The sequence below is a fragment of the Phocoena sinus genome, chromosome 9 (genome assembly GCF_008692025.1).
Source record: "Phocoena sinus isolate mPhoSin1 chromosome 9, mPhoSin1.pri, whole genome shotgun sequence".
Lineage (NCBI taxonomy): Eukaryota > Metazoa > Chordata > Mammalia > Artiodactyla > Phocoenidae > Phocoena > Phocoena sinus.
In genome coordinates, this window is record NC_045771.1 from 58,526,987 (window position 1) to 58,671,165 (window position 144,179).

At 38.6% G+C, this 144,179-nt stretch overlaps 2 protein-coding genes and 1 non-coding gene across 9 annotated transcripts; 2 read left to right on the plus strand and 1 right to left on the minus strand.

The window, feature by feature from the left end:
• Window positions 1–25,288: 25,288 nt before the first annotated feature.
• Window positions 25,289–93,384, minus strand: SGCE (sarcoglycan epsilon). 7 transcript variants are annotated; one of them, XM_032643511.1, is made up of 12 exons: window positions 93,166–93,356; window positions 76,935–77,042; window positions 67,492–67,560; window positions 65,489–65,646; window positions 59,462–59,534; window positions 54,928–55,126; window positions 43,366–43,528; window positions 40,542–40,753; window positions 39,573–39,599; window positions 38,657–38,845; window positions 28,388–28,431; window positions 25,289–25,576 (listed from the first exon to the last, which is right to left on the minus strand). In XM_032643511.1, exons 1-12 carry the CDS (start codon window positions 93,272–93,274, stop codon window positions 25,560–25,562), a joined length of 1,368 nt encoding a protein of 455 aa, XP_032499402.1. In that variant the 5' UTR covers window positions 93,275–93,356; the 3' UTR covers window positions 25,289–25,559. The 7 variants fall into 7 exon arrangements, with proteins under 7 accessions (XP_032499402.1, XP_032499399.1, XP_032499400.1 ...); XM_032643508.1 differs by having other exon boundaries at window positions 67,492–67,614; XM_032643509.1 differs by lacking the exon at window positions 76,935–77,042 and adding an exon at window positions 51,573–51,746 and having other exon boundaries at window positions 67,492–67,614; window positions 93,166–93,336.
• Window positions 93,385–93,651: 267 nt separating this feature from the next.
• PEG10 (paternally expressed 10) lies at window positions 93,652–106,360 on the plus strand. Its single transcript, XM_032643997.1, is given in 3 exon segments — window positions 93,652–93,801; window positions 100,010–101,184; window positions 101,187–106,360. Coding segments are annotated over 3 exon segments (2,355 nt in total). The 5' UTR covers window positions 93,652–93,796; the 3' UTR covers window positions 102,362–106,360.
• A 34,925-nt stretch (window positions 106,361–141,285) lies between these two features.
• LOC116759951 lies at window positions 141,286–141,392 on the plus strand. Its single transcript, XR_004351611.1, has one exon. It is a non-coding gene; the product is annotated as a U6 spliceosomal RNA (small nuclear RNA).
• Window positions 141,393–144,179: the final 2,787 nt, after the last annotated feature.

Consider the following 144,179-nt stretch of genomic DNA (forward strand, 5'->3'; position numbering starts at 1 on the left):
CTCTTCCCCTTTCTCCTCGTATGTACATTGACCTGAACTATACGCCATAAACCTCAAGTTACTCATTTTAGTTTGTTTTCGTTTTGGGGTGAAGACTGAGTTTCAGTCGTTTGGATCTAGGTTTCCACTTAAGTATTAGTCAAGTATTAACAGCACAAGTTATAGACTAACTTTAGAATAGGAATTGGTGCATGGGGGTGGGGTGGAGTGTGTTCAAGAATCTATTTTATTTTGGGGGATGGAAGTTTTATCTATTATATATTAAACATTCTTGCTGCTGCTGCACTGCAAAGCCATGCCAGATTTGAGGCGCTTTTAAGGGCCAAATTATTCTCCAAGTTGAGAGATGTCCTTGGGTTGAATTAGAAGCCCTACCCAAAACTAAAATGGGATGCCCAGTGCCTCCACTGCCCCACCCCTGCCCTCCCCTTAAATCCTGTGCCTTTTGACAGCAGATCGTTTTCACTGAGATGGTGGACACTACAGGTATCTGTCCCCAGGCCATCAGGGACCTCTGAAACCTTCATGGCCTGGCTTTTTTTTTTCCCCATCTGTGATTTTTCTAATGGATATTCAGGACACTTGTAATCTCACAGCTATACAAGCTCCACTTCCCAAAATTTAAAAACTGTAATTGAAAGTTAAATTGAGGGTGCTGTTTGTAGACACTTACCACCCATGAAAGCCCAGCCATCATGACAAATCCCATCGTCTTAAGAAAGTGATGTTGGCCATCACAGCTTCAGCATCTCCTGGTTTTTAATGCTCAGCTTCCCCCCTCTCTCACCTTTGCTGTCCCGTGTGGTGATTTGGTGAGAGAAATTGATGCCTATTCCCCCACCCCTATCCCCACCCCTGCATTACATATGTTTCAAGTTTTATTATTGCAATAAAAGTGCTTTTATGCTGGCTTTTCTCCAAAAAAAAAGAGGAGTCTTCATTTGGTTTTTGCTGAATTTCTTTTTTTTTTTTTTTTTTTTCGGTACGCGGGCCTCTCACTGTTGTGGCCTCTCCCGCTGCGGAGCACAGGCTCCAGACGCGCAGGCTCAGCGGCCATGGCTCACGGGCCCAGCCGCTCTGCGGCATGTGGGATCTTCCCAGACCGGGGCACAAACCCGTGTCCCCTGCATCGTCAGGCGGACTCTCAACCACTGCGCCACCAGGGAAGCCCTGAATTTCTTGAGTTTTGTTCAAACTCTTGCTTTGGTACCCCTTTTCAAAGCCCTGCCAAGATGCACTTACGGTAGAGCTCATATAAGGGCATTCCTCACTCACTGGGGTCCCAATTTGGCTCAGCTGTGGGTACGGCCAAGTGGGCTTCAGGTGTATCATTTGAGTCTATTAGGTAGAGACAATACCCTTCTTCCCTGGCCTTATCAATGACCATTCTTCGTTCATCTCCTGTAAGCATATCCTCCCTCTAAGGAGGGTTGCGATCTTTCCAATTAAACAAGCCTGAGGTGGAGAAAGGAATATGGATCCATGGAAACCCAGCTGGTTTCCATTTGCATTAAGGCCTCCTAGAGGATATCGGCACAAGGGAAATTGCCCTGCTCCAGAAGTGGCTCCTGGTTCAAACTGAGTGCCTTGTGGAGGTCTTAGATGGGAATACCAGACTAGGTCCCTGCGCCCAAGGAACTAACACATGATTTTCTAGTTGCCCCTGTCAGAAGGTGGGGCAGTCTGACCACTTCCTGATCCCCAGCACCAGGAATTGGGGCTGGGTCAGAACAGGAGGCAGTGGAAGGGGTGGATATATTAGTATAATGGCTGGAGCAGCTGGGACAGTCAGCTCCACCAGAGGTTGGAGCAACATATCCTCACCCTCATTCCCTTTCTTTTCGTCTTGTATGACAGATTTTCCCTTGGTTTCTTTTACCATAAAGGTGACGACTGTCTGACTTTTCCGCACCCTGATGTAATAGCACAAGTGCTGCACACAGAGGATCATCTTTCTTCCCCGCTCCTTCACAGAATAGTTACAGAGCCATTCAAAGTCCACCGTAAAACCATGAATAGCAATTGATCATCTCTAACCGTTAAAAGAATGCGTTCTTCCCTTGACATTAGCCAACCAGGCTGAATTTTGGAATGGTGATTTTGGTGATATTAGGAACCCAGTGGAAACTTTTTCTCCCTGAGAATATCCCGCTTTCAGACAAGAACAGACAGGTTTTTTGTTCTTGTTGTTCCTTTCCTCCATTGACATCAGTCTGTAAGCGGAGAAACGGTACCAAGACAAAATGAAATGAAAAACCCGAAGAACAAACAGACAACCCTCAACACACCCTCAAGTTTGGTCTCAGGGTTTTACATATCACAAGAAACATCAACTTAACCCCAAGGCAATGTGACTCCTTGGAGAGCTGTTGGATCCAGACCAACAACACAGGAGACCACAGACAATGTACTTGACACAACAAGGGTGACAGTACATGGTGCACAGGGTCCCAAGGTAACCTATCCTAAACCCCTTGTGGAGATCCTAACAGGTACTGTGGCCACACATCGTTACAATAAAAAATCTTCCTCTCAGTCATGGGTTCATAGCTGTAATCACATCACTTAACCAAAATGTGCTTCAGAAAATTTGCTTTAGGAATAGTCGAAACATTCCCCTTTTTTTTTTTTTTTTTGTGGTACGCGGGCCTCTCAGCGCTGGGGCCCCTCCCATTGCGGAGCACAGGCTCCGGACGCGCAGGCCCAGTGGCCATGGCTCACAGGCCCAGCGGCTCCGCGGCATGTGGGATCCACCCAGACCAGGGCACGAACCCGTGTCCCCTATATCGGCAGGCGGACTCTCAACCACTGTGCACCAGGGAAGCCCCTCCCCATTTTTTAAAGACAGAAATACAAGACAAACAAAACACAAATGGTGCACACAGATGCTAGCATTCAAAGAAACAAACAAACTTTTTCACCAATCGGGTAAAAGTCCAAGAACGATTTTCTCTCTCCAACAGGGTACTTCACTCAAATACAAAACAAATTGGCTCGTTCCAGAGGAAAAAGCCCCAAATAGAGGAAAAAGAGTTTCTGGCTGTACAAACCAGAGTGACTTACCCTACTGTACTGAGCCCATCAGCTTCCAGATGTCGATTCCTTGCTCCAACTGCCAAGCCCTGGGTCAGCCAGTTCCATTTCGGGGAATTTTGAAGGGAAGACCCTCAGGACAAGTGGTCCTGGCAGCTGCTAGGGCCTTACCTGAAAATTCCCCAACTGCGGATGGCTGCCCACCAGCGGCAAGGCTCCTGGCTAGCTTTGTCAAAATTTGTTAACTAAGTTCAAGATTGTACTGCTCACTGCACGACCAGCCAATAAGTCAAGAGATGAGCTCTTGAGGCAAGGAATAGAGAATTTTTTGGAAAGCCAGCAGACAGAGAACATGGCGGGCTAGCGTCCCAAAGAACCATCTTCCCCAAGTCAGCATTCAGGCTTCTTTTATACTGAAAGGGGAGGGGTTAAAGTCCTGGTTCCAGCCAGAACCCAGAGGGCGTGTTAATTTATTCCTCCTGCGGCTGTTCACAGGTGGGCCTGGTAAGGATGTTTCCTTTGAGCCAAACAAAGGTATTTTAGTGAAATGCGTATTGCCTGGGAGGCAGGGTTCCCAGATATGGGCCTTTATGTATAATTTAAGCTTATAGGCAACATCCCTTTAGTGATTCACTTGCAACAGAATACAAAGTTTCTTCCCTATTACAAGTAAATATTTCAAGATGAGAAAAGATCTACTAAGAATGAAGGAAAAGATAAAACAGAATTGTTACATCCCATGACATAAAAATTTTAAACCAATATTCCAAAAGATATTAATAGAAAAAAATACAAGCCAGAAAAATTTAGAACATGAATATTTGACAAAAATTTAATGTCCTGTGTATATGTAGAGCTCTTAAAGTTTTGAAAAACCAAGATATTTTCCAAATTTCAGTTGGTTCCTGATTAATTCTAGACAGAAGGTCACTTCATTCAGATACCTTGATGTACATTACGCAAATAATTTAACTTGGAAGAACATCAGGAAATCACAGTACTCAAAGCTAGGCTTTCTATGGATGTTTTTTGGGAGTTGAGGGAGGGGAGGATTAATTTTAATGGCCACTATATTTAGTTTGCCTTTCTTACACATTTTGCAGACTAATATTAATTAAGACTAGGTTATATTGAGCAGAAATTTGGAACCTAAATGGCCCATCTGTCTGAGAGTACATATTCCATTCTTTTTTTCTAAAGAGAATCTTGGCCAAGCTTTAGAGTACTCCCTCAGAAACTTCTGATTCTTAGACTCCTAAATTATCCCAAAAGGTGTCGCTCCTACACTTACTCGATGTCCTATTGTGCTACTACTTTTTCCCTAGATCTCTGGAATAGTAGAACTCCAGGTGTAGGATATCCAGTTTTGAACTTTCAGCTATCTAATATCTATCAGCTACGGGTTTGGCTTGGGCCAAGTGTGTAAAGGAATATTAAAGATTTGGTTTTTACCACTTCCTCAGATCCTTTAAAATGTACCTCAGAATTAAGTCAGGCAAGCACCCAGAAAAGACCACCGGTGCAGTATCTTCCTTCTGTACCCCCAGGATTTGCCTTTGGTTTGAAGCCCTTGGTCAGCATTGCAGGACACTCTACAAAACCATTACATGAAATTTATCATCATGTCACTGTAAGAATGTTGTTGATTACGTTACACAATGGCCTCTTTATATGGACTCCCAAGAGTTATTTCATTCTGGCCTTAGCACTGGATATTTGTGCTTCTCCTGAACAGTTAGTTCATTTGCTACTATCTTATGGACACTGTGAGTTGGCTTTTCAAATATGCTGATAAAAAACTAGAGCTAAATTTGTGCTCCATCCCAGAATACAGGGCACTTTGGTCTCTGTTATTTATATTAGCCTCATTCTTGGCCCCTTTTCCCTCTCATCTACTTCAAATGATGTTATCTGACTATACTTTTGCCCAGCCCTGTAAGCCATCTTATGTCCTTTCTTCGAATAAGGCAGTGTGGTGGTCATAAAACTGTCTTCAGACCATACCACCCAGGATAGCAATAGAGGTATACCCAGTGTAGCTCATAAAATGTTCCATAAAGCGTTCACAGTTCTCCATCTAACTCTTCATAAAAACAAGGCTGAGAGTTCTCCTGCTGTTCCCTCTACCTTATTTCTTCCTTCTCAGCCAATACTGTTTCTTTTTTTTTAATTACCAAAAATTCTAGTGGTATCTGTCCTGGTTCCTTTCCTAACTCCCAGCTCTGTTTCCCTTCTGGAGGTTACTGCTCTGAGGACCAGATGCCAGGCCACAGCCTCAAGATGTTGGTACACATGTGCCCTCAGGAAAGGGCAGTGATCTCTTCCGTGGATACTTGCTTCTCACTGTAACATTGTTATGCTACTGCTCTGACAGCCTCTGGCCCCGGCCAAGTGACTTCATTTTAATCCATAAATCAGATGCTGTCTCCCCACTAGAATGTAGTCTCAACTGCCCCCTTTTTCCTGTATCCCAGAGGATGCTGGAGGATTCAGGAAGATTCCTCTGTTTCTTGTGGCTTTAGTTTTCCTGGCCCTTCAGAAAAATTTAAGACACCCTAACGACCTGTTATGATGTTGACTGAAAGGAGAGTAAGGTCTGCCCCATGCTCAATCCCCACCCTACACACAGGGGCCTTGAGAGAAATAGCAGTATTATCTTTAGAGGGACTCTAACCCATGAATTCCCAATCTGTAGTCTGTGTCAAAGTGAGGAGTGACCCTTGGCAGAGAAGAGAGGAGGAAGAAGAACCTGGCACTTGGAGGAGGTGTTGAGTAGACCATTCAAGATAGGAGGTTACACTACTTCCCTCCTTATTACCTTTCCCATATTTTTTAAAAGGGGTCAGTGTTAAAGAGGCCTCTTCCATGCAAAGGTCAGAAAAGGCCTCTCTGAGAAGATCATATTTAAGCTCTGGTAAACTCATATATAGCTAAAGAATTCTTTGAGGGAAGGTGTTTTTGTTGGGTTTTCCTTTTTTTTTTTTTTGATGGTTGGGCCGATAAGAGAATCAAGTCATAATTATTTATTTTCAGTTTTCAATTTTTTTCTTAATAAAGTGCCTATTCATTTCCTTTATCCATATGGAACTAAAAGCTTGCCTTTCGGTAATCTGTAAGCATTCATTGTATAATAGGATGACAACCCTTTGTCTAGTTTCGCAAATACTTTCCCTGGTTGCCATTCATCTTCTATTTTGACTGATTATAATTTTTTACATAAAAATGTTCAAGCTCAAAATTTATGTCATTTTTATTCATCTCTTTCCCTCAAACCATGATGCATTTGTGATACCTGTGAAAGGAAAGGGGAAAGGATAGAAATTTGGGTAAGGAGCTGCAGAGTGCATGAAAGCCTGAGAAGTCTCAGGCAGGCTGTTGAGGAGACCTGGAGCAAGGATCACCCATTCAGAGGAGTCCTGTGTCACAGTGGAATAGCTCGGCTAATGGACACCCACCATGCTTGCTGTTGGCTGGGGGTAGCCCAGGGAGATGGAGACCTCAGCCCGAACAATGAGGCAGCTGCAAAGGTGCTGTATCTGCAGACTGTCCACTATGGCCTTCTTCACATCGGGTTCTCTCGAAGGGCGATGTGAACAGGGCACCTCCACAGCCATCACAGTTCACCCCTGGTGTTGGACATGAATCCGTATCCACACACTTCCAGAAGTTTGTCCCACATGATTTCCACCACTTTTTCTAAAGATAAATTTTCAAAAGAGAGGTGAGTAGGACAAAATACAGTCCTTGCATCTGCAGTTAGCCTTCGGGCCACAACTGATGCTCACACCTCCCTCCTCCGCTGCCAATTCTAAATCCCTTTTGCCCCCAGCCATGCAGCTCTCCGTGGCTTACCTGGAGTTGTGATCCAAACTCTCCTTCTGGAAGGGTCTGCGTTCTCGGTAATCATACTCTTATCAGGCTGGGTTCCGCACACATTCTTTCCATCCGCCATTGTGTAAAAGCAGTCCCACCTCCTATTGTTGATTAGGATCCTTTGTCCCTTCCAAAATGGTGACTCCTCTTCTTACATGCTGGTTCATGTGTTTTGAGGGGAGATCTGAGCAGCACACCTCCGTAGTCACCCCAAAGAATAATGAGGGAAGTAGTTGTACTCAACAGGAATAAAGAAATCCAGAAAATTACAACTAAATTCACGGGCTACATCAAAGGAGCAGAAGAAAAAGTTGGGAATAGAGTCTTATATACAGGACAATTCATAATATAGTGAACACAGAATTTTAAATTAGCAAGGAAAGGAGGGGAAAAAATACAACTTAATTTTAGTCTAATCTCTGATACAGAAAGAATAGCTTAAACATATACCCAAAAGAAGAAAACAAAACGCACAGCATTGGGATACTCATTTATAAGAAAAGAAGTATTTCTCTTGGTCAAAAGAAATGCCATAAATAAATTAAAAGGCAAATTGAAAAAAATATTTTAAAAATGAGTAGACCTGTTTTTAATATTCTTATATAAAAAACTTTTACAATTTTATTTTTTTAAAGCAAGATTTTCTCCAACTGATGGCTGGTTTGTAGTTTATGGTTTCACGTGGCACATCACTACATTCCGTTACTTTGGCTACATTACATAAATCGTTTAACTTGGAGGGTACATCAGGAAGCAACAGTGCTCAAAGCAGGTCATTCTGTGGGAGCTTTATTGAGTTTTTCCTTTTTTTTTTTTTTTCCAACGTGCCACAGTGGGCTTTTGGTTACGCCTTCCTTAAACATTCTACAGAATAAAATTATTGAGTCTGTGCTATATGGAGCAGAAACTTGGGTCCTCAATGGCCCATCTGTTTGTGATTAAGAGCAAATTCCAGGTTTGCTCTTGAGGAGCATCTTGGCCGGTCTCTACCCCTCACACACCACTCATCCTGGTGCGGCACGACCATGGTTCTTCTGGTTTTCAAGATGGAGAGAGAATGTTTCCCTTAACCCACTGTCCCCTGCCAGTTACTATTTAAATCTGCACTCTGAATCAACCAGACAGAATAGCTGTACGCCAGATATTGCCAGAGGGGTTTTACATTTTCCTATTTATTCTGCTAACTGTAATTTTAGTCTTACTGCTTCTATCCTGTTCTATATTATTTTATTACTCTTTATTGTTGTGATTGATTTTTCTTCTCTAACATATTGCAGTCGTCCAATTTTTTTTCTTTTCTACAGATTTAAACCTTTGATATCCTGCTTTTACCAGACCCGTGGTTATCTTTCTTTCCTCAGAGTTCTAATTTTATCTGAGTGGGGACATGTAAAAGGAACAGGCATATTATTGGAACAAAAATTAAAATTGCCCATCACTTCCCGCATGAAGCATGTGTACACTTCATTTTTGGCAAGGTGCTAGCTTTGAAAATACCAATGGAGTTATAAGGAGAGATCAGAAAGAAGACACCAGAGGATTGGTAAGCCTCTCTCTCAGCATTCTGCTCGTCTTTAAAATACCAGGGGAGATATGTGGAGATAACAGAAATAGGAATGTATACTGGTGCCAGCCATGTCCTCTAGCATCTTCTCTCAAGGTCAACTTCGTTCATTATTTATTTTCATGTATTTATTTTTGAACAGGGAATATATTTAGATGGTTCAAAAAATATTAAAAGTTTTATTTTTCCTCCACAGTCCGTCATCTGCCTAATTCTCATGACTGCTACTCCCCCAGGACATGTAGCCACTTTCACTAGCTTTTCATGTATTCTTACAAAGTCCCTTTATACAGCACAAAGAAATATATATTCCCATTTCTTTAACGTAAAATATACTATCCTGTCCAGGTTTCTGTACTTTTTTTTAAACTTAGCCATATTCCTTGGAGATCTTTCCCTATCAGTGTATAGTCTCCCACTGTTTATTATGCCTGCATAGGGTTATATGGCAACAGCAATCTACCATTCCTTTATTGATTCCCATATTGATCCACCATTCTCTTATTAATTTGTTCCAACCAATTGCTATTACAAATAATACTACAGTGAAAAGATTTATTTATAAGGTCTTTTCCCACCAGTATGAATCTATATATAAGTTCCCAGATGTGGGATTACTGGGTCATAGGGTATATGCATTTTTAATTTTCATATTTACAGCAAGATTGCTTTCCTTAGGGATCCTAGCAATTTATACTTCCAACCAACAACGCATCAGTGCTTGTCTCCTACAGCCCACAGCCCCGATGGAGTGTTATCAAATTGCATCCTGTCATATATTTAAAAGCAGTTACTAATTCCATTTCTGTGAATACTTTGCCTATACTGTTTGCTCATTTATCTATTGTTGGTCCTTTTCTTATCAACTTCAAGGAATTCTTTACACGTTTGGGAGAGTAGCCCCTTTCTATAAGATACAGATACTTTTTCTAAGTCTGTCTCTTGCTTTCCTTATGGTGTTTTTGCTTTGTAGATGTTTTATATACATATAAGATTTTGTCAGTCTTTTCCTTTATGACTTCTGGATTTTTATTTTTTTAACATTTTTATTGGAGTATAATTGCTTTATAATGTTGTATTCGTTTCTGCTGTATAACAAACTGAATCAGCTATACGTATACTTATATCCCCATATCCCCTCCCTCTTGTGTCTCCCTCCCACCCTCCCTATCCCACCCCTCTAGGTGGTCACAAAGCACCGAACTGATCTCCCTTTGCTATGCAGCTGCTTCCCACTAGCTATCTATTTTACATTTGGTAATGTATATATGTCAATGCTATTCTCTCGCTTCGTCCCAGCTTACCCTTCCCCCTCCCCACGTCCTCAAGTCCATTCTCCACGTCTGCATCTTTATTCCTGTCCTGCCCCTAGGTTCATCAGACCCTTTTTAAAAATATTTTTTCTTTTAAGATTCCATATATATGTGTTAGCACACGGTATTCGTTTTTCTCTTTCTGACTTACTTCACTCTGTATGACAGTCTCCAGGTCCATCCACCTCACTACAAATAACTCAATTTCATTTCTTTTTATGGCTGAGTAATATTCCATTGTATATATGTGCCACGCCTTCTTAATCCATTCATCTGTTGATGGACACCTAGGTTGCTTCCATGTCCTGGCTATTGTAAATAGAGCTGCAATGAGCATTGCATTACATGACTCTTTTTGAATTATGGTTTTCTCAGGGTATATGCCCAGTAATGGGGTTGCTGGGTCACATGGTAGTTCTATTTTTAGTTTTTTAAGGAACCTCCATACTGTTCTCCATAGTGGCCGTATCAATTTACATTCCTGCCAACAGTGCAAGAGGGTTCCCTTTTCTCCACACCCTCTCCAGCATTTATCGTTTGTAGAGTTTTTGATGATGGCCATTCTGACCAGTGTGAGGTGATACCTCATTGTAGTTTTCATTTGCATTTCTCTAATGATTAGTGATGTTGAGCATCCTTTCATGTGTTTGTTGGCAACCTGTATATCTTCTTTGGAGAAATGTCTATTTAGATCTTCTGACTTTTTGGATTGGGTTGTTTGTGGTTTCGGTATTGAGCTGTTTGAGCTGCTTGTATATTTTGGACATTAATTCTTTGGCAGTTGCTTCGTTTGCAAATATTTTCTCCCATTCTGAGGGTTGTCTTTTCATCTTGCTTATGGTTTCCTTTGCTGTGCAAAAGCTTTTAAGTTTCATTAGGTCCCATTTGTTTATTTTTGTTTTTATTTCCATTTCTCTAGCAGGTGGATCAAAAAGGATCTTGCTGTGATTTATGTCATAGTGTTCTGCCTATGTTTTCCTCTAAGAGTTTTATAGTGTCTGCCCTTACATGTAGGTCTTTAATCCAGATGGAGTTTATTTTTGTGCATGGTGTTACGAAGTGTTCTAATTTCATTCTTTTAAATGTAGCTGTCCAGTTTTCCCAGCACCACTTACTGAAGAGGCTGTCTTTTCTCCGTTGTATATTCTTATCTCTTTTATCAAAGATAAGGTACCATATGTGCGTGGGTTTATCTCTGGGCTTCCTATCCTGTCCCATTGATCTATATTTCTGTTTTTGTGCTGGTACCATACTGTCTTGATTACTGTAGTCTGTAGGATAGTCTGAAGTCAGGGAGCCTGATTCCTCCAGCTCTGTTTTTCTTTCACAAGGTTGCTTTGGCTATTCGGGGTCTTTTTTGTTTCCATACAAATTGTGAAATTTTTTGTTGTAGTTCTGTGAAAAATGCCATTGGTAGTTTGATAGGGATTGCAGTGAATCTGTAGATTGCTTTGGGTAGTAGAGTCATTTTCACAATGTTGATTCTTCCAATCCAAGAACATGGTATATCTCTCCATCTGTTTGTATCATCTTTAATTTGTTTCCTCAGTGTCTTATGGTTTTCTGCATACAGGTCTTTTGTCTCCTTAGGTAGGTTTATTCCTAGGTATTTTATTCTTTTTGTCGCAATGATAAATGGGAGTGTTTCCTTAATTTCACTTTCAGATTTTTCATCATTAGTGTATAAGAATGCAAGAGATTTCTGTGCATTAATTTTGTATCCTGCTACTTTACCAAATTCATTGATTAGCTCTAGTAGTTTTCTGGTGGCATCTTTAGGATTCTCTATTTATAGTATCATGTCATCTGCAAACAGTGACAGCTTTACTTCTTTTCCGGTTTGGATTCCTTTTATTTCTTTTTCTTCTCTGACTGCTGTGGCTAAAACTTCCAAAACTATGTTGAACAATAGTGGTGAGAGTGGGCAACCTTGTCTTGTTACTCATTTTAGAGGAAATTGTTTCAATTTTTCACCATTGAGAACAATGTTGGCTGTGGGTTTGTCATATATGGCCTTTATTATGCTGAGGAAAGTTCCCTCTATGCCTACTTTCTGGACAGTTTTTATCATAAATCAGTGTTGAATTTTGTCAAAAGCTTTCTCTGCATCTATTGAGATGATCATATGGTTTTTCTCCTTCAGTTTGTTAATGTGGTGTATCACATTGATTGATTTGCGTATATTGAAGAATCCTTGCATTCCTGGGATAAACCCCACTTGATCATGGTGTATGATCCTTTTAATGTGCTGTTGGATTCTGTTTGCTAGTATTTTGTTGAGGATTTTTACATCTATGTTCATCAGTGATATTGGCCTATAGTTTTCTTTTTTTGTGACATCTTTGTCTGGTTTTGGTATCAGGGTGATGGTGGCCTCGGAGAATGGGTATGGGAGTGTTCCTCCCTCTGCTATAATTTGGAAGAGTTTGAGAAGGATAGGTGTTAGATCTTCTCTAAATGTTTGATAGAATTCGCCTGTGAAGACATCTGGTCCTGGGCTTTTGTTCGTTGGAACTTGTCCCTTCAGGTAAGAAAACTGAGGTCACATCGCTAATAGGTGGCTGAGCTGGGATATGAACTCAGGGAACCAGGCTCCAATGTCTATACTCTTAACCACCACATGAAATGATCCTCCCTCTTCACCCTAGACGATGCTCATCCTGCCCCTTTTACAGCTGAGGACACAGAGACCCACAGCCTATTTCATAGAAGCTCACACAGCTAGTGACGAGGCGGGCCAAAAACAAAAAGAGTTAAACTCATGTGTCTACTTCCAAGTCTTGTGCTCTCCTACATGGTACACCGCCTCCCTTTGCTATCCTAAAATAAATAAATAATTAATTAAAATTTTTAAAATTTAATTTATTCAGTCACATAAATGACCATGGCAAGAGATTAAGGGTGTGCCTCCCAGATCTTCCCAATCAAACCAGAGGGCCTCTAAGAAAGATAAAGGTGTTGTCCCTCTGCCATCTCAGCAGGAGGCAAAGACAGAGAAGGAATTATCTCCAAAAAATCTAGGGATGGCTTTTGTCTACTGAAGTTGATCTCAGTGAGATCCATAGAAAGCCCATAAAGTTCTTGAGAAAATCATTCCAGTGGAAACTCTGCCAGCTGGGACTGAAAATGACGGCAAACGTACAAATTAAAGGACGTTGTCTAATACCTCTCACCCACCCCCAAAATCTACTGGCAGGAAGCAGGATGATAATACATGCTACCTTTCATGAAAAAGAAAGAATGAGGATGGAACCAAGAGTCACGTAAGATTATTCCCAAGCCTTGAAACCTAATCTAGGAAAAAACAGTTGCCCAGCTGGATTTCAGAGCTGTTATGGATCAATGTTTCCTTTTTATCTACCATTTTCTCCCCCTTTTGAACCAGAATGTTTATAACTATTATCCTACATTTCTCTCACCACTGTAGCCAAGGTACGTTGGGGGGAAAAACTTGTTTCTTTAGTATCACAGGTTAAGAGAAATCAGACTTCAAGAACTTCACTTAACAGATGACACCCAGGAGCCTTATCTGCATCTGATTTAAATAATGTTTGACAATGAGGTTTTGGACTTTGCGCCGATAATATCATGAAATTCAAACTTAGATGATGAGATTTTTTTACTTTGAGCAGATGCCATAATAGGACGATACTCCTGAGAACATTGCCCCTAGGAAAGGGGCAAATGTTTGGAAAGGACGTGAATCTTTGGGAATCAGAGGAAGGACTGTGATAGGCAGAATTCTAAGATAGCTTCCACCATTCAAACTTCTGGTATAATTATACCCTGTATAACCCCCTCTCATTGAGTATAGAAGGGACTAAGAAAAGGGGGTGATTAGGTTATTAATCAGTTGACTTCGAGTTCATTAAAAAGAGATTGTCCCCAAGTCTGGCGAAATTAAGTGAACCCTTAAAAGAGGGACTGAGCCATTCTTAAAGGGAGAGATTCAAAATGAGAGAGATTCTCCTGTTGACTTTGAAAAAGGAGATGCCACGCTGTGAACTAGGCAAGAGGCTACACGGCAACGAACTGAGAGCAACATCTAGGAAGTGAGAATCGTCTCCAGCCTGTAGCCACCAAGAGAGCAGGGACTTCAGTACTATAACCACAAGGAACTGAATTCTTCCAACAACCAGTGAGCTTGGAATAGCACCCTGAGTCTCAAATGAGATAATAGCTCAGGCCAACACCTTGACTTCAGCCTGGCGAGACCCTGCCCAGAGGACTCACCTAATGCATACCCAGCCACTTGACCCATGGAAACTGTGAGATAACACATCTGTGTTGTTCTAAGCTGTTAAGTTTGTGATAATTTCTATATAGCAATTGAAAACAAATCAATGACTGTTATACATCTCCAATGCTCCCTCTTTTAAAAAGTATCTATTTATTTAACAAGTACCTATCTCATCATTTTATGTGGAATTGTGGGAATGACGCAAATTACTCATAGTTTAGTATATGTCTCCATATCAAGAGAGACCACACACAAATAGAAGCATCTGAAACTGATGTAGATCATAAAATCTTGTACTTTAAGTCTGTTGTTGTGTTTGGATGAGAATTTGGAGTCTTGAAAGGGGTTTAGTGTATTTTGCATGTGGAAGGAACATAAACAATCAGGTCCAGTGTGCAGACTATGGTAGATTGATTGAATTAATGGCCCCAGTTAATAGCTGCCCCTTATTTAGTATACCTGTAATCTTATATTCTTCTCCTACTCTGATTTAGGGCTCAGTCAGTTTACTTGCTTTGATCAATGACATATTAACAACTGTGTCACAAAGAGTGGCTTGAAAGAAGATGCACATTTTCTGATAACTCTTTTGTGTTTCTGCCATGCTATGAGAACATGCCCATGCCAGCCCAATTAAACGAAATAACCGTGGAGGAAACCACGTTTTCCCACCATACCAGTTGAGGCCACCCTAGATCAATAGTTAGTCAACTCCACGACACATGAGGAAATTTAACTGAGACTGAAAGAAACTTCTAATAAAACCCAGCTTAAATGGTTGACCCAACGTGAGCTAAAAAATGCTTATGATTTTGGGGGTAATTTGTGACACAGCAGAACTGTAGCAGTAGATAAATGACACATCAAGACATAAGCTGCTTAGCATAATCTAGTTGAAGGATACATCTTCCATCCAATTTAAAATTTTTTAGGCACTTCGCATTTCTCACAAAATAGAATATTTCTCACCAAGTAGGCTTGTGAGTCACTCTGATGCAGAATGTGTCAACATAATAGATCCAAGCTATTTTAAGAAAGACCTCACATGTCTAATCCATGATTATCGACTATAAAGATGTAGCACCAATGACACTGTTATGTCTCACTAGAAATTCCATGTGCAGTCAATAAAGAATTCTTCTATCTCAATGACCCTGACTATTTGGCTTGGCCTGGGAGTTCACAATCTCAACATTCTGATCCTTGAACACAGGAGGAAGCAATTTTAATTATTCATTTCAATTTTTCAATAATTTTCAGAGAGGAGGAATCACCACAGATAAGTTAGGCCATAACTCTATTTTGGAATGTGTTTGTTCTCCTTTAGGTTTGCCTAAGATAGCCCTGCGTTACACATTCACCTGAAACAAGAACCCTGGACTTCATTATCTGTATCCATGACAGAACCTTTGAACACTCTGCACTGATACAGACATTACCACGCATTAGTATACATGTCCGGTTAACGTTTTACTAATACTGTCTGCTGGAGCCAATAAAATTTGTTTCAGAGGCTTACCACAAACTTATATACACGAAAATTTGGCAAATGGCATAGAAAATTTCTCAGATTGCACGTCTACCTTGCTCTTTGCCCTAGTAACAGTTGGCCTTTGTAACTAGGAAAAATAAGTTCAGAACTAAACTCTTGGTTTTATGCTTGATATATATTCTTTGCTCAGCCTTCCCAAACTCAGTAAATAGATCAAAAATATACCCAGGAACTAAGGCCATAACTCTGGAGATTATTTTCATTCCTCCTTTCCCCACATTTCCAAGCCATCAACAAATCCTATCAATTTTATATACAAAATATTTCTCAAAGACAAATAGTTCTATCCGTTTTTTCTTCCTCATCCTATTTCTCAAAAGTTACTCTTCTTTCCTCTGCATTAACTTCTTGCCCTTTTATCCATTCTTAGTATTTTGTTAGAGTGCTATTCTTAAGAATTTTTATTTTCACATAATGTCAGACTTGCAAAACGTTTTAAGTATACTACAACTAGTACCATATACTTAAAGTTATCAAATGTTAATATTTTATCACACTTGATTTTTTTACTTCTATCTCTCTCTCTATGTATACAATTTATTTCTAAAAGAGCTGAGAATTCCAGCTCAAGATCACACATTGCATTTGGTTGTAATGTCTCTAGTTTCTTTTAATCTGTAGTTCCTCAGTCTATAGCTCCATGAGCTTGATGCTTTTGAAAAATAAGGCCAGTTATTTTGTAGAATGTCTCTCAGTTTGGTATTATCAAATGTCTCTTCTTGTTTGATTTAGGATATGCATTTTTGGCAGAAATATCATAGAAATGGTGGTTCTTTTGATGCATTATAACAGGAGGCATGTAGCATAAACTTGTCCCATTACTGATGGTACCTTTGATTGCTTGGTTAAAGTAGTGTTTTCCAGGTTTCTTTACAGTAAAGTTACTGTTTTTCGCCAAGGTAATTGTTAAGATATGTTGATCAAAGCAGCATGTTGAAGAGATATTTACACACCCATGTTCACTGCTTCATTATTTACAATAGCCAAGAGGTAGAAGCAAACCAAATGTCTATCAACAGATGAATGGATAAAGGAATGTGATAGAGATATGCAATGAATATTACGCCACCTTAAAAAGAGAAGAAATCCTGTCATATAATACCACATGGATGAACTTCAAGGACATTATGCTAATTGAAATAAGCCGGTTATAAAAGGACAGATACTATATGATTCCACTCACAGTAGTGAAGTAGTCAAAAAGTAGCTGAAGTAGTCAAAAATCATAGAAACGGAAAGTAGAAAAGGTAGTTGCCAAGGATTGAGACAAGGGGAAAGAGAAATCAGTGTTTAACAAGTGTACAGTTTCAATTTTGCAAGATGACAAAGTTCTAGAGATCTGTTGCACAACAACGTGAATACAGTTAACATTACTGAACTGTACACTTAAAAATGGTTAAGATGGTAAATTTGATCTTATGTGTGGTTTTTGTTACCACAGTAAGAAGAAAGAACAGGATGGCCAGAACACTATGTAAAAAACGTTCATCTTCAGTGATAAAGAAGTATTAAATAGAAACACCAGTACCAGCGATGAATATTATTACTTTTGTCATCTTTGACAACCTGTCTTTGCATAGGTTAGGATGTAAATTGAAAACATTACCTTCTTTGAAAGTATTTTGGCAATATAAATACATTAAACATGGGGAAATAAAAGGATATGTTGAAGTCCTAACTCCCAGTACCTCAGAAGTTAATTTATTTGGAAATAAGGTTGTTGTAATAGTTAAGAAGTCACACTGAAATAGAGTCAGCCCTTAATCCAATTTGGTTGGAATCCTTATGAGAAGAATAGAAGAGATACAGAGACACAGACACACAGGGAGAGAAGGCCATGTGATGACAGAGATAGAAGGGCTGCCACTACAAGCGAAGGAATGCCAAGATGGCCAGCAAACCCCCAGAAACTAGGAAAAGACAAGGAAGGATTCTCCTCTAAGGTTGTAGAGAAAGCAGGGCCCTGATGACATGTTGATTTCAGACTGCTAGCTTCCAGAACTGTGAGACGGTAAATTCTGTTGTTTTAAGCCACCCAGATTATGATATTTTATTATAGCAGCTTTAGGAAACTAAAACAGTAATTAATCATTACACTGTACAGAGATAATTTTGAGTCTATGTAAATATCCTATATTACTGTAGAGACAGAAGATGTGTGTGTGTACATATATACATCTACATATTTTCTAGCTCTGTTTATTGGGAGGACTTAGAAGCAATGACACTGTAGGATATCTAGTACCCAGATCTTAGTTTCTACTTAATTATCTATTTATGATTCTTGTGTTAAACAGTTTTCTCCGTGGTGGTTGCAAAATGGTGATTTGCTAATTCCATCATATCTTCTACATTAGTTGATATTCTACTGTAAGGAAGCATTTCATTCATTTATATCAGTACAGATTCAGGGACTCTTATCTACAGTTTATAATACATTACTATACTTATTTTGTTACCCAAATTGTCTTATATTTGGCCAGTGTGAGCCCCTCTAGCTGGCTCCTGAATTCTTTTGTAAACCTCCATTATTCTTTGGACATTTAAAAATTTTCTGGCACAAGAAGGTGTTCTGGGTCCACGCTCATGCTATTCCATCTGACAAAATTGCTAAGGGTGACTGACAAGTGATCATCTTTCCAATTTTACCTTAAGTGTTTTCTCTTAAGATAGACCTATTCTGATCATTTAATCTAAGCAGCTCCCTTCTCCAGTCCCTATTACAACACTCCTTTAACCTTCACAGCCTTTACTTATTGACATTAGATTAATTCCTTCAGCAAATATTTATTTAGCGCCAACTAGTGCCAGACATTGTACTAGACTTTGTTTATTGTCTTTCATAACACATTATGTCTGTTTTATTTACCAAACGTAATTCAATGCCTAGAACATAACAGGTTCTAAATAAATATTCACTGCATGAATGAATAAAATGACCTGATACTAAGTCCAATTAGAAATTTTGAGATGGTTTGGGGGAAAAAAAAGGAACAGGGATATATTATTCTGTTAGACCAATTTATCTCAATCTTACCTCATTGTTTTAGCACTTAATTTGCTTTAGGCACACACATGGACGCCCAAATTTAGGTAATAAAAGAAGCTTGTCATATAAAAATCATTAAATATATTATTTATAAAATTACTAACATAAGTCCACAGTACATTACTGAAAACTCTTGAGAACAGGTATATTTTAATATTCAATTGTTTTAAGATTCTGTAAGTGCAATTAATATAAGGTATGTTCCTTATATAACATATTCAATAAGGTAAGGGCAATATCCTGTAATAAATGTTAAACTTTCTACAGCAAAAAATCATACCAGGGCTTCCGTGGTGGCGCAGTGGTTAAGAATCTGCCTACCAATGCAGGGGACACAGGTTCGAGCCCTGGTCTGGGAAGATCCCACATGCCGCGGAGCAACTAAGCCCGTGAGCCACAACTACTGAGCCTGCGCGTGTAGAGCCTGTGCTCCACAACAAGAGAAGCCACGACAATGAGAAGCACGTGCACCGTGATGAAGAGTAGCCCCCGCTCGCCGCAGCTAGAGAAAGCCTGCGCACAGAAACGAAGACCCAACACAGGCAAAAATAAATTAATTAATTAATTTTAAAAAATCATACCAAGTAGGATTAAGAAAGATAATATAAGTATCCTCATTTTTGTTCAGGTCAAGTTCTATCATTAAATGGATTTTCTATGAAGCTGTGAAAAAAACTGAGATCTTTGGATTTGGAAATAGCAGACAAGGGACTGTAAACTTAAAATCATATATTTTTCTAAAAGAATTCAATGCAGCATTTCTCCAAAATGTGTTTATTTAGCTCAATTATTATATCTAGGCATTTTCTGTTTTTAATTCCACTGAATAAAAAATTCTATCTGATAAATTAGGTCATTGAGGATGACAGAACTACTTATCTGCATAATTATGTCCTTCATTTTCACATACAGCTATTAGTCCACAAGCACCAATCACATGTTTTGTCCAGTCCACATCTGTGGGACAATGCTTGTGTTCACCACTTTTTCTTCCCGAGTACACAGGAAGACTACATTTCCTAGCATCCATGGCAATTATGTCTGGGTAACAAGACATTACCAACACCAGAGCGTAGATAAGAGTGAGAGATGCCATTTCGAAGCCCGTCTCTTAAAAACAACCAACATGGGCTTCCCTGGTGGCGCAGTGGTTGAGAAACCGCCTGCCAATGCGGGGGACATGGGTTCGAGCCCTTGTCTGGGAAAATCTCACATGCTGCGGAGCAACTAAGCCCATGCGCCACAACTACTGAGCCTGCACTCCAGAGCCTGCAAGCCACAACTACTGAAGCCCACACGCCTAGAGACCGTGCTTCGCAACAAGGGAAGCCACTGCAATGAGAAGCCCGCGCACTGCAACGAAGAGTAGCCCCTGCTCGCAGCAACTAGAGAACACAATTAGAGAAAGCCCAGACGCAGCAACAAAGACCCAACGCAGCCAAAAATAAATAAATTAATTTAAAAACAAAACAAAACAACCAACATGACCTTTCAGCTTTAATTTCCTTTTCCATAGAAATCCTGGATATCATGTGTTCCAAATCATATAGCATACAAAATGGAGGAAGGCTGACATAGTCGCATTGTACTGTGATATTAGTGAGCAGTCAACTTTCATTGTGTGAAGCCACTGTGATTTCAGGGATACATTTGTCACATCAACACAGCTCACAACATAATTTTTCCCTAAATGAAAATCAGTCCTCTCACCGCATGAGACTCCAATGATGGAGCAAAAAAGTCATCAAGCCATTCTCCCCGATAGATGAATCTCATGTATATCACAAGTCGACTTGTATGCTGTACATCAGTGATTTCATCTCACTGCAGACTGAAATGTCGGCTAATAAATACAACTGATAGTAATTGCCTTTAAACATTGTATGTCAATAATACTATGCAAAATCCAGCACTGCCCCTTGATCAAGACATTTTGCTAATAGCTTATTCAGCTTTCTTTCTTTCTCGCCTCAAGTGTCCATAGCATCTCTGAGCTTCTCTGCCCCAGGTTTTTCTCCAGAGCACCAAGATCTCACCCAGCCTACTCACAGCCAGAGCCCAAAAGTACGTGAGTCAGTGAATAAAAGACTAAACCTTCTGTCACGTGGAGGGAAAACTCTGAGGTTTATGCTCCATAGTTCATTACAGAATCCGCAGTAGGACCAAGTTCTGCTTTCCAGAATAACAGCCAGATGCATGACATAACCTTCACTGTCTTTCCTTCTGACCGCCTCACTCTTTCTGCTTCTATACTCTGGCTTCCTGGGATTACTTCCCAAATGAACGAGCTATTCTGGGGGGGACCCAAACTAATTCAATACTTCTGTGGTACTGCTACCTTTCATGAATTTATCTATAAAAGCAATCAATTTCATTCCCAACTGTTTTTATTAAAAAAGGAATTACATATTGTTTGAAAATGATGCAAAAACAGACAGCAAACTAGTTACTGAGGTACTAGGGAACAGATTTCTGATCCAATAAAATCCACTTTTTTAAGATGAGCACTTTTCTGTTTGGGCTTCTTTTATGTAAAATCCTCACCCCAAATCATGTATTCTCGTACATAGAGACATATATTCTATATTTGCAGTCGGAGCCCTAATCATTCCATATGTTCATGGCATTACTTTGAATCACAGTACATGTACATATTGGTATAGTGTGCTTATTGTTGTCAGTTTTCTTCTTCAGTGAGCCATTTTTGAATCACTGATCCACATTTGTGATTGGGAATGTAAAGCAATACTATAGAGATCCACTGGAGCCTCTGGAAAGTAGATGCTGAAATGGAATTGCAAGTGCAAAGGTTTATTGGGGCCAAAGCTGCGAAAGATAAGAGGGGATGGAAGCAGAATTGAGCGAGGAAAATCTTCAACCCATGATGGCGATCTGACACCTCTGAAAGGAAAGCGGGGGGGAGGGGAAGCTGGATTGAGCAAAGAGGTCATCCGACCACAGTGCACATCTGACAAAGTCACAGCCAACCCAATAGAAAGGTCCAGAGAAAAGATTTCCCATCAGAGGAGTCCCAGACCCTAGGGCTCAGACCATGCTCAGTCATGGCTGAAGGGTGCCTGCCCAGGAAGTTTCTCTGTTCAGAGGCCAAAGGCAGGTCCTGAAAGTGCTAACGACTGGAAGCTGTCAGTTAACTGCTCTCCTTGCAGCTGAATGGCAAATTCTTTCCTGAAAGAAGATCGAAGCAGCACGCTGCCCTGGCTGTCACAGTTTAAAAAAATATAAGCACCAATATGAAAACTACATGATAAATTACCTAAGATGAACTGCAGCCTATTAATGGAATGTAAAGTGAGATGATCTAACCACAGAAACCCTTGCAGCCCATGTACAACCTTTTAAAACTTCAGATTTATTAATAACATAGTATGGTTTCAATAAAAACCTAAGTAATATTACATTTTAATTTTGTGAACTGTGAATAAAATACCATCCCTGCCTTTCTCTGTCCATTAGATTCCGGCAAACACTCAACTTTACGTACCCTACTCTTTTGCTAGCCATTGGAGGAATAACTGTAACACAAAATGTAGCTGATCCACGAGTGTTCAGGTGACATACCAAGGACCAGATTCCTCATCAACTTTCACGGCGTCAATGACTATGTACACCCAGATGACTTACCAATCATATCACCAGCCCAGACCTCTACTTTGAGCTTCAAATTCATGTATCCAACAGCCCATGTCTCTCGGTTTTCTCAAGGGCACTTCAAGTTCACCTTATGTACAACTGAACTCATACTGTTTTCCTCAATCCTGGTTCTTATCCAGTATCTCTTATAACAATGGACAGCACTACCATTTGACACGGCCCCATCAGAATTAGCCCCTTTCTTTTCCTTAACACCATTTCCAAAGTATCCAATGTACCAACAACTGCTGTTTTTCACCTCCTAAATAGCTCTTTTGTTTGTTTGCTTTTATTTCCATTTCTCTAGGACGTGGGTCAAAAAGGATCTTGCTGCGATTTATGTCATGGAGTGTTCTGCCTATGTTTCTAAATAGCTCTTGAATCTCTCCATTTCTCTCCATCTCTTCTACCACCAAAGTTATTTCTCCAGTTATATCTACAATAGCCTCCTAGCTGGTCTACCCACTCACACTCTGCCCACCTCCTCTATCTCTTCTCTATATTACAGCTGGATTGATTGTACAAAAATGCAAAGTATGTCCACATCACCATCCTTCGTTCTTAAAACGCTTTTGCCTTTAAAGTCACGCATGGTTTGGTCGTACCCGTTATCTTGGGTCTCACTTTCCCAACACCTCCTCCCTATACTCCATACTCTGGCTGCACTGAACTTTCCGGTAAACTCCTACGCTCATCCGGAACTCTTCTCCCCAAAGGACTTAGCAATGCTCTTCTCTCTGCCTCAAATACTCTTTTTTCCTCCACTTCATCTTAGCAATTTCTACTCATCCTTTTGCTAGCAGAGCAAACTTCCTTAGGAAATCTTTTGTGACCCTGATGACCAGGTCACATCCCCCTGTGATAAGCTTTTGTAGCACCAATGACTTTCCCTCATAGTATTTATCACAGTTGCAATTTGACATTTATTTGTATGACAACTCGATGAATGTCTTTCTTTCCTACTACAATGTAAACTGCATGAAGGCAGAGCCTGTGTTTCGTTTGGTCCACCACAGTGTCCTCAGAACATGACTTGACTCATATTAACATATTGGGTGTACAACAGATAAGCAGCTAGAAGAGTGTTCCATAAGAAATTCCAAAATGCAAATTTGTGAGGCTGCTCCATCTTAGAATGGTTTGCGTGAAAGTTTTGATCCATCCCCTCAACTGGGTATAGTCAGGACATGGGAAGCAAGAGCTCAAATCTTGGACCACTGAACCCAGAGGTCACACACCCCACCTACATGCTATATCTGTACTCGGAGGCTCCAGCCTTGATGTCGTTTTCTACTTAATTATTCTGTAAGTACTCTCTTAGCCTCAAATTTAGCCTTAACATTTTTACCAAATGCTCTCTTCTATCATCGGTGTAGACCTACAGACGTGAACTTCCCCAAAGAGAAGGTCATCATTTATTGAGTGGCCATGGAAAAAAGAAAAGTCACAAACTTTTAGGGGATATCTGGCACCTAGAGCTGAGTTTTCATGAGTTCCTGAAAGTGCAGACAACCATTGCAACTGGTTTTTTAGGGCAACAGCTTACTGAAAAAAGGTGTTCTAATTTAAGTTCACCATTGGGACCCCAAACTCACCATGTACTCATTTGCCCTCTATGAGGGTGCTTAGTTGGGACAGAAATCCTCAGCATGGGGCAGAATCCCCACATTTTTTTACCCATAAAGTAAGGGCTACTAAGGTAGCAACAACCACTGGGAAAGCTATGTGGATCTTCTTCCCTATCGAAATATTAAGTCAGAGGCAAAATCACTGGTTTATAGGGAATTGCAGAGATTAAGGCAATTATCAAAGATTTGTGAGATGCTGGCCAATGATTCTTATCCCCATTCAATTCCTCCATGTGGTCAATGTGAAAACTGATGCTAACTCCAACTGCATTTTCCAATCCCCACAGTAGTCTCTTTCCTAGAACAGATGAATACGGTTCCTGACTCCTGATCTGCAGTTCCTGATTTGCGGATCCTGTATTACTTTGTTCCTGCTCATCTGGACTACCAGGAGTAGTTTGATTTCACCTGGCAGGAGCAACAGTTTGTTAACTCTCCACCCTGTGCCACAGTCTAGTTGCCGGGAGTTGTGGCAACATTTCCTTTCTCCTAGCACATGGCCCTGACCCAATACTTTTACAACCTCAAGCTGATCAATCCAGGAGAATAGCGAGTGGCAATACCCTAGATGTCTTGGAAAGGAATATGAGGTAAATCTTTAAAAAACCAAAGATCCCACATCCTCTGTTAAGTCCCAGGAAGGTGTGGCTGGGAGGGGGAGTTTCAATGTCAAGGACATGGTAGACTATTTCCCCTAAGTGGAAGACAAGTTGTTCACAACACTAATAGGGAATCTTCTTGGATTCTGGAATCAGATCTAGATAGCAATTGTGTATCCTCTGACCAATTAATAGGTAACGCAGAAATCTGCCCTGATCAGATTAAGAGAAGGTTTTCTGGTCTGCAACAAAAGCGGCCTGCTAGTTGGCCTGATGACCACATTGATCCAGTAGTGTCCAAGATGCATGAAGCATGTATATACCAACATGGTATAAGGAAACTCTGCTAAGCCTTGAAAGTAGTTTTACCACAGGGAAGCCTGGGGTTTTGGAGCTAATTCATGTCACCATCAGCACGTAACTATTCTCTTTTTGAGTAACAACTCCTGGCATGCTTCTAAAACCAAATATCTGATTATAGAGTCAGGTTAAGTATGCAGTCTGGGCTGCCCTTCATGAACTGGGGATCATCAGATCCACAATCCAAAGGGCCATGTTTACCCTAAAACAACAAGCTTTACAGGCCACAAGGATAAAAGTATTAAGTAAATGGGTAGCTCACTCGGAACACAGAAGCCTAGACATTTTATACATTATAGGAAGTGCTTAATAAAAATCTCATTAAAGAAAGAACCAACACGCGAACCTGTTCCTAGCAATGAAAGATTCCTACTACAGAGGAGGCAATCAAACACTTTCTGAAGTAAATCTTGCCAGACTTCAGGCTTCATTAATAATATTTATTTTAAAGGTCACTTTTTATTGTAACAAATATAAAGTCATCAATGTTTTACAAATTGTCAAAAATGCTTTAAGTACCAAAAAAAATACATTAGTAAAATGAATGTTATATTGTATTATTTGGTATATACTGGATACTGTCAACATGCATACCATATGTCAGAAAAGCTCATGCATTATTGGAAGAGAGCAAAAATAAGATATAAGTGCTCTATTGTCTGATTACAAATTCATTGCTTCGGTTAGTTTTCTTTCTTCAGGGATACCATTTACCTGCAATGTGTAAGAATGAATATGGGCATGAGTTAAGCATGGACACTTTTAGATTTGGAGCAAAACGAATTACTGCAAGGCGTAATGTTCTATCTTCTTAACATAATTTGAAATAATTATGTTGCATTATTTCTCTGCATTTGGTTTTCAAAAAAAAGGAAATTCTAGATTAGTCATCTCCTTCTTGGGTCAAAGCTACAATGTTCCGTATTTCTCAAAAGGCACGGCCTGAAAATTCCTCCCACAATAAACAAAAAGAATGAGTTTGACTGCAGGACGTATGACTGTACCTTTTAATCGTGGCTCTTTAGAAAATATCATGTGGTTTGGAAGGGCAGAGAAAATGAGAAAACCTGAAGGGGCATCAAAACTAATGGCTTGGGCCTGGTCCAAACGGTAGTGCTATTGTCAGCTCTTAACTGCTCTATTATCTCAGCTAGTGCTTAAGTCCAGGATTACAACCCCAGCAGCTAGTTCATTTCTTAAACTTCTGATGATCTTTTAAAAGAAAACAACTAACTAAAGAAAACAAACTTCAAAATATACCCTCCCTTGACAAATTCCATACAGCAAGCTGCAAACAAAATGACTTGATATCCATGGGACAAACCCTGTGCTTAAATTACCTTCATAAAGAAAACTGTGACATCAGCATAGTGCTTTGAGGTAGTTGGAAAAAACAAATTATGAAAATCCTGCACTAATGTTGTTGCCTCTTTGCGATCCCAGGATAACCAGGATAGAGGGACAGCAAAGCTGTTGTGCACATGAAAATACATACATAGCACTGAATCCATGCACGTGCAGACAGAATGGAATAACTTATAAATTGAGAAACAAACTTCACTATTTCATTCACATGAACAGAATGGGAATAAGGAATGTAACTTGCCCATTTAGCTCTTCTCTTCAGGAGGTACGACTATTTGGTGTTACATTTATCAGAGGCAGAAACACAAAAATCTAATATCATAATTATAAAAGATGCCAGGCTGGTCTCTCTCCCTTTAGCACTTAGGTACTTTGGGGACTCATCAAAAACAAGAACAAGAAGAAAACAACCAAGAAGATATGGTGTACTTTAGGCAATAATACAGAAAATTACAGAAAAATATAAGAAAGCAAGAAGGTAATAGGCTATAAGTGTTAACTAAAAAGGAGATGAAAGCTTTCCTGACTCAAGCAAAATGCTTGTTCCCCAAAACCTGTCTTAGGAAAATAACTTAGAAAATTATGTTGAACAACCTAAAATCCCCCTAGGGAAATTCTTTGGCTCTTATAACATTTGCTCAGGCATAAATTATCTTTGTATTTGGAAACGGTGCCTATTACTAAAACGTAGCAAGCTAACAAGTCTACTTGCTAAAAATTTATACAACTATTAGGTAAATCTCCCTAACATCATCTACTTAGGTTTCCTTATTTCTCCCAATGGGAGGCGGGGAGAAGTCAAATCTAGATTTTTTAAGTATTCGAAAGAACTATTCACTATTTTTCTAGATATTGTCTTCCTTCACTCCTTGTCTGAACTAATTAAGAATCAGAGGTATGACATCTTAGGAGAGACGGAAGTCTAGGAGGTTAATGAGGAAGAAGTTCTAGCATTTCCATTGAAGAAATATTCTTTTAAAATTATACGTCTTTTTAAAAAAGTCATGAAATTAGTGGTAGTAGGGATTCATTTATTTCTTTGCTCTTTAGACAACACACAATTACAGCCGTTTGTTCCTTTATTAATCTCCTGAATGCTCACACAGTAGCACCACTGCATTAATATACTGAACAGTCTTGTTGAAACATGTTAGCATTTAATTAAAACAAGCAATCAGAATTGTGGGGGAAATTCTTATAAACGTTATTTCATAATTAAAATCTGATGAACAACTTCATTATACTTGCCTCAAATCTTTGAAAAGTTGTCAAACGAAAATCTCCTTAAATTCCCGAAAGCAGTAATAGAGAAGATAATTTTTTGAATGAAAACAAGCAATCATTTTCTATATGTGCCTAAAGTTTTTATGAGACTTACTTAATAGCTTCCCTACCACAATACCACTATTCATACTCAGAACTCCACATCCAACTTACATTTTTAAAACTTCTCTGGCTTTTCCAAAAGAGCTACAAAGGCATTACTGGTTGCTCAGCAATTAGAACTAGGAATCAACCACTAATTAGAAAACAATCATGAATAAGTTATCTACTTGGTACAGAGATGAATGAAATAATTGGCTGTGGAAAGTTTTTAGGGACACTTGAAAGAAATAAACTTAAAGAAAGCAAGTCTTAGGGAAACAGAATAGTCCAGGGAGAATTGCCCGCCATCTTGTTGTCACTGGTCATGTTATAAGAGCTTTTTAAACGGCATTAAAACCAGACCAACCATTTCTCATTTATCCCCCTGAAGCCTCAGTGATTAGTCACAATGGTTTCCTTTTGTAAGAGTCAGTTTCAAGCTGCTCACTTACTGAGACAAATCCTGGAAGCATCCAAGCTAAGAATTTTTCATACCAAGGGGAAGAATAGGGAGCTTCACTGAAGGAAGGGGATTTTATTCAGTCTTCCTTAATTAGACAGGACCTCCACGGATGCTTTTGCTGTAAGATCATTTACCCTGTGTTTATCACTCTTATGCCAATCTACGCAATGATCTAAGCTATTATTCAGAGGTTCTAACTCTGATTAAAGAATGACACAACTGTTTTGCCTCACTTGGTGAAGCTAAAGCTTCATAAATTATCTAGTAGTATAGTTATCTTTTGATCTATTAGCTTCGTTCATAAACATGAACTTATTACTTTTCATACTCACCTGTAGTCTGCTGTTGGGGAATCTGAGTCTGATGTGGCAAGTTCCTAGAAATGATTAACATCTTTTAGTAAAACTGTATTTGTCCACACACATGTTAACAGAGAGCAGACACATTAGCATGAAAAACTTATATAGCTGGAAAGACCCCAGAAATCATCTAATCCAGCACAAACACAGCCCCCCACCTCTCATAAGTTTATGGATGAGGAAACTGAGGTCTGAGGAAGATGAATAATAACAATATTTGATAATATTCATGGAGTTTCTACTACATGTTATACTCTACCTCACAACAACATAGGAGGTAGGTATTATTTTTCTCAATTTACAGATGAGGAAATAGGCTTGGAAGTCCAAGGCTACGTAGCCAGGAAGTGGTGGATAAAGATGAGAACATAGGACTCCAGGGCTTGTGTCTGTAACCTGTACACTTTCAGATCCAGGTCTAGAACACATATACACACTCACAGAACAACATATATTACCGTCTTCATTCACTGTGCCAAACCTGTGCTCCTCCATCCAAATCCCAGGGAATGACACTGGCTATCCACCCAACTGCACCAGTCAAAATATGGAAGTCATCATTGACTCTTCCCTCTCGTTCAGTTTCTACAATGAATCCCTTGGGAACCCTTCATGATTCTCCTCAATCTCCTTTGAATCTGTTTGCGTCTTCCCCATCTCTACTGCTACCTTGGTTGAAGCCATCATCATTTCTCATTTGGATCTCGGCAACTGATCTGAATTATTTCCTCATTCCCATTCTTGCTCCCTTATAATCCACTGTGCACATTGCTGTCAGATGATCTTCTGAGACACAAATCTGATTATGTCATTCAAATGAACACATTTCATTATTTCCTTATACCTACTGCAAATTAAGTTTCAAGTTTCTTAGTGTGATCTGGAAGGCCATCAATGTATCTGGTTCCTACGTGGAGCCCTCCCTGAACTTCCTGAAACAGAATCACCGCCACCATGGCCACTATCATCTGTTGCCCCCAACCAGCTCCCATTTATCCTTCCAAACTCAACCCAAAATTTGTTACAGTGGACTCATATTACTCCTATAATTTAAAAATATCCCACAGGAACGTTAATTAAAATATTTAACTTATTATTTTTAATTTAAAAAGTAACATCTCAAGTACCACCTCTTCTATGCCTCCTCACTCTCTAAGCACCCCTTTGCCAACTAGGTTACCACTGAGCGGGCTTCCATACACAAGCTGTCATTGTATTTCTCCTCACATAATGTTTAACTGCCCCAAAGAGCCTTAACAGTAAGAACCTTCCTATTTTGTTTAGCATCCCTAGCAGTAAGCATGCAATAAATTATGTTTGGATGAATACATGCAAAAATGAAGATACTTACAAAGATTCACATAATATACATGTTTATCAACACTCATATTCACCCATGCATTTTCAGATTTTGATATGAAAATTAGTTTACAAAAATGTACAATTTAGATTCTGTGTGGAAGAAATTCTAGGAGTCAGCCCCTTGCAACAGAGTAGGGCTTGATCCAAGCCAGGGATTTTCAAGGTTTTTTGTTTCTCTTCAGCAATGGAATTCCTTTTAATTGAAATCCTAAGCAGAACTCTTGATGTACAAAAGAGGTAAATGTGAGGTTGCCCGGGTTGAAACAAGGGAGCCAGGAATCCCGCCTGCTTTGTTTCCTTTGCCTCACATGCTGGACCCTAAGGCATTGGTAAGAAACCTCCAAGAAACAAAGTTTGAAAAGCGTTGATCTGAATCCTTTCAGCCAGGCAAATATTATGCTCCAAATACAGTGATCTAAACTCAAAAACAGTACATACTAAATACTGTTCAAACTTAAACTAATCCATAGGAATGGTAATGACTTCAAGTGATTTTTTTTAAAAGTTTCAGTTCCTTTTAAAATATATGGTTAAGGAAATAAAATCAGTTCTAATTCAATTTGAGGAAGTTACTTAATAATTCATCTCAATAATTACATTCTTTTTTTGCTATTCCCTATCAGCCCTATTTATCCTTGGGTGGTCTCCGAGAGTATTTTCCTTGGTTTGTTTATTCTTTCAGTACTTCACACAATGTATTTATAGTGCTTTTGATCACGAAAGTAAAAAGATTAATTTACAAACCACAGAAAGGAAATTAAGTTACAGATTTAAAGACGGGTAAACAAACATCTTTACTACCAAAGTCAAAATGCAATTTCATGGACATTTGGGAGGGGGATATGAGTTTTCTTTTAACTTCTCAGGTACAACTACTTTGGGTCTATTCTACATTAGAAATGAATACAGCACACCTTGCGTGCACACGCATGCACACACACACACACACACACACACACACACACGTCCTCATTTCCTATCATCTCTAGCTCTACCTGGCCTATTAATGGATTAAATCAATACATTTTGACAAAATAAAGATACCAAAGAGGAAAAAGAAAGCCTTTCAAAAGCCCTAGATCAGGATAACCAAATTCAAAATCAATCTGTGAATGAAGTAGCTGGACCCCACTCTCTCACTGGCCAACCCGCCTGACCCTTCTATGGAACACAGTTTTAAAACCACGGATCAAAGTCAATCTACACCCTGTCATTTCTTCTCTAGCCTTCGGGGTTTTTTTTCCTCTTTTGCTACAACCTTCTAAACAGCAATGGCCTTGGTTAGGTTTGAAGAGAAATGGTTAGTTCAGAAAGTGCCACACAAATGAGTAAGAAATCTGGAGGAGAAAGTATGAGCAACAGTGTGTATTACACTGGTTTAGGGATTTAAAAGTATCTGCAGTGAGCATCCCAATTAAGTTTGTTAAGTTTGAACAATGTACATGTGCTCCTCACAACTTCAACTGAAACTCAGATGAGTTACATACAAGTACAGTGTGTGCAACAAGGTGCTCAACAAAAAACTATGTGGAGATTCCACATCCCCAGAGTCTCCAAGGTGCGCACACATGACTGATTTTGCGGTTGACCAAACTTGTGGCTACAAGTAAGCCTGTGAGTGTTAATATACCTATGATGGGCATATTTGAAGTATGTATTCCATTTAAAGGTTGAAGGGAGGTAACTCATAAGAGTGCTGCTTCAAGCATACTAGAAAAATGCCCACGACTGACTTTGCTATAGTTGAGCAGAGAATGCAGTAAGAAAATGGAAACGCTTCTATCTTTGGTGAAAGCAGGCTGCTAATGGCAATTAGACAGGAAAAGCCGGGGTTGACTTCAAACAGAAGTCCTATGATCCTTCAAAGAAAGGACCTTTATAAAGTCATCAAACTCTTTAGAATAATTAAGCTATTAGTGGACTGGTGGAAAGATTATTATGTGTAAACTGAATTATGTAGAAAAAAGATTTACAAAAACTGTAATTCTCTAAATTATTAGCATTAATTTTTTTCTATTTTTACTACCATTAACTACAGGCATTTAAATAGAAAATTATGTAAATTGGCTATTGCACAAACTCTATCCTTTAAGAAAGCAAAGGTAATAACTTGCAAATTAATAAATAAGTGATTTGGGGGAGTAAACAATTATTTATTATTTGTGCAACCATTTTAAAGTAATTTGACATTCTTGGATATCCTGTAGAGTAATTCTATGAGTAAGGTTGATGATTATCAACTCATTATGTTCCTACTTGCTTGAAGACTCAAAAGCAAAGAAAGGCTGAGGGATTTGTATAAAGCCACAGAATCCATGCCAGAGTTGAAAACAAATGACATTAGTTTAGTTATGTGGAACACAAAACACTTCTTTTGAATTAGTATGTATTCATTTAAAAATAAGAAATAGTAATATCTTTTTGGAACTTCTCAATTATCAGCAAAATTGACATTACCTAAACCTTGAATTTTCTACAAAATTTTTTCTACAAAAATGCTGATGTGGACCCTATGACTACTTTTACTAAGGAACCAGGCCATTATTTTGCTCAAAGAAGGAAGGAAGGACACAAAGAAATTGGAAACATCACCACAATTTTAAATTTCAAGATCTAATTTTAATTAAAATCAATGTAGAATATACGTGGAATATAAAGAAGAAAGGAGAAATTCATTTATTTTAGGTTCTTTTCCCTACTTTTATAAAGCTGAAAGCAAGCCTACCACAGCTTTAAACTGAAGAAGTCCAAATCTCTAGAACCAAAATCCATCAGAGAGATACTATATCTATCACTTTTAGCATATACTCGCTGAATTTTTTTAAAAAGCCAATGGCTCTGAAATATCCTTGGCTGCTCGACACTTCTTGTCAACAGGAAATCATTATCTTGATCCCCCGAAACAGTCTCTTCAACTGATATTAACTTTCATTGAAACCTAATTTTTTATTTATGGAATTTTACCATGAAGCTGGTTCTCACTATTACCCAAGGGAAGACAAATGGAAAAATACTTTCGATAAAAGCTAAAATGATTAGTTACTAAATATCTATAATTAGAAGACTTAACTTTACTTTTATACTTGTTAATTTGCAAAAGATTAAACACAACCTACTTCCTGTCTTGAGGGAGACCCAATCACCCTGGATTAAGTGTTATGTTTAGTATAATGAACAAGGAAAATTTTTGTATAGCCAATTAAAATCTTCCTAGAAAATGTGTGGGTACTTTCCCCTATTATTCCTTATATAAATTCCTCATTGACGAGGCCTCCCACTCAGGGAAAATCAATTGATACTGATGTTGGGATTAAAAAAACAATAATGAAGAGGCAGATCTACCCCCTAAAAGACCACATAATACACTACAAATTAAAGAATAAATTATTTTTTAGAAATTGAATATTTGGGATCCTCCAGTCAATACTTCACATGAAATCGCAAAATGAGCACAGTTTACAGGTGGTTTTTATCTTTTCAAGGTTTACCGTTTCTCTGTCCCATTCGGATATCATTTTATAATCAGCACTAATCTCTCACTTCTCCACACCATCCTCCTCGGCAGTTTAAGGAAGTGTGAAAATCTAGAGGCACAAAGCCCAACACTCTGGACTGTCCCCTTTCACATTTTCTTTTAGCACAGACCCCTCAGGGGGAATTAGGAGAAACCGTTCCCCCTTTAAAACTTCCCCCCACTCCCTCCACAACAGAAATACTAGAAATACTGAATCCTAAAACGTAGGTTCTTTAAGTATTTAAAGCTGGGATTCCCAGTGTTTTTTTCCTGCTCCACCATAATACATACGTCCACCAGCTTCCAAACTCCCAGAAGTAGGGCCCTGGGATCTGTACTGCAAAAGCCTCACAGGGGAGTGTAACATGCAACTTGGTTTGGGAATAACCAGGCTAGACTACTATCTCTCAACATTCCTTTTAGGAATGTTCTATGTTTTATAGAATGTTCTATAAAATTCTATGCCTTGGAATTTGACTTTCTTAATTTAAATCATTACAAAAGCTTATCTTTGAAGTACATCAGTCAAATCTGTATTATATTTTTGATGTTACATCTTTGGTCAAAAACGTAACCTCTAATCACAACAATGATTCTTCGGGCAAAGCAAATTTACTTTTAAGAATTACTTTAGAATGTGATTTCTAGCAATGAATTGTACTAAGTCAGGGGACTGCCTATAGAGGCAAAAATTCTTCTTCCTATTAATGGTAACACATATTCACTGAGCTACAAAGATAACAGATTAAGTACAGATGCAGGCAGCCTGACTATACTGTGGGATGGGGACACTCTACAGAAGACACGGCTAGTGCTCCTCAAGACTGTCAAGGTCATGGGAAGCAAGGACGGTCTAAGAAACTGCCTAGAGCAGAAGAGACTAAAGAGTTATGCCAATTATTGTGTCCTAGACAGAATCTTGGAGCAGAAGAAGCACATTGTGGGGAAAACTAGTGAAATCTGAAAAAAAAAAAAAATCTGAAGTCTGGTTGATAGTAAAGCACCAATGTTGGTTTCTTAGTTGTGACAAACTAAGGGACTGTACGATGTTAACGATGGGAGAAATGGGGTGGGGGAATCTCTGGGAATCCTGTATTATCTTTGTAACTTTTCTGTAGCTTGAAAATCATTCCAAAAATTAAAAAGTTTATGAGGGCTTCCCTGGTGGTGCAGTGGTTAAGAATCCTCCTGCCAATGCAGGGGACACGGGTTCGAGCCCTGGTCCGGGAAGATCCTACATGCCGCGTAGCAACTAAGCCCGTGCGCCACAACTACTGAGCCCATGTTCCACAACTACTGAAGCCCACGCGCCTAGAGCCCATGCTCCACAACGAGAAGCCATTGCAATGAGAAGCCCGTGCACCACAACGAAGAGCAGCCCCCGCTTGCTGCAACTAGAGAAAGCCCACGCACAGCAACGAAGACCCAACACAGCCAAAATTAAAAATAAATAAATATATTTTTAAAAAGTTTATGAAACAATAAATATGTTAGCAAAGATCAAAATTAATTTGCCTTATATTTTTATATTATGTGATAATTTTAAAAGTCTGTCTATATTGTCTCTCTGATCTGAAAAGTAGAAGGAACACTGTACAAAATGAAATCCCCCCTTTCTAGCAGGTGTCCCGTCTCCTGGGCCTGCTCCAGTTTCCCTTTCCACTATGTGTTCAATCACCTTGCCCATAACCTGAATCAGAAATCCTTCGAGGTCAACGACCACATTATCTATCCCTGACTTGATATCAAGATTGGTAAATAACCTAATCTCAGTTTTGACCTAATTTAGGTCTCTTATCCATATCTCGATTTTATCATCTGCAAATGATTAAACATTTTTTTACTGTCTAATTTAAGGTGCCAGTCTGGAGTCCTATGAAGCATTCTACCAAAAAGAAAAGATTACTGCGTAATTGATAAGTAACTGTGGCAGCCTCCCGTTACACAACTGCTACGAGTTCTATAGACCTCGCTGTCACGAGGTTCGCTATACCTCGTGGACTGACTTGTTTCAAAGACCCAAACAAGTTTCTATGCAGCTCTTAAGGAAAGCTTTGAATGTTCTTGAGTCTTACTTAGAAGCCAACATAAACCTTCAGCCCTATTATGCCTGAATACTTCTGCTGTCAAGTCTGAAGAATAAACACAAAATAATGTAGCTAGCCACATTATTTATGAATGATAAATTCAGTACAGTTTGTATGAATATGTGAAGATGCATGAGGGTCAATTGATAAATAACAGGCAGCATTATCCAAGGATATACCTGGTTATCAAGTATTGTGATACCTCATCGAATATCTCATTTTAACATTGAGAATTCAGTTCGATCCAAATGACCAAAATATTTATGTATGTGTGTACTTGGGCTGAAATAAACCTTCAAAAACAGGGAAGGAGTAAAAGCTGAATTTGCGTAACGGACAGTTGTGATGAATCTGAAACAATAAATTCTCTATTATCTGGCATGGTTGGAAAATGAGGTTAATCACATATTCTGGCTTATAGGGAGTTACCATAGAGACCGTGCACATATTATCCATTTCCAAGAATAAAAGAAAGATAATATAAACTCAACACTGAAACTATATTGAATGTAATTTAATTTTCCTCTGATGAGTCAGACACACTTGATGATCTTGCAGTGCCTCAGAATAATCATTGTGAACATCATCAATTATCTATGTACCCTATTTATATAGAAGTGCTAGTTAACGGACTTTTTCCATTAGCAGAAATCTGAATAATATAAAGGTTTTCTGGACTTAAATATACATGTATGGTCAAATTGTTGTAAGTTCAATAAAATAACCTATTGCATTTGCAAACAGAGAGATCTGATCAACATAAGGACAGTCTTGATGGGGTTATGGAAGGACCAGGAAGATGCATTTAGTTATAAACTAGGTAGGAAGTTTTCTTTTGCTTGTATATTAGTAGCAAAATTGCGAAGTCCTAGGAACATAGAATCAAAATAAAGTTTAAAGAGTTATCCTTATTCCCAACAAATATGGTCAGAAAGCGTTATCTAAAAAGTGACCCAGGCTTTTTTTCCTCCCTTAAAGTTTTACTGACTTAAAAACATATTCAATTTCCTCTATTCATTATAATGAATATTTCTCTCCTCTAAAATTTGATAGCATTGTTATTTTGTCAATAGAAGATTTCCCAAACTGTGTTCTTTAAATAGAGCTACCTCTTCCGATCCTTTCCGTGCTTTTCACAAAGCATATCAACACACTAAAAGCTCTGAGAACTCTTGTAGTTTAAACAGAAAAAACAAAATACCCTGTTTCTCAAATGTATCTGACCACTTCATGTTTGAAAATATATATCAACCTTTGAAGAATAAATATCGACATTTCACTAGCATTCTTGGGTAAAGAACATAAGAAATGGAAGCCTTAAAGAATTCTTTAATTATTTTCATTTTGAAAATGAATGATAAGGCTGCTCATAATTTTCATCTAAAAAAAGAGAGGAGAGATTGCTAAATTGTGAACTATTACAATATTCTTGAAATTTTCCTAATTTTTCTCATCAGTATCTAATAATCCTGGTAAAGTAGGTTTCATGATGACCCTCTAACCATCAGAGGACATAGAAATCCATCAGTTCCATTCAGTACAACTCAATTTTGTGAGACTTTAATATCTACATCCCTGATAGAATATTGTTTCCAAAACTCAAAATTTTAAATGTATGCAATTTTCCCTACTGCTAATGGAACTTGAATCAATTACACACAAACACACACACACATACATGCACACAAACACATACCTTGGTCTGTCCAACAGTAAGTATGTGTTGTTAGAGGACTTCAGGAAAATATTCATAATACTTTTAAGAGTCTCATTCTCTACTGAGCTAGCTGGGCACGCTTTCACAATATTTTTAGATTGCCAAACTATTTTGGACAAACTTATAGTCTGACTGCCTATAATACTCGTATTAATTACTGTTTAATCTTCAAATTACCACATGCTCTTTACACGGTTGCAAAATAAGCATTTGCAATGGAAAAATATACCCAATATGGTTCCCAAATAAATCTTTAATCAGTAAGAGGTTACTTTTATATCATATCCTAACGTTTATCTGTGTGTGTGTGTGTGTGTGTGTGTGTGTGTGTGTGTGTGTTGGGGTGAGAGGGCCAGATTTTTTTGTGTATCCATTGTATTTACAAAAGTAAACTGAAAAGGAGGATCTCAAAAGCAAACCGTGACATCCTTGGGGAAACTGAATTTAACGCATTTTAACATATGGTTAAAAAAGAAAAGAACAGCCATGTTCTTAGAAATAAATGGCACTTTTACCTACAATTCCCTTATACCAAAACCGAGCTTCTAGACATATAACATGGGTTCTCAAGAGCAACTGGCCAGTCTCCTCAACCAATCTCCTCCACACCTATCCCTTACAAAGGCCTCTTCCCAGGCTAACCATAGTCCTTCCAGCACTACAGAGAAGGTCTGTACTAATAAGTTGTGTTTTGAGCCAAAATTGGAACTACTCATTTTGATATATAAGCAAATGACAAAAAACAAACAAAAAAACGCTGAAAACCCTGAGGCAAAAAATTTAGATTAAATAGATCTGTGGTAATAACATTAAAAACAATAGGCTAACAGAACCAAACAATTCTAATAGCTCTAAAAAGTAATCCATTTGCTATGCTTTAGGACATGCCTCTCTTTTCACAATTAACTCATCTTTGAGCAAGCATATGTTAGTTTATTAGCAGTGCCAGTTTCTTAAATATTAAGAGGAATGTCAGCTTGTTTGGATTAGTGAAGGAAAAAAAGCATTTCCTGAAGGTAATTCTATTTATTTGGGTTAGCACCATGGGGTTGGGATCTACACTATCAGTATTTTGCTATTTTCTCCTCCAGTTATAAACAAATAAATGCAACAACAATGAAGACGTCCAGTCTTGAAAGACATTAAGTAGATATATTCATGCATTAATAATTACGGTTCCAGGGGCTTCCCTGGTGGTGCAGTGGTCAAGAATCCGCATGCCAATGCAGGGGACACGGGTTCCAGCCCTGGTCCGGGAAGATCCCACATGCCGCGGAGCAACTAAGCCCATGCACCACACTACTGAGCCTGTGCTCTAGAGTCCGCGAGCCACAACTACTGAGCCCACGTGCCACAACTACTGAAGCCCGCATGCCTAGAGCCCATGCTCCGCAACAAGAGAAGCCACTGCAATAAGCCCGCACACCATAATGAAGAGTAGCCCCAGCTTGCCACAACTAGCAAAATGCCACGCGCAGCAACAAAGACCCAACGCAGCCAAAAATAAATAAATAAATAAATTTTAAAAATAATAATAATTACGGTTTCAAGTGGATACTTACTGCTGTGTTTGCATCAATGGCATATTAGTGCTCTCATAATTGTCTGCGTGTAGAGGAGGTATGATTTCCCCAGTCACAGGGTGAAACACAGGAAGTGTTGACAGGGGCCATGCTATCTCTCTATTCTTGGACATGTCACGAAGTTCTTTGGTAGATTTCTGAATAGCACTATGATGGACCAGTTGGATGCTAGGTCAAAAAGAAATAAAACCACATATATTTAGAATCACATACTAGCCCCACAGGTCATCAGTTTGAAAAAGTTACAAAATCATTTTTTCTTTTTAAAATAAGAAGACATCATTTAACTCTGGGCATTCTACAAGTTATTTCAGAAAAAGATACATTTCATATACTTTTAACGTAACAAAACTGAAAATTAGAAACTAATTTTTAAATAAATGCATCTCTCATTAAAGTAAGCTATAAAGCACTGTGTTACTATTACAGCCCTAGGTAGCAAACTACTATTCTATTTAATTTCTATGATTAAGATAAAACTACCATAGCTTTTATATTGTTGCTTCTGATGGGGCATTTATAAATACTCACAGAAGTTTCATTTTATGGTAGGTTATTACTGTAGATTCAGGAAAACGTGTATGAAAGGTCTTTTCATCTGTTCTCTGGTTTATAGAAATGCAGATTGGGAAATCACATAATATAAATGGCAAGTTAATATTCTGAATCTGAAATATTTTAGTTTTAATTTTTATCTATATAATCTTAGTTTTCACACACTTTTTATTTTTAGTCTCACCCCTCCTTAATATCTCTATTTAGAAAGCAGCTTTCACATTTATGAAATAAACTATGAAAGATGATGAATGGAAAAAAAAAAGGCATGACACACATGTATGGAGCATGAGAAGCAACTGAGAAATGAAAAAGAAAATAACAGGAAGAAGACACTTACTCTGGTGTTTGCATGTTTCTCTTTTCCCTAGAAACAAAACAAAATTTATGAATTAAATAATAGCATTGATATTTGGAACATTAAGACTATATGCTCATGGATCTGGCACGAGGTGGAAATGCTGACACTGTTACTATTAAACGCAACCAGGCAGCATTTGCCACCAGGTTTATGACGTTACTTGGATGAGTACACATACAGAGATGGAATACTGGTGAGAAACGCACAGGAAAAAATGAAAAAAAAAATGGAGATTAAGAATCAAGCTCTTGGAAATAAGTTCCATGACATAATGAAATCAGGCTACATGTAAAAATGGAAGAATTTGTTACTTGCTGCTTTATTAATTTTTTATCCTTTGTTTTGTTACCCTGACTTCCAGATAATCTCGGGAGATTATTTTAATTGACACAGATGTCCAGAAAGTACTAACTATTCATGAAGTGAAGACTCATTACTCAAATTATCATCTTATTTTCATTAATTTACTCCTAAGTTTTTATATATCTATATATACCTTTAAATATTTAGGTGGCATCGCCCTGTTTGATAGCAGAACAATTTCAAGAAAAATTCTGACCGTCATTTCTGATCAAACTGACTGAGACAATTTATTTATTTAAAGTGCAATTACCATGTCAATAGATTCCGCAGTCTCTGCTTACACAGGATGGCTTGTATAACCAAAATATCTAGCCTCAGTTATTCTTGGGACTGTTTTGCCTGCAAGAATTTACATCTAGCCTTAATAATTTTTGAATAAAGTAATTATAACCTCTAATTTAATTTACTAGACTCAAAACTATTTTACTTCATTTTAAAGGAATAAAGTACTGTAGTTTGACTTGAACACAATTTCAATTCATTTATAAAGTGTTTTACGCACTAAATGAAACTTGGCTTTTAATGGGATCTTATATGTTATCTTAGTAGCTCTATAATTTTTTATTAGTGCTTTAAAGTACTCACACTCCTTCCCGTCGGCAGCACATGATATAAGCAAGTATTAGAAAAAGGACCAATGCTACTGCCGAGGGCACAGCCAGTGTAATTAGGAAATCCGTGTAATAGTCTCTGCTTTTCAAAGAATCGGAAGGGGGTTTGTATTCTCCACCATCAGGTAAGATCCCTTCTCCACGAATCACTTCGTGATAGGTGGACACTTGCTTTGTTTTATCAACCTGACACAAAAGAAGACAATTACACATCAAATTAATAGTTGCAAACATTATGAGAGTTTAAGATCTAGACATATCAAGACAGTCTTTGACTAATTTCTAAAAAGCAATCTTTTCCAATTACTTTATCACCTTGAACTTGTAATTATTTATGGAAACTAGGAAGAAGTAATGCATAAAAGTAATAAATTAAAGGGTGCATACTGGCCTACTTTCTAGGTCCTTCCCACGACATATATACATACATAAGTGTATACAAATATAACAAATACGTGTGCATGTGTAGGTGTGTGTGTGTACAGTTGTTCTTTTTCAGTTTACTTCCTCCAAAGCAGAAGTCCTTCACACCACTCTGTATATTTCTTGTTTCCTAGTGACAAATCTCTAGTGCAGATGTTACAAACTGTGAACTGGCTGAGTTCACAGCCAGTTCATACTCACAGTATGTGAGTATGGTTTCTAAGGTTAGTAAAAGAGAAAAAAAAAAGAGAGAGAGAGACAATTTCTACGGGACTACAACCTTGATCTTTCTGCCATCCAGCTGACAGAAGTAGTTTTTAGGAAAGATAGTTTAAGGAACAGGTAACCCATCCAATGCTACAGTTTCAATAAATTCTATTCCAAGTTCAAAAAATGTACAACAGTTGGACTATATTAATTTACCTCCACAGTAATTGAACTGCTTTCACTATGTTGCATTTAATTATGCTAAGGTTTTTACTGAAGGGCACTACAAAAATAGCCATGTGAAACTTGTTAATACATTTGCTCGCGGCTTAAAAGAATGTTGGGGAGCAGCCGCAAGGCACAGGGATATTAGCTCGGTGCTTTGTGACAGCCTGGAAGGGTGGGATGGGGAGAGTGGGAGGGAGGGAGACGCAAGAGGGAAGACATATGGGAACATATGTATATGTATAGCTGATTCACTTTGTTGTAAAGCAGAAACTAACACACCATTGTAAAGCAATTATACCCCAATAAAGATGTTTAAAAAAAAAAAAAAAAAAAAAAAAAAAAAGAATGTTGGGGAGAATTATCTGTGGCATTTCTCAGTATCCTCTCCCATAAAACTCCACTGGAAGAATTTTGTTAATGATACAGTGCTAGTAAAAACTTTATCTTCTGCCAAGGAATTGATGCTCTGCCTCCTTTAAGAATGAGAACCAAATAACAGATGAATTTCCTCATTTAATCTGGGACAAACTTGACCTTAGGCTTATGTTTTGGTCATAATTTAGGTCCTGATTTTCCAGTTCTTTTATATTTTATATATTATGTTTATTGTCTGACCCTTTAATTTAAACCTCCTGAAATCTTCTGTGGTAAGATGTGACCTATAAATAAATACAAGTAAAAGAAAAAACCGAAAATTCCCAACCTTTCTCTTATGAAGTCTTACCACAGAAGTTAAAATCTTCAAAGCAGAAGGCATTTTTAAACCTTTAGAAATTAGATAATTTTCCTAAACATGAACACTGTACGGCACAAGCACAAATAAAATGGTGTTGCCAGGGCCCGCTGTCTACTGGCTCTGGTGAGAGGCATCTATTTAAGTTATGACTGCAGCCACTCAGTCTTTAGCACCCTTGTACGGTTAGCCTGACGACTGAAATATTGAGCTTTGTAAATAATACACATAAACCACAGCATCTGAATGATTTTACTTGATTTGAGAAGACAGGGAAAGAGCATTATTTTCCTAAGACACAGCGACATGGAAAGAGGAGCCTGGGGCCAAGGGCCACAGGTGCTAAGTGCCAGTGTGAGCAGTGTGTTCTCCCATCCTGGATCTGGGAAAAGTGCCTGCCGCTGGTCCTCTAAGACATGAAGTGACAGTTGTGTTTATGTGTTGATATTTGTTCAAATGTCAACTTTAAACTTAGACCTAATTCACTCACCACCAATCATCAAGAGTTGAGAGAAGTTAAATCTAAAGGTCGCTAAAGAAGTGAAACAACTTTCCTATCTTCCAGAAAGGAGGATCAAAAAATTTAATATAAATTATATATAAAATATCATATATACCTTTCACATACAGGAAATCTTACCCATATGTTCCTAAGTCTTTGAGCATGCTAATAAAAAAGTGATTTAGAAAGAAATACTTAATATTTACGGGGCTGGGGGTAAGAGTCTAACTTTCCTCTGCTTTTTCTTTTATTCCTTGGTCTCTCCCTACAATCTGCGTTTCTAGGACATTGAATCATAGCACAATATTGCTTTATTTCAGATTTGTGATTGTATTCTGGTCTCCCCTTCCCAAGTGGGACAGTGGCAGCATATCTGAGGCTTCCTGCACGTGTCACACTGACTCCAAAATCTGTCTTGACTTTAGCAGCCACCTGGATGTCCAGGGGGAACACTTGGACCACCTGCCAAGCTAATCTGGCCCCCACAACTAATCAAGAGTAGACTGAGTACAAAAGTGGAGGTACTATTTCTTAAATGGATGCACTTTCAACGGACTTGCCAAATCCTTAAAGTCAAGGGAAGTCAACGACAGTTAACAAAGTAAACCCAGGATTTGTTCCTAAAAGCAGTTAAGGTTTTAGTCAAATGCTATCTCCAGCCACATCACTTCTAATTACATTTGCAAAAACAAAATAAAAACTCACCAACGAAATTTTGCACCAGTCGATGTAAAATTGAGTACGAAATTTTTTATCACACGTTATTACAGGCTCCATTTCTTGACTGCATCTCAATTGATTCTGAGGATTTTCAACTTCTCGTAAACAAGAAGAAAATGGAACGTCGGCACCAACCATGACATAAACGCTGCAAAAATGTGAAACACTCAGGTTATCCTTTAAGAAAATTGGAAACACTGAAAAACAATCTACCCTGAAAGCAGGATTTATCCTTTTGAATTGAGGGATTATCTACAATCATCCCTAAGGTAGGGGCCTGGGCTTTAAAAGCAGTGATTCATGTAGGGGCTTCTTTTCATTCTTTCCTTTATTCAACCAATATTTACTGGGTGCTTTGGTGTACGAGACACTCTCTTGATTCCCTGTTAATTTCTAAAAATTTTTTCACCCTATTTAATTCAAAATAATCATGTATCATATTTCAATTACAATATTTGGTAGACTACATTCAAAAATATTCTTAAATTGTTTAGAAAATAATATTATCACTAAAGTAATTATCAGTAATAAATCTTCATCTGATTTCATTTTTAATAAGATTGTGATATTACATCCTGGAGGTGTGGAGCTGTAGGCAGACTTCTCCATTCTACCTAAGAGTTTTATCCATCAGCTTTCCTACTGCAGAGACCCCTACTGTTAGGTTCCTCATTATAAGGTCCTTCAATCTTTAAGAAGCTAATATAAAAGAAAAACTATAGTTTGGTAAATACAAATTAGGCAAACAAAATGTATTTTCTTGATGTGTATCTTGGCAACTAGGGGAAAAGAACTCTATTCAATTTGCCAGTAAGAGTTTCACAATAAAAGCAAAGATAGTGATAATAGCATTTAAATAATCTTGGAGCAGCTTAAGAGGGTAGGAATTTCATAGGTTTTTTCCGAAAGAAAAGGGAAAACCAGGAAATTACTCTAAATAAATATTATTTCTTTTCCTATTGACAATGCTATAACTACTTACAAAATGGAATAAACCCATCAAAATTCCAGCTGTCTTCTTTGCAGAAATTGACAAACTGATCTTAAAACTCATATGGAAATTCAAGGGACCCACCCACACACAAAATTCTTGAAAAAGAAAAACAAAGTTGGAAGACTCACAATTACCAACTTCAAAACTTACTATAAAGCAATAGTAATGAAGACAGGGTGGTACTATCGTTAAGGCTTGGCATGTAGATCAGTGGAATAGAATTCAGAGTCCAAAAATAAAATCTTTAGTAAACTGATTTTGTCACAGGTGCCAAGACAATTCAATGGGGGAAAGAATAGTCTTTATAACAAATGGTACCAGAACAACTGGATATCCACATGCAAAAAAAAGAAGGTGGACCCCCATCTCACACCATATAAAAATTTACTCAAAAAAAATCAAAGACTTAAATGTGAGAGCTAAAACTATTAAACTCTGAGAAGAAAGCAGACACAAATTTTAACGACCTTGAATTAAGCAACAGTTTCTTAGATGTGACACCAAAAGTTCCAGCAATAACAGGAAAAAATAGATAAATGGGATTCTATCAAATTTTAAAACTTTGTGCTTCAAAGGACATCATCAAGAAAGTGAAAAGGCAACCCACAGAACAAAAGAAAATCTTTACAAGTCATATGTCTAATAAGGGACTTATACCTATAACATATGAAAGCCTCTAACAAGTCCATAACAAAGAGACAAATAATCCAATTTCAGAATGACAAAGGATCTGAACTGATATTTCTCCAAAGAAGATATACAAATGTCCAATAAGTGCGTGAAAAGATGCTCAACATCATTAGCCATCAGCAAAATAGAAATCAAAACCACAATGCGATACCACTTCACACCCATTAGAATGGCTACAATGAAAAAGACAGACAGTAGGAAGTGCTAGCGAGGATGGGGAGAAACTGGAACTCTCCTACTCTGCTGGTGGGAATGGAAAACGGTGCAAGTGCTTGGAAGACAGCCTCACAGTTCAAGAGGTTAAATATAGAGTTACCATATATCTCAGCAATTCCACTCCTAAGTATATACCCTAAGAGAAACTTAAATATATGCCTACCAAAAAGCTTGTACATAAATGTTCACAGCAACATTCTTCTTAATAGTCAAAAAGTGGAAACAATCCAAATGCTCATCAACTAATGAATGGATACAAAGTAAAATATCCATACTTTACCCAGCCATAAAATGGAATGAAGTACTGTACATGAAACAACATGGATGAACCTTGAAAACAATATGCTAAGTGACAGAAGTTGGTCACAAAAGACCACATATTGTATGACTCCACTGATATGAAATGTCCAGAATATGCAAATTTATAGACAGCAAGTAAATAAATTGTGGTTGCCTAGGGCTGGGGATTGTGGTGGTGGTGACTGTTAATGGGTGTGAGAAGGGAGTGTTGGGAGGATAAAAATGCTCTAAAATTGACTGTGGTAATGACTGTACAACTTTGTCAATAAACTAAATCCACTGAGTTATATATACTTTAAATAGGTGAATTGTATAGTATGTAAAGTATATCTCAATAAAAAAGCTGTTTTTTTTAAAAAAATGAAATAAAAGCATGGCACAAAAATTCAAACGTATGTAAGTATGAAGTCACACCCTTAATTGACAACTGTGCCCCAGAGTACCATTACACAGATTCATTTGGTTGCTCTTTATGTGAATTTTATATTTGGACTTAATTTGAAAGACTTTTTAAAAACTATGGTGTCTTTGGGAGACAAATAGTATATAATGGATTGAAATTTAAAATCAAGTTAAACATTTATAAGTTCAGATAAAGTAGATATAAGAAACCACTGGTGGGGCTTCCCTGGTGGCACAAGAGTTGAAAGTCTGCCTGCTGATGCAGGGGACACAGGTTCGTGCCCTGGTCCGGGAGGATCCCACATGCCGCGGAGCGGCTAGGCCCGTGAGCCATGGCCGCTGAGCCTGCGCATCCGGAGCCTGTGCTCCGCAATGGCAGAGGCCACAACAGTGATAGGCCTGCGTACTGCAAAAAAAAAAAAAAAAAAACCACTGGTAAAGAATTTTGATGATTAGTGAATAGAAACACATTCCATTTACAGGAATATTACTCAGCCATAAAAAAGAACAAAATAGGGCTTCCCTGGTGGCGCAAGTGGTTGAGAGTCCGCCTGCCGATGCAGGGGACAAGGATTCGTGCCCTGGTCCGGGAAGATTCCACATGCCGCGGAGCGGTTAGGCCCGTGAGCCATGGCCGCTGAGCCTGCGCGTCTGGAGCCTGTGCTCCGCAACGGGAGAGGCCACAACAGTGAGAGGCCTGCATACCACAAAAAAAAAAAAAAAAAAAAAAGAACAAAATAATGCTATTTGCAGCAACATGGATGGACCTAGAGATTGTCATACTGAGTGAAGTCAGTCATGCAGAGAAAGACAAATATCATATGCTATCATTTATATGTGGAATCTAAAAAAATGGTACAAATGAATTTACTTACAAAACAGAAAAAGAGTCACAGATGTAGAATATAAGCTTATGGTTACCAAGGGGGAAAGGGGATGGGGTGGGGGGAAGGGATAAACTGGGAGATTGGTATTGACATATATACACTAGTATATAAAAAATAGATAACTAATAAGGGCCTACTGTATAGCGCAGGGAAATCTACTCAATACTCTGTAATGACCTATGTGGGAAACGAATCTAAAAAAGAGTGGATATATGTCTATGTATAACTGATTCACTTTGCTGTACAGCAGAAACTAACACAACATTGTAAATCAACTACACTACAATAAAAATTTAAAAAAAAGAAATATATTCCATTTACAACAATTTGTTAACTTTTAAACTTCATATAAAGCCAATTTCTATCCTCTTATTAACTGCTTAGCAAAGACCATATTTTTCCTTGATAACTGTGAAATATATTTGTAAATACAGAAATAAAATAACTATTTTAAAAACCATTAGAAGTTCTCTTGCTTTTACATAACATTGATTTGCATTTATAATTAGTAAGATTTTAAATTAATTCACTTCAAGATAACATAAATAGGCATAAGCATACGTTTTGGGTGCTTTGAAATGTTTTATTTTTTTCCTCAAATTATAAAAGCAATATAAAAACATTACATAAAACGTGGGATATAAAAACAATTAACTTCTATTACCAAGATCACGATTTTCATTTTCCAATGTACCTTGCAGAATACTTTTCAAGTGCATATATTTTAGCCTAATTGCAATCAATCTCTAAAATATAATTTTGTATCCTGCTTTTTCACTTAATGTGTCCTAAGCATTTACCATATTGTACAGTCTTTGTAATTATATTTTTATAGAAGTATAATTTTTAAGTGTACATGATTTATTCAGTAATTATTTCAGAGTTGGACACGTAAGTTGCTTCTCATTTTTTGATGTTATAAATAATATTGTAAAGACTATCTCTGTGCATATTCTTTAATGTTACTATCTTAAAAGAGATGCCCAGAAGTGGAAACATTTTTATGACAGTTGACACATACTGCCAAACTACTTTCTTCTCTACTTGGATGATCCAGAAGCTTCACAAACTTAATATGTTCCGAACTGAGCTCATCATCACCCCACCCCACCTCCACCTGTTGCTCCTTCCATCATCTTCTCTCTTGGTGATTGGCATGGCCAGATGCTCAAGCACCATCATCTTTGACGCCTGTCCTTTTCCCTACATATTCAATCTATCATCAGTCTCTGACATTTACCCTGAAAGAACTCTCACACACACCTGTCCACTTTGTTCCATCCCACTGCTACCACCCCAGTTCTAGTCACTGTCACTTTCCACAGGGAGTGAAGCCGACAGCCCCTTGATTGTCCTCCTTGAACCCAGTCTCTCTCACTGTTCTCAGGGAGCCTATCTGCAGAATGAATGATATCAGTTTACAAACAGAAGCAACTGTATATTTCAAAGTTGCTAAGAGAGTAGTTCTTAAAAGTTCTCATCACAAGAAAAAAAAATTGTATCTATGTGAGGTGATGGATGTTAACTAAAGTTATTGTGGTGATCATTTTGCAATATATACTTATATCAAATCTTGATGCTGTACACCTTAAACTTATCCAATGTTATACCGTCAATTATATCACAATAACACTGGAAAAATAAATAAGTTAATAAATAAAATGCAAACACACTACTCAAGAGAAGCAGATATTGGATTTGCCTTGTAAGTCAAAAAAACATGTATTTATTGCTTCTTTTATAGAGCCAGTACGTTTCAACATGTTGGCTTTTTTTTTTTTTTTTTTTTTGTGGTACGCGGGCCTCTCACTGTTGTGGCCTCTCCCGTTGCGGAGCACAGGCTCCGGACGCGCAGGCTCAATGGCCATGGCTCAGGGGCCCAGCCACTCCACGGCATGTGGGATCTTCCCGGACCGGGGCACGAACCCGTGTCCCCTGCATCGGCAGGCAGACTCTCAACCACTGCGCCACCAGGGAAGCCCAACATGTTGGCTTTTTAAAAAAAATAATTTTGTACGAGGCCATGTATAACAATTATAATTCTATGCTATACGTGCTAAAATACATCTTTCCTAATCTGCTGTTTTCCCAGATCTTTGACATGCAGCTTGTTTTGATTTGCAGCTATTTTGATAGGCTAGCCTTTTGATAGGCAGAAATTTTAAATTTTTATGAAGTGAAAGGAGGATGATTTTTACCTTCATGACCATAGCCATATGTTTTCAAACTTTCAAATATATGTAAACAGATGGGATGGGAGCATATTATCAAGTTCAAGGCTCTCAAGCAATGTTAACAAAACATGGTGACTCACAATCTTAGGCACTGGGTACTCTGAATAAAATTTGTTCCTTACGAAGGATTTTTTCTTCCAATTTGAACAACTCAATTTCCCTTGAGGTAAAAAGCATTCACTGAGTCCTTCACACATACAATGTGGAGAACCGCGTTACAGGTAAAAAATTTAAGTCAGGGGCTTCCCTGGTGGCGCACTGGTTATGTATCCGCCTGCCAATGCAGGGGACACGGGTTTGAGCCCTGGTCCGGGAAGATCCCATCCCACATGCTACGGAGCAACTAAGCCCGTGCGCCACAACTACTGAGCCTGCGCTCCAGAGCCCGCAAGCCACAACTACTGAAGCCTGCGTGCCTAGAGCACGTGCTCCCAAGAGAAGCCACAGCAATGAGAAGCCCACGCACCACAACGAAGAGGAGCCCCCGCTCGCCGCAACTAGAGAAAGCCTGCGCATAGCAAAGAAGACCCAACACAGCCAAAAATAAAAATAAATAAAATAAATTTATTAAAAAAAATTAAGTCAAAACTCTGGTTTTTGTCAGCAACAGCCAGATAAACAGATCCACTGATTGTATTTTTTTACCTAATTGTCCAAGTAATGAATGTATTTTATTCCTTATTTTATGTATATAGGAGACAAGGGACAGTTTAGAGAAGAAAGTGTCCGCATATGCTACATGTTGCCTGGGAACTCTTGAGCTCTTGAAAGAAAATGCATCATGATTCCTGCCTCTCTGCTCCACCCCACTTCTTTGTTCTGTGCATATCAGTCAATCAAAAAATAAGATGAAAAATAAAGAAGAAATAAAACTAAATAAAGAATCTAATTCAGAATAAGAAATAAAACAAAGAATAAGGTCACTTCTGGACTCTAGTTCTACTGCTTGTTACTCATCTTTACTGGAGAAGGGATGAATTATCTTAACAAAAGAGGGAACTGGCACACAAGGCTCAGACCTTTCTGGAGTTTTTTGTGGGAGGATTTTCCTGCTTGCAGAAAGGAGGCATTTAGGTTTGGTCTATTCTTTCAGCCATGTGGTAGGGCTTAGCAGGCCTACTTGCTAAAATGAAAATTTTAATACAAACCATTTTCTTCAAACGTCCCTAGTGCTTCAAGATAAAAACCCAAACAATTCTTCCAGGTGTACAAGGCCTTACATGGTCTGGTCTTTGCCTCTTTGGTCATTATCATTTCTGGATCCCTGTCCCCCATTTCCACACAAAGTAGGTTTCCAAATTGACCAGGCTTCCTCCTACCTAATGGATTTTGCCCAAGCTGTTCCTCTGCCTAGACTCTCGCTTTCTCATTTTTTGAGCTGGCTAATTTGTACTCATATTTTAAACTCAGATCAGGTTTCATCTCCTCTATGAACGCTTTGACATGGACCAGAAGTGGGAGAGGAGCTGTCTCTGTGAATACCTCAACTGTGATAGGTACAACACTGCTTTCTAATTATCTGATTACTTGCCTGGTCCCTAATAGATGTGAGCATAGACTGCATTCTTTAAAATCACTGTACCCTAGAGACTAATACATTATTCCCCCATAAAAAATACTTAATAACTGCTAAACTATGAAAGAAAAAAAGTGAATCTATGCCTAGAACTTAGAACAGATATTAAAGAAATATAGTTATAGACATATAGTTGCATTGACTTTTAAAATTTATTTATTTTTATACTTATAAAAATCGACTAATATAGGCTTCCAATTTTTACTTTATTAAGCCTTTTTTAAAAAAATTCCAATCTCATATCACCATCATTCCCTAAAAGAAAGAATAGTTGTATCAAAAACACAGGAGGCACGTTGTTTAAGAATTAAAGACTGGGTTTCCCTGGTGGTGCAGTGGTTGAGAGTCCGTCTGCCAATGCAGGGGACATGGGTTCGTGCTCCAGTCCGGGAAGACCCCACATGTCGCGGAGCGGCTGGGCCCGTGAGCCATGGCCGCTGAGCCTGCGCGTCCGGAGCCTGTGCTCCGCAACGGGAGAGGCCACGACAGTGACAGGCTCGCGTACCGCTAAAAAAAAAGAATTAAAGACTATCTTGTAAATCACCAAACATGGGGACAGATTCAGCAGAGCACTACAGACTGGCCTAGGACCATGACCTCACATCACAGCGGTCTTTGGCAGCCTTTGACTTACATTCTCTTCTTCAAGTGTAACTTCTCCCTGAGCCCTTTACAGGGCAAAACACAGACAATTAATTAGAGGGAGTACTTTGTGAGATTGTCTGGAGAATAAACTAGGATCCTCTGTTGTTGATTGAGGATAGATCCACAGGCTTTGGTAACCAGAGGAAACAGTGGTAGCTTTGACAATCTCTTATGAAAAGTGAGTATATTCTTTAATCCTCACACCCCGTCATTCCCTTCCTAACCACCATTTACACCGCATCACTCACCCTGAGTTGGCAGCTCTGCCATGCCCAGAATGAAACATGAACCTGCTCCTCTTTCCACCAGCTTTATCCCAGGCTAAATGCATCCATGAGTCCTTAGCCTCCGGCTCAGTGTCAAGAGCAAAGCAGCCCCGAGACCACACCCAGAGAGAGCACAGTTGCCCTGAGGTTTTGGGTCTGGAAAGTGAAAGGGAATCTTTTCAGGAGGTTTAGGGTTCCTTTGCAGGAGCTTACTCACTTTGAAGGAAATCTTTATAATTGTTTTCTGTTAGATTTAGAAGGAGTTTAAAGGCTGTCAGTAAGGTCGGCAGAGATGAAAAAAATGCACATCAAGAAGGATGAGGGGGCTTCCCTGGTGGCACAGTGGTTGAGAGTCTGCCTGCCGATGCTGGGGACACGGGTTCGTGCCCCGGTCTGGGAGGATCCCACATACCGCGGAGCGGCTGAGCCTGCGCGTCCGGAGCCTGTGCTCCGCAACAGTGAGAGGCCCGCGTACCGCGGAAAAAAAAAAAAAAAAAAAAAAAAAAGAAGGATGGGGTGCGGGGATGCTGTAGAGGGGGTTCTTGACGACTGACACTTAAGGGCACTCTGGGCCGTGGAAGGGCTGTTGGTTTACTCTGAGGGTCTACTACTGAGAGCTCCTCTTTGTCTTCTGCTGTTGGTTTGAGTAACATGGAAAAGTTTGCAGTTAGTAAATTGTGGCTGCCGTGTGTAATAGGAAATACTTTCGAGGAGTTTTTTCTTTTTTTAATCAGAGACTGAGACTTATGCAAAATATTAAGCAGAACACGGTTATTAGGTGTTTAATTAACACTTCTAAATATATTTTTAAATAAAATTTTAGAAAATAAAGGGATGCAATTCCTTTGCATCTCTGATCCCACCCTCAATCTTTTCAATTTTTTTTTTTTTTTTTTTTTTTTCAGTACGCAGGCCTCTCACTGTTGTGGCTTTTCCCGCTGCGGAGCACAGGCTCTGGATGCGCAGGCTCAGCGGCCATGGGTCACGGGCCCAGCCGCTCCGCGGCATGTGGGATCTTCCCGGACCAGGGCACGAACCCGTGTCCCCTGCATCGGCAGGCAGACTCTCAACCACTGCGCCACCAGGGAAGCCCTCAATATTTCATTTTTAAAGAGATTTATAGTCCATGTTATTTTCAAAACAAAGTACAGAGGCAAAAAGTTTTGTAAGTGAATCAAGAATCATGATATACACCATTAAAAAGAAAGGAAAGCACAAGAGATGAGTAAAGCACTGGATTTATTTCTAAATTGAAGGCAACAGCGTAAAAAAAAAAAACCCTATTTTTGTTACCTTGACATTATGTAACAACCAAAGAAAATATGCAAAATCATTCCCAGGGGCAAATTTTTCTCCTGCAATTATACTCCAGTAGGATCTTATTTCATTGGTGCACATATAGGGACACTGGAGTAACAGAGTTGGCACTGGGTATAATTTATAGAAAATCTATTTTAAAAGACTTATTATATGAATACTCTGTAAAGGTTGCGGCTTAACATTAAATTAAAACTCATGGAAAGCATTTCAAGTTGGGAAAGGATCTGAGACAACAGGGTCCAAATAAATGCCACGGGACTGACAGCACATGCCTCCCGCTAGCAGGTGTTGGGGGTCAGTCAGCTAATGACTGAATTCTCCAACAAGTACTTGTAGGACAAAAAATTCTGTTCTTAATTTAGAGTCACATGCTCAGGCCCAGCCTAGACTCAAAGATCCGGAATCTCTAGGGGGAATCAGAGGCCAGGAACCTAGGTATATTCTTCATAAAGCTCTACTGGCAATTCTCAGGCTAGACATAGCTGTGCAGCCCTGTTTTAGGTCAGAGTTTGGTTTAGAGAGCTGTTAGTTCAATTTAGCCCAGTTGTTTCTTAAAGTGCCTCTACAGGTGGGGTCTACACTACTGGTTAGAGAAGCGGTGAGCCCAGAAGAAAGCACAACTATGGAAAACTCTACCAATACCTGGTTTTCATGTTGTTTCCTCCAACATCTTTGGTCATTGTTTTAACAATCACTGTGGAACACATTACCTTAAAAACCTGTTGAAAAGATTCCACATTTGGAGAATGTCTTCAGGGGAGATACCCCTGTTCATCTCCTTTTATGGTCCTCCTTCAATTACTCATTGGGAAAGAGATCCATGTTGTACCTCTCAAGTAAAATTTTAAGCTCCAGAATTATGTTTTCATAGAGAAAGCCAACCAGCAGATGATAGGCAAGCGATAAAGCAACTATTTTCCTCCAAGCACTTCTATGTGTGCTTGACTGACTTCAAAATCCATTATTGTACCATACAAGGTACAATTTAATTCTGAAATTTGTAACTTGGACTTTGCAGCTCATTGCTTATCCTTTATCCCCCTTCGGACTACTCGCTCATACCTCATCTATTGTGATCTTTTCCCTCATCTCCAACAAAGTTCTCCTTTAAAGTTTCCCTTAAATTTGATTCTTATTAACCCAGATATTCCAGTTAATTCCAGATATCATCTGTATAAATGTTACCAAGGATATGGATAAAGGAGGAGTTGGAAAAGGACATGCTACATAAAATGTGATTTATTCCGTATCTCGCATATTTATAGGATTGGTTTTTAAAAAGGCAAATCTGCCTCAACTTACGGAACAGAAATTAAACAGCAAAATTTCATTTGACATTGAGATTCGATCTGTCAATGTACCCAGGCATAAGGAGTGCTTCATAACCTCTATAAGAATGTAAGTCATACTCTGAATCTGTAAGGCTTGAGAATAGACAAGTCCCTTTCAAATGCATTGTCTCCTTTAATCATTACAACAACCCTGAGGGAGAGAGTATAGTCCCCATTGGAGCAGATGAGGAAGTTGAAGCCCAGAGGAGTGCAGCAGTTTGCCCAGTGTCACCCAGCTTGTGAGTGACAAGGCCAGGCTTTAGGAATGGGTTTCAAATCCACCCCAGCCATCAATCACCACCACATGGTGGAAAGAATGTTAAAGGCGAAGAAATAGTTTCCTAGAATAAAGTTACAGCAGTCTGTACATCCTTCTGCAGCTGATAACTGGGGCATCAACTTCCTTTGAAATTCAGGACCCTAAATAAACAGCTTCTCTATGGAAGGTACAAAAGACTTAGTGCTGTAATTTATGATGTGGATCCTCATCTGTGATTAGATTTCACAGGACCTGGAACATCAGCTATAAAATCTCTTTGTCAATACAGAAAATTGCTAGTTTTTTCATATCTTTACAATAACTATTTCTTATTAAAAAGAAAAATGCAATAGGCCATCTTCCATCTATAATAAGTTTGATAAGATCACCATATTTAAAAATCCATACTTAAGGTAAGTCTGCTTACCCCTCCTTCATGTCATTGATGGGAAGCGGAACCCTGCCGCCCCTGTCTAGAGCTGACGTGATGTTTATGGCGTTCAGACGCTCTGGCTGCCACACATTTTTCACGGCCCCAAGAAAGTCTCCGAGAACCTCGCTGGCCAACATTTCTTCTACGTTCATATTTTTAATGAAGAATTCTGCTTGATACGGTAACGGGAAGTCTAATTTTGGTGAAGAAGGGTATGCATATCTTTAATGAAGTAGTCTTTTGAAAGGGAAACAAAGAACCATTTGAGATTTGTTGATTTCTGTCACAATCCTGGCTTCTGGGAACGATATTATTACTGACTTTAAAGGCTTTCTATATAACAGAGGATATATCTAAAAACACGATGTACATTAGACCCAGAACTTTATCTACAATGCAGTCAAATCTAAGGGACAGCAGAGCAATTCACAATTAGAGAAAAAAAATAAAAAGGACAAGAAAAAAAATGTCAAATCTCAAATCTGTCGCTAACTTGCCAGCGACCTGCCGGCCTCCTTGTCTTGTCAATGTACTCAGGTAGAAGCATTTCCAGAACTTAGAAAAGTATTTTGTACCTGTAGTGTTTTCAAGCTGACAGATCTTCAAATACATTGTTTAATTTAATCGTTACAATCCTAGGTAGTGCTATTTCCCATTTGAACAAAGGAGGGGCTGAACACAGCACCATCCTTTCTAAATAGAGAAGACATGGCAAAATATCTATACTTGCTTGTGGGTTGCTTATATATGATATGGAAAGCCATATTTTTAATTTGCAGTGTTACTGATCTTTTTAGAGCATGCTAAAACATCACATTTTACTAAAATAAATATTGACTGTATTTTCAACAAGAACTTTGAAATCATAGCTATTTCATTTTTTGGATCACTCCATAATTAAATATTCTAGAGAAATAATATTTTAAATTTCTCATGAAATTCCATACCTCACATTGTTAGAGATTGAGTTCGCTTTTTCCCTCCCCAATGTCTCATCAGTGATTTCCCTCTAAAGATGCCAAAATGAATATTTTAAACCAACCCAATGTCCCATTCAGACTCTCAATATAAGAAACTTTAAATAAATATAATTTATTTCAGCTTCTCAAATGTTACTCTTCAATTACAAACTATCATTTCCTGTGTTCTGGTTGTTCTGTTAAGACAAAGGATAGCTTTCTTTTTGTTTAGTAATATTTCTGTAAGAATAAAGGCTACTTTTTTTTTTAATACTTACTACGAGGCAGGCCAAGCTAAGGGAAAGAGGTGAATTACCGTATTTAACTCTCACAAGCAGAAGGTAAACAGGTACTTGTATTTTTCTCCATAGGTTCAGAAAGGGAAGCTGATCTTTCGATCATTTGAATTTACCTCATATGATTTTCATCTAAGCTAAAAGAGACTGTATATATAAAGTGCTCAATGGAGCTCCCAATATAGAGTAAGAACTGAGAAAACGGTAAACTTTAGCAATTCTTACAATAATATGCACAAGTTAATTACTTGGATTCTGCACTTTACTTAAAAGGAAAAAAATACGTCTGGACTATACACGGATTTAAAGTCCCCAACAATAATTATATTAGGTATATCCTCTGACTTATTTCATTAAAACTCATGTACTATATGTTCTTATTTCTTATACTATTTTTATCTCATGTACTATTCCATTCTTATTTAATAAACTAAAACTAAAATTATACGACAAATAACTGAAACCTTGATGATTTCATTTATTATCAAGCCTCTTTAATATTAAAGGACATTTGATGCCAGAGATGAAATCAAGGAGATATTCTGGCTTTCGAGTTTTCAGGAGAGTTTTCTGGAGTGTGGTGTCTCTCCCTAAAGAATAAGTCTTTCAAAGCCCTAATCACAGAAGGCTCTTTACTCATCCCCTACCCTGTAATTTATTCTGCTTATGATTTTGTTAGATTTGTTTGATGTATAGCCCATCTGCAATCTTCTAAAATATGCTATGTTTATTCTCTTTTATGTAGATAAGTTTCCTGTTTTATACTGATACGTTTCCTGTTTTATACAGATAAACAGGAGCTTAATCATGCTACATTTTTCCCCATATTGAGAAACAGTCATGCAGAAAAATGTCATGAAGAACAGTTTCTTGGCAATAAATAATATTTATAAATAATACCAAGTATAGTTTTTGGGTATGCTAGAAGTCTATCATCTACTAATTTCATTCAGTGAAATTTTTCTAAAAAAGCGTGCAAAACTTTTTCCTTATTATCAGTGCTACTCCTTGGAGAACTGTTACTTGGCTTTCCCTAATCCATGTGACCCTCGGTGGCTCCTTTCTGAGACTTGCGGCCGCCACGCCCTCCGAGGCTCCAGGCTGTGCAGCTGCCTGCCGTCTACCCCGCCAAGTGCTGCTGCCAGGCCTCCCAGAGATGAGTCACAGTAGCTTTCTAACTTTGGGGAAATCCCGTGCCTGCTATATTTGGATATCACAGAGGCCAAGGGAACAGTAGCCAACAGATTGGTGGCAGGCCTCTGAGGCACTAAACCCAATTTAGAGAATCACTCTATGTACTCTCCTTGAGCTCCATGCTGTATGATTCTACATAACTAATTTCCCATTAGGTCTCCCGGAGCAGGAGACTGCTGGGCAGGGAGTTGCACCGAGCATGGTTATCCGGATATTCAACCCTTGTTACTTCTTTCCTAACCTTATCCGGGAGAAACGGCATGTGTACAGGCCATGCTCAAAGATGTACATCCTAGTGTCCACATGCATTCCATCGAGACAAGCAAGGAAAAATGCCTGCCATTTGGTGCACTGATTTTCAGAGTTTGAGCCACTGACCCTTATGTAAAAGGAGACTTTCAAAACCCACGTCCTCGTGCTCCCTCAACCCTGATTTAAATAAGTAGCCCCTAATGCCAACTTTTAATCCTTCAGTCATCTAACAGTCTTACATTAGTATCTGCTTGAACATGGGTCCTCACATGTGTACTATGTATTGAGTACATGTGTGTGGACCCATGTACTCTGTATTGACAGATGCCTGTGTACTCTGTATTGACAGGACTGAGACCAGACTTGAGAAGGAGGAGATTCAAAACTGGAGACCTGGCTATCTTTCAGTTTGTAGGGGCTCGCATACCGGACAAAGGGTTTTGAGCCCCTCTGAGAGCATAATAGTGAGGTTAGTGGTCCAAGCCCACTGCAATGGAAGTATATAACTAAACTGATGGATTCCCAAGGAGAAAGGGAACTTCGCAACCATTCTGCTCATTAAAGGTATTCCAAATTCTACAAGGACAGCTTGGACTGGATACAAGTATCCAATTACAATTGGAGTCAAGAATAAAAATCTCCTTGATCCAAACATGAATACCTTCCAAAAGCCCTTGGGAAGTAGAAAAGTGGGTAAAGAGTCTTCTGTCCAGGACAAAGGAACTGGTACTTGGACTTTCTTTTCATATATGAAGGTCATTTTAAATTTTAAACTAGCACATTTGTTGTCTGCAATTATTACAGCTAAAATGCCTGGGGAAAAAAACTCAGGCTAAGGGTTTCAAAAACTTCCAGCAATCTTCTCCCCAATTATGTACTGCATTATCAATTCTATCGAAATTGCTTTCTTTCATATACTGTAAAGGTAATTTTTAACTCAGCCTTTACTGAATTATTATGAATTCCGAATTAGTAGGCTCTGATAAAATGTGTTGTGTTTGCTTATTTGTTTTCAATCATACTAGTAAATAGAAGTAAGAATTTTCCTACCCAGGATGCACAACTGTTTTACTGTTTTGGGGGGAAAAATGCTGTATCAGTTCTTCTCCTGTCACCCTCATAAATGATATCTGGTATAGTATCCCATGATTTATAAACTTTAACCACAAAGTGTTTAGTGGTATGTATTTTTCCCATTGAATGCCAAAACAGGATCAGAATATTTGAGAGTGTAATTCTTGGAATCTCTCCTGTGTCCCTAACCTTCTAAATCCTTAGGCATCACTTACAATTCAAGCATGTGTAACAATAAATTGTTGCTGGACTCCAGATGCATGATTAGCTATTTAGAAAGGAGACTGTGACCCAAATTATGGTTTATTTCTGTCCATCAACAACTCTTTATCATCACATACAACCAAACTACCACCGATGATAGGTTTGAAAGTAAAATAATACCAATCATGCATTCTACGATCAGCCCTATGTCAAGCACGTTTTGAGACTTAAATGATGGCATCCTTACCTCAGACTTATGAAAGAAATAGTATTCTTAGTCTCACTTTACAGATGATTTAACCAAGGCCTGGAGAAAATAAGTGGCCTCTACATTTGGTTCCCTACCCTGAGGTTTTCAGCACCAAAACACATCGTGATATTTTATAATGAATTAAATATTGTTTAGTTTTCTACATTTTACTATTTCATTAGTTATAGTAGGTATGTGGTCCTTTAAAATCCTTAACTATGTTTTACATACATATAAAATATAATGAAATACTTCTTGCAAATAAGGAAACAATCAGCAACATATTTTTCCATACCTACCTTCTGCTGACATTATATTAATTATCAAATTATGCCTTGCAGTCTCAAAGGTACGCCTATTGTAGGCAGTTATCTATTAGAAAAAGAAAGTCATATTAAAGAAGTAAAATGTTATTTGGAAAACGAAATTCATTAAGGACAAAATGAAAACAAATTGTCGTTCTTTCCATTTTCATTATTTGTTTATATACTTACAAAATATTCCTTCTCTGGACAAGAATCCAGAGCTTTTAGCCATATTGTGGGAAAACAGATAATTAGGTATATTTAACATGCTAAAACGAGTTAAAATCAGAAAAACCCTTTTATAGAAGACTGTTAAGTGCCAGTAGCAGTGCAGATGCATCATTAGTAAATGGATTAACCATTACGAATTACTTACCAGAGCTGTTCTAAAATTTCAAAAAAGCCAAAACAATATATTGGTGTACTTTTAAATGGAGCTTAAGGATCATACCAGAAAGCACACTTTAAAACACGCACATCTCTGTGTTGTTTGCATTCGGTACTAAACTGCACACCAACCAGTCAAGAAATGTCACGAACCCTTTGGAAATCACATCTCACAATGGGAGTAGAGCAGTAAGGATCACAGTCTAAGAAGCTGATGGCAAATGCTCAAAAACACAAATCAATCCCTTCACAGAGTCAAATATTAGTAAATGTTTGCAGAGCCAATGAACTTACATCAAAGTCAATTCAGAAACAGCCACTGCAAACAACAAACAAAGCAAAGGCCAACAACAGGATATGGCTTCAAAAATCAAGGAATAATTAACTTTATAACAGATATTAAATCACTCAGACACAGGCCTGCAGTACCTCAAAAAAAACCCCAATGATTGTGTAAAAGTCTTAGCATCCCAGCACTAGCCTTCTGGCATAACTGCAGCTGTAGTTGACACTGAGACAAGAAAGACAAAACTGACACACACTGAAAAGAAATATCTTGCATATTTAAAAACAAGTATCAAAGATTTTAATAGCATCACATATGAGCTTTAAATAAAATACATTACACTCATCAGAAATATTATTTGAGAGAACAGTGAAAATCAGAAGTTTGGAATAAAGAATTCCAAACCTTTAACAATATTTCAAAGTACATACTCTGAAATGTGTCTTATTCCACAAAGATAAAAGCACTTATCTCTCCACAATCTGTCAAATTTCTTTTGGATTTAATGATTTCTTTGTTGCTCTCCATTGGGACACATGATCAATTAGGTTCACACTGAACACTAAAATTAAGAGTAGTCATTAAAATTAACAAGGCATTATTGTTCACAAGCAAATGAAGAAATGCAAAAACATTTGGGAATCCTCATGATTTTAAAAGTTTACCCTGCAAAAAATTTAATAATATTCTCAGTGGAAAAAAAATACTAGATACTATTTGTTATAATATCTCAAAGCTAATGCTAGAAAAAAAGATTAAACATTTTCAGATTAATGGCAATATTTTTCTGGCTAGCCTTCCCATAATTATCACAAATTTCATTATTGTAAATTTCATAAATTCTAATAAGTGTTTTTAAATCAGAGGCTACACAAGAGAGTGAAGAACCTTTCATGAATCCGGAGGAAGAATTTTATTACCTGAATTTATATTTAATGCTTAATTTTAACAGCTGTAACAGAATGCAATTCTTCTATGACTTCTAATGAGATATTTAAATACTGTAATATCCTCAGTCGAATTCTACTTATCATGATGATGTGAAGCCCTTCATAGCAAAGAGGCATGCATGTTTGTGCACTTTCTGATCCCCTATTTCTAAAATAGTGGTTGATCTATTTTAGATGCTTAATAAGTAGCTACTGAATAAATTAATTAGTGGATATATATGATTAAATATTAGTTTAAGATATGCAAAATCTTTTGACTATATTATTAAAATATTTTTAAACACTGAAAATGTTATTATATATGGATGTAGAAATGAGTTATTTACAGATAAATCAATACTGTGTTAGATGAAAGATATGCTAAGTTTTCATAAGCTTTTAAAAAAATTTAATTAATTAATTAATTAATTGGCTGCACTGGGTCTTTGTTGCTGTGCTTAGGCTTTCTCTAGTTGTGGCAAGCGGGGGCTACTCTTCGTTGCGGTGCGTGGGCTTCTCATTGCGGTGGCTTCTCTTGTTGTGGAGCACGGGCTCTAGGTGCATGGGCTTCAGTAGTTGTGGCCGTGGGCTCTAGAGCTTGGGCTCAGTAGTTGTGGTGCACGGGCTTAGTTGCTCCGCGGCATGTGGGATCTTCCTGGACCAGGGCTCGAACCCGTGTCCCCTGCACTGGCAGGCAGATTCTCAACCACTGTGCCATCAGGGAAGCCCTCATCATCTTTTTAGATATTATTTGATACATATTCATAACATTGTATGTTGGTAGTAAGGTATAATGCACTGCTGTGAATCCTGGTTCAACACGTGTTTCTCTCCTACCCTAGCCTCTTGCCTCTCTCCAACCAGAGTAAACATTTTGGATTTTGTGTTTATCATCCCATCCATTTTAAATATAGTTTTATTATCCATGCATGTATGCTTAAAATATATTGTCCATTTTTCTGGGTTTTGAGCGCCTATGAAAATAGTAAACTGTATGCAGTCTTCTGAGGTTTGTTTGGTTTTTTTCAACATTACGTTAAAAACATTCATTCATGTTGCCAGGCAAGCTTAAGTTCATTGCTGCTATAAATGTTCACTGTGCGAATACCCGACAATTTATCTATTCTCTTGCTGCTGGACTTCTGGATCTCAACTGGTTTGTGGGTTTCCAGTGTTTTCCTATACACACATTGCTCAGTGAACATGACTGTGCATGCCTTTGGGTGGACATTTGCAAGTGTTTCTTTTTTTTTCTTTTTCTTTTTTTTTGGCCATGCTGCGTGGCTTGCAGGATCCTAGTTCCCCGACCAGGGACTGAACCCAGGCCACAGCAGTGAAAGCACCAAGTCTTAACCACTGGACCGTAAGGGAATTCCCTGCAATTGTTTAAGTGCATATCTGGAAGTGGGACTGCTAGATCATAGTGTATAGTGATACTCAGCTACGTGAAATATTCCGTTTTCCAGCCCATATCCATTGCAATGACCTTTACTGAGGATAAAATTCTCACTGAGGTTCTAAACTGAATATTCCTCCTTACTGAGGAGAGTAAGTTTCTTTACTTAAATGGCATTGATGTCTCCTCTTTGGTGAAATGTCTGTTCATGTCTTTTTCTTATTGAAATTGTAGGAGTCCTTTTTATATTTTACATACTTATCATTAGTCAGCTATATATATTTAAAATATCATCTTCCAGCTTGTGGGTTGTCTTTCCTTTAATGTTTTCTTTTGATGAACAGAAGTTCACAAGTTTAATATGGTAAAATTTATCAATCTTTTCTCTTAAATAAAAAAATTTAGGTGTTATTTAAGATATCTTTCCCTCCCCCAAACTCAGAAAGATACTCCTCGACAGTTTTATATAATAGTTTAAATTTTTGCTAAATCCTTAATCTACCTAGACATGAGTTTTGTATTTCCTGTGAAGTAAGAATCTAATTTTATGTTTGCCATATGCTGAGCACCAGTCAATAAATTGACCTCCTTTTCCCTAATCTGTGATCTCTGGCAGCATCTCTTTAGACATACATCATTGTTCTTTATGTAGATGGACCTGTCTCTGGGCTCCCTATTTTATTCATTGGTTAATTTGTCTATCCCTGTATCAATACAAACTTATGATTGATTACTACATATTTACAATAAATCTTGCTATCTGGAAAGGAAAGAAATCTTTCCCCTTTTTATTCTTCTTTAAGCATGTCTTGATTTTGCTTTATTATCTTCTTTATAAATTTTAGAATTAGTTGCCAAGTTCCGTGAAATAACCTACTGAGATTTTTTTATTGGAACTGCATTGAATCTATAGATCAACTAGGGGGAAAATGATGCTTTCATGATTTTCAGTCCTCCTATCCCTGAATGAACTATCTTTTCATTTATATAGGCATTCTTTAATATCAACAAAGTTTTATCATTTTTCCCATACAGAACTTGCATACCTTCTGTTAGATTTATTCCAAGTACATTATAATATTGTTGCTACTAAAAAAAATGGTATCTTTTAAAAACATGTATTTTTCTCAGTACTTGTACTTAATGAATAAATATAACTAAATTTTTTATATTGATCCCATAGCTTACTGCTAGGCTTTCTGAAGATTTTAATAGCCTATAGACTCTTTATATCATTGACTATTCCATTTCTTCCTTTCAAATAGTTATAAATTCCTTTTTCTTTCTTTACTGCACTGGATAGGACTTCTAATATATTCTGTAATGGATGTGATACAGGGGGTCATTCTTGTTTTGTTCCTGAATTTAAATGGCATTCCTCTAGTGTTTTCCCATTAAAAAATGATGTTTGCTATTATTTTTGATAAATAACCTATTAGGTTAAGGAAGTTCACTTATATTCCTAGTTTGCTAAGAGTTATTTTTTTCTTATCAAGAATAGGTGTTGAATTTTATTAAATGCTTTCTCTGAATCTTCAAGGTGATTGTGTTTTTCTTTTTTAATCTAGCAAGGTGGTGACTTACATTTATATATTTCTTTTGTAACTTTACTGAGTATTTTAAAAATTATTTTGACAATAACTCCAAATAACTTTCTTTCTTACATCTACATATATTTCTATCTTATATCAACATTGCCTTAAGAAAGCAGATTTATAGATAGAAATCACTGAAATGTCATGTTAATACAAACTTCACTTCAAATGAAGAAACACCTTCTCTCAGCCAGCATGGAAGCTCATATCCAGAGTCCACGGCTGATTAAAACTTTGGAGAAAACCTCAAAGCATGTAATCTCCTGAGAATCTACAGAAATTCTACAAATTTTTGGTGGTAGAAAACATGCCACGCAGGACATATGCAAACTCCTGGCAATTCCACTAGCAGTTCCTATGCTGGTGCCCTGGTCACTACCAGTAAGCTTTTATGGAATTGAAGAGTTAAATTCCAGTTTAAGATCCTAGAGGCATCTAGGCATGAAACTATAGTAGGCCTCTCCTGCCGTTAATGACCATTATAATTCTGATTTTGTTAGATATAGTAAAGAGTGAAACACCTTTAGCTTTTACATCCATTCATGAAAAAAAAATTAATTCCCATTAAAAGTTTGATGTCATCATTGTTTTTGTTTCAACTTCTAATATCTTCCAGGTATGATATTAGGTACTGGTAAAAATCTGATTAATTATAGCACCATCATCACTCCCAAAGTAAAGGTCAAACATATCCGCATGGCTTACAGAGCCCTCAAAGATCTGCTCCTACCAACATCAACACCTCCGTTCCCATCATTTGCCCTCTGGAGTGCATCCTGTCCTCCAGTCACACTTGTAGTTCTCTAAGACTATGTGGTTATGTTTATGCCTCCAAGATTTTGATGTGCTGCATCTTCTGCCTAAAATAGCCTTCCTTCTACTTAGTGAATTTCTATTTACCCTCTTATAACTCTGCATCAAACAGCCCCTTCTTATTATAACAGTTACGTCAGTGCTGGCTAAGTTTGGGTTTCTATTCAGTGCTTCAACCCCTGAACTGTAAGACATGGCAGAGCACAGCTACTATTCATCCTTCTACCACCGACACCTATCATAATGTTCAGCACATGGTAGGGGCTCAAAAGACGTCTCCTTAATGACTGAATGAACATGAAATCTGAAATTAAAATTTGGAGAAAATAAGTGTTTTAAGTTTTTGTTCATTTTATTAAATAGAATTCACAGTAATTTATTTCTTTTAAATACCTTTTAATTTTTTTCACTAATTTAGACGACGCTTTTTTATATAAAAGCTGAAACAAAAAACTGTAGATGAACAGAAAGGAATGGTACATTTCCAAATGTTATCTAGTGTGTTTTCATGCATAAAATACTGAAAACCACTGCCATGTAATTTTAATCACAACATTTGAAACTCAAATTACAAAAAAATCAAGAATATAATTTTGCTCTTTCTAAGTAAATTACCTCAATGACTGTTGGTTTCCCCACATTTTCAGCCGTTGGAGACCCATATAGGACTCCATCACTGTATGGTGTCCTTTGGATATACCGAAGCCATCCAGGCCGGTCTGGGTAACCCATTAAATTTGTGTTAAATGTTATGGGATCATTACTAATCTCGCCTAGGTAAGAAACACAAAAGTAAGATATAAGACAGTTATTTTCACATGTTGCTTTGATTGTTTCAATAAAAATATGTCTAAAAATTTTTTTCTTAACATTTGTAGCAAATTAAATACACACCAAAATAAAATCCATCTGGGAATTTAGATTAGGGCCTCATGTAAGAAAAATATCCTTTTGGTTGTTTAGTTAGTCTAGAAATCTGATTCAACAAAGAAAGCATATTCATACAATTTGGGGGTAAATTTCCTTTTCTTTTTTGCGGGGAGGAGGTCACATAGCAGTGGAAAAGTTCTACCAATGAGACAACTATCTTTCAGGAAAATCCCCTAATCATGTTGATGCATTCATTCTTCTGAGAAACCTTCCTTTCATGAAACTCTGAGCACTATCAAACTCATCTTAAGGGATATCTCAAAATTATAAAAGTGTCATCAAAACAAAAATAATGTAATTTAAAAACAATGGAGGATGAGTTGAAAAAAATCCAAATCCAAGTCCAAAAGAACTGCAATAACATGACATTTATTAATAATAAATAATAATGGTGTCATTTTATTAGCATGTGCCTGGCCTCTACAGGCACTATTTCATCTGATTTTCAAACATACCAACGAAAGTAGTACGCTTATTAGCCCTAATTTTATTGATGAAATACGTAATTTTCCATGTTAATTCTTCATGGTCATATTAAGTGGTGAAACTAGAATTTTTTTTTTTTCTTCCAGTACACGGGCCTCTCACTGTTGTGGCCTCTCCCGTTGCGGAGCACAGGCTCCGGACACGCAGGCTCAGCGGTCATGGCTCACCGGCCCAGCCGCTCTGCGGCATGTGGGATCTTCCCGGATCGGGGCACGAACCCGTGTCCCCTGCATCGGCAGGCGGACTCTCAACCACTGCGCCACCAGGGAAGCCCCTGAAACTAGAATCTAATCTTGGCTGACTCCAGAAGTATGCTCTTAACTACATTTTCTTCTCCATTGTTGAAGCTGCTGCTCACAAGGTTTAGCTATATAGTTTTGCAAAAAGAGAATGCCCCTCACGAGAACACATTTTTTAAGTAATTGATGAAAAAAGACTGCCTTGTTTCTTGAATGCTGGTGAGAACATGCTTAACTATATTTTACGAGTGTTTTCAGGTATGCTATTCATCATATAATCCACAAAAATAATATTTATATTAATTCTAATGCTGGAATTTTCAGAAATTCATTTTTATTTGTTACTTAAGTAAGTCATAATAACAATGTATTTTCTCTTGCTATTCTTTCTATCTTCGTTAATTTGATGGCATTTGTGACAATCCAATATAACATAATTTAAACCAATAGTAAATTAAATAGGACTTCGTAACTGGTATTACTTTGAAGAAAAATTAATCTCCATCATACGATTATGAAGTTATATAAAATTATCTCATATTGTAAAAGTTTTTTTGAGAACTCTTTCTTAATACCATATTTCAATCTCTTCTACAACATATGTATAGTTTTCCAAAAATCAATGTACTCTGTAAGATTCTTAAGTCTTAATGTGTAAAATTGTAATTGTACATCTATAATTATTTCTCTGAGAATATAGGTAGATCATTTGTTAGAGGCACAAAACTCAAGACTAGGAAATCAGAAATACACTTTCTTTAAATTTCAAAAATGAGTTATTTCCTTCGGTAATTAAATTTCTAATCTTAAAATAGGAAATATTCTATAACAATCAATTTATCACATATCCAGACCATGTCCAGTAATGTCAGTAATATTTGATCATATATCATCTAGATTACGCACATTGAACAAAAAGAAAAATTTAGTAAACTAACCACTTTTTTTCCCGCCAGAACATACCAGGTTTTGGGTAAGGTGGAAATTCCCCCTTAAAATACTCTCTTTCCAAAACATGTACAAAGAGGACACCTGCAGATGGGTAGACATTCCGATCAGAGTGCACCTTGGAGAAAATAGTGTACACTGAAAACAGAGAGGGAAGATAAGAGACAGAAAGACAAATAATGAGCTCTGCTTTTGAAAATTCACTTACACTGTAAAGAAGGGTTTCACTATGTAGAAATTTCTGAGAAAACTGAAGCAACATGCAAGATTGTTAAGAAGTTTGTTTTAAAGGGGAGTGGTTTTAGGACAAAGCATGGAACAACTCTCAACTTGCTGTGTTTATAGACTTTTCAAATATTATGTAAGCAGAATTAGGCATATTTAATATTTTAAATTATTATTAAATAATAAAGACATCCATGAAATCTCTTTTGTAATTTTTATGGAGATTATTACCAACAAAATACATCATGAGAACTGATCAGCTATATAATTGCTACAGTATATTTTTTCTTTTTTCAAAGCAAAGTATAAAGAGTCATTTTTTTAAAATGGTAACAATCTCCACCGTATTAACTGTTTGCCAGACAGAGCATATCGGACTACATAATACCATTGATATATGTAAGGTGACTTTCATACATATTGATACTTATAAAAATGCATTGGATACTCTTTCTTTGAGTATTATTCCCCCATCTTTCCTGGAAATGATTTATTCCTCTTTACCTGATCTCGACATTTAATAATTCACACATACAATCTAGTCTATTATGCTACCTCCTAAATAAGCAATAACAATTACATCACAAAATTCAGTGCAAATCATTTCTTTAAGTGAGATGGGGCAGATTCCATGATTTACTGGTTACTTAAGATACATGATGTGAGTACATTAAAATGACCAAATTGGTTTGATTAGTCTCAACTTATCGTTTTTTTTCCTCTGATATCATCATCTCCACCAACACAATACTGCCATTACCCTTGTCACCTCTACAATCTCTTTTGATTTTCTATCTTCCTGTTTGGCTACTGGCTGCAATTTTTAAACAGATAAACCCTATCAGGCAAGTTCTTTCTCTTAGTCACTGATGGATTTGTAAATGTAGTAATTAACCTTAAGAACTCAAGGCTGCTCAGTCCCGGGCTCACAACTAACTAAAAGCCCTTGGATGGCAAAATCACTGACAGTGAATTTTTCAGCATAAAAATAGGAACTCCCACAAAAATGTTTCTTTATCTGTGAAAACTTGCCCCTACAGTTCTGTGGATGGCTGCCAAAAATGGGGAACTGAACTAAAATATTTGGCTTGTAGCTTCATGTATCCATAGCTTTACTACTAAAAACACAACTTCAAAGGCTGTGGTAACAGAAGGAAGGAAGTGGCAAGTTAGGTTTAAATTAGGTAATAGGGAGACTCGTTCTTTCCTGACTTGTTTTGTACTAGCACTGGTAAGCATTCCCATGGCATTTAGAATACCCATTCTCTACCCAAGAGCAATTTACTCACCTGTGAAAATGGTCCCGTTCCAAAAAAACAAGAATAAGTGAATCACAGAAAAATAGTAAGGATGAGAATTAAAGATTTTTCACCAGCTGGATTCCATGGCATCCGCTGAATGCTTGGTGCTGTGGAGAATGTGAAGATGAAGGAGACCCAGTCCCTGCCTTTCACGAGCTCACCATCTGGTTTGGGAGACCAACACTCCCCTAACTAGGTATGACCCCAGAGAGACAAACTGCTCTGGCAAGACCCGGAAAGATGGTGAAGAGCAATGGAAGCTGGAAAGACCTGGGAAAGGTTTATATAAGAAGTAGAATTCAATATGGCTTTTAAAGTGCTAGCAAGATTCTGAAACTCAGAGATGGGCAATTTCAGCGTTGAAATGTGCAAGACACAAAAGTGGGATACTGCAGGGCCCTTTCAAGAAATGGAATTAAGCCAGTAACGCTAGATCCTGGTAGGGGGTAGGAAAACTGGGAAGATGAGTCAAATTATGGAGAGCTGTGAACTCCTGGTGAGAAGTTACTTCATTCTATACAGAAAGGAGTTTAAATTCTAGATCACAATCCTACATCCAAGGCAGAGGAATGTTTTGCATAATTCAAAGGAATCTCTTTGGAGCTTATCCAATTTATTCTTTCTAGAGATTAAAAACACCTTTAAGTCCAGCACTGAACTTTATTTACCTTTGTTATTTTCTCGGCACCTAGAAGGTGTCTGGCATACGTGAATAATTTTATAAATGGATGAATACATTCTAATACAAAGCACTGTAGAGGGAAACACAGTTCTTATGTTTGTGTTCTAAATATATATAATACTTAACTTCATTTTCAGTTTTGTAACCTAAATTAATTCTCATATGTGTGTAGCAGTTTATGGGTTACCATCCTCCATTTACATTATAAACCACTAACAGTCTCCCGTAGTTTTTGCTGACATAAGGTGGTAAAAGCTAGCTTTTAAATCAAAAAGAAAAGTTGTTCATATTAATAATATTGAAATGGTCCTATTTTCTATATGGCCCATGGCAGGGCCTAAAATAGAACCATAAAAGGGTACTTGTCACTGTTTATTACCTCACTTCAAGGACTAGTGTAGAACATCTCACTTTCTGCTTTCATAAAACAAAACAAACAAAAAAAACAACAAACAACATTTCTACAATCTACAGAGCCAAACCACAATCCACCATGGCCATCCTGGGTTTTAAGATTACATGCACATTTCTTTATTCACGTGTAAAACTGCCTTTCTGCAATCTGCTGAACTGCATACTTGCTGGTCAGTTACCTTGGCAACTCTGCAGTAAAGCCTGCTTCACCGTAAGTATAGTAGGCCATTCACTTTGAGAAAAACATGATACAGATGTATGACACACTCATCATCTAGAAATGGAAAATGACTAAGCCACTATGTTTTGTTTGTGAAAATAATACTTCCTTTCTGTAGCATCAGTTTAAATTATGGGCACCCAACAGAACGTTTTAGAGAAGTGCCCTTTACCTTACCTTTCCCATTTGTTACTTGCAAAAACAAATAGCTCTTCAACAGAGGCTATTTGGGCAGTATTTACACCTAGCTTCCTTTCAAAAGCAACAAAGTGACACAGAGAATTCAGACTTATGGGCTCTTGTTCTAAACATGAGCGATATAAACAATACTGATAGGGTTTGCACTAACACCAAAAAAGTCTGTTACTTAACAGTGAACACATGTTGCACTCACGTATGTCTAGGTAGTACTCACAAACAGCAAGCTTGGGGCATATTGTTTTCCCTAAAAGAAAGTCTTGAAAATGAAATTGAAACACTTTAACAATCTCTGAAATACACATCTCTGAAAAAAAATCTCTGAACAGTCTCTGAAATATACAAGCATACAGTGCCTTGCTAATCAAGCTGAGGTCACAGGGTCTGGCTGCTCTGTGCATTGCATGGCTCTCCAATCTGTAGGGCTGCAAATCCATTACCTCTGCAAACACATGCCACTGGATACAAATGAAACTAGAAACCAGTCTGTGGCTAAATCCGTGCAAATCCATCACCATTAATGGGCAAAACAAACCAAAAGTCCAACCCACGGGGGGGTCAAAAACATCATCTTCAAACCACAAGGGTAGCTAGATTTGCAAAGATTAAAAACTGAAGACAGGTAGTCATAAATAACGGCATTTTTTACAGGAAAAATTACATATCTGAGTTGAAAAGAGCAAAAGGATATGTGGGCAAGTGGCGGGGTTATATTTCACCCTCCCTAAATGCAGGTCCAATATTCCTTGTTAACATGCTACCAAAATCTTTCTATAAAACTGTTCCCTGTATGTTTTAATCATAAGGCATAGAAACTACAAACCATTTTCGAAAATGTATCTTATGGGACAGCAGAGAGCCAAGAACCAAGTAACAGACGGTGATGGCGGTAGCAATAAAGTGGGACCTCACGCTAGCTAAATAGCATCCTGTCTTCCTTTATTAATAGTCCATTTGGAATTCTCTCCCTATGGGAGCAACACTGAGATGAAAATATGAGGGTGCACATTTGTGTGCTTACTTACAATTACTTAAAAACAAAAGCAAATCTGTATGTGTTCAGTAAACATCAAATTTTGAAAGGGTTTGGTGGTGCATTGCTAACGAATCTAGAGCTAACACTTCACAATTATCACAATGATTTTTTTAATGGCATATGCACGTGCACAGGCACATACAAAGTCCACTCTCTACAAAAAGAGTCCGGAGAACCCCTATCAGCCCTTTTTCTGCATCAAGAACAAGGACATGACTCTAAACTGGCTGCTGAGTGTGACACCCTACAAGTCTCAGCTAGATTTAAGTCTTAAAGTCTCTCCTCTGAAGTCATAAAGGATTGTCAGTATTCACGTCAAGGTGATCTCTCTCTCACAGATGCTTTATCAACAAATTAATCACTTTAAAAGGTCCACTTACATCATCATTTTCTAATTTTTGCAGTTTGAGAGAATACCGTAAAATCTCAGTTTCGCAGGAACCCCAACGAAGGGAACATTTTAGAGAGCTGAGTTTTCTAAAGTACTCAGCGGTCGATCCTTCTTCATGATGGCATAAGATCATCATTTGGCACATCAATTATTGCACTTCCCTCTATAATACAGTCATGCCCTTATGGACTGTTTGGTTGCCTTGTCATTTACCGATCCCAGTAGCACTAGCGGGTCACCGTCTGCTAATGCTTTTTATGGTTGTGTGTTTTATAGATTTTCTGTTTTCTCATCTGTAGACATGTTGTCAGCCGTCACTTCTCATTGCTATCCATGTTTCCTGTAACAGCTCCTCTATCCCTTCTAATTTGCTGCTATTAATCCGCTGCAGGTTTAGAAACCAGGCTACCAAGTGAGGTGGGACTGCATGTTAAAGTAAGAACAAATTTGTACTGTCTTAACGCACGCAGGGCTCTGCCAGGTGTGAAAAACAGGAGCCTGCATTTGCTGCATCTGTTTTTGCTACCCAGAGACCCCTTTGTGGTGTAGTTCCTGATTCTTAGTTGACACAGTATACTTCTGAAAGTCTTACTATAATTGGGAGACAGCCATTACTTGAGGAGGTGGCAACATAAACTCTATGTATTAAATGCATTCAGAAATAAATAAGTGTACCACAGAAAGTCTTAATTCAACCCATATGTTACGTAAACAAACTGCCAAATCAAAAGGAGGGGATTTAATGTGCTGTATAAAATAATTTCTTACATATTTGATGTGTGGGAAATATACCGCATAATTTAAACGAAGAGATCTATTGATTAAGTGATCTATTAACCTTAGCAATAGCTAAATCAGCCTAAGAACATAACACACTAAAATAAGTAATTTATTAATAAGAAACTGAAGCCCATTTCCAAAAGCATTTCAATTTTGTTAATTTGTCTCTCGTGTTCAGAGAGTTTTAAGACGTAAGCTACTCATTGGGAAACATGACAAGGGTGCTTTAACTGAGTGCAAATTAGTTAAATAAGATAGTGCATATTTTCCAACTGTTCATAGTATTGCCTTAATAGTATTATTTGAAAAAAATTTGGATAAGAATGATGAAGAAGACTTTTAAATATGTTTAAAATACAAAGATAATACTGAATAGCCCCTTATCCGGTACAGCTTTCAAAATAAACTTTTGCCTAAGCAACTAGGTATCCCAATTCCTTAAAATCCTATTTACAGAAGAGACACCACGTCTCTGCTAAAGAATTGGAGTATTATTAAAAAGAAAGTTACACAAAAATACAATTGCTGAAAACTTATTTTACTATATGATCATCTCTGATAATTAGAAACTGTAAGTACGGACAGAAAAAAATAAGACTTGACTTCTCTTTTATAGTTTTAACAGCTAAAAGCTCTTTATGACGCTCAGAGCCCCTGTATACACAGCACTCCAAGAAGCTGCTACCAATTAATGGGAATTGATTATAAGAGATGAATTCCACTTGATATCTCTGCACCAAGAGAACTCATTTCAGGGTTTTCAGAGCTTGATATATTTATGGTTTCCTTCCTAATTTATTTTTCAATGTGTTATTTCTATAGTCTAATTGAAATTTAATTACTAGACCAGATAATGTCTGTAGAAAAATAGTTTGAAAGGCATCAATATGCAGCCAGGTAAACAACCTGTTTTGTTTTTGTTTTTTCCTCTTTAAAATTTACCCTGTGTTTTATCAATCCAGCTTTATAAATCTTGGCTTACAGTCAAAAGCTTTTCTCCGCAGTCTACCCTTCACCCCTTAAGTTTACTCAACATCAAAGTACTGAAGGCCATTCATTGGGCAGTGGTCAGCTATTGTTTTATTTCAGTCACAGATAGTCCACACCTGGGCTGTAGAGCTCATCATGGGGAAGGTATTAAATTGCCTTTTAAAACTTCACTCCTCTAAGAGATAGGCCACTTTTCTCTACATGAGGTAGAAAAGAAACCACTACTTGGATCTTTTTCTACAAGAAGCAGAAAGGTTACTTTGTGAGATTCCCCTCCCCCCAACCAAAGCCACTTACTAAAACCATTTTTCTATACTAGAGTTAAATATCCTGATTTTTCCATAGAATGATCATGTATGTGTTTGTTTTGTTTTGTTGTTTTTTTCTTAAATGTCGGCTGGAAAGTGGTTGCAAACCATTTTCAATTGGTAATCAATAAACTTGGTCTCATAGAACACTGCAATTGAAAGGGGCTTTAGATGTCATCCTGGCAGGGCGTGCCAAATAACCTTCTCTACTAAGAGACAAATCATTGCATTACTTCCTGCTTGGATATGGCCTCAGCATTCTACTCAATCCAGGATTCCTGACAGATAACATCAATCGGAGTTTGCATGCAAAAAATCAAGTTCAGTCCTTCATTTTATAGTTAACAAAACTGAACCCAGAGAGGCTGAATGACAGGTTCAAGCTTACAGGACTAGGAAGAGGAAGAGCCAGGACTTGAACCCAGGGTAGTTACGTATTTTGTTGATTTGCTAACATGAGGTAATACATTTGGTGGCTGTCCATTACATTACTACAACCCACTAAAGTAAACTCATTACTCTCTGTGTAAGATATTTTAATAATGCAGAACTATAATGATAGGATTTAAATTAGAGGAGGAGACCAGGGAGGTAGAAGCAAAAGAATGAGTTCAAGAGAAACTGAGGAAATAAGAGAATGCGATAATCTGAACTGGTTACCTCAAGATGTATTGATCATTTCGATTTTGAGAACTACAGTTATGGCTCAGGTTCCAAGGAGAAAATCAGTTTGAGGTCCAGAGGGAGCATGAAATTTGAAAAAGGAAGAGATGGAGATTCTAGAGAATGCTATGGTAAAGGCCTTGGAATACATTTCACTAAGAAGAGCGCCATAGCTGAGCCTGACAGCCGGTTAGAGAGTACCTTTATGCAAAATCAAATAGGAATGGAGGGACACGCTTAAAGAGGACAGAAATTCTAGGGATCAACGTTAAAAAGAAGAAACTGAAGAAAAGGGAAAGACTGCAATTTAGTGCAAAATAGTGTGAAGTCCAGAGGAAGGGTCTTTAGTGATCTCGTGTGAGGCAGCAGGAATCACGGCAGGTCCCAAATCCCTGGGAGATGACAGAAGTAAATTGCAGATGGCAATACTGAGGGCCATCTGGGGCCATAATTGGTAAGATTAGAAAACGGGAAGGGGCTTCCCCGGTGGTGCAGTGGTTAAGAATCCGCCTGCCAATGCAGGGGACACGGGTTCGAGCCCTGGTCCGGGAAGATACCACATGCCATGGAGCAACAAAGCCCGTGGCCACAACTACTGAGCCTGCGCTCTAGAGCCTGCGAACCACGACTACTGAGGCCGCGTGCCATGGCTACTGAAGCCCATGCGCCTAGAGCCCGGGCTCAGCAACGAGAGAAGCCACCACAACGAGAAGCCCTTGCGCTACAATGAAGAGTAGCCCCGCTCGCGGCAACTAGAGAGAGCCCGTGCGCAGCAACGAAGACCCAACGCAACCAAAAATAAATAAAATAAAATAAAAAGAAAACAGGAATAGTGGATGTGCCGAAGAAGCCGAAGGCCCTCAGCCTGATTAAGGAGCAGCCCAGATAAGGCAGTCGGGGGTGATTCCCTTGAAGGAAACAGAGAAAATCCCTTGAGAATATCCAAGGAGGGTGTGGGGAAAGGACTGTGGGATGATGCGCTTAGATCCTAGAACAAGTGAGTCTAGTGCTTTTGAAAACAACTTTTTGTGAACTTTTCATGAGAGTTTACTGTTATAAAAAACTCTTTTCTTTTATATTAGAGATGAAAATTCCTTAAAAATGCAAAGGTGTTTGTGGGTTTGTTTCAAAGACAGCAGAGTAGAAGAGATGCTGGGAGCCTTGGTCCTACTGTGAAACAGATCTGGGAGTAGAAGATTCTAGCTGAGGAATAATTTGATGCTAGCTGGAAAAAAAAATCAGTGACCCCCCAACTCAGAAATGTAAGAAGAAAATGAGGTAAGCCAGGAATCACTCCTACAAGATACCTAGAAAGTTTTATATGGCAGTAAGGCCATTTTATCACATAAAATTACTGCTCTTTTCAAAATATTTTAAAACCGTTGTTTTTTTTTCATAGATATTCTGGTTACCCCAAAGCTATGGAGACTAGGCTACTGCTCTGCTAATGTTCTGTTCATGACCACATATAGCCCAAATTGTGTGTGGGGGTGGGGGGGAGGGTACGGTTAAGAGGGATTATAAAGACAAGTAATCCAGAAATATTAAGTGAAAGCTCATATTGATAATTGATATTTTTAAAACAACTAATCTTTTGGTTATTAAGTAAGTCTTTTTCTCCCTGATGAAATGCATTATTTCAAAGGTCCTGACATATTGCTAATGAACACATTAAAGATAGGGAAGAAAAATTTAGAAGGACAATCAATCATTCAAGGGTCAGGCTATCTTTTCCATAGAAAACAAACGCCATCTAATTAGTTAATAGCAAACATACCAATTTGGTTTTGCAACAAAAATCATTCAAAAAATCATCCACAACTAGCCAAAATATTTTATGACCATTTTTCTAAGGTTATGTAAATACTGTTTTTAAACGATTTATGTTCAATGTACTTCTTAATGTTTTTCAATGTTGTAAGTAAATTGTTATAATAACCACACTGGGACAATTTTCATAAGTGGCAAGCTAGTGACTGGATAAGGGGCAACAATAGGTTAAAAACAAGAATTATTTTTGGTTAAAAAAAGGGAAAACTACAGCAAAGGAAAAAAACTTGGAGAATAATGGATTAAGAACACAGAGGATCAGAAGCTTTAGAAGATTAGGAAAACAAAATTTGATTTTTTTCAGACTGACTTATCAAAAAAAAAAAAAAGTCCACACATGACTAAAAAAGCAAAAGGACTATTGGAAGCGGACATTTAATTGACTCCCCAAAAGGATTTAGATTTACAACCTAAACTCACCATCTTTCTTCCCAGCAGTCATTTTTCTGCTGATAATAAAATTGTTGGCCTGTTTGGTCTTCCAGTTAACTGTTCCACTTATGCCATCAGCACAGCTTAATAAAAAAGCTTTTCAGAATAAAACAAATGCACAAAAAATGAAATTAATGTCAAATTAAAATGACTATCACAAATCACCTACTACATATTAACTGGTATCAGATTCCTTCCAGCCCCAGTGAGCTGTTTAATTCCATTCAATAAATATCTGTTGCATGTCAATACAAGGAATATATGGGGATACAAAGTAAAGACACAGTTCCTGCCCTCCAAGGAGCTTACAATCTATAGGGATTGATAATTCATGTACCAAAATATATATGTAATATATAATATAGTGTATATGCATAGCAATTACACATATACACACAGTGGTAGAAAGCATACCTGCTACAATAGCACTGAGAGGGGAAGCAATTTTCCCTGGCTAGGAATGTTGTGATAAGTTTAAAACGTCTTTGAAATTTACAGTTGAGTTTTGGAAACATTACACTGGCAGCAATGAACAGAATCAGGGTCAGTGGATACTATACAGGGGGTTATCTCTGGAGTGTAGAGTAGCAGTCAGCCCATAATCAGGGGTTGAAGAAAGGAAGAGTAAAGGTGGGGCCAGTTACAAGACATCATGGGAGAGAATACTGACAGTACTTCTCAAATTGCTGGATGTGGGCTAAAAAAGAATAATGGCTTTGAAGTTTTGATCCAGGATGACGCAGAACAGTGATATATTAGGAATGCCAAAAAAGAGTCCATTTCAGTAGAAAGATGACAAATGTATTTGGGGATATGTTAAATGTGGGGGTACCAGTTGGATATCCAGGTGAAACCACCTAAGAAGAAGATGGAAATAGAGCTCTGGTTCACAGGAGAATCTAAGGTAAGCTTCAGATGCAGATTTGAAGTTCATCACCAGAGAAATGATTATTGAAGCCAAAGCCCCAGTGCAATTCCTTAAAGAGATCATGCTCTCAGGTAACACGCATTAGACTGTCAGGTACAAAATGATCTGGAGAAGATACATATTCACGTTCTTGACCTATTTGCCTATACTATTTCCAATCATCCAAACTACCAATCTTACTGCTTACTCTCCCATTTTTCATCCTTATCTTCCAGACTTGATATTTGGGTACCATTTTCCTAACTACAACATTGGGTCACCATCTCATTCTCCCTTCCTCTAGCCATCTCAGATATGTTCCCTTTGAGCTCAGCTCAGTTCCCAAATCCCCCAGGGTGTACCCCGTAGTTTTGTCCTAGCTTCTGGGGTTGAAATATATAGCAAGAAGGAATGCATGAAAAGTGGGAGGGACAACAAAGGCAGAAGAACATGTTAATAAATACATTTACATAGCAAAAACCAGAGGATAATTCAGCAAAGAAATAAGAGACAAGGCGGTCAGAGAGGTTGGACAACTGAGCCTGAAGTGTCATATACATATGTCAACAGAAGAGTTGTCAAAAAGGAGAGTGTGATCAACATCCTCACTTACTGCAAAAAGGTCAAAGAGGATGAGAGCTTAGAAAAGATGGCTAGATGTGAAAGGGGAGAAATTATTGGTGACTCCTTGAAAGTGGAGTTCCAATAAAGTGGTAAGAGTAGAAGCCAGACAGCAAAAGGCCAAGACGTAGATGCAACAAACAGAGTTAATCTTTTAAGAACACTGGCCAGAATAGGGAAGCAAAGAGATAAGATGATATGGCAGACTGAGGAGCAGCAAGGTAGAGAAAAAGATTGTTTATTTTAGTGTAGGGAAACATTTTGTTTATAAGCTGAGGAAAACACATAAGGAGAGAGAAAGAGACTAGGTGTAATGAAAAGGAACATAAATGATGAGACACAATCCCAGAAAAACTAGAATGGGTGGGACCAAGCAGAAACATACAATATACATGTATTTGTATATTGTACAGCATATACAAAGCATATATGCTTTATACAAGCATATAAAGAAAATACTTCATGAATCAGAGAGTAAGGACAAGTGAAGAGAGAAACATTTGTTGGGGTACAGGACACCTAATGTTGAAAGAGCTCCTCACCCTAGTAAATCAGAGGTGAAATGGTTATTTCCTTCTCAAACTGAATTCTGAGTAAAATTCTCAACTTAAACTAAATTATGAGAAATACCAAGTCCCCTTCCAAAATGAAAAAAAGAATACAACTCAAAACCCAAGTTATTAAAAATAAACAATCAAACAAAACCTCAGGTGATCATTTCAGTGATACCTGGGAGTCGAAATCAAAGGCCTTAGCACCCCAAGTGAATAAATGAGTTGGTTGGTATTGAATTTTTAAATTATGTAAACCTAAGTATACTAATTTTATATCTACTAAAAGACCAATCTTATGGCTGATTCACCTAATAAATGGTTGATTCACCTAAGAACTGAAGTTATGTCCTTTTAAATCTAGATGAAGAATACAGTGGTCATTTCCTAAATAATTTAAGCTAAAATGGATCAGAAATGTTCATGGCCTCTTGTGGCAAAATATCCCACCTCCAAGGGTTTTCCTAATTGCTGGGTTCCAAAGGCAACATGCTAGTTACGTAAGAATCACCTGGGCAGCTCTCTAAAAATACATATTCTCACACACCCCAAAAACTACAAAATAAAAAAATTTAAAACACATATTCATGACTCCACCATGGAGAATCTAGGTAGGTGGGTTACACAGTTTCATCAGGTGATTCTCACACACAAATACGAACTCTAGAAGACCAACAGAAGACCTACAGAACCCAAGGGTATATAGGATATTCAACCAAGTCACATCAAATGTGACAAACGTAGGGCTAACCTTATAACTGAAAACTTTACTCTCTCTTATCCCCAACTGGCCCACAGATGCAGCCAATTTGCAAGAACATGAAAGTCACTGCTGTACAGTGGGAAATCTCAACCTAGAAAGACAGGAAGCAGGTGGCCAAATTCTTCTCTACAACTCTTCAAAAAACAATGTATATATGTGGACCTGACAAGCAACATTTACATTTAAATCCATCACATCACCTGGTCCTGAGCAAGGTGCTTTCATGTAGACTGTCTAGTTCAATCCATACAAAACCAAGAGATCTGTTAACATGTCTGAAGGTTATAGAGGCTTCATTGAAGAGCAGAATGGAGTAAACCCTGCAGGCAAGCAGGCAAGCAGGCACGCTTCAGAATCCTCCACTTTTCCATGGATTGGGGAGTTACCATAAAGAAAGAAGGGCTTGGGTGTCCAGACAGCACCCCTTTTGTTCCTTCCTTTATTCTAGCCCAGTGGTTCCCAGACCATGCTGTGCATAAGAATTATTGTTCAGTTATACACACAAAACTACACATAATGTACTCCATAGGTAATTTAAAGGATTCACTAGGGTAACTTAAGTCTATGGAATTTTTTGCCTTATACTCTGGCTTTTAGAACCTCACTAACCCATAAGATTTAATGTCACTGCACATCCTTGCCGGGTGAACCGACGTATCATTGCTCATGCTTTCCAGGTCCTGTGTAAGTGCAGCCTACTTGGCTTTTACAGACAAGAATTTCAAAATTCAAAAGACAAATGTGATTGGTGCCTCAGTTGTTAAAAATAGAGGCAGGGTAAAATAGTTTAAACACATCTCACAGATATACCTCTGTTTTAAGGCTGGCATTGCTTTGAGCATATTCAATTTTTTTAAGTTTATATTGATCCCTCTAAAGTCCTACTTCGACCACAGGAGACCACAGTCCAATAAATCTAAATAAAAAGACAACTTTTTACTGCTCTACTCACCAGACAATGTCAATAGAGGCAAGACACAACACCACGGATAATGTGTCTGCTTAAACATTCAAGTCCCACACCTTGAGGGAGAAATCTCAGTAACACTGAAATATCTATTTTTCACTGTGTGTCCAAGATCATGGATCCACTTAGCTAACTTCTTGTAAAGAAAATTATTGTAATCTGTACATTGACAAATGCAGAATACTCACTGGGGAAAAAAAAGGTAGTATTTTAATAAGCTTAATTTTCATTAGAAAAGGAGCACACCATTTTTTTTCTATGAGAACAAATTTCCTTAGGATGGGAAAACATGACTCAATTTTTGAAACTATTTACTCTGTACATTACTTTTCAAGATTAAATCTAGTATGTAAAAAAATAAAGTCGGCCTGTATAGACTGATTCTTGGACTCCTTCCAAAGATAATGGACCATCCTCAGAAATCCTGAAAGAACTCCACTGCACTCATTGGGTTCATGACAATCTATGCTACATTTGTACCTGGATATGAGTTTTGCTCTAATTCATAAACACAAAAGCAAAGAATAATATGAATCTTGTGTTTACAGAGCCCAGACTAAGACGACAGTCACACAATTAGCTAGCATAGCATGGTATACAATTTAACCAATTCCTCAATGCTCCCTCTCAAAACTCATCAAAGCCTGAATTAATCCAATGGTGACTGGCATGCCCTTAAATTCCCTAGAAACCATTCAATCCTTAAAGTTTGTCTTAAGGTTCCATGATTCATGCGGAGTCTTGTAGCAGCATGACTGCATCTCATCTGGCCTGGGGCAAACACTCTCTGAAGAGACATGACTCTCCCAAACCTGAATAATTTGCTGACTTAGTGAGGAAGGGTTTGCTATTTAATAAAAGCAATTGAAGAGCTGTGAATAGTGACTGATTGCTGATGAGCTAATCAAAATGTCAAGGGATAGAAATAATAAATAATAATTTAGTCTGACATCACTGTCCAAGTAAGTAGCAGAATATGCCAGATGAAATATAATCTGATTGACACACTCACCTTAGAACCAAACTGTCAAGTCTTTCTCTGTCCTCTGTTTCATCTGTCTCTTTTCCTATTTCACTCAAAGGGGACAAAGACTTTGTTTTCATAAGTAGGAGAGACAGCTCATGTCGCCTACATCTCTTCCCTTCTCTTATCATTCCTCACGTCATTATGGCTCTCCCTTGCCCTCTACATTTTCTCTTCCCTTTTCTATGCAACTATCCTTAATACTTTTAAAATTGTCTCTTATGCTGAAATCTTGTTTTTATATTTTTCTCTCTAAAAAATGTTAGCTGACATTATCATTAGCTACCAAGTTTTGAGTGCTAAGTACAAGGCACTAAAGGTTTTATACATAACTATTCTAATCCTTACATCATCACTATGTGAAACAGGTATTACTACTTCCATTTTACAATGAGGATAAGAAGTCTTAGCAAATTATGTAGCTTATCCCAGGTCATTATGTTTAGTAAGTAGCAGAGTTGGATTTTGAACCCATTTCTTGATTGACTTCAAAGTCCCCGTTATCTACTCAGCGATACGATCCCCAAATGGTTAAATGGGAAAGCACTCTGTGAACTGTGTATTTCTTAAGTAATTTGAGATATTATTATTATTACTAGTAGGTCCTCTTCAACTTACTTTTCTTTCTAGAAAAAAATAAGTTTTCCCTGACTGCTGGATAAGAAACAGCTAGCAAGGAGGCAATACCCATGAGAATTAATCCTATGTGTTATGTACGTATGTACACACACACACAATTCATTAAAAGAGGAAAGCTAAAAGGTTAGTTGGAATCTATGGAGAAAAAAATGGCTTTGCTGAGAACTGTCCACCCCAACCTCAAAGGGAGTCAGAAAAAAATATTCCTAAGAGAAGTGTAATAGCAAGACTTCAAACTGAAAATGCTAGAATGAGAAGCCTCTAAACTTCGTTAAAACAGAAGAGCTGGCGGGGCAGAATGTAAGTAATTAATATAATTTAAAGTTATTAGAATTTTATAATTTTAGCACAAGCTAGGTAAGACTTTAGACTTTAGAGTGAAATAAAAATTGGGAGCACAGAAAGGTAGGGTTTAAATCAGCATCTCTGGAGACAGAGTGCCTGGGTTCAAAATCCCAGTTTTTCTCCACTGGGCGAGTTATTCAATGTCTCTGTACCTCAGTTTACTCATCTGGTAAGGCCAGAACAGTGCCCACTTCATAGAGGCATTGTGAATATTAAATGAGATAATACACTTAAAACCCTTAGAAGAGTGCTTAGCACACAATGATGTTCTCAAAAAATATAAGCTATTATTACATTTACTCTTCACTTGATATGAAGGAAATTTTAGATTTCTTTAAATGTGTTTTTTTCTAAAAAATAGATGTTCAAATGGAAAAACTATTGTCACTACAGTTGGCATTATAGAATATAGCACTCTTTTTTTTTTTTTTCTTCACGGTCATGAGACACATGAAAAATGATATTTGTATGGCAGAGTGGAGTAAATACTAGAGGCTGCTCACCAGCGGAAGGAGAAGCCCAGGGGTTCCAACCACCCCAAACTTCACAGGGCTAAGAAGACGGCATCTTAGCAAGTCTTCATTCCCAGTACCGGCCAAGGCAGACTGGTTGAGAGCTGCAAAAGCCAGGTGTGATAAGAAGCAAGTTATAATTGAGGATACGGGGGTAGGGGGAAGGGTAAGCTGGGACGAAGTGAGAGAGTGGCATGGACATATATACACTACCAAACGTAAAATAGTTAGCTAGTGGGAAGCAGCCACATAGCACAGGGAGATCAGCTCGGTGCTTTGCGGCCACCTAGAGGGGTGGGATAGGGAGGGTGGGAGGGAGGGAGACGCAAGAGGGAGGAGATCTGGAAACATATGTATATGTATAGCTGATTCACTTTGTTATAAAACAGAAACTAACACACCACTGTAAAGCAGGTATACTCCAATAAAGATGTTATAAAAATAAAATAAAAAGAAGCAAGTTATATTGATATCTGTACTCTCTGACTCTCACAAACTCTTAGGTATTTATTCTGAGGAAATAATGCAACAAAAGCAAAAACTGCACGGACACAAGATTCGACTTTGCATTACATATATCAAAACTGGATGAAAAATTAAATGTCTGATAAAAAAAAGTGTTGGTTTGATAGAATAGTTCATGGAGAAGGGCGGGTTATCCACTTCTCTTTTGAGTTTTACACCTTTGCTCAAACAGCCCAACCAAGGCACGTACTGGGTTTTCACTGCCCGGAAATGGTACTATCTATATTCTATCTGAGAAACACTAGATGCGTAAGGAGCACCAGTGGGACCCTTGAAAATGGGATACATAATATATGCAGTAGTTACACGCACCATTACAATTTAATGTCCTCATCTGCAAAATGCTGGACTTTTTTGAAATTAATAAAATTAGCAAAAGTTAGAATACAAAATACTATGCAGACGGTGAAATCTAGCCTAATAGTGCAATCTAGTGGGAAAGGATTAAAAGGCAAAGTGGTTAAGAGCTACTGGGTTAGGGAAGCAAAGCTGTAGGAAAAAATTCTGCTCAAAATAAAAAATATAACAATAATATACTAATGGGTCTTTACTTGAAACAGTCATTATTTTTCTTTATTATAGAAGCCACACATTTTCATTGTAATACATTCAAATAGTATAACCAGGAGGGTATAAAATATAAAAGTCCCCTCCGATGCCATCCTCCTAATGCCACTGCAGAGGGTACCCACTCTTAATAATCCCTGCATCTTTCCATATTCTATGCATATGCAAACGTACGTTTACACACATACACATATAAACACACACATACACCATGCTTTTCTTTACATAATGTGATCACACTTTCTCCCTTAGCATATATCTTGAACGTGTTTACATGATATCACATTTTAAGACTGCAAAGCTTCATGCTGTGTGGCTCAATCATAATTTATTTATCATCACCTCAAACTCAGCCTGTCCAAACTAGGACTCCTGATCTTTCCCTTAAAGTTTGGTCCTCTTCCGGCATTCTTCATCAGGAGCATGGTATCACCATTCATTCTCATGAATACAACAGAAATCTAGAAATCATGCTTGATATTTCCTGTCACTCTCCACCCCAAATTCAATCCACAACCCACTCCGATTGCTGTTTACCCCTCAAGATATCCCTCCTATCTTCATTTCCCCATCACCACCCTAGCCTGGAGGTCACCATCTCTATTCTGGGTTAGTAAAGTAGCCTTCGAACTACCGCTTCTATTCTGATCCCTCCAATCCTTGCATCACAATGCCGCCAAAGTGCTCTTTTTGAAATGCAAATTTGATCAAGTCCTGCTTAAGCCCCTCCAAAGACTTCCCGTTGGTTTTAGGATGAAGATTACACTCTTTAAGGTAGTCTAACAGACCCGGCAAAATTTGCTCCCTGACCCCCTATCTAGCCTCCTTTCATATTGTAGTTCCCCTTCCCTCCCAGCTCCAACATCACTGGACTTTTTCCAACACCTTCTATTTGCCAGGGTAACCTGCCCCAGGGCCTCTACAGAGCTCTTCCTTTGACCTCAAATATACCTTTCCTCTTCACCTCTCTCAACGTTTACTCATCCTTCAGATCTGAGTACCTACTCAGAGAAGCCTTCCTTAATCCCCCTGTCTGGCCAAATCCCCTGCTTAGAAATTCTGCTAGTGTTTGTAGCACTTATCATAGTTCTGAGGGCACATTTATATGTGTGATTAATTGATTAATCTTTGTCAACCCCGCTAATGTAAAACTTCCCTAACGGCTGGGAAAGTGTATTCCCCAGCATCTAACACAGTCTCAAAACCAGTCAATACTCAAAAAATAAATGAATGAAAAAAGTATTAGTTAGTAAGATGACCCAATTTTTTTTCTAGTTTTTCATTATTACTATCAATCCTACAATAAACGTCCTTATATTTTTATTTTTCATCACTTAAAGGGGTATATTTGTAAACTAAACTAGAATTTAAACGGCTAGACAAAAAATAACATACATTTCAAATTTTGATAAGCACATGTAGCAACCTGTTCTGTTTCCACTTCTGCAGTACTGGCCTTTGATTAGAGTCAATTCTATAACTACAAAAAATGAAAGATGTTAAAGGTGCTACACTGATTTAACTCTTTCATAGGACAGAAGAGCCACAGACATTTTACGGCACAGTGAGAAAACACCAATTTGCTAAGGAGAAAAAAAACAAAAAAGAAAAACCATGGGGCTAATTTTTTCTTCTTCTGCATTCCAAAGTAAAAAAATCAACTTTACTTCTATGTCTATTGCTGAAGAAATCAGGAACTAAAATATTTCACTTTAACTGCTATAGGAAAATTAACTGCGATCTCTTCTTTCAAATTCACAGTGAACCCCAAATCTCCATAATAATCAAAGTGGTGACCAGATGAATGAGTGAAAAGCTAAAGAATGGGAAAGAATTTACACTGGAGCTGCCTAACTCCTAAACATTTTTGAAATGAGCGGCTTCATTTGTCAGAAGAGAAAAAGTCTGCCTTCCGTGTCACAACAGATGCCGTGGCGATTCCCGTGGTACAGAATGCCAAAGAGCTGGTCTACAAAATCTGATTAGTCCAAGGCAATTAAGTAGAAAATGAGACGTGCTAAAGACGAGCGCTTTTTAAGTGATAAGACACATTTAAACCGCGATCGCATAAAGAGTGCATAGAAATTCTTAGATGAAGACACGAAAAATAAGAATTTTACCAAAGTGACCCAAGAAGAAAACAGCACTTCAGCTTTACTAATATGTTGATTTTTGCAAGAACAGAACATGAATAAGCACAGCAACTCATGTTTCAAGGCTACCTGTTTATTTCCTAAGATAACTTCCTGAAGTTTTAAATTTTAAACGTTGGAGATCATTTGCTTCCCAAACCCAGGAGCAGAGGAGCGAGTATTGCATTCAAGGAATTGCAAGTAGCCGCCCGCAGATCAGGTGCGTGAGCGCTGACAAGCCAGACGCTCATCGCTGAGCATTTCTCTCTCGGAAATATGAGCTTAGCTCAGGAACGCCTGTGGCATCTTCAACAACTGGGAACCCAGCCATCACAAGTTGCCCGGTGTACTACTACTATCCCACAAAAGTGCACGACACTTTTATAAAAGATAGAGAAAATAAGAAGAGGAGAAACTTGTTCAACATTAAAAATACACTTCACATAGTCAAGGTTAGCTTGCCCATATATCTGACCTAACAATTTGAGTGGAGGAGAAAGTTCTGGGTGTCGGGAGAATAGGCAGGAGTAAAAGAGGCAGGAAAAAGTTGGTTTAAAAAGATGACCGAAGAATGTTCTCTTCTTTCTTCACATTTCTCATCGGAGTCTTAGTTTTCAAGGGTCAGGGGCATAAAAATCGTTGCTATGGAGTCAGATGTGTTACAGGTTATCAGTTCTTAGAAGTGGGGTCCTGTGTGCATACTCTACAAGTTAATTTTGAGCAATCACATTTTCAAAGTTAGAGATGATAATCAAAATAAACAATCAATAGGCAGATGAAGAGGAAAGAAAAATCTGTCCCGAGACGTGTTTGAAACGCTAAGACTGGCAGTCAGAAACGAGGCTAACTTGAAAGGAAGAGAAGTTAAAAGAGCACAGGGGCCGCAGCTACTTTTCATTGAAAGGTTTTATTTTCTATTGAAAAGCTAAAAATTGTAACTGTTAAGTATTGCAAGGACATATAAGGGGGGGAGGGCGGGGACTGCAGAAGGGAGAATGGCTCCACATTTCCCCTGAGTAAGAGGCTCCAGCAGCTGAGGTCTCAGCTGCCCAGCAGCGGTCCACTCCCCCTTAACCCAGGGCGCCCCCCAAGGCATCTGCAGCCACTCTGCCTGAGAAGCCCCTTCTCAGCAAGCAAGAAACACTACGAAAGGAACAACTCTAGGAAGCAAGTTAAAGCCAGGATAACTTGCAGGGGGGGAAACAACTTTACTTCTACAGATTTTCATGTTTGAAATGAAATGAGAAGGGAGGAAAGAATGTGTTGAAATGTCCTGTTGCAGCTATTTTCAAGTTGTAAGAAATCAACCTGCAACACATAGGACTATTCTTTTTAGATAGTTGATCAGAAAAAATAAACTGTTTCCATCACAAGTATCTTTGCTATCCTACACTAAAATGTTATTATGGCCTTCAAATTAAATATTCATTACAAGAAAGGTAAATATTTCTGATACTTTAAAATAAGAGACCAAGTAAAGGTGTTAAGTTGATTCCCTTCCTGAGCTGCACTGTTAGAAAGTCTCAAGTTGAAATCCATCTCTACCTTTCACCCACTGCAGCTAGATGTGCTTTCTGAAGCAGACAGAAGGGAGTTTACGTCTACTTTTAGTCTTCAAGCTAAACATTTCCAGACCCTTGGAGGATACCTCCTATGACAGGATTACCAGACCCCTCACCATCCCCACAGACTGTTCTGGAAGTTGTCTACTTTGTCAATGTCTCTCTTTAAGCGCGACAGCCAGAAATGGACACAATACTACAGATGTGGTTAATTAGAGCAGGGTACTGTTAATTTTTGTGACATATGGACACTACACTATTATCGGAATCTAAATTTGATATTTTTGTAGCCATGTTATGCCACCAGTTCATACTAACTGTCCTTTTCCTCAAAAACTGCCACCATGTAAAGTCACCTCCTTCCTTACACACCAATGAATTATGATGCATTTACTGCTATAAAATATATTTTTGAATAGCACTACAGCCTACTTAAACCTTGTTAACTCTAAATTCTGTTATCTATTTGTAACAGTTAACCTTTTTTCAAGTCAACCATGGGTTTTAAAGCAAGCATCTTAGATCTTCATCACAGTTATCCATAAAAATGTTGAAAAAGAGAAAACCTAGGGCAAAGACTTGTGATCCTTCACGAGGGACTGCTCCCAGACCCAAACCCAGGAAACCCCACACCTGGTGGGTACTGGCTCAGCCTGCCTCATGCTCACAAAGCAATCCTGCTAGTCTAACACAGCATCTCACACACAAGAGCATCCTAAAGTCTTGACAAATGCTTAGCTGGAAGCAAGATTCACTTATCTTTCAAAGCAAAGCGTAAAAAATCTATACATATTAAAATTATAGTCATGTAAAAATATATATGCACATGGAACAAAGACTAGAAGGGAAGGAACATCAATGGAAATGTTTCTTCTAGTGTCAGATGGTGGAGATTGTTTTTTATTCAATACTGTCTTTACTATAGTTACATTGTTTAAAAAAACTGAATTTTGCTTAGACAGAATTTTGCTTGTTAGCAGTTCACGTGGAACAACTTTAAGAGCATTGAGACTCTATCCGATTCTACCAACCTGAAAAATACTTGTTGATCTTTAGAAACACCAGCTTCCTTTTCTGAATTATGCACTGATGCTTTTGGCTTAATATTTTTAGAAATCAGGGAGATAGCAAACTGGAGAACTGGATCCTAAAGTTCAGAAAAAGCCTGGATGTCATGCATGTGTGTGTGCCCAAGTGTCTGTCTATCTATCCATGTTTGTCCGTCTATCTGCCTACCCATGTGTATCTGTCTTTCTATCATGCCTGTCTCTCTGTCTCTGATGGAGGGATTGGAAAGGATAGAAAGAAAATAATCACAATGTTAATATTTCTGTGAAGCTCTGGACTTAAACAGAGCTCCAGACCAAGAATCTCTAACGGACACATAAACCCATGTCATCTATTCACTTACAGTCCTTTTTTACACTAAGAGTAGGAAATAAGACCAACAATAGAATTTACACTTCGGTGTCTAGAACTGACTTAACGGTAAGTTTTAAGAAAAGGGATCAGATAGAGTAAGTGTGGACAGTTAGTAAAAAAGAAAAAGAAACAAAGTAGCTGGTTATTTTGGAGAAAATGTGATCCATAGATACTGCACTTATTACAATCCCAACCAATCTGTATATCTGATTGAGAATTTTTTAACATGTCAGGGTTTCTTCAATGCTTCAACACTTTGTTTGGAGCATGGTTTTTATCAGTGAAAACCAGTGCTAGAAACTGGATACGTGTTACTTTTCTCTCTCATCGGTTTTCTCACTGTCCCTTGCTAATTTTCAATGTCTGAGAGACAAGTGAAAATTCCGCTTTGCTTAGAAAAACAATTTGTCCACCATACTAGAATTTAAACTAAATATATGAGGTAAAGCAACAGTTTTGGGATTTATGGCAAACTCTTATAATAAATGGATAAAATGATCAAGTACTAAGTCCAGTTAATATTTGACAGCTGAAAATTTTACTTTGCTTAGAAATAAATTTTTCCTAATATACTAAAAGGTAAGTCAAATGCATGTGGTAAATCAGCAGATTCATAGAGCCACAGCAAACTGTCATCTAAAATAGATACAATGTCCGACTAGAAAGTCCAGTTATTATTTGACAAGTGAAAATTCAACTTTATTGTTTCGGAATACAATTTTCCCACCACCCAAGAAATTAAGCTGAACATATAAGGCAAATCAACAGCTTCACAGATACATGGCAAATTGTCTTAAATAAATAAGACGTCCAATTAGAAACTCTAGCTATTATTTGACAAGTGAAAATCCCACTTTGTTTTTAAATACAATTTTCCCACTACACTAGAAGTTAAAATACAGGTGGTAAATCAACAGCTTCACAGATCCACAGGAAATTCTCATAAAAATGGATTAAAATGTTTAGATACAATGCCCAGTTATTATCTGATAAAGTATATAATGCACGTTAGCACCTCTTTTTGCTTTGCGTGTAATCTTGTGCAAAACGGGTGAGAAACAAACAATAATGGGAACAAATATCTGAGAAAATCCAAAATTCACTCATGATATCAAATGTCAAGAAAGTGTTTTAAATTCCTGTCTATTAAGTTGGGGGGTGGTTTTAAATGTAGTTTTGTTGTTTTAGGTAACATGTTATCTCAAGTATTTATCTATTAACATTGTATTTTTGTTTTTATGTTTAACATTGTTTTGCTGCTTTAGATTAAAAAGTTTTATCAAAACTACTTATCTACTGATGTTGTTTTTTCCTTAGAAAAATCTATTTCTGAGCAAAAATTATTTCATATGTAGAAGAATAAAAAACACAAGGAAATATAACAAATGATTACTATGTGTATGTTAGAATAGTGAGATCAGAGGAAACTCTCTATTCTTTGGTTTTAAATATTTCAGTACCAATGTTGTTCATTTAAAATTTTAATTAGAAAAAGTAATTAATACTATTTCCTTTTTAAAAAAACTCTGCAAATTTAATGTTATTTAGATAGTTAAGGCTCCTTGAAGAGAAAAAAATGGAGGAAATTAATTTGATCCCATTTTCAATTTTTAGAAAGTATACACGTGCAACTCTGTGAAAAATGTATATTATTTAGGCACATATATATGCACAGATAAAGTAGAGCCCATAATGTTTACTGGGGTTATCGCAGGATGAAGAGATTACAGGTGATCTTGATTTTCTTCTTGATTTTTTTCCCCCCAGTTTCTGGAGTTTTTCTTCCCTAAATTTTGTACAATGAATAGGAATTACTTTTATTATGATAAGGATAATACTAAAGCTGTTTTTTTTCCACACACTCCCCCCCCCACCAAAAAAAATCCTGGCTAACATTTTGAAATAAAAATTCAAATAGGTTCAAACTTGTTCAAACTTTAAAAGTCTTGGGATAGATTTTTAAACCTGAATTTTCTCTATCACCTATACTATTTTTTAATTTCATTTTTTAGAAAAAAGAATGTCTATCAGTTAACAAACAAGTAAATGAAGTAACTTTCCTGGATTAAAAATGCTAAGAATTTGACAGTCCGGTGGTCACCAGAACAGTACTCTAGCATACATAAGAAATCCTGAAATTCTACATTGCAGAAAAGAGTGAACATCCTAAACATTAAAAGGCACTAGGCACTTCTAAACAGTATAATTATGTTCACCCAACTTCCTAGAAAAATATCTCTCAGTGTTGGAAATCTGCACTTCATTCATTCACATATCTGATAGCCAACATTTTATTTCTGATTAAAAAGTAGAATCTCAATAAATGTGCTACAGTTCTGTTTACTCCTAGAAAGGCTCGCTTTAAGTGAGATCTCTGCCATCGTATCATCTACAATGGGTCAAATTCTTATCTATCCTCTATGTATAAAATAATCTGTAGCAATGTTACTGAAATATGCTCAGTTTTAGCCTTTATATACAAATGTGTCTCATCTGTGTTTCAGGAACCTCACTCAGTTGTAGGCAATTGGTTTTTCATTTTAAACTCCTTTTACTAAGATTATCAACAGATTGTCCCTTTCCTCAGTGCATAACACTCTGAGGCACTTAAATGGAAACCCACGTTAAGGCTTTTTTTCCAGCATCCTTCCTTCCAGTATTTTAAAGTCTTGTAACTCACTGCAATTTTCTCTAACGTAAAATATATGTTTATACGTATAAATATACACAAATATTTGCGGCCGAATCTCGGCAACACGCTTCAAAGGATTAAACGTGCGGTAACCGTGACTAAATGTATTCATTCACCCTACAAGATTTAGAAAAATGTAATGTTGCAGAGAGATCTAGGTCTCTGCGTAAACCTCGTAATCACCACCACAAGGCCGTAGCTGGGAGCCTCCGAAGCCCGCCAACTACACTGGAGGCATCCACAGCTGTTTCTAATTGTTTTTGCTTTCTCGAAATAGTGCACTTGGTGGGGCAAACCGTTCTGTTTGCAGCATCTCTGGCCCCCAGCCGAGGTTAACCCTGACCTCAACACCCTGTTTGGCTCCTAGCGTTTCATGATTCCTTTTCCCTGCTCCGCAAAACCTAAGAAAAACGAGATTTTCGTCGCCGAGAAATTCTCTTAGAAAGAGGGGAGAATTAGGCGTTTCAAATGCACATTTTTGTGTTCTCTCCAGATCGGATTCAAGAAAAGGAAAAAAAAGATGCGTTTGTGTAGAGGGGGGCGCAGCTTGACACCCATTTCCTACAGCGCGCCTCTGGGCCGCAGAGCCCCATTCGCGGGGTAAGCCACAACCCCCCCCTCCCCCGCAAATGGTCAACGACCCCCAGCTCTTTCAGGCAGGGATCGGGAGAGGTTCACCACCAGGACTGCTGGGGGTGGGGTGGGGGAGCAATGGGAATGTAAATTGGAGATGGAATTTCGGCGCCTCTGGGCAGGGAGGGGCCCCGTAGGGGGCGCGGAGAAAAAAGGCCAGCGGTCAAGCCTAGTAGGGGACGTACAGGGCCCGGGAAGTGGGGTGCGGGGCGTCCTGGAGGAGGGGTGCACCGGGGATTCCGCAGCAAGAGGGGCTGATGCCCAGAAAATGCACCCGGGTACCCAAAACCCGGGCGGGGGATGGGGAAGCGGCGGCCTGTTGGCCCCAGGACCTCCAGTCGCGCGCGGGCCACTAACCTGTCAGCAAGAAGGTGCCAGTGGTTGCGGGGCTCATCCTGCGTGTCCCCCGACACTGTCCCGTCCAAGCACAAGGGTCTCCCAGCTCCCACCACCAGGGCAATTGCATTCTTGGCCTGCCTAGGCCGGCCGTCCTCGATTCTCCACTCCCCTCCCTTTCTTCTTTCCTCCCAGCTTGGCCAGTTCAGCATCAGCATCCTGCACCCCCTCCTTAATCCCGTGCTCCCTCTAGCGGCGGGCCAGTGTAGCGTGGCCATCGCCCCAACCCCCATCTCCCCCACCCCCCCATCCCCCATCCCCCATCCCCTCCGCCCCCGCTCTCCCCTCCGCCCCCCTAACCCGCGAAGCACGCTGGGATTTGGCGCCCCCCTCCTCGGTTCAGCCTATATAAGGCTCCCAGTCGTCGCTCTCAGTACACGCGCTTCAACTTCGGTTGGTGTGTGTCGAAGAAACCTGACTACGACCTGAGGAGACCAGCGGAGAGGGACCACCGAGCCTCGCGAAAGGTCCGCTGAGCGGGCTCGCGTCCGGAGCCACTCCGGGCTGCCGAGCACCCAGCGGAGCCCACGCCTGGCACAGGTGTGGGACCCCATCCTTAGTGTCTTCGCAGAGGAGTCCTCGCGTGGTGAGTATGCGGTGAGGATGTTTCTTTTTTTTTTTTTTAAGATCACATTCATTCCCCCTTCTTATCAGAAGCTGCGGGAGATGGAGTAGCGCCTGGAATGTCTCCACGCACACCTTGTCACGCCTTCACTGGCTGTGCCCCAAAACTGCATGGAGAAACCAAGCCTTCAGGGCTTATGATTTCCAGAACCTAAGTCCAGATACGGACTGTAGACACATATGAGCTGCGGACAAACATGAGCTGTAGACGGACATAAGCTACAGACCAATTTGCAAATACGCTGCAAAGTGATATGCACTACAAACTAATTGGCGCTTCAAATGCGCTACAAACTGATGAGCGCTTCAAATGCGCTACGGACGGATGGGCGCTTCAGTGCGCTACAGACTGATGGATGCTTCTTTGCGCTAGAACCAGTATGAACTGCAACGATATGTGAGCCGCAGACTGATGACTGATTTGCGCTCTAAATGCGCTACAAAATCTGAGCTGTAGAAGATCAGCTCTACAAAAATGATAACGATTAGCACAACAGCGCTTCATTGCGCTCCAAGACAGGAACCGCAGAGGTACATGAGCTGCGGAACAATTTACACCTAAAATGCGCTACAAAGTAATAACAGCTGCAGAGGTACACAAGCTGCACTGTTTTGCGCTACAAAGAAACCAGCTGAAGTGCACATGAACTGAAGAGTAAGATTACTCTGTCTTCTTGGAGGAACCCCACCCTTTGTCTCTTACACACCTTTTGGAATGGCTCCCACTATGTTTTTCTACAGGACGGTTCTCTACATGATGGTGCTGTTAGACAAAATGGAGCCCTGGGCAAAAATTAGTGTTTAACATTCTGTCCACACCATTCCTGCTATGGCAGTGGAGTGGAAGGGCGCTGACTTGAGCGTAAAAAATCTTTTGGTGGTGGCAGAGCGGGCTGCCTTGCCTAGTTGCGCTTGATTGAAGTGGTGGTATAGTTGTAGTGGTGGCGCGAATTGGCGTCCAGCAACAGTTTGTGGAAACTGGTTTGCTTAGTCTTGGAAGGCGCGGGGTGGTGGTGGGGGGATTGGATCTGGGGGTGATTGCTCTTGTTGCATGAAATGAATCTGCCTGTTGGAGGCTGGTGGGAGGTGCTTGGGGAGGGGGGAATCCTGGGAGAGGCATGCAGCCAGTCTCAGACCTGCCCCGCCCATCCTAGCGCGCCTTCTCTGCAGTATCTCTTAGGAACAGGCTTAGCACCTCCCAGCACCTACTCAGAGCGCGCCTCCTCTGCGGCGCGCCTTCCCAGAGCGCGCCTTCTAGACCCTGCCTCCCCAGACCCCGCGTCTCCCCGAGCCCGCCTCCTCTGAGGCGGTTCCTCTAGACCCCTCCTCCCTCTGAGCCCCCCTTCTCTGGAGTGGCTCCTCCAGACCGCACCTCTCAAAACTTGGCCCCGCCCTGAACCAGCCTCTTCTGGGCTGGCCTATGGCCCCACCTCCCCAGGGCCCACTGGCGCCTGCGCAGTGTGGGCCCCCCACCCTTCCCATCAGGTACCCCTCCCATCAGGTACCCCTCCTTTGCGCCTGCGTCTTCGCTGCCTGCGCCTGGCTGCACAGCCCAGCTCTCCTGCGGTTTCGCTGCTGCGGTTTCTCTTCTGCGCCGGTTTTGCTTTTTATCCACCAGTGTCTAATAAATATAAGAAAAATAAATAAGAACAATTAACAACAATAGTAATTATACATGGCATTAATAAGCACTTTGCATATGTTAAACAACATAATCCCACAATTTAAACTCCTGATAGTGGCTTATGAAGGGTGCTTCCAAGCTGACGTGGCTGGCGCCTCTAAAGGCAATCTAGCTAAACGTTTTTACTGCAAATGAAAAAACATTTTAAATGCTTTTAACATCATTTTAAGATTTTTTAAACCTTAAAAAATTAAAATTTAATTTTTTAAAACTAAAAAACTCAAGTTCTTTTTGACACACTAGTGGACCTTTGTGGTGGGACCTACTGGAATCAGACGCTTTGGTGGCTACAAGATAAAGAACAACTTGAACTTTGTTTCACAGGAGTTTTAAGATACTTTGTTGGTGCTACTGGCTTGGCCTCTGAGCAAGGATGAGGTGTTTATCTGGATTTTTTTCTTGGAATTTTAGGGGATTAGCCCTGGCTAACTTGCCTACATAATTGTGCCTGACACATTGTAGGCACAAATAAGTGTTAAATGACCAGAGTAAACTGGTTTATTCAGTGTCTTCCTTGGTGTCTGCAGTTGTGTTCTGGTTTTTTGCTCCTGGCTATTTCCTATGGTGTTTTGCTGTCCTGGGTTGTCCAAGACATTGCTTGCCTTATCTCCCTCTCATTCAACAGGATCTTTAAAAAAATAATAAAATAAAATAAGCATTTTTAAGCTCCAATAATGTAAGCAGTAATTATAATTCAAAGCAACTAAATTAATTCAAAGCACTCAAAATAATTATCTTTTTTATAAACCAAAAAGCAAAAGCTAATTATTTAAATTTGGGGCAAGTGGATTATTTAATGGTACATAATTGTCATTTAAAATTTGTGTAACGTAACAAAGTGGTTACATGAGAAAATATAGATTGAAGGTTTTAGCTGGCATTTAAAAATATCTCTATAAAACAAATTTATAGCTAACTGCCAATCGCTATTTATGTTTCTAACTAAATGAAGAAATTTTAAAACCTGGTTCCATATATTAGAAACCATGAGCCAGGACTGTTACAGGGGCTTTTAGAAGCACTGGCTCCCAAAAACCTGTCACACCCCACCAATCACCCCTCCCCCCAGCCCCCAACAAGTATACAATCTATGGATAACGTGTGCTAATCATAATTACACCTTTCAGTAAGTCCCCAGGCCCCTTTTACCCACCTTGCCACCCTGACCCCTCTTCTCTTTAGAATTTGTGTCTGCATTTTAAAGAGGTTCAAAACAATGGTTTGAAAAATGTGCATATTATTAGAATTTGCATTTCGCAAATAGTACTCATAGCTCTCAAAAAGAAATGTGGACGTTTGCAAATGTAAAACAATTAAGCACTGTTTTAATGAAGTGTCATTTACTAGCGCAATGTTTAATGTATGGCGGGTTTTGGCTACTTTTGCACCTTGGTGTGTTTGTAGGGGGGGTGCGAGGGATAGAAAGTTTCAAAAGTCATTGTGAAGAGTCAAAGATGAAGCAAATGTCTTTACTTCTTAAATAGAGTAATACTGAACTCTTTTTCATGTGTAAAGGTGGCATCTGTCCCAGGGAGCTTAGCTTTATGCTGTGTGTCCTTCCAGGTTTTAGGCACGGGGCCCCTTGACCCACCTTCCCAGTCCAGCCCCTACTAAGGGGGTGTTTAAGAAGCCATAGTCCTATATTCAAGACAAGTTAGGGTTCTCCTGTTCCCATGTTAACTGGTGCTCCAATTGCTGTTTAAACATTTGTAAACTTTACTTATACTGTTGACTTGCCTGCCCACTGCCCTATCACTTTTAATGGTTAAACGACTCTGTTCTGGGCAGTTAACTGTTTTAGGACTTAGAGTCCCACCCCAAATTACAAACCCCGGGAGTGTAGGCCTTAGGCCTGATATTGGTAAAAGTTAAGGGCCTCAAACCGGTGACCTCGAAGGTAAAAAAAAGGCCCTGAATTTGTTTGACCAGCACTGTATTTAAAATTTTTACAAGAATTAAAAGATGGGGGGGGGGTGGGGTATGCATCCCCAAGTTAATTAGCTGCAGCCCCTTCCTGTTTTCCTATCTCCAGTCTCTTCTCACCTTTATATTACCTTCCTGTCACCAAAAGCATTTGAATTTTAAACTCTTATTAATCTTGTTTCCAAAAACAATACAGTGATTGTTTGCTGATTTCCTAATGTGTTGTTATTTCTCTCCTATCATGTTTTGCAGATGTGAAAACCATCAGACCTGGGCCTCATTAAAGCCCACCCCAGTGACTGTGATTGACATATAGGTTGTTAACCTTCCTGACCTGGGTCGCGATGCTCCAGGCCATGCTGTGAATGCCTGTTCAGAAGTCTTGTCTCTAAGTTTTTAAGTATTAGTGTCTTGATGACAGAAGTGACACCTGAGTCACCTGACCTGTGCTTATTAGTTGCTTTTTAATGGGACATTAAAACTCTTAAGTTTAATTAATAAAAATTGCATTATTTTGTGACCTCATTTTCTGAATGTCACCAATATAATTGTCTTTAAGCAGCTGGAAATGAAACAATGTCACAGGCTATGATGTGTTAATTACATCTTCTGATTTTTTTTTTTCTAAACTTGAAGATTTTATCTTGCATGTCAACTATTAGCTGTTTCCATAGCCTAAGCTACTAAAGTAATTAAGTAGCATTTAAAACTATTAAAATGGCACAGTAATTCTGTTCCTTAAGGACTCTACTTGCTGTATAGCCAACTCCTTGAAGAGGCCATACCCACAGTCCAGGGCATAGAGAAAATGGCTGTGGATGGCAGGGCTGGGGCAGGGGAGGGGCCTAAAGAATGAGGAGGGGTCTTAGGAAGGAAGGAGGAAGGGGTATTTCTCTACAGCCAAGCATCATGTTTGATTACCATCACCTTTTTTTTTTCCCTTGTACACTATTGGTTGAAATATTAGCTATTTTTCACCTAACTTCTCTGAATAACACGTTTATCTTTGTGGCTTTATTTTACATAATTAATTTGGTGTCCATTTTTTACCTTGATGGGTCAGAGAGGAACAGGTGACCAGGACTGCCAAGTTAACATGTAGTGAATAGGCAGTCTGCCTGCTTTACATATTATATTTTTAAACTTTTGAGCACTTTCCTAGAGTTTTCCAAATATGAGAATTTGATGCCTGTTAAAAAAATCATCAAAGTGTTAAAATAATTACTCGAAATGAATTTAACCCTATTTCCAGGAAGTACACAGGCCCTGTGTGCTGATTTATTATATGTATGATTTATTGTCACCCTACCCATAATTAGGACATTTAACCCCCCTGCCCCCCCCCCCCACACACACACAGTCACTCACCTGGCTAGGAGTGACCCATCCCACTCTCAAAACTTTTGGGTGGGGCTGTATTGACAAACCTTGTTTAAAAACCTGGGATTGCACACTGGTGACCTGCAAGCCTAAAGAGGCCCTGGATTTGTCTGACCAACACAGTATTAAAAAAAAAAAAAAAATTAGTATCTTTAGTGGGATGTGCATACCCAGGTTGCCATAGTTGCAGCCCCTCCCTGTTTTAATCACAGCCTCATTATACAGAAATTTAAAGTTTCTGTTCTTTATTAATAACTTCATTAATATCAGCTAACAGTTATTGAATACTCACTATGTGCTTTACCTGCATTATTTAATTAAATCCTTATAAGTTTGAGGTATACTATTATTGGGCTTCTTTGAATGTCCCATTTTATAGCCCAGCTACTCCTAGGAGACGTCAATTAATATTTGTTGATTGACTGCATAATAAGGAGGGAAACTGATATACACAGGTTGCTGCTCATTGCCATTTCTGTCCCAAAGGGAGTTCTCTTTGGGAAATCAAATTATGGTCCGAAAAGTAATTCAGACAATCCGAACTGGTTTGGTGGCAGTTGTTGTTTGTTTTGATGACTAGTTGCCTTCTCTGTAGAGGTGGATCAGGGTCAAGACAGTGGGCCAGAGTGCCCCTCTCCCCCCAGGTTGATGAATACAGGCACTGTGATTTTTAACTCACCCCTCCCTCTTCTTTTTCTTGGTTTTCTATTGGCTGGAATAGTAGCAACTTTTCGGGTAACTTCTCTAATAATAAAGTTATAATTTTGACTTTATTTTGTGTAACTTTTCCACTATCAATCTTTGCTTGAAAGTTTCTTGCTCTGCTCTCTCCTTACAAAACTTCTTGTTTGGAGTGTCTCCTCATTCTTTATTAGTCAGTAAAGGTCATAGTGCTGTTGATACAGTTGTGTATTGTTGTATCATGATGAACAGTTGATTCTTGAGGAGGAAAAAGTCATTTGGACATCAAAAAGTAGGATGCTTTTCATTATCTACTGTCCTACTGATTAATATCTTTTTTGCAGGGCTTTTATCTGTTTATGAACTATTGATGTGAGCAAGCAGAACAAAGAGATGCTTGAAATACTCATGTGTTTAGAGTACTTTAGTAGATACTTTAAATGATAAAATCTTCTTTGTATTGTGGTGCTTTAAATACATATGTTGAATGTATGCTTTTATCTTCACTTACAGAAACAAAAAGCTTCTGAAAACCAAAAGGCGAAAGGGTGGAAGAGGAGGCCAGGATCCAGGCCTCTCTCCCTACCGGAGTGAAGCTGCACTTGGGAGGTCTCCTCCCACCCCACCTCTCACCCTGGGGCCCGACTGCCCACCTCCTCCTCCTCCGCCTCCCCCCAACGATCCTGCCTCCCCCTCCAGCTCCCCCTGCAGCGGCCAAAGGGGCCAGTACAACCCCAACCTGGCCGAACGAAGGCGGGAGGATCTCTCTGAAGAGATCAACAACCTCAGAGAGAAGGTCATGAAGCAGTCCGAGGAGAACAACAACCTGCAGAACCAGGTACAGAAACTCACAGAGGAGAACACCTCCCTCCGCGAGCAGGTGGAGCCCGCCCCTGAGGAGGAGGAAGATGACATTGAGCTCTGCGGAGCTGCAGCCGCTGCTGCCCCAGCCACTCCGATGGAGGAAGAGAGCCCAGAAGACCTTCCCGAGAAGTTTGACGGCAACCCAGACATGCTGGTGCCTTTCATGGCCCAGTGCCAGCTCTTCATGGAAAAGAGCACCAGAGATTTCTCCGTTGATCGCGTGCGCGTCTGCTTCGTGACAAGCATGATGACCGGCCGTGCTGCCCGCTGGGCCTCCGCCAAGCTAGAGCGATCCCACTACCTGATGCACAACTACCCAGCCTTCATGACCGAAATGAAACATGTGTTTGAAGACCCTCAGCGGCGCGAGGCTGCCAAACGCAAGATCAGACGTCTGCGCCAAGGCATGGGGTCAGTCGTCGACTATTCCAACACTTTCCAGATGATCGCACAGGACCTGGATTGGAACGAGCCTGCCTTGATTGACCAGTACCACGAGGGCCTCAGCGACCACATTCAGGCGGAGCTGTCGCGCCTCGAAGTCGCCAAGTCGCTGTCCGCACTGATCGGCCAGTGCATCCACATCGAGAGAAGGCTGGCCCGGGCAGCTGCCGCCCGCAAGCCGCGCTCCCCGCCACGTGCGCTGGTGATGCCTCACGTCAACAGCCACCACCAGGTAGATCCGACCGAGCCCGTGGGAGGTGCCCGCATGCGCCTGACCCAGGAAGAAAAAGAAAGACGCCGAAAGCTGAACCTGTGCCTCTACTGTGGGAATGGAGGTCACTACGCCGACAACTGTCCTGCCAAGGCCTCGAAGGCTTCGCCGGCGGGAAACTCCCCGGCCCCGCTGTAGAGGGACCTTCAGCGACCGGGCCGGAATTAATAAGGTCCCCACAAGATGATGCAGCTTCATCGCCACACTTGCAAGTGATGCTCCAGATTCATCTTCCGGGCAGACACACCCTGTTTGTCCGAGCCATGATTGATTCTGGTGCTTCCGGCAACTTCATTGATCACGAATACGTTGCCCAGAATGGCATTCCTCTGAGAGTCAAGGACTGGCCAATACTTGTAGAAGCGATTGATGGACGTCCCATAGCATCGGGCCCAGTTGTCCATGAAACGCACGACCTGATCGTCGACTTGGGAGATCACCGTGAGGTGCTGTCGTTCGATGTGACTCAGTCTCCGTTCTTCCCCATCGTCCTAGGGGTGCGCTGGCTGAGCACACACGATCCCAACATCACGTGGAGCACCCGATCGATCGTCTTCGATTCCGAATATTGCCGATACCATTGCCGGATGTACTCACCGATACCACCCACGCTCCCACCACCAGCACAACCGTCATTCTATTACCCGGTGGAAGGATACAGAGTTTACCAACCCGTGAGGTATTACTACGTCCAGAATGTGTACACTCCAGTAGATGAAAACGTCTACCCAGACCACCGTCTGGTTGACCCTAACATAGAAATGATCCCTGGAGCACACAGTATTCCCAGCGGACACGTGTACTCACTGTCGGAACCCGAAATGGCAGCTCTGCGAGATTTTGTGGCCCGAAACGTGAAAGATGGGCTCATAACTCCCACCGTCGCACCCAACGGAGCCCAAGTTCTCCAAGTGAAAAGGGGATGGAAACTGCAAGTTTCTTACGACTGCCGAGCTCCCAACAATTTCACCATCCAGAATCAGTATCCTCGACTCTCTATTCCAAATTTAGAAGACCAAGCTCACCTGGCGACGTACACTGAATACGTACCTCAAATACCAGGATATCCGACCTACCCTGCATATGCCACGTACCCGACCTACCCGGTAGGATTCGCCTGGTACCCCGTGGGGCGAGATGGACAGGGGCGATCGCTCTATGTCCCCGTGATGATCACCTGGAATCCGCACTGGTACCGCCAGCCACCGGTGCCCCAGTACCCACCGCCACAGCCGCCGCCGCCACCGCCGCCCCCACCCCCGCCGCCGTCTTACAGCACCATGTAAATACGCATCCTGTCCTTCAGGATCTCTGCCCTCGAAATGAACTCCTGTTCAGCTTCTCAATCAGTGACTGCGTGCTAAATTGGGCTGTTGCACCTTCAGACCAACCTGAGGCACAGGTTTTCTCTGAAACGGCTACAGAAGATCAGGGCCACCCCGGACTGGGGCACATCCTAAAGCACCAACAGACCTCCACTGATTGGTGGAAGTGACAAAATATTTACCAACGAATCATCTCTGTTTTCCACCTTAACTGCCAGTCTAATTAAAATTTGTAATAAGTTTACTTCCCAGCAAACCCTGGAAGCCTGGGTTTTACCTGCTGAAACCTCTGTCACCATATGAATTATTGGCTGCCAGGTTCCTCATTTAATAGTTACTGAGAAGCTGATGCAAACACAGGAAATGCTGTTTTCTTTATGGAGGGGGAGACAAGGAGGAGGAGGACATGACTTTTCTTGCAGTTTCGGTACTCTCTTTACATCTTTGGAGGACCGAGGCCTTATTAAGGAAGCCACAATTACTGGTGCAGTGTGAAACGGCTTCCATGATCTTTTTGCTGCACCCTTTGAAACTTCACCATCTTCAAACTCCACTTTCATGATGCAAGGAGTAGCAACTCAACTGGTTCCCCCAGGAGCAGGCAAAACCCCTGCAACAGAAACACCTCAGGCCTCGGAAGGAAGTACTCTTAGATGGACGTTGGCATGTTTGAGTGTGCCTTCACATCCTGGTGCAAATCACATGTACCCAATAACTCTGGCTTTGTCACAACACCTTAGCATCACCATGCCAGCAATGGCTTCCACAAAACCTTAAACCTGGTAACCAGAGACTATTGGTGGCTCCAGGCGTATTAAATGTTTGTGAAATGTGATCACCTCTCAGTCATGTATGAGGGCTAACGAGTAGCAAATCAAAAGGACTCCTAAATCCCCTTACCCAACTCTTAAAGGGGAGACTCAGAGTTAATGTTACCACCTTGACCTGGAACTTCAGAAAGAATTTTCAAGAGCGTTGTTAATTGGCTGGAAGAGCATCACCTGAAGTCTTGGGAGCATCTATCCATATCTCTGCCTCCATATGCATCTGGGCATTTCATCAGCAGTCCCCTCACTAGACTGTAGCACTAGGATGCTTAGGGAGGGGGAATGATTTTAGCACCCTCTAGGGGTTGGAGCCGATAAGCTGCCAAGGAATGAAAGGCCTGCGAAAGCAACTCAAAGCAACAGACAACACAAGAGTTGTCTTCAATCCAGTAACATCAGCTGGTGTCTCCCGGACGCTTTGTGCTAACCTGGCACTGCCTGACTTCCTTTAGCCTGGTCCCTTGCTACTACCTTGAACTGTTTGTCTAACCTCTCTCTTTCTATTTACTACTGCCACTAACCCTGCTGCAGGATTTGTGTCATCCCTCCTGCCTGGCTGCTGAGACTCTATTTTGCTGCCATGCATGGAGAAGAAAGAGGCAGGCTTCTCGGAGCATGTGTTTCAACACACGATCTCCAACAGTTTGAGTAGGAAAACAACATGGTGTATATTTCAAATTGCCTGTCATGAAGAGGAGTCTTATGGTGAAGTTTCACTTTTCATCAACATCATCTTTCACATATTCATGATCACCCACCCTTATCCTTGCATGTTTAAATACTTAAAAGTTTTAGCTGTAGGTTGATAGTGTCCTTTTAACAGTGTTTTAAAGTGGTGACTCTGCTTTCAAAAGTGATTTCCATTGAATTACAAAGTACTATCCAAGTCTTATTGTTAAATTAATTAAAATGGATAAGTAAGGTAGTGTAAAATATTTCTTTACTGTGAACTCTTACAACACTGTGAATGAGAGGCTCCTCAGAACTGGAGTACCTGTATAATAGTTCATCCTGTTCATCTTTAAACTTCTGTTTTAACATCATCCATAATTTCAATTTTTTTTTATTGGGCCTTTAAAAACCCACACAAGATGATATACAAATTCAAGGAAGATACCTAATTGGCTATTTAATTCAAAACAACTTTTCCTTTTTTTTTTCCCCCCCCAATGGAAGCAGAAAGCTTGTCAGTCACTCGTATTTTAGAGTAATTACTTTTTAAATGGTGCATTTGTGCTTCTGGACTTTTTGAAGCGTCACTTCAGTTTACCTCAGATACCAATCCATCCTCCATACATTTGAATTTAAGTAGTTCTGTGTCACATTTACAGTTGTCACTTGATCTTCAAGCTGCAGAGGGCCTAGAAATGGGCTATTGTCTGCAGCCCCGGCATGTGCACATGGACATTTGCCATCACTGCAAGCAGAAGTCTGGAAATGTGGCAACAACAGCTGTCAGGGAGAGCATGGTGGTGTGGGTGAACAACCCACGGATGAAGTCCCTGACACGCTTTTGGCTGTTTCGTAAAGCTTGTGAAAACCTGTTTGGCAGTGTGTACTATGCTCTATAGCTATATATGCCATCTAGAAGTGTAGGTGTTAAGGATAAGTAATCTCAAATTTATTCTGTAGAATCAGAATTAAGTTTCCTTTCGCTCATGTGATTTATTTCATTGCTGTTGATCAACTATTTTAACTGAATACAATCTTTTTGGCATTTCCCAACAAAATGCCTTATTCAACAGAAAGGGGAAAGCAAAGAATTAAATCTCTAAAGAAGGTGGAAAGGGAGCAATGTAGAAACAAAGGAGATAAATAAATTAAAACATCAAAATTATTAAGAAAAGCCAACAGTCTACCTTTTGAAACAAACTGGCAAAATTGATTGACTTTTGGCCCAAATTTTCAGTGTTAATTAAAAAAATCAAGGAAGAAGGTATAAGCTCCCATTGTTAGGCGGACGTGGAGAGAACTAGCTAAGGTCACCATGGTAGGTTGTTGAAACGGAGGAAGTTTACATACATTTCTGAAGGGTCAATTTAGTTTGAGCAATGAGGTATTTGTATTAGATACTGGAAAATGGAGAATTAGTTGGAATAAATCGTGAGCTAGCACAGTGAACTTGCAGGTGCACAAAATAAGAGGGGCACATCTACGTAGTGCAGTCTGGATTTCTGTTTAAGTTTGCAGGTACCTCTTGGACTCCTGAATTGATCCAGTCATCGTCCACCACAGATGTCTAACATCAGATAGAATTCCAAGATTGGCAACAGAGAACACTCTGCTAGAAAGACCTGGGCAGAGATAAAGGACCACCTGCAGAGATGAAGAGCCTGATGGGAACCATGCTGTGTTTTCATCTTAAAGAAAGAATGCACATCGGTTGGGACTGAAAGTTCTTTGTTGTTTCAGATTGTAGAGTGCTATCAAATTGGTCTGTGGAAAATTGCATTGTTTCTATATCTTTGTGTAATCAGTATAAGTAATTGGGGATATATATATAATCATAAGTATTTTAGAGTGGGAGGGACTATTAAGTAATCTTAAGTGGGTGGGATTAGTTAAAAAGCATGATATAATGTATTAGATATCTCTGTAAGTGGACATGTGTACTTACTTGTGATCCCTTACCCTATGATTGCTACCCCTAAAGATTTCAAATAAATTCAGAGGGAACTGCAGGGAGATCAATCTTTTTAGGGCTATTGAACATGGATAAAAACCTAGTGGGAGAAAGTTCAAAGATGACTGGATAAATAATTTAATAGAGCCACTCGGCCCTGCATATTCACTCCAGGGATTGAGATTGTAAGCAAAGCCTTTAGAGAGTTAGGATAGATAGATGCCCTTTGAGAAGTTGTTGCTGGAGTGAAATTGATAATGATGGAGAGTAAAGATTCATGGAAGTTACAGGAAAATGATGAATAAGAACCATTGCTTATGCCCCTGTCAGTAGCCCTCCTCCTCACCTCTGCCCCTTTTCCCTAACTCTACACCTCCTACCTATCCCTGCCCCACCTCCCTGCCCTTCCCCATTTTATTGCTGTTTTCTCTTTACTCTGTATTTCTATTTACTAATATTGTATTGATGTTAGAGTAAAAATTCAATAAAGATTTAGTGGTTAAGTGCAAACTGTGTCTCAATCATTTCAGCATACACTGGCATAAAGTGAACAGGGTGGGGGGGAGGACAGGAAAGGGGGAGAGGGGGAAGGAGGGAAGAAGCGGGAAGAGGGGGAAAGAGGAAAGGAAGGAGGGGTGAGGAAGGGGGGAGAGGGGGGAAGGAGGGGTGGAGAGAGGACAAGGGAGGGTGAAGGAAGGAGTTAGGAGGGTAGGGGGTCTAGAGGATGGGGTTGGGGGGGGAAGGGGGGGGAAGTGGTGGGGGTAATATAATGAATACATCAATCAAGCAACCCAGTATCCATTATTTACCCAGAATACTCCAGGAAATCAACGAAATCATTCCTGCTGCAAACGTTAATGTATAAAATAAAGCCACACAATTAATAGTGACTCTATGGACATAATAAAAAAACTTTTTAAGCTGCAAAACTTTAACATATAAATTAAAGCCACACAATTAATAGAGATTCTACTGACATAATATATAAAACTATTTTTATATAAATTTTACTTGGAATATTTGAGGTTTATTAATAGAAAATTATTAAAACTTCAGTGAGGATAAAAAATACCAAATATAGTCAGGTATGACGTGCAGAGAAATTAGGATACAGATGTTTTTAATGCCAAGTAACACTAAAACAATATCAGAGTGATCATGAAAGTTATCTAAGGAAAAGTGACAAATGAGGTTCATGAGGCACTCAACCTATCAAATTTCAAAACATAATAACATTAGAGTTGTAGAATAATAGGCTGCATATACAAAACCTGAACTAAATGTATAATGGTAATCATTTCACAATGTAAGTCAAACCATTATACTGCATACCTTAAACTTATGTATGTCAGTTATATCTCAATAAAACTGGAAGAAAAACACCAACAGTTTGCCAGCTTCCCCCCTCCTTAGAAAAAGAAAACCTGAAAAAGGGACTCTTGATGATGTGCCAGTTTTGAAGAGTTACTGGGTTCATGTGACATGGTGATGACATAAACACAGTCGTTTATTGGGAATTACACATGGGAGACGATGACTAAATGGAATGATCTGGGGTAATGATGGACACACAACCTAAAAACTCTCACTTTGGAAACACACTATCCTGAATAGTTACACATCCAGCCCAGAGTTCACAAGGTCTCCAAGGTGCGCTGGGTGGTGGGTGGAACTGGCACAATTGGTAGTGGGACACAAATGCTTGCTTTGGGGGCTGGGGGTTACTTATAACGTAGACAATGTGGTGTTAGAGCTATTAACCAAACCACTTTGAAAGGAAACTGAAGTACCCTATACATCCCTGTTTTGTTACACCTACACTCCTTCCCCTTCTGACCCCCACCCCTCTTCCTAAACCACATGATTAAACAGAACTTAAGGGAAAACACACAGATTATAAAAACATATAAAAGCAATTAAACAGATGTGGAGAAGAGCTGCTTTTGATCCATACCTCAAAAAATACACTAATGGATTCCAGATAAATCAAGAACTACAAAAAGGAAGAAGTTAATGGCAGAAGAGGGTAAACAAAATTACTCATGGAATCATAATCGCAATCAAAACTAAGACCAGCGGTTTTGAATTCATAAAGAACTGCATAACATAATGAAAAAATATATGGTACACACCTATAAAATATGTGATAACTAACATATTACCCAAGCATCTAATATTTTCCTGGAGAAATTAAATACCCAACCCCCACCCTTTACTCATTTTCTGGCTTTTTTTTTTTTTTTTTTTTTTTTTGGCGGTACGCGGGCCTCTCACTGTTGCGGCCTCTCCTGTTGCGGAGCACAGGCTCCGGACACGCAGGCTCAGCGGCCATGACTCACGGGCCCAGCCACTCCACGGCATGTGGGATCTTCCCGGACCGGGCCACGAACCCGTGTCCCCTGCATCGGCAGGCGGACTCTCAAACACTGCGCCACCAGGGAAGCCCCATTTTTTGGCTTTTTAAAAAATATATAAAGAATCTAGATGGATAAATAATAAAGCTGTGTGTGTGTGTGTTCTGGCTTCCTTGAATATATGTAGAGAACAATCTACATGGATAAATAATAAATAAGTAAATAAATAAATGTGTGTGTCTCCTGGCTTTCTTCAATATACGTAGAGAAGAATCTAGATGGATAAAGAGTAAATAATAAATAACTGTGGAGAGGAGCTTCAAGATAGCGGAGGAGTAAGACGTAAAGATCACCTTCCTCCCCACAAATACATCAGAAATACGTCTACATGTGGAACAGCTCCTACAGAACAGCTACTGAACGCTGACAGAAGACCTCACACCTCCCAAAAGGCAAGAAACTCCCCACATACCTGGGTAGGGCAAAAGAAAAAAGAATAAACAGAGACAAAAGGATAGGGACGGGACATGCACCAGTGGGAGGGAGTTGTGAAGGAGGAAAGGTTTCCACACACTAGGAAGCCCCTTCGCAGGCGGAGACTTTGGGTGGCGGAGGGGGAAAGCTTCGGAGCCGCAAAGGAGAACGCAGCCACAGGGGTGCGGAGGGCAAAGCGGAGAGATCCCCGCACAGAGGGTCGGTGCCGACCAGCACTCACCAGCCCGAGAGGCTTGTCTGCTCACCCGCCGGGATGAGCAGGGGCTGGGAACTGAGGCTCAGGCTTCGGAGCTTAGATCCCAGGGAGAGGACTAGGGTTGGCGGCGTGAACACAGCCTGAAGGGGCTAGTGCACCACGGCTAGCTGGGAGGGAGTCCGGGAGAAGTCTGGAGCTGCTGAAGAGGCAACAGATTTTTTTTCTTGCCTCTTTGTTTCATGGTGCACGAGGAGAGGGGATTAAGAGCGCTGCTTAAAGGAGCTCCAGAGACCGGTGTGAGCCACGGCTATCAACACGGACCCCAGAGACGGGCATGAGACGCTAAGGCTGCTGCTGCTGCCACCAAGAAGCAAGCACAGGTCACTGTCCACACCTCCCCTCCCGGGAGCCTGGGCAGCCCACTACTGCCAGGGTCCCGTGATCCAGGGACAATTTCCCCGGAAGAACGCACGGCGCGCCTCAGGCTGGTGCAACGTCACGCGGGCCTCGGCCGTCCGCAGGCTCATCCCGCATCCGTAACCCTCCCTCCCCCCAGCCTGAGTGAGACAGAGCCACCAAAGCAGCTGCTCCTTTAAACCCCGTCCTGTCTGAGCGAAGAACAGTTGAGCTACACAAAGAGGCGGGTCCAAATCCAAAGTTGAACCCCGGGAGCTGTGCGAACAAAGAAGAGAAAGGGAAATCTCTCCCAGCAGCCTCAGGAGCAAGCGGATTAAATCTCCAGTCAACTTGATGCACCCCGCATCTGTGGAATACCTGAAGAGACAATGAATCATCCCAAGTTGAGGAAGCGGACTTTGGGAGCAATGACATATATATATTTTTCCCTTTTTCTCTTTTTGTGAGAGTGTATGCTTCTGTGTGTGATTTTCTATGTATAGCTTTGCTTTTACCATTTGTCCTAGGGTTCTCTCTGCCCGTTTTTTTTTGTTTTGTTTTTGTGGTACGCGGGCCTCTCACTGTTGTGCCCTCTCCTGTTGCGAAGCACAGGCTCCAGACACGCAGGTTCAGCGGCCATGGCTCACAGGCCTACATGCTCCACGGCATTTGGGATCTTCCCAGACCGGGGCACGAACCCGTGTCCCCTGCATCAGCAGGTGGACTCTCAACCACTGCGCCACCAGCGAAGCCCATTTGTTTTGTTTTTAAGTATACTTTTCAGGGCTTGTTATCATTGGCGGATTTGTTTTCTGATTTGGTTGTTCTCTTCTTTCTTTCCTTTTTTATAATAACTTAAAAAATTTTTTTGAAATAATTATTTCTTGCTTTTCATTTTAATAACTTCTATTTTATTTTACCTTTTTCTTTCTTTCTATCTTTTGTTCTCCCTTTTATTCTGAGCCATGTGGATGACAGGCTCTTGGTGCTCCAGCCAGGAATCAGGGCTGTGCCTCTGAGGTGGGAGAGCCAAGTTCAGGACACTGGCCCACCAGAGACCTTCCAGCTCCACATAATATCAAACAGCAAAAATCTCCCAGAGATCTCCACCTCCACACCAAGACCCACCTCCACTCAATGACTAGCAACCTACAGTGCTAGACACCCTATGCCAAACAACTAGCAAGACAGGAACACAACCCCGCCTGTTAGCAGAGAGGCTACATAAAATCATAATAAGGTCACAGACACCCCAAAACACACCACCAGTCGTGGACCTCCCACGTGAAAGGCAAGATCCAGCCTCATCCACCAGAACACAGGCATTAGTCCCCTCCACCAGGAAGCCTACACAACCCACTGAACCAACCTCGGCCACTGGGGACAGACACCAAAAACAACAGGAACTACAAACCTGCAGCCTGCGAAAAGAAGACCCCAAACATAGTAAGTTAAGCAAAATGAGAAGACAGAGAAACACACAGCAGATGAAGGAGCAAGGCAAAAACCCACCAGGCCTAACAAATGAAGAGGAAATAGGCAGTCTACCTAAAAAAGAATTCAGAATAATGATAGTAAAGATGATCCAAAATCTTGGAAATAGAATAGACAAAATGCAAGAAACATTTAACAAGGACCTAGAAGAACTAAAGATGAAACAAACAATCATGAACAACACAATAAATGAAATTAAAAATTCTCTAGAAGGGATCAATAGCAGAATAACTGAGGCAGAAGAATGGATAAGTGACCTGGAAGATAAAATAGTGGAAGTAACTACTGCAGAGCAGAATAAAGAAAAAAGAATGAAAAAAATTCAGGACATTCTCAGACACCTCTGGGACAATATTCAATGCACCAATATTCGAATAATAGGGGTCCCAGAAGAAGAAGAGAAAAAGAAAGGGACTGAGAAACTATTTGAAGAGATTATAGTTGAAAACTTCCCTAATATGGGAAAGGAAATAGTTAATCAAGTTCCAGGAAGCACAGAGAGTCCCATACAAGATAAATCCAAGGAGAAACATGCCAAAACACATATTAATCAAACGATCAAAAATTAAATACAAAGAAAAAATATTAAAAGCAGCAAGGGAAAAACAACAAATAACATAGAAGGGAATCCCCATAAGGTTAACAGCTGATCTTTCAACAGAAACTCTGCAAACCAGAAGGGAGTGGCCGGATATATTTAAAGAGATGAAAGGGAAACCCTACAACAAAGATTACTCTACCCAGCAAGGATCTCATTCAGATTTGACGGAGAAATTAAAACCTTTACAGACAAGCAAAAGCTAAGATAATCCAGCATAACCAAAACAACTTCACAACAAATGCCAAAGGAAATTATCTAGGCAGGAAACATAAGAAAAGGAAAAGACCTACAATAACAAACCCAGAACAATTAAGAAAATGGTAATAGGAACATACATATCTATAATTACCTTGAATGTAAATGGATTAAAAGCTCCAACCAAAGACATAGACTGACTGAATGGATAAAAAAAACAAGACCTGTATATATGCTGTCTACAAGAGACCCACTGCAGACCTAGGGACACATACAGACTGAAAGTAAGGGGACGGAAAAAGATATTCCATACAAATGGAAATCAAAAGAAAGCTGGAGTAGCAATTCTCATATCAGAAAAAATACACATTAAAGCAAAGTCTATTACAAGAGACAAAGAAGGACAGTACATAATGATCAAGGGATCAATCCAAGAAGAAGATATAACAATTGCAAATAGTTATGCACCCAACGTAGCAGCACCTCAATACGTAAGGCAAGTACTAACAGCCATAAAAGGGGAATCGACAGTAACACAATCATAGTAGGGAACTTTCACACCCCACTTTCACAAATGGACTGATCATCCAAAATGAAAATAAATAAGGAAACACAAGCTTTAAATGATACATTAAACAAGATGGACTTAATTGATATTTATAAGCCATCCCATCCCAAAACAACAGAATAGACTTTCTTCTCAAGTGCTCATGGAACATTCTCCAGGATAGATCATATCTTGAGTCACAAATCAAGCCTTGGTAAATTTAAGAAAATTGAAATCATATCAAGTGTCTTTTCTGACCACAACGCTATGAGACTAGATATCAATTACAGAAAAAATCTGTAAAAAATACAAACACATGGAAGCTAAACAACACACTACTTAATAATCAAGAGATCACTGAAGAAATCAAAAAATACCTAGAAACAAATGACAATGGAGACACGACAACCTAAAACCTATGGGATGCACCAAAAGCAGTTCTAAGAGGGAAGTTTATAGCAATACAATCCTACCTTAAGAAACAAGAAACATCTCAAATAACCAACCTAACCTTACACCTAAAGCAATTAGAGAAAGAACAAAAAATGCCAAAGTTAGCAGAAGGAAAGAAATCATAAAGATCAGATCAGAAATAAATGAAAAAGAAATGAAGGAAATGATAGCAAAGATCAATAAAACTAAAAGCTGGTTCTTTGAGAAGAAAATCAAAATTGACAAACCATTGGCCAGACTCTTCAAGAAAAAAAGGAAGAAGACTCAAAACAATAGAATTAGAAATGAAAATGCTGAAGTAACAAATGACACTATGGAAATACAAAGGATCATGAGAGATTACTACAAGCAACTGTATGCCTTATTAAATGGACAACCTGGAAGAAATCAACAAATTCTTAGATATGCACAATCTTCCAAGACTAAACCAGGATACAGACCAAACACAAGCACTGATATTGAAACTGTGATTAAAAATCTTCCAACAAACAAAAGCCCAGGACCAGATGGCTTCACAGGTGAATTCTACCAAACATTTAGAGAAGACCTAACACCTATCCTTCTCAAAGTTTTCCAAAATATAGCAGAGGGAGGAACACTCCCAAACTCATTCTACGAGGCCACCATCACCCATATACCAAAACCAGACAAAGATGTCACAAAACAAGAAAACTACAGAACAATATTACTGATGAACATAGATGCAAAAATCCTCAACAAAATACTAGCAAACAGAATCCAACAGCACATTAAAAAGATCATACACCATGATCAAGTGGGGTTTATCCCAGGAATGCAAGGATTCTTCAATATATGCAAATCAATCAATGTGATACACCATATTAACAAATTGAAGGAGAAAAACCATATGACCACCTCAATAGATGCAGAGAAAGCTTTCGACAAAATTCAACACCCATTCATGATAAAAACCCTGCAGAAAGTAGGCATAGAGGGAATTTACCTCAACATAATGAAGGCCATATATGACAAACCCACAGCCAACATTGTCCTCAATGGTGAAAAACTGAAATCACTTCCAGTAAGATCAGGAACAAGACAAGGTTGCCCACTCTCACCACTATTGTTCAACATAGTTTTGGAAGTTTTAGCCACAGCAATCAGAGAAGAAAAAGAAATAAAGGAATCCAAATCGGAAAAGAAGAAGTAAAGCTGTCACTGTTCGCAGATGACATGATACTATACATAGAGAATCCTAAAGATGCCACCAGAAAACTACTAGAGCTAATCAATGAATTTGATAAAGTAGAAGGATACAAAATTAATGCACAGAAATCTCTGGCATTCCTATACACTAATGATGAAAAATCTTAAAGTGAAATTAAGAAAACACTCTCATTTACCATTGCAACAAAAAGAATAAAATACCTAGGAATAAACCTACCTAAGGAGACAAAAAGACCTGTATGCAAAAAACTCTAAGACACTGAGGAAAGAAGTTAAAGATGATACAAACAGATGGAGAGATATACCATATTCTTGGGTTGGAAGAATCAACATTGTGAAAATGACTATACTACCCAAAGCAATCTACAGATTCACTGCAATCCCTATCAAACTAACACTGGCATTTTCACAGAACTAGAACAAAAAACAATTTGCATGGAAAAAACAAAAGACCCTGAATAGCCAAAGCAATCTTGAGAAAGAAAAACGGACCTGGAGGAATCAGGCTCCCTGACTTCAGACTATACTACAAGGCTACAGTAATCAAGAAAGTATGGTACTGGCACGAAAACAGAAATATAGATCAATAGAACAGGAAAGAAAGGCCAGAGATAAACCCACGCACATATAGTCACCTTACCTTTGATAAAGGAGGCAAGAATATACAATGGAGGGCTTCCCTGGTGGTGCAGTGGTTGAGAGTCCACCTGCCGATGCAGGAGACACAGGTTCGTGCCCCGGTCTGGGAAGATCCCACATGCCGTGGAGCGGCTAGGCCCGTGAACCATGGCCACTGAGTCTGCGCATCCGGAGCCTGTGCTCCACAATGGGAGAGGCCACAAAAGTGAGAGGCCTGCGTACCTCAAAAAAAAAAAAAAGAATATACAATGGAGAAAAGACAGCCTCTTCAATAAGTGGTGCTGGGAAAACTGGACAGCTACAGGTAAAAGAATGAAATTAGAACACTCCCTAACACCATACACAAAAATAAACTCCAAATGGATTAAACACCTAAATGTAAGGCCAGACACTATCAAACTCTTACAGGAAAGCATAGGCAGAACACTCTATGACATAAATCACAGCAAGATCCTTTTTGATCCAGCTCCTAAAGAATTGGAAATAAAAACAAAAATAAACAAATCGGACCTAATGAAACTTCAAAGCTTTTGCACAGCAAAGGAAATCATAAGCAAGATGAAAAGACAACCCTCAGAATGGGAGAAAATATTTGCAGATGAAGCAACTGATAAAGGATTACTCTCCAAAATTTACAAGCAGCTCATGCAGCTCAATATCAAAAAAACAAACAACCCAATCCAAAAATGGGCAGAAGACCTAAATAGACATTTCTCCAAAGAAGATATACAGATTGCCAACAAACACATGAAAGAATGCTCAACATCATTAATGATTAGAGAAATGCAAATCAGAACCACAATGAGATATCATCTCACACCAGTCAGAATGGCCATCGTCAAAAAATCTAGAAACAATAAATGCTGGAGAGGCTGTGGAGAAAAGGGAACCCTTATACACTGTTGGTGGGAACATAAATTGATACAGCCACTATGGAGAACAGCATGGAGGTGCCTTGAAAAACTAAAAATAGAACTACCATATGACCCAGCAATCCCACTACTGGGCATATACCCGGAGAAAACCATAATTCAGAAAGAGTCATGTACCACAATGTTCATTGCAGCTCTATTTACAATAGCCAGGACATGGAAGCAACCTAAGTGTCCAACGACAGATGAATGGATAAAGAAGACATGGCACATATATACAAATTGAATATTACTCAGCCATAAAAAGAAACAAAACTGAGTTATTTGTAGTGAGGTGGATGGACCTAGAGTGTTTCATACAGAGTGAAGTAAGTCAGAAAGAGAAAAACAAATACCGTATGTTAACACATATATATGGAATCTTAAAAAAAAAAAAAAAGAAAAAAAAAGGTCATGAAGAACCTAGGGGCAAAACGGAAATGATGCAGACCTACTAGAGAATGGACTTGAGGACACGGGGAGGGGGAAGCGTAAGCTGGGACAAAGTGAGAGAGTGGTAGTGTATATATGGACATATATACACTACCAAATGTAAAATAGATAGCTAGTGGGAAGCAGTCGCATAACACAGGGAGATTAGCCTGGTGCTTTGTGACCAGCTAGAAGGGTGGGATAGAGAGGGTGGGAAGAGGGGAGACGCAAGAGGAAAAAGATATGGGGATATATATATGTATAACTGATTCACTTTATTATAAAGCTGAAACTAATACACCATTGTAAAGCAATTATACCCCAATAAAAATGTTTTTAAAAAAAGTGTGTATGTGTGTGTGTGTTCTGGCTTCTTTGAATATATGTAGAGAAGAATCTAGGGGGATAAATAATAAATATTTAAATAAATATATGTGTGTGTTCAATAATTATTGATTTCTTTTAATGTGCCAGACACTAGACCAGGTTTGGGGGACACAATGCACAGACCATGCACTGAGATACCAAATGCAATTAAAGGATGAGTGCCCAAGGATTCTCCTGCCAGGGTACCCCAACTTTCTTAGGCACCATTGTTACCCAAGTTATTTGTGACCAGGCACAATTTAATCATCATTTAGTGCAGACAAAGAATCTTTCTTAATGTTTGGCATTTGAGAATTTTTCTAGAATACACTAAATTTCTCAAGTGTTTGTTTTTATTAGTGTTTAAATTAGAATTAGAAAGGATCAACAAGAGAAAGAGAGGCTAGATGACCCTCTCTCCCCAAATTAACCTTCCAAGAAACCCTTTTAGGTCTTCCCTGGTGGTGCAGTGGTTAATAATCCACCTGCCCATGCAGGGGACATGGGTTCGAGCCTTGGGCAGGGAAGATCTCACATGCCGCAGAGCAAATAAGCTCGTGTGCCACAACTACTGAGCCTGAGGTCTAGAGCCCGTGAGCCACAGCTACTGAAGCCCACATGCCGCAACTACTGAAGCCCGTGCGCCTAGAGCCCATGCTCCACAACAAGAGAAGCCTGCGCACCACAACGAAGAGTAGCCACTGCTCACTGCAACTAAAGAAAGCCTACGTGCAGCAACAAACACCCAACGCAGCCAAATAATAAATAAATAAAAGAAACCCTTTTAGCATACAATAAACCTCCCTAATTCTATTTTCAGATAATCACTAGAGATAGATGACACATGTACATCAGAAATCTTGCTCCCTGGAAACTCAGGTTAATTTACAGAATAACATTTTGATCCAGGACAATAATGATTATTAATTACTCTGAAAGATCATTAATTACTGTTTTATATCAGACCTTATAGTTCTAACGTAAGAAAGTAGCTGCGTTAAAATGATCAGTTATATAACTTTGTATCACTGGCTACTTCTTTTCAAGCAGTCCATGTCATAAACCAAGGAAGGAATAGGTGAAAGTTATAGCCAGAGACAGCCAATCATGAAAATTCATTATAGATTAAATTCTTTTAAAAAATAACAAAAAACATTTTATCTCTTCTAAAAGGTTTCAACATTATTGAAAGAACCTGATGTTAGAATAAGCCTAATAAAAAACACAGCATCCTACCTTCTAAACCTAAATTGACTTCAAGACTATATATTGTTCATTTCTGTAACTTTGAAATGAACACCTGAGTACCACCCCAAGTTTCATCACTGCCTGCAATTCTTAAGATTAATCGCAAGTAAGGTAATGGCGTTTTATTAGCTTTAGGGCCACGAAATCTGTATATCAAATTACCAATTTTGTGTCAGTACAACACTGAAATAATGCCCAATTCTAAGAACTAGGTTTAAGCCTTGTTACTAGGTGCTAAAACTCACCAAAATCAAAGCTGGGGTTGGGGAGAGTGTTCACTGATTACCACTCCCCTCTTTTGAACCTGCTTGAGAATGAACACAGGAAGTTAGGTGTGGATTAAAGTGCTTCTTTTAAAAATTTTTTGGATTAATTTTTTGTTTTGTTTTGTTTTGTTTTGTTTTTGTTTTTGTTTTTGTTTTTCCGCTACGCGGGCCTCTCACTGTTGTGGCCTCTCCCATTGCGGAGCACAGGCTCCGGATGCACAGGCTCAGCGGCCATGGCTCACGGGCCCAGCCGCTCCGCGGCATGTGGGATCCTCCCGGACCGGGGCACGAACCCGTGTCCCCTGCATCGGCAGGCGGACTCTCAACCACTGCACCACCAGGGAAGCCCTCCTTTTGCCTTTTTGATGATAGCCATTTCAATAGGTGTGAGGTGATACCTCATTGTGGTTTTGATTTGTATTTCCCTGATGATTACTGATTTTAAGTATCTTTTCTTGTACCTGATGGCTACCTGTATGTTTTCTGTGAAAAAATGTCTATTCAGATCTTCTGCACGTTTTTATATCAGATTGTTTTTCTGTTGTTGAGTTGTATGAGTTCTTTATATATTTTGGATATTAACCCCTTATCAGATAGATGATTTGCAAATATTTTCTCACATTTGGTGGGCCTATTCATTTTCTTCACAGTTTCCTTTGCTGTGCAGAAGTATTTTAGTTTGATTTAGTCCCACTTATTTATTTTTGCCTTTGTTGCCTTTGCTTTTGGTGTCAAATGTGAAAAATCATTGCCAAGACTGAGATCAAGGAGCTTACCACCTATTTTCTTCTAGGAGTTTTATGGTTTCAGGTCTGACGTTCAAGTCTTTAATCCATTTAAGTTGATTTTTGGGTACAGTGTAAGATAGCGGTCCTGTTTTCTCAGTACCATTTATTGAAGAAACCATCCTTTCCCCATTGTATATTCTTGGCTCCTTTGACATATATTAATTGACCATACATATGTGGGTTTATTTCTTTGCTCTCTATTCTGTTTCATTGATCTGTGTGTCTGTTTTCATGTCAATACCATACTGTTTTGATTGCTATAGCTTAGTAATATAGTTTGAAATCAGGAAGCAAGATGCCTCTAGCTTTGTTCTTCTTTCTCAAGGTTGCTTTGGCTATTCATGATCTTTTGTGGTTCCATACTAATTTTAGGATTGTTTAATCTATTTCTGTGAAAAGTGCCATTGAAATTTTGATAGAGATTGTATTGAATCTATAGATTGCTTTGGGCAGTATGGACATTTTAACAACAGTAATTCTTCCAATTCATGAGTATGGAATACCTTTTCATTTATTTATATGATCTATTACTTTCATCTGTATCTTAGCTTTCAGTTGACAGGTCTTTGGCCTCCTTCGTTAAAATATTCCTAGGTATATCATTCTTTTCGATGCAATTGTAAATGGGACTGTTTTCTTAATTTCTCTTTCTGATAGTTTGTTATTGGTGTATAGAAATGCAACTGATATTTGTTTATTGATTATGTACCGTACAGCTTTGCTGAATTCATTTATTAGTATAACAGCTTTTGTGTGGAATATTTAGGGTTTTCTATATATAATATCATGTCACCTTCAAATAGACAGATTTACTTCTTCTTTTGCTATTTGAAGGACTTTTATTTCTTTTCCTTGCCTAACTGCTCAAGCTAAAACTTCCAATACTATGTTGAATAAAAGTGGTGAAAGTGGGCAGCCTTGTCTTGTTCCCAATTTTGAAGAAAAAGCTTTCAGCTTTGAGTATGATGGAAGCTGTGGGCTTGTCGCATATGGCCTTTATTATGTTGAGGTACATTCCACAAATAACATATATTGGCAAGCATGTGGAGAAAAGGGAACCCTTGTACACTATTATGCAAATGTAAATTGGTAAAGCCACTGTGGAAAACAGTACGGAGGTTTCTCAAAAAACTCAAAATAGAGCTGCCATAGACTCAGCAATTCCACTCCTGGGTATATATCTTAAAAAAACAAAAACACTTATTTGAAAAGATACATGCACCCCAATGTTCATAGAAGCGTTATTTACAATTGCCAAGATATGGAAGTAGCCAAAGTGTCCATCAACAGATGAACAGATAAAGGAGATATGGCATACACACACACACACACACACACACACACACACACAAAATGGAATATTACTCAGCTATTAAACAGAATGAAATTTTGCCATTTGTAATAACCCAGATGGATTTGCAGGGTATAATGCTAAGTGAAATAAGTCAGACAGAGAAAGACAAATACTGTATAATGTCACTTATATGTGGAATGTAAAAAGTAAAACAAACTAGTGACTATAACAAAAAAGAAAAAAACTCACAGATATAAAGAACAAGCTCGTGGTTACCAGTGGGAAGAGGGAAGGGGGAAGGGTCAAGACAGGAGTAGGGGATTAAGAGATACAAACTACTATGCATAAAATAAATAAACTACAAGGATATATTGAACAACACAGGGAATATAGCCAATATTTTATAATAAATATAAATGGAATATAACCTTTAAAAGCATGAATCATTCTGTTGTACACCTGAAATTTACATAATATCATATATAATTACAATAAAAAAACCACTCAGTCATGTAAACTACCATTAAGACAGTTTTTTCCCTAACCTAAAACTCTGTAGAAAGTTTTTGTTTTAAATCAAATTGCAAGACTTTATATGTATACCTGTTAAATATCACTTTCTTAAGTTTAACCCATTGTTTACAGACTACTACCAAAATGTTAACACCTGAATTTCACTTACTTCAACAATATTTTTTACTGAGCACAGATTTTCCAAAACTGTAAGACCTAATAGGGCAGTGATCTTATTCTACAAAGATATATCTAAAGCACAAAGAACAGAGCTTGACAGTATGCACTCAATAAATATTTGTTTAATTGATAAAGTACAGGCAAGGTACTATGACTGTAGATATGCAGACAGCTCTTGCCATTAAGATCAATACTTTGTATAAGAAAAAATCAAATATTATATAATACAATAATTATATAACATTATAACATATGCTAGGAAAATATGTATGGGATGTTATGGCCAGGATGCTCAGTGAAAGTCCTACAGAAGAGATGACTTTGAGGTAAGACTTGAAGGATGAGTTAGCCTTTACCAAGAAACATACTTGCTCTATGGTCTTTATAAACATTCAGAATTTCTTATTAGTCATGGAGGAGTTGTATAAATCGTCACTCTTCAGCATGGTAGCCACTAGCCACATGTGGTGAATGAGCATTTGAAATGTGGCTATCCCTATTTGAAATGTAAATTGAGATGTGCTCTAAGTCTAAAATGTACATGTGATGTTGAAGACTTGACTTTTTTAAATAAAATATATTAATAATCTTTATTGATTACATGTTAAAATTACAATCGTTTTTTTATACTGCATGAAATAAAATATATTATTAGCATTAAAAAAAATTTCAGGACCATATGGCTTCACAGATGAATTCTACCAAATATTTAAAGAAGAATTAATACCAAAAATCTCAAAATCTTCTAAAAAACATAAGAGGTGGGAACATTTCTGAATTCATTTTATGAGAACAGCATTACGCATACCAAAACTAGTAAGGACACTACAAGGAAAGAAAACTACAGGACAACATCCCTGACAATCATAGATGCAAAAATCCTCAACAAAATATTAGTACACTGGCTTCAACAATACATTAAAAGGATCATACACTATGATCAAGTGGGCTTTATTTCAGGGATGCAAGCATTTTTCAACATCTGCAAATCAATCAATGTGATACACCACATTAACAAAATGAAGGATAAAAAATCTTATGATATCTCAATAGATGCACTAAAAGCTTTTGACAAAATTCAATATCCATTTATGATATACTCTCCCAGAAAGCGAGCATAGAGGGAACATACCTCATCATAATAAAGGCCATATATGACAAGTCCATAGCTAACATCATACTCAAAGGTAAAAAGCTGAAAACATTTCCTCTAGATCAGGAAAAAGAAAAGGATGTCCACTCTCAACCACTTTTATTCAACACAGTATTGAAAGTCCTACCCACAGCCGTCAGGCAAGAAAAAGAAATCCAAATTGGAAAGGAAAAAGTAAAACTGTCACTGTTTGCAGATGATATGACACTCTACATAGAAAATCCTAAAGACACCACCAAAAAACTACTAGAGTTCATCAATGAATCTGGTAAAGTTGCAGGATACAAATTAATATACAAAAATCTATTGCAGGGACTTCCCTGGTGGTCCAGTGGTAAATAATCCACCTTACGATGCAGGGGACATGGGTTTGATCACTGGTCAGGGAACTAGGATCCCATATGCCACGGGGCAACCAATCCCACACGCCACAACTATTGAGCTCACACGCCTCAACTAGAGTCTGCATGCCACAAACTACAAAGCCCATGCACTTTGGACCCCGTACGCCACAACTAGAGAGAAGCCTGCGTGCTGTGACAAAAGATACTGCGTGCCACAACTAAGACCCGATGCAGCCAAAAAATAAATAAATAATCTTAAAAAACAAAATTGATAACAAAAATGATAACAAAATTGATAACAAAAATGATAACAACAAACTATCAGAAAGAGAAGTTAAGGAAACAATCTCATTTACAGTCACCTCAAAAGGAATAAAATACCTAGGAATAAACTTACCTAAGGAGGTAAAATACCTATACTCAGGAAACTGTAAGACACTGATGAAGGAAATTGGTGATGACACAAACAGATGGAAAGGTATAACATATTCATGGATTGGAAGAATTCATATAGTTAAAATGACCATACTACAAGGCAATCTACAGATTCAGTGCAATCCCTATCAAAATACCAATGGCATTTTTCACAGAACTAGAACAAATCATTTAAAAATTTGTATGGAAACACAAAAGACCCTGAATAGCCAAAACATTCTTGAGAAAGAAAGAAAGAAAAAGGAAGGAAGGAAGGAAGGAAAGAAGGGAGGGAGGGAGGCAGGGAGGGAGGAAGGGAAAAAGGAAGGAAGAAATAAAGAATGAATCACACTCCCTGACTTAAGAGTATACTACAAAGCTACAGCAATCAAAACAGTATGGTATGGGCACAAAAACAGACTGATTGATGGAACAGGATAGACAGCCCAGAAATAAACCCATGCATATATGGTCAATTCATCTATGACAAAGGAGGCAAGAATACACAATGGAGAAAAGACTTTCTCTTCAATAAGTCATACTGGGAAAACTGAACAGCTACCTGTAAAAGAATGAAGTTAGAACATTCTCTAACACCATGTACCAAAATAAACTAAAAACGGATTAAAGTGCTAAATTTAAGACTGGAAAACATAAAACTCCTGGAAGAAAACAGAGCCAGAACACTCTTTGACATAAATCACAGCAGTATTTTTTTGAATCTGTCTCCTAAATCAAAGGAAATAAAAGCAAATATTAGTGTGCAAATATTAGTGCAAATGCACATATTAGTGCGCTTGATGTTGTCCCAGAGGTCTCTTAAACTATCTTCATTTCTTTTCATTCTTCTCTTTAGCATCAGTGATTTCAAATACTCTGTCTTTCAGCTCGTTGATCTGTTTCTCTGTATCATTTAGTCTACTGTTAATTCCGTCTACTGTATTTTTCATTTCAATATTGTATTCTTCACGTCTGTTTGGTTGTTCTTTACATTTTCTCTTTGTTAAAAACTTCTAGCTTCTCACTCTGTGCATCCATTTTTCTCTCTAGTTATTTGATCATCTTTACAAACACTACCCTGAACTCCTTCTCAAGAAGATTGCCTATCATGATATTGCTCCATGCCCTCTTTTCAGCATATTTCCCCATATCTGTATCAAGATATTATTTAAATAAAGTTAATCCCATTGCTTTCCCCACTTTCCAAATCTCTTACTCTCTATCTATATTTCTTCATTTCCTGCCAATTTCCCAAGGCATTTTTGGTTCTTCTCCCATTATCCTGAAAATCTTTAGACCTTTGAATTTGGTTCTGGGATAGTTTCTTCCTTGCCTCACATGCAGCCAAGTGGAGAATCAAACTCAGCAGAGCTCTGAACTTCAGCTGCTGTTGTTACCTCCAAAGCCTATCTTCAGGGGTTCAATAAGGAGCATTCTAATCTGCCCTCTGCTATTCATTATTCTAACTCTAGCCTTTCTGGGCCTGGAATCACTGTTCTTACTTTGATGGCATCAGAGATAACTTATTATAACATCCCTTTGAACCAGCAGGTGAGATACACTTGTAGTGGTCTTTTCTTTCTTTATTTTCCCCCCCTGTTGTTATGTGTTCTTTTTTGACTGTCCCAGTTGAATTTTTACATTTTTTTTACCTGCTTCTGAGGTTGACCCCCTTTCTTTTCTACCAAGAGGACAGGCAGCACTGATGGGAGGAGCCTTGACATTTCTCTTCTAACATATTCATCCATATTTTTCTTGGGAGTGTCCATAATGGGAGATAGAATTCAAAGATTCTGGATCTTTCAAATGCATTTATTGTTCTAATAAATTTTGTCTACCTTCATTAACTCAAGATGAATAATTTCACAAAGGAAATATCTTTCCACCAGTCCACCACATATCCCAGGACTAAACTCAACCTTTATTTTCACACCAGCTTGCTTATGATGTTCCTTATCTTCCTTGTGTTCTCCCTTAAGGGTCCTAACTCTATTATGTGTCATTCATGCCTTGCACCTACAATAATTGTGTCACCTTAAAGCTCACATGATCTCTGGCACTTTAAAGTGTATTTTTGTGCTTAGTCTTATCTCAAATAAGTTCAAATCTTATATAACCACTTGGTATAATTGGCTCAGTTTTCAAAGTATGAATAGTAAAATTCCACTTGTTTATTGCTGGTATATTGGAAAGCTATAACCTTTTAAATTAACCTTGTGTCTTAAAACTTTTCTATAATTGCTTATTAGTGCCAGAAGTCTTTTTGTCAATTCTTTCTAATTTTCTACATAGACAATCATGCCATCTACAAACAAAGACAGTTTTAATTCTTCCTTCCCAATCTGTATACATTTTATTTCCTTTTCATGTCTTACTGCATTAGCTAGGATAGCCAGTAGAATGTTGAAAAAGAGTGGTGAGAGGGGATATCCTTGCAGTGTTTCTGATCTTTGTGGGAAAACTTCAAGCTTCCCACCATTAAGTACAATGTTAACTGTAAAGTTGTTGTAGATATTCTTTATCAAGTTGAAGAAGTTCCCTTCTACCCTAGTTTGCTGGGGGTTTTTTGCAATGAATCTGTGCTGTATTATTATCATATGCTTTTTCTATGTTTATTGGTATGATCATGTGATTTTTCTTTTTTAGCCTGTTGATATGATAGATTAATTGATTTTCAAATGCTGAAGCAGCCTTGCATACCTGGGATAAATCCCTCTTGGTTGTGTTGTATAATTCTTTTTATAAATTTTGTTAAAACTTTTTGCTCCTATGTTCATGAGAGAGATTCGTCTATAATTTTCATTTTTGTAATGTCTTTGTTTGGATTTGGTATTAAGGTAATGCTGGCCTCATAAAATGACTTAGAAATTATTCCCTTTGCTTCTGTCCTCTGAAAGAGGTTGTAGAGTATTGATGTAATTTCTTTTTTAAATGTTTGGTAGAATTCACCAGCAAACACACTGGGGCCTGGCACTTTCTGTTCTGGAAGTTATTAATGATTGATTCAATTTCTTTAATAGATATAAAGATTGCCTATTTCTTCCTGTGTGAGATTTGGCAAATTGAATGTTTCAAGGAATTGGTCCATTTAATCTAGATTATCAAATTTGTGGGCAGAGTTGTTCATATTATTTATTTTTTATATTTTTTGCAGTTTTCTTTAATTGAAGTATAGTTGATTTACAATGTTGTGTTGGTGTCAGGTGTACAGAAAAGTGATTCAGATATATATAGATATAGATATGGGTAGATAGATATATATAGAGAGATAGATATCTGTGCTATACAGTAGGTCCTTGTTGGTTATCTATTTTATATATAGTAGTGTGTATATGTTAACCCCAAATATCTAGTTTTTCCCTCCCCCCTTTAATGTCCATAGGACCTGTAGTGATGACACCTCTTTTATTTCTGCTGTTAATAATTTGGGTCTTTTCTCTTTTTGCTTAGTTAGCCTGACCATAGGTTTATCAATTTTACTGATTATTTTTTAAAGCCAGCTTTTGGTTTTGCTAATTTTCCCTACTGTTTTCTTCTTTTCAGTATTATTAACCTCTGCTTTCATTTTTATTATTTCTTTTCTTCTGCTTCCTTTAGGTATAAATTGCTTTTATTTAGTTTCCTAAAGTAGACTCTTTTTTTGGCTGTGCCACGTGGCATGTGGGATCTTAGTTCCCTGACCAGGGATTGAACCCACGCCCCCTGCATTGAAAGTGCAGAGTCTTAACCACTGGACCACCAGGGAAGTCCCTAGATTATTGATTTTAGATTTTCTTCATGTCTAATATGGACATTTAATGCTATAAATTTCCTACTAAGCACTGTTTTTCCTGCATTCCACACATTCTGATAAGTTGTATTTTCATTTTTATTTAATTCAAAATTTTTATAATTTTTGAGGCTTCTTTGTTGACCCATGTGTTATTTAGATGTATGCTCTATAATTTCCAAATATTTGGGAATTCTTTCAGATCTAGAATTTTATTGATCTAGTTTAATTCCATTGTGGTCCTAGAGCATACTTTGTATGATTTCTACTCTTTAACATTTTTAAAGGTGTATTTTATGTCCCAGATTGTAATCTACTTTCATGAATGTTCCATGTAGGCTTGAGAAGAATGTGTATTCAGCTGTTATTGTATATTCTATAAATGTTAATTACATCAAGTTGATTGATAGTGCTATTTCCATCAATTATACTTATTGATTTTCTGCCTGTTTGATCTATGCATTACCTACAGAGGAGTGTTGAAGTATTTCTCCTTACAGTTTTATCTGTTCTGCCTCATGTACTTTGAAGGTCTGTTGTTAGGTATACATACATTGATTGTTGGGTATTCTTGGAGAACTGACACTTTTACCTTAATGTGATGCATGTCTTTATCCTTAATAATTTTTTCTGAAGTCTGATTTTTCTGAAATTAATATAGTTTTGCTTTCATTTTTTATTAATGTTGGCATAGTATACCTTTCTTTATCCATTTATTTTTAATCTATCTGTGTCTATATTTAAAGTGGTTTTTTGGTAAACACATATAGTTGGGTTTGATTTTTTATTCACTTTGATGATCTCTGTCTTCTAATTGGCATATTTAGACTATTCATATTTAAAATGATTATCGATTAATTAATACCTTCACGGTTTATAACTGTTTCTATTCATTATGCTTGGGTTTTTTCTTTTGTTCATTTTCCTTCCCCTTTTTCTGCTTTATGTGGTTCAGTTGAGCATTTTGTGATTCCATCTATCTCATCTTTTAGCAAATTATATTTCTAAAAAATAATTTAGTAGAGATTATTCCAAACCTTGCAATATTTGCTTTTAACTAATCAAATTTTGCCTTCAACTAACAAGGGAGGCTGGGAAAGAAAGGGTCTGGCTTCCACCTTAGTGATGTTCATAGATGGGAAATTCCTCAAATATTGGAAAGATGTTCTAAACTGCTGAGCAGGTAGAATGACAAATGTCTACTACATATTTTCTTAACAATATTTTCTCATATATCCCACCTCTTTGCTTAGTGCCTAAAACAGTGAATTTCTTTCTATTTTATCTTCAAGTCATTAGGTCATCTACATATATTTTGTTGCTGTTTAGTCTTATAATTGAGTTCTTTTTCAAAAATATCATAGTATCATGTTTTTAATTCCCAAGAATTCTCTTATTCTAATAATTTCATGTTTTGGATGCAGTAATCATTCAAATCTATTTGAAGGTATGAATTATAAATTTTTAGAAGGTTAACTTTTTCTCTGTTTTTGTGTGTTCATTATGGGGTCTCTCTTTCTAGCTATTTGTTTTCCTCAAAATGCCTGGCAAATTATTTTTTCATATCTATATTTATAGATGAAGGACTTGGTTCACCAGTTTAGGTGTCATGGAGTTCCTTGGTCATTTTCAAGTTTTCTTTCCTATTGAGAACTTGCTCTCCCCCTACACCCGCAAAAAAGAAGCATTAACTTCCATAAATGTGATGGGGAAAAGCTTAAAAGCTTAAAAATGCTTCTTGCCAGGGACTAAAGGCCATCTTTTCTAAAGGGCCCATAGGTAAAAGGTAGAGAGACAACCTACTAACCTTCCTGAAATGGTGAAATGAGGAAAGGATCACTATGGTTTAATTAATTTCAACCTGAAGATACATATCCTTCGCTATTTTCTTCATGTCCATTTGAGGGTCAGATTTTACATTTTTATCTTACTCCAGCCTAGGAGGTCATGGTGGATTTTCATTTTCCATGAGTCAGAACTTTCACGTTATTTAACTCTTCTAACTGGATTTAGCTGTAGGCTAGAGAACTTGCAAGTTGGGACTGTCGCAACTATTGCACTAAATTACTGTTATACCATGCCCATAGCTACATAAAAAAGTAATTACATTTTTGAGCAGTAAATTTAAGTTATGGAAAATCTAAAAGCATAAACAGCCTTATATATTCTGACTGCAGAGAGTTTTTTTGTGTACTATGAAGTTTAAAACTTCATGCATTATTTCTTCTCTACTTTTTCCTGCCAGCTGCTGACCTTCAAAACAACATATTATTGAAATGACTCATGAGAATCAGTGTGAAATAGAATGTGTTACTGCTGGAAGTTTCTTCCTCCTTAGACTGCTTAGTACTGTTTGGCAGTATTGTATAAAGGAATAACAAAGTTATAAAAACTGAGATTAGAAATTAATTCTGTCAGCACACCTTAAAAGAACTATAATTTTGTTAGGAATGTGTAACAAAAGAGTCAATGTTAACTATTCATTTAACAATAACATTTACTATGCAGAAGAAATAATGCTTACTAGCAATAGAAGATGAAATCTCTTCTAAGGTCTAACCTGGCAAATATAGAGCTTTGTAGGCTCCATTATAATTTGGCTAACCCACATCTCTCAAATTTCTCTACAGAGTACATGAAATTATATGCCCATAGATTATTTAAGTATTATAACATTAGCATTTCTCTTTATTTAATATTTGGGACTCATCCTATAAAAGTGCCAGAGGAGTAAGAGACAGAAGTTGGCTCTAAATGTGGAAGTGACCTTGGGAAGCACTTTCAAAATCTGGGAAAAATTAAGAGTATTTTTATTTGTTATGAAAAAATAAGCAAAAGTTGAAAGTGAGGTGAAAAGTTGGGTACCATGCACCATGTCATACTGTGCTGACAGTTACACAAGGATTATCTAGGGAACTGGTTCCCAAACTTCAGGGTGCATCAGAATCATCCAAAGGACTTATTAAATTACAGATTGTTGTGCCCCACCCAGAGTTTCTGATTCTCTAGATCTGGCATGGGGGGCTGAGAATTTTCATTTCTAATAAGTTCCCACGTGATGCAGATGCTCCTGATCCAGGGACTACAATTACAGAATTGCTAACATAGAAGAAGGTGCTTACTTAGCCCTGCTGTACACTATCAATTAAAGTTTTCAGTCATTAATTTATAGACTGTTAATTAAACAAGGAGACCATCAGACTGAGGTGGCTCTAATGCATTGATAGTCTGTGTAAGAAACCAAAACCTAAGCCTGTAAATGCTTTGTACTTACAAAATTGAATCCTAAGGACAACCAATCATGAACAGCCAACTAGGCTTTAAGATATAGTCAGTCAAATAATTTCCTTTCTTGGCTCCTGTCAGCTGAGCACTTCTAACCACTTCCTGTTTCACACTGCCCAATTTGAATTGATTTTTGCTCAAATAAACTTAAAAAAATTTTAATATGCCTCAGTTTATCTTTTTTTTTTTTCAGTTTATCTTTTAACAAGACTTTAGTTGAATAAAGATGGAAATAATTTCTATACAGTGAAAAAGATAACATGAAATATTATTGTAAAATTATATACATTAATAGATATGAATAAATGAATTTTGGTGCTCTTCTGGACTTTATTATATAATTTTTTTTTTTTTTATTATTATATAATTTTAATCAAGTTTTGTACACAAACCATCAAGATAACATCTTTTAAATTAAAAATTACATATTTTGTGAAACATTAAACTACTTTTTAATATCTTATGTTATTTCAACAGACTTCCTTTCCTTGCCTCAGATTTATGTGCTTTTACATTTTCTTAAGCTTTATCAAGTTTTGCTACAACAGTTTTCTTTTGATTTCCCTTTGCATTGAATACCTTTTTCCATCCCCTCACTTTCAGTCTGTGTGTGTCTTTAGATCTGAAATGAGTCTCTTGTAGGCAGTATATATACTGGTCTTAGTTTTGTATCCATTCAGCCACTCTGTGTCTTTTGGTTGGAGCATTTAGTCCATTTAATTATCAATATGTATATTCTTATTGCCATTTTGTAAATTATTTTGGGTTTGTTTTTTGTAGGTTCTTTTTTTTCCTTTCTTCTTCTTTTGTTCTCTTGTGATTTGATGGCTATCTTTAGTGTTATGTTTGGATTCCTTTTTCTTTTTTGTGTGTATACCTATTATAGATTTTTGGTTTGCGGTTACCATGAGGTTTTTTTTTTACAGCAGTCTATATATATATATGATTGCTTTAAGTTGCTGATCTCTTAATTTCAAATGCATTTTTAAAATCCTGCATTTGTAGTCTCCTTCCCTCATGATTACTGTTTTTGATAAAATTAGTTTACGACTAATTGTTTTGTGTATCCCTTAACTGTTTACTGACTTGTTTTATATGATGATTATCATTAATCAGAATTAATTTCCTCTTTGTTATCACTTAAGTAGCTTGTAAAGAGTCCTTTTTATGTTAACATGGAAACATACAACATGGTTCTTCATAAAAATTTGGTGGCATCTATATTAGGTAATAGGGGCTTCCCTGGTGGCACAGTGGTTAAGAATCCACCTGCCAATGCAGGGGACTTGGGTTCGAGCCCTGGTCCGGGAAGATCCCACATGCCATGGAGCCACTAACTGAGTGCACCACAACTGCTGAGCCTGTGCTCCGGAGCCCGCATACCACAACTATTGAGCCCAAAGTGCTGCAACTACTGAAGCCTTGCTCCTAGAGCCCATGTTCCGCCACGGCAGAGGCCACTGCAATGAAAGGCCTGAACACCGCAATGGAGAGTAGCCCCCACTCGCCACAACTAGAGAAAGCCTGCGCGCAGCAACGAGGACCCAGTGCAGCCAAAAATAAATAAATAAATATATTAGGTAATAAAAAATACATATTTTTGTACATAGAAATAGTAACAGAACATGGAAGCTAGGAGTTTAGGTGTGCTTCCAAGAATTAAGTAAATAGCTGGGGGATCCATAGCTACCAATTCAATTCCCAATTTATCACTAATTTCCTCTGAGAACTCCAAATTTATCACTAATTTCCTGTGAGTCCTGGGAAATCCCTAACCTTTTTAGTTCTTTTGTATCACTGTTGGCAATACAATGCCAAGTACTGTAATATTTGCAGCTATATGATATATTAATTTAGAGAAGATATAGGTAACATTTATAAATTGGATGGTCTAATGCAAAAAAAAAGTAGTATCAAAAAATGTCTTCAAGGGGCTTCCCTGGTGGCGCAGTGGTTGAGAGTCCGCCTGCCGATGCAGGGGACACGGGTTCGTGGCCTGGTCCGGGAAGATCCCACATGCCGCGGAGCAGCTGGGCCCGTGAGCCATGGCCGCTGAGCCTGCGTGTCTGGAGCCTGTGCTCCGCAACGGGAGAGGCCTCAACAGTGAAAGGCCCGCATACTGAAAAAAAAAAAAAAAAAAAAAAAAAAAAGTCTTCAAAACCACCATGAGATATTATTTCACACTTGTTAAAATGACCAGCAAAAAAAAAAAAAAAAAAGCCAAAAACAGAAAATAACAAGCATTGGCAAGGATGTGCAGAAATTGGAAATCTGGTACCCTGTTGGTGAAATGCAAAATGGTGTATATGCAATGGAAAACAGTACTTTAATCCTCAAAATATTAAAAATGCAATAAGCAAACCCACTTCTGGGTATATATCCAAAAGAATTGAAAGCAGAATTTTGAAGAGATATTTGCACACCCATGTTTATAGTAGCATTATTGACAGTAACCAAGAGTTGGAATCAGTCCAGAAGTATGTGGTATATACATACTTTGGAATATGATTCAGCCTTAAAAAGGAAGGAAATCATGTCACATGCTACAACATAGATGAATCTTGAGGACATTATGCTAAGTGAAATAAGCCTGTCACAAAAAGTCAGACACTGTATTATAACACTTATATGAGTTACCTAAAGTAGCCAAATTTTTATTGAACAGTAGAATAGTTGTTGCCAGGGGCTGGGGTGGAGGGAGAAATAGGGAATTGTTATTTAATGGGTATAGAGTTCCAGTTTTGCAGCATGAAAAAGTTGTGAAGATATGTTGAACAACAATATAAGTATACACATTGTTGTACAACTAAAAAAGAGTTAATATGGTAATTTTTATGTTATTTACCACAATTAAAAATAGAAAAAAATATATAAATCTTTCTGAATAGGACTAACTTTATGGCCTTAAAAGAAGGCAGCTACAGGAGTAGTATTGTATTGCCAACAGTGATACAAAAGAACTAAAAAGGTTAGGGATTTCCCAGGACTCACAGTAGTGGTAAAGGATTCTCTTTTCTCTAACCTCTCTTTATGCTTTAAATGCCACCCTTAGAGCATAATTCCTTGTGGTTATGAGCATATTCCTTATCGTGAGTAAATATCTAACATAATGATCTATAATATATAACATAATGACCTTATTTGATAGAAGAAGGGAGGAAAAGGAAGAAGGGGTCCTTGGTGAAGGGAGAGTCAAAGCCTGGCAAAGACTAATTGTTTACCAAAAAGTTCACCTATTTAACTCCACAGCAGACCTGCAGAAAAACTTTCCCTTCCTATTTCCTGTTGCCCTGGGGAAAGTTGCTGTTACCATAGTAAAGGGATTCTATGTGTGTAACCTATGCATTCCTTTCTAGGGGCAGACAAAAGAAACATTGTGAGGGAATTACTTTCACAGCTCTTCAGCTCTAGTCAATTAGCATGCTCAGTTTTAAGCAGTATTTTTCCTGTTTTTGAAATTAAATCTGATATTGATTGTTTCTTCTCATTTCCACATCTTCCTTTAGTTTGGTTGAACAACAATACATTATGATCATTACAAAGGGACCAGAAGTGTCAATTCATTTTAAGGTCCATCAACACAGACCACACACCTCTCAGCCTTGTGCTGTGGAACTTACTTCTGGAAAAACTCTACTCTTCATTTTGATTTCTACATATGTTAATCCCCCCCTAAAAAAAAAATGGTTACCATGGAAACCGGGGAGTATGTAACTTGGTAACTTTAACAGAAGTGCTTAGTTGCTATTGCCAAAGCTGGAATAACAAACATGCATTTACCAGGGGAATACAGAACTTTCTATCATAAAGTTGGCTACTTTTTCTGCCAGGTGCTCCATAACTCTTCTACAAGTGTATTCCCAATATAGGAACAATATTTTCTGTATTAATGACATAGGAAAATGTTTGTTATTTTGACATAGCAGTATGGTGGTTAGTGAAAAAAATTAAATTAAAACTTGATTTATATTACCTTATGTGTCTACATCTTTCCCTTCTCTTCAGCCTAAAGTTTCAAAAGGGCATCCTGGAGGGTTTTGTAGGTTTCAGTTTCTTTTATTTTTAGTTAAGCCCTGAAGTGATTTATTACACAAAATTTGGAGAGCAGAGTAAAATGTTATGAAGGTGAAAAAACCCATAAACTCGGTCTCCTGACTCAATTTTAAGTAAGTAATTGATTTATGTTCTTCCAGTATTTTTTTCTTAAGTATTTTTTAACATAGCTGAGGTTACTGAAGGCTTTAATTGCAATATATTTTATCACCTAGAGCTTGTACTATTGGATATTCAAATTGACAGTAATCCATTCAGCTGTTTCCTATTTTTTTAGGCTTGATAATAGAAAAGCATTTGACTGCTGGTCACAGGGGATGGAGAAGGGGGAATAATCAGCCTGTAAAATTTCCTTTTCTATTCAGAATATTAAATGCTTTAAGCTCTTCTTCCTCTAAAAAATACTCCACAAAAATATCCTTTTCCCAAAATTGTTCTGTTGTTGTTCTTGTTTTTCCCCAAGTATTTCTTCTGATTGGTGCCAACTTCAATATGAAAATGTCTTTCATATTCTTGTGACAACATAAACAGCATAAACTGTAGCCCAGAATTCACACACGTAATCTGAATATACTAATTTAAGGCTGAAAAAATACTCTCTGTAAATCCTTGACCCTCAGGATGACACCTCAAAACACGGTCGGGAATCTAGAAGTCACATGTAGGGGCAGGTAGATAAAGAGGTTTCCACAAATAAATTCTGAAGCTGGAGGGATGCTCAACAATTACCTTAGATGATACTGAAAGTATCCTCAAACAACCCTGTTTCCTGTAGTTTCTTTACACACACAAAACGATAAAAATAATACTCTTTGAAAGGCTCAGAAGCCATCCCAGTACTTTCCTATGTGTCATGAAGAATAGGAGGCTTTAACAGTCTTGAAAGTCCCAGGCATAGTGAATTTGCCATTAGCAAAATATTTGAACTTATGAGGACCAGAGGCTGCAGAAAAAAAGAAAGGGGATTTATCCGTAAGTTGAAACTACAAAGGCTATATATATTTCTATTCTCAGCTACCAAACTCTTACTATGTAAACATTGCTAAGAAGCCCTCTTTAATCTAGATGCCTTATAAAATGGATAAGATGTCAAAATACTCTTCTAAAACAAAGAATTCTAAAGTTCAGTAAAACTTAAAAATTCAGCAGTTTTGGCCTGCACCCTGCAGGCCAACAAGGCCTGTACTTGCCCAGCTTCAAGTCCAAAGAAAGAGCCCAGAGTCAGCGACAGAGACATCACTGGCTTAACGGACAGGGAGATCTTATATGTCTGCAGCAAGGTCCTGGAGTGACAGCCCACGGTGTGTGGCCAATGGCAGGCAGGACATGGGGTAGAGGTAGGTTATTAGTTATAGGTTCATCAGTTATGAAAATCAGCACAGGGAAACAAGCAAAGGGGCACACCCTTTACCTCCCATTTGATAAGCATAGTGGAGAGTTCTGATCTAAAGCTAGACACCATGGGACTTCCCTGGCAGTCCAGTGGTTAAGCTTCTGTGCTTCCACTACAGGGGACACAGGTTCGATCCCTGGTTGGGGAATCCCGCATGCCGCAAAGTGAGGCCATAAATAAAATAAAATAAAATAAAATAAAATAAAGCTAGAAATCAGTAGCTGGGGCCCGGGGCAGGTATGTAGGTATGGTATAGGTGAGGCAGGCGCTGGTCAAGCAGGGGATGTACAGAGAGCAAGAAAACAGCCATCTTGAGTGGCCTGACCATATACTCCACCCCTACATACCCTGCCCAATCCTTATAATCTTGGTCTGCCGCTCTTCTATGATATCCCTGGGGTCAGGCATGCAGGGGGCACTGAAACAAGACACCACACATGCAATACAGACACCAGCAGCCAAAGTATCAAGAGTAAGATACCGGGCTTCCCTGGTGGCGCAGTGGTTGGGGGTCCGCCTGCCGATGCGGGGGGCGTGGGTTTGTGTCCCGGTCTGGGAGGATCCCGCATGCCACGGAGCGGCTGGGCCCGTGAGCCGTGGCCGCTGGGCCTGCACATCCGGGGCCTGTGCTCCACGGTGGGAGAGGCCGCAGCAGTGAGAGGCCCGCGTACCACACACAGAAAAAAAAGATACTTAGTATGCTAAAACCACTCATTCGCCAGGATGTGGGCAAATTTTGGAGCCAAGCGCTCACTGGATCAATGGAGAGGGAGTTAATGGCAGCAGTGTTATAAGGAAGGTAAGGTCATCCCTGGTTTTCACAAACCCACAGCCAATATAATACTCAACAGTGAAAAGGAGAGGCCACAACAGTGAGAGGCCCGTGTATCACAAAAAAAAATAAAAAGTAAAAAAGATAATAATAATAAAATAAAATATTTAGGAATAAACCTGACCAAGGAGGTGAAAGACATATGTTGAGAACTATAAGACTTTAATAAAGAAAATTAAAGATGATTTAAAGAAATGGAAAGATATCCCATGCTTTTTGATTGGAAGAATTAATATTGCTAAAATGGCCATACTACCCAAAGCAATCTACAGATTTAATGCTATTCCTTTAAACTACTCATGACATTTTTCACAGAACTGGAACAAATAATCCTAAAATTTATATGGAACCATAAAAGACCCAGAATTGCCAAAGAAATCTTGAGGAAAAAGAACAAAGCTGGAGGCATAACCCTCCCAGACTTCAGACAATAGCACAAAGCTACAGTAAACAAAACAGCATGGTATTGACACAAAAACAGACATATGGATCAATGGAACAGCATAGAGAGCACAGAAATAAACCCACACACCTATGGTCAATTAATCTTTGACAAAGCATGCAAGAATAAACAATGGGGAAAAGACAGTCTCTTCAGCAAGTGATATTGGGAAATTTGAACAGTCACATGAAAATCAATGAAGTTAGAACACACCCTCATATCATATACAAAAATAAACTGAAAATAGCTTAAAGACTTAAAAACAAGACATGACACCATAAAACTCCTAGAAGAGAACATAGGCAAAACATCCTCTGACATAAATTGTACCAATGTCTTTTTAGGTCAGGTCAGTCTCCCAAGGCAACAGAAATAAAAGCAAAAATAAACAAATGGAACCTAATCAAACTTATAAGCTTTTGCACAGCAAAGGAAACCATAAACAAAATGAAAAGACAACCGATGTACTGGGAGAAAATATTTGCAAATAATGTGACAGACAAGGGATTAATTTCCAAAATATACAAACAGCTGATATAACTCAATAACAAGAAAACAAACAACCCGATCAAAAAATGGGCAGAATACCTAAATTCTTCTCCAAAGAAGACATACAGATGGCCAAAAGGCACATGAAAATAAGCTCAACATCGCTAATTATTAGAGAAATGCAAATCAAAACTACAATGAGGTAACACCTCACACTGGTCAGAATGGCCATCACTGAGAAGTCTACAAATAACAAACAATGGAGAGGGTGTGGAGAAAAAGGAACCCCCCTACACTGTTGGTAGGAATGTAAATTGGTGCAGCCACTAAGGAGAACAGTATGAAGGTTCCTCACAAAACTAAAAGGAGTTGCCATATGAACCAGCAATCCTACTCCTGGGCATATATCCGGACAAAATTATAATTTGAAATTATACATGCACCCCTATGTTCATAGCAGCACTATTTACAATAGCCAGGACACAGAAACAACCTAAATGTCCATCGACAGTTGAATGGATAAAGATGTGGTGTATACACACACACACACACACACACACACACACACACACAATGGAATACTACTCAGCCATAAAAAAGAATGAAATAATTCCATTTGCAGCAACACAGATGGACCTAGAGATTATCATACTAAGTGAAGTAAATCAGAAAGAGAAAGACAAATACTGTATGATATCACTTCTATGTGAAATCTAAAATATGACACAGATGAACCTGTCCATGAAACAGAAACAGACTCACAGATATAGAGAACAGACTTGTCATTGCCAAAGGGGAGGGGATCCGGGGAGGGAAGTATTGGGAGTTTGGGATTAGCAGATGCAAACTGTTACAGCTAGAATGGATAAACAACAAGGTCCTATTGTATAGCATAATGAACTATATTCAATATCCTGTAAAAAACTATAATGGAAAAGAATATGAAAAAGAATGTACATATGTATAATTGAATCACTTTGCTCTGCAGCAGAAATTAGCACAACATTGTAAGCTAACTATACTTCAAAACAATAAATTTTAAAAAATATATAGCCACTAAAAGTTACAAACTTTCGGTTCTAAGACTAGTATGTTCTGGTATCCAGTGTACAGCACAGTGATTATAGTTAATAATACCGTATTACATACCTAAAGTTGCTAAGAGAGTAGCTCTTAAATGTACACACCACAAAAAGAAATTGGTAATTATGTGACATGATGGGGGTGTTAGCTATGGCGGTAATCATTTTCAATATATGAATGTATCAAATAAACACGTTCACCTTAAATGTATACAATGTTATATATCAATTATATCTCAGTAAAGCTGGAAAAACAACAGCAACTACAACAAAACCCTTAATCTCTGGCAAAAAGCAACAAGCAAGTAACTGTGAATTGTTTGTCATACCAGCAGGAAAACTTAGGCTTTATTCTTCCTCTCCTAAGAAGGCAAAAGTAGGTAAACTTAGACCCGCCCAGCAATTAATGTTACAGTATTTTACCCTATTTGAAATGACTATCCAGATAATCAATGAATTCTCTTCATTTAACTTAGTTGAGCTGCAAGTTACCAAACTCTGGAGAGACTGTTTTACCTAGACATTCCCAAAACATAATTGGTTCTAAACAGTTTTTTGTTTTTTTTTTGTGGTCTCTCCCATTGCGGAGTACAGGCTCCGGATGCGCAGGCTCAGCGGCCATGGCTCACCGGGCCCAGCCGCTCCGCGGCATGTGGGATCTTCCCGGACCGGGTCACGAACCCGTGTCCCCTGCATCAGCAGGCAGACTCTCAACCACTGCGCCACCAGGGAAGCCCTAAACAGTTTTAAAAGGCCTCCTTTTTTTTTCCTTCACTCTTAAGGATCACATATGGTTAAAGTTCCTGAGAGCCCAAGTAGATCATTTACATCTCAAAAGCACAAGAACAGAAATACCAATTCCTTCTACAAAGCTAACTTCCTCTAATGGCGTATGCAAAAACCAGTTTTAGAATGTCAAAAGATTCCCATCTTGGCCAGTTTCAGGGATTTTTTTTTCCAGTTTCTAAATAAGCCAATTCAGTTGAAAGAAATAACAGTAATAAACAATAATACATATCAATATCATTCACTCACATTCACATGCCTCACTTTCAGAGGAACAGGAATCAGCTTTCAAGTTAACCTTCACCTCACTTGGTAGCTCAGCCTCTGTGGCCTTTCTTAATACAAAAAGCAACTGCGGCCCACAGCTGCGGCCACCGCCTTACTGTCTCTAACTTCTTTTTCCCCCACCAGAATGGCAGCTAATATCTCTGCAACAGCCTTGGGGGTGTCTGTGAGTTCTCAGTACTCTCTCGGTGGCCCCCATTCATCAAGGACAGTCACCAGAGGGCCCCACATACGAGTGGGCGGCCACCCCGGGATCACACCTGCAACTTTCAGGCACCACGTGCTAGTGGACAGCCCCTGAAACCTCCCATCCCCCATCCTTATTTCCGGACATCTCAGTGTTCACGGGGAGTTTCCTGGGTCACCTGACTGCTCTGCCAATTCTTGGGCTGCACCGCGCTGGCCTACAACGCCCTGCCGAGCCTCAGGACCAAAGAATAAGCCCAGAGGCAGGAACAGAAACAGAGTGACAGAGACATCAATCATTTACCGGACAAGGGGATCTCACATGTCTGAAGCAAGGTCCTGGAGCAACACCCCACCGTGTGAGGCAGGAGAACGTGGTGCCAGTCTTCGCTCTCAGAGGCAGGGGGAGGTTACTCATCACAGGGGTAATTGACATCAGGTGGGCTCATAGGTTACCAGGGAAACAGCAGAGGGGTACACCCCTCACCTTCCCTCTGAGAAGCATAGTGGAGAGTTCTAATTAAAGCTAGAAGTCAGTAGCTGGGGCGGGGGGCAAGTTCGTAGGAAGGTCAGTCATGTGAATAGGGTGTAGGTGAAGCAGGCACTTGGTCGAGCAGGGGATGTACAGAGAGCCAGAGAACAGCTATCTTGGGAGTTCCCTGGAGGTCCAGTGTAATGGTTACACTGTGTGGCCCCGGGTTCAATCCCTGGTCTGGGAACTGAGATCCTGCAAGTCCCCGGGTGTGGCCAAAAAACAAACAGCCATCTTGAGTGGCTTCACTATACAAGCAGGTACAACATTTCTTTTTTTTTTTTTTTTTTTTTTTTTTTTGCGGTACGAGGGCCTCTCACTGCTATAGCCTCTCCCGTTGCGGAGCACAGGCTCCGGACGCGCAGGCTCAGTGGCCATGGCTCACGAGCCCAGCTGCTCCGCGGCATGTGGGATATTCCCGGACCGGGACACGAACCCGTGTCCCCTGCATCAGCAGGCAGACTCTCAACCACTGCGCCACCAGGGAAGCCCAACAATTTTTAAATGGTACTTTACCGCTGATATAAATCTTATGAATTCCTAGACACAATTAGGATTTATGTATATTATCGATTAGAAACATTTCCCTCTTCATTGAGAATTATTTTTTTATAAAATAGTGGGTTACTTTTTTCACTAACATAGATGTATTATTAGTTTTTATTAAGAAAATTTTCTATAAAGTAGATAGCCTAAAATTTTCTAATGTTTTACTTACGAACTGGCCAAGTTTAAAAAAAAACATTTTATCCATTTTTGTATGGTATACAATAAAAAAGTAAATTTAATAATTTATATATATATTTTATTTTGCACATCAACGAAGAACACAATACAATATTCATTTAAAGTAATAATTTTAATATTTAAAAATATTTAAAATTTTAATATTTGGTCATTTTTAAAATATATAAGCATAAATTTAGACTCTTTCCTATTGGAAAGAGTAAAACACAAAGGTGCTTAATTTCCTTTAATTAATTAAAGACAAAGCCTACTATGCCAAAAATTATATTTAAAATGAAATAGGCTTTATTTGGGACTGAATATATGTTTTGAAATATATTAATGTATAATTAAACGGTATACATCAAAAAAAGCAAAAATGGCTGCAGTTTTAACATAGTCTTCAAAAACAAAATTGATTTGTTAATTTTTTTTTTTAATTGAAAAAGCCAAAGCAGTGTTTTCAGGCTATTTCTGAAGATCTTTCCAAAATAAAATAATTGCCTTGGGGGTATAGTAGTTTATAGTAATTTTACAACACATTGGCTTACACATTATGTTTTCTCGTTTTAACATAAGTTTTTGAAGTCCTTCTCTTGAAGAACTATTTGAGTGCTATAGCTCCTGGATTTGGTTAAGAATAGTTTTGTATTATAACCACTGAGGAAGCAGAACTGCCTGCTTCATAGTATAACTAAATTGATGAGATTGACTTATGACAGTGACTAACAGTAGCAAAATCGAAAAGAGTAAACTTTTCCATCATGGTATAATAGATAAGAATTGTATTAATATATTTGCTTGGATTAGATTACATCATGGACAACGAAGGCGTCAACAAATCTCTCGACTCTGTCAATTTATTGTGCACAATCTCATAATATTTTATATGAATAACATTTACTCTGTACAAAATTATCTTTTCATTTGATAATTCTCATGAATTCCTTATACAGTAATGAGTTGGTTCAGGAGTATAAAGTATATCAAAGTAACCTAAAATATTTCTGGCATCTCTCTTTTTATAAGATAAATGTGTAAATCACTGTGATTTTCCAGGGGCTCTTTGAGAAATCCCAAATATAATTTTAATTTTGAAAGACATCTAATGCTCATTTTGGCAACTCATAAACTAAAATTGGAATGATATAGAGAAGATTAGCATGGCCCCTGCACAAGTATGACATGGAAATTTGTAAAGTGTTCCATATTTTTTCAGCAAATGGTGCCAGGAAAACTGAATATTCACATGCAAAAGAATGAAGCTGAACTCTTACCTTACACCATATACGAAAGATTAACTTAAAGTGAATCAAAGACCTAAACATAAGAGCTAATACTGGACTTCCCTGGTGGCCCAGTGGTTGAGAATCCACCTGCCAGTGCAGGTGGGGACACAGGTTCAATCCCTGGTCCAGGAAGATCCCTGGATCCAGGATGCCATAGAGCAACTAAGCTCATGCGCCACAACTACGGAAGCCCACGCACCACAACTACTGAAGCCTGTGCGCCTAGAGCCCGTGCTCCGCAACAAAAGAAGCCACGACAATGAGAAGCCCACACACCGCAACGAACAGTAGCCCCCGCTCGCCGCAACTAGAGAAAGCCCACGTGCAGCAACGAAGGCCCTACGCAGCCAAAAAAAAAAAAAATTTGGGAGAAAACATATGGGAAAAGCTTCATGAGTTTGAATTTGGCAATGATTTCTTGGATACAACACCAAAAGCACAGGCAAAAGAAGAAAAAATGGATAAATTGGACTACATCAAAATTTAAAACATTTGTGTATTCAAATAACACTATCAAGAGAGTGAAAGGGAAACCCATGGAATGGGAGAAAATATTTGCAAATCATGTATCTAATTAGGGGGTAACATCTAGAATATATAAAGAACTCCTACTATTTAACAACAAAAGAAATAAACAACTAGATTTAAACATGGACAAAGGAACTGAATAGACAATTCTCCAAAGAAGATATACAAATAGCCAATAAGCAAATGAAAAAAATATTGAAATCACTAATCATTAGAGAAATGCAAATCAAAACCACAATGACATATCATTTCATAACCATTGGGATAGCTATTATCAAAAACCAGAATATAAGTGTTGACAAGCATGTGGAGAAACTATAACCCTTGGCATTGCTGGTGTGAATATAAAATGGTGTGGCCACTATGGAAATTGGTATAACAGTTCCTAGAAAAAAATTAAACATAAAATTACCATTTAATCCAGCAATTCCATTTCTGGGTATATACCCCACAGACTTAAAAGCAGGATCTCAGAGAGATATTTGTACACCCATGTTCGTAGCAGTATTATTCACAATAGCTAAAAGGTGAAAGTGTCCAATGAAGGATGAGTGAATAAACAAAATGTATTATATACATACATTGGAATATTACTGAACCTTAAGAAGGAAGAAAATTCTGACACATGACACAACACAGTGAAACTTGAAGATATTCTAAGTGAGATAAACCAGTCACAGTAGGACAACTACTATATGATTCCATTAACTACTTATGGCAGTCAAATTCATAGAGACAGAAAGTAGAATGATGGTTGCCAGGGGCTGGAGGGAAGGAGGAATGGGGGGATATTGTTTAATGGGTATGGAGTTTCAGTTGGGGAAGATGAAAAAGTTCTGGCAATGGATGGTGGTGATGGGTGCACAATATTGTGGAGTAACTTTTTGTACTTGATGCCATAGAACTGTACAGTTAAAAATGGTTAAGATGGTAAACTTTATATTACATGTATTTTACCACAATAAAAAAAATGAAAAAGACATCCTAAAAATTTTATTTTGGTTTTCCCTGGTGGCGCAGTGGCTGAGTCCGCCTGCCGATGCAGGGGACACGGGTTCGTGCCCCGGTCTGGGAAGATCCCACATGCCGCGGACCGGCTGGGCCCCGTGAGCCAAGGCCGCTGAGCCTGCGCGTCTGGAGCGGTTGCTCCACAACGGGAGAGGCCGCAGCAGTGAGAGGCCCGCGTACCGCAGAAAAACAAAAATAAAACCTTTCTAAAGAAGCTTACTTCAGAAGCAAATCTACATTATCAAGGTGAAATCTTGGACAATTCCAACTGGATTCATAATTTTGGTTTAAAACAAAGTTTCTTCACTTTGGCTTTGTTGACATTTTAGGCCACATACAAGAATTTAAAAGATTAAACTCTTTGAAAAGACATCTCTCATTACATTTTCATTTAAACACACTTCATTATTTTTTTAATCCTAAAAAAACTTGTGGAAACAAAGATAATTTACTGGATCCATGGAAATGATGTAGGAAATCTTAAAACATTTAAATCATGAAAAATTAAACTCATACTAACTAAAATATTTTGCTAAACATTTTTACATGTTGATAAAATTAGTAAGACATTATGTTGATTTAAAAGCTACAGTTAAATTACTCTAATTTGTCCAAAGAATTGTCTATCTAAGAAGAATATCTTCCTGATTTTTCATATATAAATAAGTCTCTGTAATAATATCAAGAATTTTACCGAGGTATGCAGGTTTACACCAAGGTCATATAGCCCATGGGTGGCAGAGCCAGAGTCTGAACTCAGGGATTCTGGAACCATAGATTGTGCTCTTAACTATTATGCTATTTTGTTGTATTTGAAATAAAGATTTTTTTTAAAAAAAATTCTGGAAAAAAAAAAAAAGGTTTTAAAGACTGTGAAATTTGGCCAAAAATTCTCAGTGTTGAGTTTTTCTTTCTAGCTGGGAGCCACATCCATTACTTAAAATCACAGATAATTTTTCTGCTGAGTTTCACTCTTGGCGAGGAAAGTCATACAAAGCAGCACAAACAATCTAATATTTCCCCTTTTTTTTATTTTGGAAACTTTAAACTTTATATCTACACTAGATATTCTAGAATTTACACATCATTACAGAGCAATGTTCATGAACAAATTAACTTCTAAAATTCCAAAGAGAAGGGAAAAAGAAAGGGAAAGAAGAAACAAGAGGAAGCCAGC

Coding starts and splice junctions, on each gene's coding strand:
- SGCE (XM_032643509.1), bottom strand. CDS start 93,274: ATGCAATTGCCCTGGTGGTGGGAGCTGGGAGACCCTTGTGCTTGGACG. Junction 51,747..54,927: donor ATCAATGACATGAAGGAGGG/GTAAGCAGACTT, acceptor TTCACTTTCCAG/ACCCAAAACCTCAGGGCAAC. Junction 39,600..40,541: donor TGCTGCCGACGGGAAGGAGT/GTGAGTACTTTA, acceptor TTTTGTTTCTAG/GGAAAAGAGAAACATGCAAA.